A 124,175-nucleotide genomic window follows, 5' to 3' on the forward strand; every position below is an offset into this window, starting at 1 on the left:
AGTTTCATAGAATTTCTCGTGTTTATGAATTTCCCTATTTGAGGTATAGTAGTTTGCAAAAAATCTGAGTAAGTTCTTTAAGTGATGGTTCGAAGGAAAAAACTGGTCTTTTTGCTATATTTATTTTCTGGTAAACGATTTCGATGCGAATAGCGAATACGAATAACAAACAACAGAACACTCCCACACTTATATACACATAGTACTGCATAATTTAAACAGTTCATTACCCTCACGCTAAAATTAAGTTCCTTTGGAGCATTCTCCCCTTCCTTGACTTACAAAAGTCAAAGACACGCAATATATACATATATAATAAATACAAGAAGCGTTTTCGAAATCTCTAACGTTCGCACTCGAGCGGACAAATCTTTGTTATTGGTCTTGTGAATACTGTCTCCCCAATTCGCACTTTCACGACGCGTATGTGTCCATCTTCTCCTGGATGAACGCTAACAATTCTTCCCAACGGCCAATGTCCTCTAGGTGAGTCAGGGGAAATCACTAAACTACATCACCCTTTTTGACATCCTTTTGTAGCTGTTGCCACTTTTTCCGTCGATTTAAAGTCGGCAGCCATTCTCTAAGCCATCTGTGCCAGAAATGGCGTACTAACTCCTGTACTCGTCTCCATCTTTTTCTTGGATTGAAATCAGTCTCGTCCACGCTTTCTGGGGCAAATTTTCCTCCGACTTGACCAACTAAGAAATGATTTGGTGTTAATGGAATGTTATCTTTGAGGCTCGCTGATTGATAGGTAAGGGGACGCGAATTAATGAGTGCCTCAGCACCCGTAAAGGCTGACAATAGTTCCTCGTCCGAAATGTCTGCTGATCCAAATATGGCATAAATCGCTTTCTTTGCGGACTTAACCATTGTTTCAAACACTCCTCCAAAGTGCGGTGCGTGTGGCGGATTGAAAAGCCATTTCAACCCTTTATTTGACGTCGATGCTATAATTCTGTTCTTGTCTAGTCGTTTAACCAGCTGACGTAATTCCTTTTCGGCCCCAACGAAATTAGTTCCGTTGTCCGAAATCATCTCCTCGGGTAAGCCTCGCCGATTTACGATCCGATAAAATGCGTTAAGAAATGAATCTGTATCCATAGAAAAGGCCATTTCGAGATGGACTGCTCTGCAGGATAAGCAGGTAAATAGACAAAGGTATCGTTTTTGTCGACGTTTTCCTCTTCCTTGTACGGTGTAAAATGGACCAGCATAATCGACACCCGTGTAACAAAATGCCTTCATTGAGGTTTTTAATCGAATGTTTGGAAGTGGTGCCATTATTTGAGTCGCTGCCTTTGCGTTTCTTCGTGTACATTCTGAACACTCTTTTTCCCAATCCCGGACTTCTTCACGCCCTGACACAATCCAGAATCGTGAAGAGATATCAGCAAGGGTTTGGTTAATACCACCAATATGACGGCCTTGCTCATGGTAATACTTTACCAATAATTTGATAACCCAGTGCTTCCTCGGTAGAATGATTGGGAACCGGACGTCGAAAGGTAGAAATTCAGCATACTGTAGTCGTCCGTTCGATCTAATCAGGCCATTTTCGTGTAGACAGGGACACAGACCAAGTAGTTTGCTATTTTTCGGCAGTTCCTTTTCACATTGAAGTGCTTGCAGTTCTAATGGAAAGGATTCTCTTTGAGACTCTGCTATAATTGCGTTCTCTACATCTCTGATTTCATCAGAAGTCAACTCTCCGTGAATGCGACCATCAACAGTTCTACAGTTGGTTATAAACCGATTAACCCACCCTCGGACTCGAACCAGTCTTTGCCAGGAAGAAAACAAAGTTGGTTGTAAGCGCCAAGATTGAACAGGATTTGCATTTACAGCAGTCATTGTTCTTTCTGTTATTTCTTCGTCTTCAAGCAGATCTGCCGGATTTTCTTCGGATGGTATGTAACGCCATTGAATCGGGTTAGTTAACGTTTGAATCTCTCCCACACGATTCGACACCGCAGAAATTGGTGTTTAAGACGTTTCAACCCGAAAATCTAATCGCTGGTTCACAATTGTGCATTTCTGTATCGCCCTATCAAAGAGAAACCTTTTGAATATCTTAAAAAAGTTCAATTTTTCTTCTGAATACGCATTCTGCAATCTTTTGACAGCTCATCATACACATCTGACCGCTGTGAAATGGCCATTTTGAGGCTTAAAGTATACACAAGGTTATTAATTCAGACGATTCGTTTTTACCGTGAGCAAGCTTCAAATCTTTTGTGCAAGACATATTTTCTTGAATATTTATAAATCTTTTTCCTCACCAAGTTTGAAGTCTAAGTATCGAGAATTGCGGCTAAGCCTATACCAATTTCCGCGGTGTCACACGATTCGCGACAAATACTTGATACTTTCGACTTGCATTGCGTATCCACCAAAGAACATTCATACTGTCTGACCAGTAGGTGATTTGATCAGGCTTCACTGTAAGAGTGTTGGTGATGGACGTCGTTAGTCTTGTTCCCAATACAGCGGCCATTAACTCCAGACGAGGGATGCTCATTGCTTTGAGTGGTGCAACTTTTGTTTTCGCAGCTATCAGACGACATGATTGCTTGCCACTAACGTAAATGGCTTTAGCGTACACCACGGCACCATACGCTTCTTGGGACGCATCAACAAATGTGTGCAAGGTGATCGAGAGGACCTTTTCGTCCTTTCCTAGCCGTATGCATCGTGGTACTTTGATGTCATCCAACTTGTTCAACTGGTTTAGCCAAGTATCTGCTTTTGTAAGTATGTCGCTGTCCACGATCTCATCATCCCACCCGAGTCCTCGCGTCCAAATCTCTTGAAGAATGATCTTAGCCTGAATAAGTAACGGTGCAAGAAACCCCATGGGGTCAAAAAGCGAAGCCATTTTCTTTAAAAAATTCCGTTTTGTGGGTGGAATGTCATTCTTAATCGTCTGTCCGTTAAAGGTGAACGAATCTTCATCAGCAAGCCATTTCATGCAACCCAAGAGTTTTTACACTTGGCAAGTCGCTTGATTTCTCTAAGAGTACGTTCGACGCTCGTTTCTCTTCTGGAATGTGCTCTAACACTGCTATGGAATTTGACAGCCATTCGTGTGGATACATGTTAGCTTCTTCGTAAAGCTCACTTAACTGATGATATAGTTCGACGCCAAGAGCATCTGTCGGTACGGAATCCATACCAATTTGGTTCGAAGGAAAAAACTAGCCTTTCTGCTATATTTACTTTCTGGTAAACGATTTCGATGCGAATAGCGAATACGAATAACAAACAACAGAACACTCCCACACTTATATACACATAGTACTGCATAATTTAAACAGTTCATTACCCTCACGCTAAAATTAAGTTCCTTTGGAGCACCCGCCGCAAACAAGAGCTATCAGCTGTGCTAACGATTTCGCGAGGCAGTTAGCTCAGCCCGAAAAACATCAGCTAACAGCCGCAGGAGTTCCTTAGCCTGGGATTAACCATTTTGAACTTAAATCCTCCTTCTCAACCGCCTTTCTCTGTAGTCCACATAATAGTCTCACTACACCACGTACCCCTGCACTTTCAATAATATAAAAAACTAAGCTAATATATTATTTCTCTCTTGCGTTAAAGTGGTCTTAAGTCATAAATACTTAATTGAATAGTTAAAGCGTATAGTTGTTGGTAAAATACATATGATAAAAATAGTTTAGTTTCTCAAAAGCGAAGGCGAAGCCGAAAGTTATTTTGATTAGGTTGAAAAGGACAAAAAACCTTTTTTTTCGTGAGGGATTAGGCTGATTGTTATTGCGAGTGCTGCCTATGACGTTTTTCAAAATTAGGCTCGCAGGTATATTTCATTACTTCATGACAACCAAGAACAAGTTCCGTGCATTATTTTTCATTCATCAATATGGACACAAGCAAATGATTTCTTATGTGTTTAGGCTGTCAAATCTTGCGCAATAGCTACGTGTGCGTTTTCGAACAGCACTGGCTGATAGCAATCAGGCAAGCTCTTAAGCCCGCCAAACACGAGAGCTATCAACTGAGCTAAATAAATACCTCGCGAGTCTGTTAGCTCAGCAAGTTTCTCTCGTGTGCTGGGTTTTAAATCCCTTTTAGTTTAATTAGACTGAGTAAAACGTCGTTCTGAATGGATAATCTGTACTTCTACGCATTAGCTTTTTGGCAATTATGATGGTAATAATTATCATAATAAATCTTATAAAACATTAATGAACTCAAGCAAGTAACGTTTTTGACAACACGTACGTTGACAGGAAGGAAAGTTGTTGTTTTTCACCAATCAAAATTCTTAACCCAGTCTTTTGACATTGCTCATGCCGTTCGTGTTGTCTAAAACTTCACGTAGGCTTGAGAAACGTTTATGTATGAGGCAAACGTTTCACACTAGTCGTAACCGTCAGGACCAGTGTCTTAAAATGCCCAGCGATGTCACAAAAACGACCTACATTCATGGAGTATACCGCTTTTCAAATTCCTATGTCGAATCGCAGGCTTGTATCAAAATGGCTGCCATTTTGAAAGCGGGCTAAATGTCAAATCACCCAGTTGAGGATAGTATCTAATGCGTCAATACGATAATATTGCATACTGAAAACATTGAATGGTTGAAGTTCAATTGTTGATAAGAGCAAGTATACTGTATTTTCTTTTTTTCTAAGAAGCACGAATGAGGCTTACGTCGAGAACGTTGAATATAAAGATCGTATGATTTATGAATGACTTCTTGTTAACCGAGCGCGAGGTCTTTAAAGAAATTATCGATTCGAGGTCTTTTTGAACAGACCAAGCTCTCGAAGAGCGAGGTTAGTACAAAAAGTTTGAGGTGAGACTATTCCCTCGCCTGGTATACAAATCAATCAATCAAAACGTAAGTTTACAAAAAATGAAAATTAAATATATTTATTGAGGGCTCAGACATTAAAAATCTCTACCGTCACAACTACAAAATTTCACCTTTTTCGATAGTAACCCGGTACCACAGTATGATTTTTTACTCGGCTTAACCCACCTGGTAAATGATGAGATGACTATATAGGCTATTATTCTAAATGCGATAGAATCTTCCAAATTCTTCCCTTTGAATATCGGATAATCGAGTTGATGTAAAAAGGTCTGAATTTTTGCATCCTTACTCCTTAGTAACTATTACTGACTTAGGTTTGTTATTATACCGTTATTATATCAATAGAGTATTTTTTGCGACTAGAATGATAGTAAACAATCACAAATTGATTCGCATGAATTATCCTGTTACAATTAAAAAATCAACACACTCGATGTTCTTGGCAGATATTTATATCCCTGCTAAAGCTCGTCCTTTTCTTAGAACTGGTTTGGACGAATTTTTATGTCTGTCTTTTTCAAAGGATAATGGTGCCAGCCGCTCCATAATATTTCACTGCCACGATTCTGACCTGCAATCTGGTACAGGCCATTGAGGTAGCAACTATGACATGCATGGTACCACCAACCACCGCGGTAGTGTATAGCACAATTACTACTAGGGGCTTTATCATTGTCACTATCTTTGGTAGTGAACTGTAGTTGATTGTGCCAACGCAGAGAATCACCTGCGTTACCTTTTAAGAAATACAATAAAACTCCTCAATGGAAAAAAGTTTAAACCAAAAGGTAACATTATTTTTTTAAATCTTGCATGATGAAATGCAAAGTAGGGTAGTAGCGGTGAAGACATTGCCGTTAAATCGCATCGACGTAGGTTCAATTCGACGAAGTAAACCAAAATTGCCTGCCTTTCCTGCAATTTTACCAGTTTGGTTTACTCGATCTCTAAACGGCTAATCTGCAAGGTATCGATTGGATTGAGTTCATTCACGCGTATGAAAACCTGCTGCATTTGTCAATCGGGGAGCTCTAAATCATCTTGAAGGTCTGTAATTTTATCAACCGCTCGGTCAATTTTCTGGCCATGCTGTTTTTAGTGGTCATGCAAAGCGTTTTGTCAAATTGCTAGACATTCATATGAAATAGGGAATTTTTTAAGCCATTCTTAGTTATCCTTCGTTTCATTAACAAATATAAAATGTTCAACTTTAACAAATCGTAATGACAAAATGTGTAATAATCTTGCATTGTGCCCCAAAAGTACCACAAAGAGAGAATGCAAGATAATTAATTTTTTATCAATCGCTTGATTACCTGCTCGTTTTTTTGGTGACGAAAATAATTAAAGGAATTAATAAAAATAATCAAAATGCATAAAAATTAATATGGTCAATGCAAAACTAGTGGTCGCGGTTTAGCTGTGAAAATCAACGTACAACCATGAAATACATGATGTTTAGAATCTTCCTATGCGTTATATAAACTCCGTGATTTATGGTTCTTAAATGACTTGATATAAACAAATATTTTTGTTGAAATTAGCGTGATTCGTGTAATCGCTGCATACCTGCTATTATGTACGATTAAATAAAAATGTCAAAATCTATCCCAGGGTTTGATTTACCTGAATAACTGCCAATATTCAATCTGTATTTGTCTGATTCATCAGCCGAACTAAACGTTCCATATTTAGCGTAACGTTCAGCGCCTATGAAATCCATCAAATCAACTCTTAGAACATTTTGGGCAGATTTGGACAAACGATGTATTTTATCAAGGCCCAACCAGAACTCGCCGTTAAGATCACCAAAGCCTGCTTTATAGTCTGACCATCCAAGGTCGAAATCTTGACTTCCATCTTGTCTTCTTTGGAACACGGTCCAGCCACCCCCGTCTGTGCTCATATCACAACTGACCTGAAACGGTCCCTGGCCATCAGGATCTATTGTGTAAACACCGTCTTTTCTTGCTCCGGTTTGATAGAAATTGGCGCAACTCGCTGTCAAAATAGTAGAAAAAGCTCTGCATGCTAAATTTTAGTTGAAAAATTTACTATTGCACCGTATCATATCTATTTAAGGTCTTGTTATAACATTCAGTCGTTAGAACCTTTTATTCCCACTGTCCGATTCAACTTATCCAAACGTGATGTAAGTTTAGTGACGGTAACATTGACTTCAATTAAAATCTAGAAACAAGAGAAAGTCTGAAATAAGGTATTTAAAGATTTAGACAATGCAGTATAAAAGAATATGTACATACTTTTAAAAAAAGTTATTGTAACTACCTACCTTTTCTTCTGCTATCATATTCCAGCTATTATCTGACCTTACATAAAGTTTTTGATTATCTTCTTGAAATTTTAATATTCCTCTGACCTCGGGAACATTTCTGTCATCCGGAATAACTATAATCTAAAAAATAAGAACATAAAAAACGAAATGCCAGAAAAAATATAATATTTTTCCTAACCAAGGATAAGAACAAAAGTGATCTTGTCCAAACAAATAAATATTTTCCTGAGAAAAAAGGGATGTAAACGTAGCTAATTAGAAATTTTCTTTGTGTTAATATTCCAGCCTGTTTTCAATAAGTTTACCAGTTTTCTTTGAGAAAGCGACTACCACTATTTAATAACACGACTGGCAATATGGCGGTTTACCATGATATCGTATTTCGATACTCGCTTATTAAAATTGAGGTTCTTTTCAACCCAGGTGTAAATAACATTTGATTTAAAAAAACGGAAGCATTAGACATAGCTAAAAGCAATTTAACAGCAAAACTGTGTACTGAATGCCAATGTTGAATCGTTCAAACGTAAGGTATAGGTAAATGACCGCCAACTAAAAGTCAAATTTGTGACAACGGCAACGTGAAACCGGTGACGTGAAACCGCGGTTTGCGGTTTTCCGTAAACGTCAAACTAAAACTCTCTATTATCTAATCCTCGAATAACCCTTGTTCGGTCTCCCACGTCCAAAATGACTTTCGGTCGCAAATTGTTGTTAGAAGGTAAATTTTGTCATTTTACCATAAAAATCGTTAGAAAAATCGAGGGCAAGACCAATTTAAATTGGTGGAAATTGTAGCTTATCTCCGCCAGCGAGGGTACTAATTCCGCTCGGAGATTAGCAATTACACCCAGGTATTGTGATAGTACATAGCGGACATGAGATTGCAACGATTATACAATAAATATTACTTACTCCATCATTTAAACGCGCCTCGTTTGTTGAACAACGACCCTAGAGAGAAAGGTAATCCATAGGTGTAATAAATTTCATTATAATAAGTATATACAATCAATAGCATCTCGATTACCTTTACCACGGACTGCATGCATGTCTCAAGACTGGGGGTATGGCTTTTATAGATTTAAACGAGAACTTCGCTGCATACAGGTCCGCGTTTAAAAAAGAAACGGACTTACTCTCTTGGGGACAACGTTTTGACTAACCAACTTGTACCAGACCTCGTCTCCGTCATCTTCAGAAACTTGATAATCCATGCATTTGTTCCAAACTTTCTTTGGAGAAGATGTCCTCACCCAGAACCATGAATAAACATTCTTGACCACATTAGCACCGAGTCTTGCCTTACAGTCGGTGCCACAGAGATCTTCTGTGTTATCTGGTGGACTAAAACAACTGCAACACTAAAAAGGTATATCGAAACTATTCTTATTCCATTTATAATGAGATCGCTCGTCGTATAAAATCAACCTATGCCAGTGGGATCAAAAGAATTTTTGGGACTATACTTGAAATCAGATAGCTCCGTAGTAATTAAGGGTGCAAAAGCATTTCTGCGGGGGAGTGAACGTTTTCTAGGGACCGACTTCTTCAAGGATATTGGGCGAGGTTTTATAAATTAGTTTGATAACGCTGAGGCAACCATGCAGAATGTCGTTTAGAGAGAATATTCAGTTTTGAAAATTGGGAGGCTTCGAACGTTGGAAATAGCCGTTTTGTAGCTTTCAATGACTTTTAACGAGTTTAGAGCGTGGACAAATATGTATTTGCGTTCGACAAAGGAGAATTAATCCTCCTAATCGTGACGTCACGGCTGGAAGCTATGTCGTCTTGAGAATTTTGTGTGGCATTTGCCTCGCTTTGGTGTTTTTGCGTTTGCTTCGCTTGCCGGATTTCGCGTCGCGTCCTAATTTTACGTGCTTTCCGTATTTTGTTGCTGTTTTATAAGTTGTTAGGACCGGGCAATTAGGCTTTCGTATTCGCCTGTTTGATTAAGACGTTGTAGGAATTGTATATATTATCTTGATTTTGAAGTGTTTGAAATATCAGTGAGGATTCTTATCAAAGCATCAGGAATCTATTTTGCAGTGTTTTAACGATTAGAAATCCTATCAACGAACGCACTTGCTAATCTATGATTACTTCTAGTATTTTTATTATTTGTAGTTACATCGAATACTTCAAAAGCACTGTAAATTTATTTTATCTAACATCGTCCCTACTCCGAAAACTGAAGTAGACTAAGTGTCCCTTCCATCTTCGGTCTTAATTCCCGGCCCTTGGATTGTTGTTGCCCAGTTAATTTCAGCTGTTTTTTAGGTCTAAGGGTCTTGAATGACAAGAGCTTAATTGACCTACCACCCCTTTGTCACAGCCAATAAATGCTGTTGAATTGTGACGGATCCCAGACGTATCACCAACCACACTGTAGCTAGTAAAACAAAAAAACAAAATACAGCGACTAACTACAGCAACCATGCAAAACTTATAAATAGATATCACAATGAAAATTAAAGCAGACCGGCTGGTTGCACGTTTGGTAGTCATAACATATCGTTAATACGCTTTGGTGATAGCGTTTAGTAGAGTAATTTTACCTGAACGACCCGGACGAGTCTGTTTGAATTAGAAATTTTTGGTGAAAGGCAAAACCTTGAGGACATTGTTTCTCGAAGCACTCGTTCATCATCGCCTTGAATTAAAAATACGAAAAACGTAATCAATTTTGAATTAAGCTAGACTCTAATATAGCACTATGTATATTTGATAATATCTTGCTTGTTTCTATTTCTCACGGAAACATTAAAGCATTAAAACGAACGATGCATTAAAATGTCTATAGCATGGAGTTAAGAAACTTTGACTCAACAACCAACCCATCCGATTTTCAGAAAAGAATGTTGATGTGTTCCAAACTGTGAGCAACGGAATTTTGTTGTAACAATTTTCTCAGTCCGGAGATCTTTGACATAAGCGATGTCACCAATGCCTGGTGATGACGCATCACACCCTCCCTGATTAACAACCATGATATTTTTAAGAGGACGTATATTTCGCAGTCTGTAGGACCTACAAATCCAAAAGAAGGATGATTTAAAGGGGAAAAGGAAAGAAAATGCACTGCACGCATTTAAGGCGGTGTTACACTATGCAACAACTCCTGAGGCAACTAAAGTTGTTTCGAACACTTTTTACAAATTAACATTCCTCGAAATTATAATTGCATTGCAAGTTGCAAAGAAGTTGCATATATGGCCGAAAGATCCAGCTTTCGGCTTCAAACTTTTTATAAGGGTTGATCGAGAGACGAACAAAATTATTCATAAATAGATTTTCTGTTGTAGAGTTAAAAGTTGTTGTTGAAGTCGATGAAGAAGAATATAAAGATGGTGAAACAATTGGAACTAGAATGAAGTGATATATTTTTGACCCTTTTTTCTTGCTAGAATAGTGACCAAAAACAATATGGAAACTGATTTTAGATTTTCAACAGACAATAAATTATTGTTCTTGTACCAGTGAGCATTTTTCTTAGATAAGTTGTCCGTTGTCGATATTTGTATTCTGAAATCAAGAACTGGAGCGTCACCGAGCTCACTGGACCACTGAGATTCACCAAATGGATCAACTGTTTTGTTTTTGGATGGAACTTTCCATGTTTCAGAACTGTCGAGTTTACCAATGAGCGCAAATCCCCCTCCATCTGTTGTCATATCACAATAGACCTGCGGTAAAAACACACAAATGACACAATGAAGATGAGACTGAAGAGGCTTGAAAATAATTGATTATAACATTCCAGGAGTTTAAAAGATGACTAATTTACCAACCCTTTTTGGAGCGCCTTGATTCAAATTTATCCAATAAAAACCATCACGAGACTCGAAATTCTTGTTCAGAATGTCCGTGCAGTCGTAGCCGGGATTGAAATATTCCCCACATGGACTGGAACCTGGAATGAAAATAAATGTTCTCTGTAGCTGATCAAAAAAGACACGGCACAAAAAAGAGAACATTTAAGAGAATATTCCAGAACTTTTATGATACATTACACCGGAAACATTACCGTCCGTTGTCTTCCAGGCATAAATTCCATTTTGTTCGACGCAAATTAGTAGTTTATCATTGTTTGAACGATCCTTTATCAATTTTAACAAACCCCGTTCCTTCGTGCTACACGAGCCAGGATCATAACCTGTTTGAATGTCCACAATCTGTCAAGATACTTAAAAAAATTGATTTTGATTTCGCTTGGAAGATACTGGAGATAATCGGCAATGAGGGGATAATAATAAATTATTGGACGAGGTCGAGCAAAATATCGTGATTTCTCGGCGGCGAGCAGATCCAATTATTCTGCGAGCCACAGAAGACAAATCACGATATTTTGCGTGAACCGAGTTAAATAATTCTTTTATCATTCACTTATCTTATTATTTTTTTGGTATTTTCCGCCTTTTTTTCTTCGAGCAAGCAATACAACTCATTTCCCGAAAGTTCAGCTAAACAAGTCGCTATTACTGTTTACAAAATTGGAGCCAATGCGCATGTTCAGAGTATTATTTGCAACTGACCAACGGTTTTAACGAATGCGCATGCTCAGAGTATTATTTGCACGGTTAACTGCAGGTAAATTAACCAATCAAAATTGAGAATACGATAAAGTGAATCATAACAAGAATTAACATTGAAATCATCTGACCTTAATTTCAGGAGAGACAAATGCGTTCCACGTGATCAGGACATTGATTACCAGCAGTTTGAAGCGAAACATGTTCAGCGCGCTAAAACAGAGAGTTGTTTGCCCATGTGAAATACATGACTTGAAAGAAATATGATGATCGGGGCTTACTAACTTATTGAAATCGGTCCACTTATTAGCCTTGTTCTCATATTTATGAAATGATTGAAATGTCTGAGTTCTGAATGTTCGCTGGTATTTCTGCTTTACCTCTGTATAGGATTTCGCAATGAATTGTCGCTTGTTCATATTGTAGTACATATCATGTATTATATTTTTCGAAACTCCACGATTGCACAAGTATAATGACATTTCTAAAATAACCCCTATCTAAAGGCTATCTTATATTTTTTGCTGAAATTATGGTTATATGTAACTTCAAACTAATGATACGGTATCAAATTGGCGGGAAGTCGGGAACGGGAAATTGGAATGAAAAATGCATGTCGAATACGGATTCCGGGACCGAGTTGGGACTTAAAGTCAACTAATTGGGGCTGTTGGAGAATGCATACTTATCGTTCCTATAAGTCTAGTAGTTGCAGGTTGATTGAAGTGCGAAAAGTAAATACATACTTAATGAAATTTGGAAAAGCTGCATGTGTAAGCACGAACAGCATTTTTATAGATTAATTTTTGACGATTTATGACCAGACGTCACCGTATACCTGAGTGAAACAAGAACGCTCTAGAGCAATTCTTTTGTGTTATATACATACACAGATGTTCTTTGTTGTACAGAAAACTCTAACACTGCAGCGCTGTATAGCAGTTTTTAATTTCCATGCCATGTTAATAGCAGTAATATATAATCTTACCTGATATCAAACTAAACAATGAAAATTAAGTTTCCAGATAAAAATGAACGCGATCAGCCAAGCGACTCGTATACGACTAAACAAACGTTTCAAGCCGATTAAATTCACTCTTGATGTTTACGAATCGATATCTGCATGACTTCCGATATAAAGTTTCGTGAAATTGCATTTCTGTTGATGATTTGGAGTGATGACAAACAGTAGACTGGTCAACAATTTAATTAGGATGTTTCTAAAAACCGTTCTCTAAAGCAATACACGGTGCAGATATCTACATGCATCCATATAATTATTTGGCTATGCAGTATAAAAACGATAAACAAGTGTGAACGGAAGTAAAATACGAGATCGATTGCTGCTGTAGCTAGCGAGTTTGCTTTACTCAAATTGAAAATGTCAATGAAGGACACTTCTGGTAAGTGATACAGTCTAGCGGTAGTTGTATATTGTCTTATTTATATTTCAAGATGTTGAAAGCGCAAAAACAGCTCAACTGGATTATTATAATGAGGTAGGGTAAGAAGAAAGCAAAATTGTATTTGATAATCTGCTGTTGAGAGAAATATCGCAGTATAAAGCCTGGTTCTGATATGTCACCAACTGTCCACGATGACCATTGTCGGTGATCACTGGAGAATAAAGTGCCTTGCTATTTTGTATAAATTTTCGTCGTCACCGACCACAAACAATTCATCGCCGACTGTCTGCGACATACGAGCACCAGGCCTAAGTACGTGTAAGATGCATTTTTAGAAATGTTGCTTTTTTATACACACCTTATCGCAGCTTGCCTTCAACTTTGTCTTCGTTTCTGCTGAGAGTACTTGCTGTTTTGAACTGCGTTAGTAAGAAAGTGAGATTTTATATCGTACATTCAGTGGGAGAATATAATACGCATTTCTCTGATTTTCTACATTTGTTGAGTTAATTTATTCACGAGAAGGTATATCAAAACAGCGATTTTCGGAGGAGTTTCGTTCATGAATTAGACCGTTGCATTACATGCCACAAATGGGGCTATAGTGCAAACTATGTATGGATTGAAACTTTTAAACTGACCTTGTTTGTCAGATTTGTAAAGAAAGTAAGATAAACAAAGAGTTGTTTGCTTATGTGAAATACAAGACTAGAAAGAAATATGAATATCGGGGCTTACTAACTTATTGAAATCGGTCCACTTATTAGCCTTGGATCTCATTTTTATGGAATGATTAAAATGTTTGACTTCTGAGTATTCGCTGGTATTTTTGCTTTAAATAGCTGGGATTAGACGCAATACTACCATAAGCTTTAGAAAATATATTTTTTCTTGTGCCCGACTCAATATTAGAAGAGGGGCAAGAGCCTTCGATCGCTTTTTCAATTCGATCTTTAGGAGAGGCACAGACACATAACTCTGTATAGGATTTCGCAATGCACTTGGAATTGTCGCTAGTTTATATAGTAGGGCAGATCATATATTATATTTTTCGGCATTTCTGAAATAAACCCTATTTAAAGGCTATCTTATATATTTTTGCTGAAATTAGGGCTATATGTGACTCCAAACTAATATACGGCATCAAATTCGCGGGAACGGGAAATTGGAATAAAAAATGCATGTCGAATACGGATTCAGAGACCGAGTTGGGACTTAAAGTGGACTAATTGAGGCTGTTGGAGAATGCATACTTATCGTTCTTATAAGTCTAGCAGTTGCAGGTTGATTTAAGTGCAAAAGGTAGGTACATATTTAATGAAAGTTGGAAACGTTTCAACCTGCTTTTTTATGCTGTGTGAGCGCGAATAGCATTTTTATAGATTAATTTTTGACGATTTATGACCAGACGGTCATCGCCGTCATATCACCGTATATCTGATTAAAGCAAGAACGCTCTAGAACAAATCTTTTGCGTTATATAAATACACAGATGTTCTTTGTTGTACAGAAAACCCTAAAACTGCAGCAACGCTGTATAGGAGTTTTTAATTTCCATGCCATGTTAATAGTAGTAATATATAATCTTACCTGATACCAAACTAAACAATGACAATTAAGTTTCCAGATAAAAATGAACGCGATGAGCCAAGCAACTCGTATGCGACTAAACGAATGTTTGAAGCCGATTAAATTGACTCTTGATGTTTACGAATCGATCTTTGCAAGACTCGCGATATAAAGTTTCGTGAAATTGCATTTCTGTTGATGATTTGGAGTGATGACATGCAGTACACTGATGAACAATTGGAATGTTTCTAAAAACCGTTCTCTAAAGCAGTTCCCGGTGCAAGTATCTATATCCATACATTTGGCTATGCAGTAGAAGCGATAAACAAGTATAAACACAAGTAAAATAAATACGGGATCGATTGCTGCTGTAGCTACCGAGTTTGCTTTATTCAAATTTTAACTGTCAATTAAGGAGACTTATCGTAAGTGAACAGTCTGGCGATAGTTATATATTGTATTATTTATATCACAAGATGTTGAAAGCGCAAAAACAGCTCAACTGGATTATTATAATGAGGCAGGGTAAGAAGAAAGCATAATTGTATTTGATAATCTGCTGTTGAGAGAAATATCGCAGTATAAAGCCTGGTTCTGATATGTCACCAACTGTCGACGATGACCATTGTCGGTGTTCACTGAAGAATAAAGTGCCTTGCTATTTTATATAAATTTTCTTCGTCACCGACCGCAAACAATTCATCGCCGACTGTCTGCCACATATACAAGAAGTCGAAAACCAGGCCTAAGTACGTGTAAGATGCATATTTTTTAGAAATCTTGCTTCTTTATACACACCTTATCGCAGCTTGCCTTCAACTTTATCTCCGTTTCTTCTGAGAGTACTTGCTGTTTTGAACTGCGTTAGTAAGAAAGTAAGATTTTAGATCGTACTATCATGCAGTGGGAAAATATAATACGTTTTCTCTGATTTTCTACATTTGTTGAGCTAATTTATTCTCGACAAGGTATATCCACACAGCTGTTCTCGATTCGGAGGAGCTTCGTTCATGAATTATATATTGTATAGGATGCCACAAACAGGGTTATAGTGCTATTCGAAAAATATCTATGGATTGAAACTTTTAAACTAACCTTGTTTGTCACATTTGTGACCGGGAAGTAAGACAAACTATTTCAACGTGCTTAATTGCAAACTGGCGTTTTCTAAAGATATTTATAAGAAGTTTGCGTTATGACGTACTGTTCGGCCAATTAATGGAACATCAGAAACATGCTTTAATTTTTGTTGCAAACTTCGTCACATCCCAGGCTTCTTATATATTTTATATAGGTCTTATGTATTTCTATTATATTTTATATATATATTATTTATGTCTGTATCTATTGTATTATTGAATCAGTCGCTACTTTTGCGGCAGTGTCCCACAGTGTATCTCGCAAAATGCCACCTCTTATGATGGCTGAAATGCGACTAAAATATCGCAGGATAAAGCCTGGTTCTGCATGATATGTCACCAACTGTCCACGATGACCATTGTCGGTGATCACTGGAGAATAAAGTGCCTTGCTAGTTTGTATAAATTTTCGTCGTCACCGACCACAAACATTTCATCGCCGACTGTCTGCGACATACGAGCACCAGGCCTAAATACGTGTAAGATGCATTTTTAGAAATGTTGCTTTTTTATACACACCTTATCGCAGCTTGCCTTCAACTTTGTCTTCGTTTCTGCTGAGAGTACTTGCTGTTTTGAACTGCGTTAGTAAGAAAGTGAGATTTTATATCGTACATTCAGTGGGAGAATATAATACGTATTTCTCTGATTTTCTACATTTGTTGAGTTAATTTATTCACGAGAAGGTATATCAAAACAGCGATTTTCGGAGGAGTTTCGTTCATGAATTAGACCGTTGCATTACATGCCACAAATGGGGCTATAGTGCAAACTATGTATGGATTGAAACTTTTAAACTGACCTTGTTTGTCAGATTTGTAAAGAAAGTAAGATAAACAAAGAGTTGTTTGCTTATGTGAAATACAAGACTAGAAAGAAATATGAATATCGGGGCTTACTAACTTATTGAAATCGGTCCACTTATTAGCCTGGATCTCATTTTTATGGAATGATTAAAATGTTTGACTTCTGAGTGTTCGCTGGTATTTTTGCTTTAAATAGCTGGGATTAGACGCAATACTACCATAAGCTCTAGAATATATATTTTTTGTGCCCGACTCAATATTAGAAGAGGGGCAAGAGCCTTGGATCGTTTTTTCAATTCGATCTTTAGGAGAGGCACAGACACATAACTCTGTATAGGATTTCGCAATGCACTTGGAATTGTCGCTAGTTTATATATAGGGCAGATCATATACTATATTTTTCGGCATTTCTGAAATAAACCCTATTTAAAGGTTATCTTATATTTTTTGCTGAAATTAGGGCTATATGTGACTCCAAACTAATTTACGGCATCAAATTCGCGGGAACGGGAATTTGGAATAAAAAATGAATGTCGAATACGGATTCAGGGACCGAGTTGGGACTTAAAGTGGACTATAATTGAGGCTGTTGGAGAATGCATACTTATCGTTCTTATAAGTCTAGCAGTTGCTGGTTGATTTAAGTGCGAAAGGTAAATACATATCTAATGAAAGTTGGAAACGTTTCAACCTGCTTTTTTATGCTGTGTGAGCGCGAATAGCATTTTTATAGATTAATTTTTGACGATTTATGACCAGACAGTCATCGCCGTCATATCACCATATATCTGATTAAAGCAAGAACGCTCTAGAACAAATCTTTTGCGTTATATAAATACACAGATGTTCTTTGTTGTACAGAAAACCCTAAAACTGCAGCAACGCTGTATAGGAGTTTTTAATTTCCATGCCATGTTAATAGTAGTAATATATAATCTTACCTGATACCAAACTAAACAATGACAATTAAGTTTCCAGATAAAAATGAACGCGATGAGCCAAGCAACTCGTATGCGACTAAACGAATGTTTGAAGCCGATTAAATTGACTCTTGATGTTTACGAATCGATCTTTGCAAGACTCGCGATATAAAGTTTCGTGAAATTGCATTTCTGTTGATGATTTGGAGTGATGACATGCAGTACACTGATGAACAATTGGAATGTTTCTAAAAACCGTTCTCTAAAGCAGTTCCCGGTGCAAGTATCTATATCCATACATTTGGCTATGCAGTAGAAGCGATAAACAAGTATAAAAACAAGTAAAATAAATACGGGATCGATTGCCGGTGTAGCTACCGAGTTTGCTTTATTCAAATTTAAACTGTCAATGAAGGAGACTTATCGTAAGAAGAACAGTCTGGCGATAGTTGTATATTGTATTATTTATATTACAAGATGTTGAAAGCGCAAAAACAGCTCAACTGGATTATTATAATGAGGTAGAGTAAGAAGAAAGCATAATTGTATTTGATAATCTACTGTTGAGAGAAATATCGCAGTATAAAGCCTGGTTCTGATATGTCACCAACTGTAGACGATGACCATTGTCGGTGATCACTGGACAATAAAGTACCTTTTGTATAAATTTTCGTCGTCACCGACCACAAAACAATTCATCGCCGACTGTCTGCGACTTACGAGAAGCAGGCCTAAGTACGTGGAAGATGAATTTTTAGAAATGTTGCTTTTTCATACACACCTTATCGCAGCTTGCCTTCAACTTCGTCTCCGTTTCTGCTAAGAGTACTTGCTGTTTTGAACTTCGTTAGTAGAAAAGTGAAACTTTGGATCGTACATTCATGCAGTGGGAGGTTATAATATACGTTTTCTCTGATTTTCCACATTTGTTGAGCTAATTTATTCTCGAGAAGGTATATCCACACAGCGATTTTTGGAGAGGCTTCGTTCGTGAATTATATCAGTAAAGCATGCCACAAACGGTGTTATAGTGCTATTCGAAAAATATGTATGGATTGAAACTTTTAAACTAACCTTGTTTGTCAGATTTTTTACCGGGAAGTAAGACAAACTATTTCAACGTGCTTAATTGCAAACTGGCGTTTTCTAAAGATATTTATAAGAAGTTTGCGTTATGACGTAATGTCCAGCCAGTTGGAACATCAGAAAATGCTTTAATTTTTGTTGCAAACTTCGTCACATCGCAGGCCTCTTATATATTTTATATAGGTCTTATGTGTTTCTATTATATCTTATATATATTTTATTTAGGTCTGGATCTATTGTTTAATTGAATCAGTCGCTACTTTTGCGGCAGTGTCCCACAGTGTATCTCGCAGAATGCCACCTCTTATGATGGCTGAAATGCGACTTTAACCAACATGCAATTTCAAACGTATAACATATATCATATGCAATATTTATTAATTAATATAAATAAACTTATATTACCTAATTAATTAATTAATTAAATAAGAAGTGCACCATTAATTCATTCCGGTATTGGAGCATATTTTACACAAATCACAGAATAACCAATCAGGGATAAAATTACCTTACTATAATTTGGATTCAAAAACAAAAGGTTCAACTGTTTCGTGCAAACGTCCGATACGTCTTCAACATTAATTAGTGTTTTATATCCTACTTGACATTAATTATTTTATCAAAGTAGTGTGACAATATTAATTGTTTCGGACATTAGAGCATATTTTTGACGGACTAAAATCGCATGATAACCAATCGAAAATAAATTTATATTTATGTTTAAGATGCAGAAAAAATCCCCAAACTTATATTCTTGCCAGTAACTTCAATTATGTCCCTGCCTTAACCTCAAAACTGGCTTGGACGAATTTTCATCTCCGTTTTTTTCATTGAAAAATAGTGCCAACCAGACCAGTTTATTCCGGTGCCGTCAGTCTGACCTGCACCCAGGTACACGCCAATGAGGTTGGAAGAATAACAGGTCTTGTACCACCAAGCTCTTTTGTACTTAGTAGCACAATTATCACTATCAACATCATTGTCACTATCCTTGGTAGTGAACTGCATCTGGTTCTGATAAGCGAGGGAGTCGCCTGCGTCACCTATTAGGAATATAATTAAACTGACTTATCTGCGAGTAAACTCAGTAAAGTCTCTTAACCTTGGTTTAATTAACAAAGGAAGTTCAACATCGTTAATGACAAAAGGTGGAATAACTTTGAGGTGTAATAAACTTGTTAAATTTGAAAAATTCAATCATGTATTTTTTGTGCCCTGAAAATACCACAGAAGCGCTCAGTTGTTTTTGCGTACATGGTTCTTGCAACCTGACAGTTTTATCAAAACAATAATTAAAACGAAAACCAGGCATATAAATATGGTAAAATCAAAACTGGGCCGGTTGTATCAAACTCTTTAAATGCATTTTGCATAGTTAAATCCTAGTGAACCCAGAAATACACGACTCTGATTCGCCAATTCTTTTTTTAACTACATGCAGTTAAAAGTTAACTAGTCTGTTATACAACTGGCCCCTGGTGGTGGTGTTTTAGGAATAAAAAACGTATATCGATGAAATATGGTATAATAATTTTGAACTTTCATAATTATGTGTATGGTAAATAACACACCAAGCAGGGTGTGTTTTACCTGAATAACTGCCAACATTCAATCTGTATTTGTCTGATTCATCAGCCACACTAAATGTTCCATATTTAGCGTAACCTTCCGCGCCATTGAAATCCATCAAATCAATTCTTAGAACATTTTGGCCAGATTTGTGCAAACGATGTATTTTATCAAGGCCCAACCAGAACTCGCCGTTAAGATCACCAAAGCCCGCTTTATAGTCTGACCATCCAAGGTAGAAATTTTGACTTCCATCTTGTCTTCTTTGAAACACGGTCCAGCCACTCCTGTCTCTGTTCATATCACAATAGACTCGGAAGGATCCTAAACCATCAGGATTTATGGTATAAACACCATCATGTCTCATTCCGCACTTATAATAATTGGCGCAACTGGCTGCATGAGTTTGAATACAAGCTTCTAGAAAATTAGAGGAAAGCACTCCATCAACCCCGTGTAATGATATAACATACGCATATTAATGATATAACATACACATTCATAATTTGTATTATCTGTACCGAACCTTTTGTTTCAAAATTCCGAGTCAAGTTGTCCAAACGAGCCGTAAGTTTCTCAAGTGCAGAATTGAGCTATAAACAACAAAAAGCTTAAATCTTATTATATAGTAAAATTGAAACGGTGATTTTATTTCTTTTTGAATAATACTAAAACCTGGGTAAGTTATTAAGTAAATAATAATAATGCGTTGTATGAATGTGCAGTATTGTTACTATGGAATATAAGAAAAAATATTTATAAGGTCTTGCTTGTATAAGAATATTAAAACATAGAGATGGCTCCTAAATATTATAACATACCTTTTCCTCTTCTGCAATCGCATTCCATTTTTCATTTGAATGTAGATAAAGTTTTTGAGTGTCTTTTCGAAATTTTAATACTCCTGGGACTGCTGGAGTTTTACTAACAGTCCCATTATCAGGAACAACTATAATCTGAAATAGAAATGGGAAATTATAAAAAATCTTTCATGAAAGGAAGCTGAGATCGAAAAGGGTAGATAACCGATAGCAGTGACTTGAAATGAAATAGGAATATTTCCGTATGATGTTATTACTTACTCCATCATTCAAAAGCGGCTCGACCCTAAGCTTAAAGGAAGTAATTAGTAATACATTTACGAGAAAAGACCACTTAAGTGACATGCAATGTTCGAATACACACTCTAATTGCAAGAATCGATCATCTTTACTACGGGAAGGGAAGCAAAGTTCTCGGGGTCAGCGTTGTGACCAACCAACTTGTACCAGACCTTGTCTCCGTTCGCTTCAGAAACTTTATAATCCATGCATTTGTTCCAAACTTTCTTTGAAGAAGATGATCTCACCCAGAACCATGAATAAACATTCTTCATCAAAGTTGCGCCAGATTTTGCCTTAAAATCGGTGCCACAGAGATCTTCTGTGCTTTCTGCTGGAGTTAAACAACTGCAGAACTAAAAGATTACGCATATATGTACTCAACATGTTATTCATATTTAGAGGTCTGGGTTTGACGCCATACAGTGGGATCCTAGGCGAAATTCATAGCCGGGCTGATTCAAAGATGCAAACTTATCCTAGATATATGCATGATTTAGAAAACTTAAAAGCTACAAAGTCTGGAATAACAATAGCGATATTGACCTACCACACCTTTATCACAGCCGATAAATGCAGTTGAATTACGACTGATTCCAGATGTTTCCCTGACGACACTGTAGCTGTAATAGGGAAAATGGGAAAATCACTATAAATATTCTGAAACATTATCCGTCTCCGTTTTGTTGGTTATTTCTTCATGCGATTTCGACTTAAGTTAACATTACTACTGCACAATATACTCCATTCTATAAAGACACTTCAAACCGTTATAGACTACAGCAGCTATTTCGAGTTTTTTAAATAATGTTATGATAAAACAAACGTCTTGATAGCACGTTTTTTAAAAAGCAATATATACGGAATAAACCATGCCGTTTAATTCAACAACGTTTTAGGACCGTAGAATAAGGGGGTGCAATATTCCTTTTGATAGGGTATTGCACCGCAGACCCGGATGTAAATAAGATACGACTGATACATAAAAGTGTCGGTCCTTACTGAGTTATTATACCTGAAAGATCCTGACGAGTCAGTTTGAATAGGAAATTGTGAGTGAAAAGCAAAACCTTGGGGACATTCTTTTTCGAAGCATTCGTTCATCATTGTCTTAAAAAATTGGAAATGAAATTCATTTGTTTTTCTTAGGAACTATGCATTGTAAAGAAAGTATTGCTCGTTTCGTTTAACTTTGAAGCAATGCAGTATGCCAATACAGTCAACAAAAGGTTCGTCGAACAAGCATAAAACTCTAAACAGGACAATGAACAACAACTTAAAATACCAACCCATCCAATTTTTAGAAAAGAATGTTGATGTGTTCCAAACTGTGAGCAGCGAAATTTTGTCGCGACAATTTTCTCAGTCCGGAGATCTTTGACATAAGCGATGTCACCAATGCCTGGTGATGTTGCTCCACAACCCCCCTGATTAACAATCATGATATTTTTAAGAGGCCGAGTATTTCGCAGTCTGTAGGACCTGCAAAGATAAGGAATCATTTTAGGGAAGAATATATTTAACACCATATTTCGATTTAGGAAGATGTTTGGAGTGCATAGATGTTGAGTTACAGGAATATTAAGTCAAGCGATGGGACAAGCTAGTCTCTTAGATTGCCAGATTCCTTATGAGGGTGGTATGTGAGTCAAGCATTTTGAGATTTGGTTTTAGATTTTCAACAGACAATAAAATTAATTTTAATTCTTTTTACCAGTGAGCATTTGCGTCAGGTGTTTAGTGATTTTTTTATGTAACCGGTGTGGCATGTGAACCGAAGAGTTTCCTTTATTCTTAGATCTTAGATTTTCCAAACAAAAAATTATTTGTCTTTTTACCAGTGAGCATTTGTCTTAGCCAAGTTTTCCGTGGTTGATATTTGTATTCTGAAATCAAGAACTGGAGCGTCACCGAGATCACTGGACCACTGAGATTCACCAAATGGATCAACTGTTGTGTTTTTGGATGGAACTTTCCATGTTACAGAACTGTTGAGTTTACCAATCAGCGCAAATCCTCCTCCATCTGTTATCATGTCACAATAGACCTGCGGTAAAGAAAGCAATTAGGAGTGGGACTAGAAAAGCAATTAGGATCGAATTATAAATAAGACTAATGATAAATTCGATCACCAACCCTCTTGGGAACACCCCGATTGAAATTTATGTAATAAAATCCGTCTCGATGTTCCCAATTCTTATTCAAAATATCCGTGCAGTCGTAGCCGGGGTTAAAATATTCGCGAGACGGACTGGAACCTACAATGGAAACGTATGTTCATATTAGTGGTCTGAACAACTACACAAAACAAAAAAGTGTCGAGAATTAAATTCTGGGACTTTTAGAACACATTTCACATAGAACTTTACCGTCCGTTGTCATCCAAGCATAAACTCCATTTTCTTCCTTGCAAATTAACAGTTTATCACTGTTTGAACGATCTTTGATCAATTTTAACAAACCACGTTCCTTCTTGCTACACGAGCCAGGATCATAACCTGTTTGAATGTCCACACTCTGGTAAAATACATCAAGAATTAAAATTGGTTTAACGCGGAGGAGAGTATCGGTAAATACTTTGAAGTTCTCTTGTTTAGTTAATGTCATAGTTAAGCAAAGTATAATGTTAACATTGAAATCATCTGACCTTAATTTCAGGTGAAACAAAAGAGATCCGTGAGATCAGGATAGTGATTGTCAGCAGTTTAAAGCAAACTGACATGTTCAGCGCGCTAGAACAGAAAGTTGTTTGCGTAGTGAAAAACGATAAGAAGAAGATATTATTAAATGATAATCCGGATTTACAAAAATCGTATATATACTTATTAATCTGGGTCCCGAGAGCTATTTATGAAATGATGGATACGAGTGACCTCTGATGTCAGGCTTATATCTTATATGCGTCCTATCCAATATGATTACATGAAAGCCGTATATTTTCCACTGCGTGGAATATGCAATTTCCTTCTTTTTTTTAAATCCTGTCCGGGTCAAAAACTATTTAAAGTAAAGAGTAGAATTTTTTCACCACGTATAGATCTGCAACATCGATCGCTGGATGATTGGACGCGCTTACCCGCGTATTATAAATTGTCATAATCATTTGATGACAATGTGTCGTTTTCACAGACTTGGTGGCCGGAAAAAACTCTTTCAGCGGAAAGAGCAGCTTTCGTCTAGATTTTAGCAGATACAGGCACGCTCGCTTAGCCTCATCTTTCAACTAACGTAATAAATAACATCCGGTGAATTAAACTAGCAACCTGCGCTGAATTGCAATACGATTTGTTATAACAATAGTTGAACCCTTCAGAAGGTCAGAACATGTTAGAACATGAAAAAAATGCTGAAAAATACACTTCATTATTAGCCCAATAAATTATGTTATCAATACCTGTCGACATACCCACGATTTCTGAAATAAACTCTTAATTCTTATGACTGAAGATATTATAGAAATAGAATTTTATATTATTTTGTTGCTTAAACGAATGTCGTCGGAATTTTTATGATTGAATAAGAAAATCACGACATTGGTAAATGTATTATATGGTGTAGTTTCATACGCAATTACGGATAAATATTTATATGACAGCGACATTCAACTTACCAGATATAAAGCTTCTGAAATAACGCGGTTAGCGTCCAAACTGTGTTTTGTGCCCTGACTTGTGAAAGATCTTAATTCAGATTAACCTTGCATGACGCTTCGAAAACGTACACTCCCGATCTCTTACGTTGACTGATCACATTATACGGGAAGTGGTCAAATTATATGAGATGTTTCTGAAGCCTTTGTTAGTGGCAGTGCACGCGGTGCCGGACTGCTGCTGTCCAAACGGCCAAACGTATTATTGCACGCTATAATTTATTCATTTATTATAATTACCATCACTAAAGGCGTCCGCACGTCCGGCCGTAGTGTTAACAAACGCTCCGCATATATTTCCTAAAATATCAAGAACTTTCAGAATATTTGACACGCTTTTAGTTCGCTATACTTTTACCTGAATATGAGAGAGAGTTTATTACAAAACATCAGAAATTTGATCAATTTTGAAACAAGTAGATTGTACACTACTCATTGTCATGAGCAGAACCAAGGTGCAGAAGCCACTGTAAAGCCTGTTTTCCACTTCAACCGTATCGTAGCGTAACGTAGCATAACGTAATGACTTAAACAATGAGATACGCTACGTTTCGCTACGATACGGTTGAGGTGGAAACCAGGCCTAACCTGCCTTTAAAATTATTTAAATAATGATTTAAAATACAGCGTTCTTGGTGATAAAGGTGTTTTATCTTAAAACTGGCTTGGACGAATTTTCATCTCCGCCTTTTTAAATGACTGCCATGACCTTTTCCAATGGAACCAGCTTATTCCTTTGGAATTACTCTGACCTTCACCCAGGTACAGGCCATTGAGGTTTGAAAAGTGACAGGCTTTGTACCACCAAGCTCCTTTCCTGAGCGTAGCGCAATTAACACCATTCGAAGCATCATTGTCACTATCTTTGGTAGTGAACTTCATTCGATTGTGATAAGCAAGAGAATCACCTGCGGTACCTTTCAAGAATATAATAAAAAATTCTCAATGAATAGCATTTAAAAATAGAAAGTAAACTTTTGAAATTTTCTATAACCCTATTTAAATTCAAATGGGCCCTTCTGGAAAGTAATTCGTCTTTGCTACTAGACCTCGTTCCAAAATCTTAATAGGGAATCTGCATCTTAGGCAAATAAGACTAAGATGGAAGGTTCAAGTGGGTAAAAATATCTTTACTGAGCATCTGATCAAAACCTCGCAGGCAAAACCTTGGAGGTTTTTCAGTCACGGATCATTCATAATGATTCTGCTTTTAGTGGCCTGATCATTTTGTTGCATGCCCGACATGTAATATGAAATGCAAAACATTTAAAACCATTCTTATTTATGATTTTTTCGTTTACTAATCAAATGAACCCGCGAAAATCATCTGCTCAGCTCAGGTATGCTATTAACACATGTTCAATTGCTGCTGAACCTATAGCTGCCTTTTCTGCAACCGCCCAATTTCCAGTTTGAATAAGAGTGCATTTGCATGCCTCCGTTTCTCCTATCGTTATTGACGAAAGGTGTTAAAACCTTGCACACGATCGTATGAAATAGAATCCAATAAATGAAATTTATTTTATGAATCGCTCGGTTATTTATGCCAGCATGCATACTTACAACCTGCTCGTATTTTGGTCATGAAAATGATTGAAACAAAAGCCGTGGAAAAATATGCTCAATGCAAAACTTTGGTGTTATTACGGCTCCTATATACTTAGTCTTTAGTTGATTATAAACAAGTACTTGATATTTTTGTTGGCTGTATTATTTTTACAAAGAGTGTGATTTACCTGAAAAACTGCCAATATTCAATCTGTATTTGTCTGATTCATCAGCCACACTAAACGTTCCATATTTAGCGTAAATTTCCGCGCCATCGAAATCCATCAAATCTACTCTTAGAACATTTTGACCAGATTTGGACAAACGATGTATCTTATCAAGGCCCAACCAGAACTCGCCGTTAAAATCGCCAAAGCCTGCTTTATAGTCTGACCATCCAAGGTAGAAATTTTGACTTCCATCTTGTCTTCTTTGAAACACGGTCCAGCCATCCCCGTCTGTGCTCATATCACATCTGACTTGAAACGATCCCAGGCCATCGGGATCTATTGTGTAGACTCCGTCGATTCTTGCTCCGGCTCGATACAAACTAGCGCAACTCGCTGTCAAAATTAGAAAAATATCTGCAATTAGGATGCACCATAGCATCGTAATTGCATTTGTATTTAAGGTCACGTTATACATTTAGTCATTAGAACCTCTTCTTATTTCCACTGTATGATTCAACTTATCCAAACGTGATGTAAGTTTAGCGACGGTAGCATTGACTTGTTGAGTAAGTTTGCCAATGGCGGAGTTAAGCTATAAACGACAAAAGTGAATTTGGTTCATATCAATTAAGGTGATTTTTTGAGTGCAGGTTATTCGAATAATAAAGTTCCATGAGTGTTCAACCTTGAAAACATCAAAACTGTGCAAAATGTTCAAGGACTAAATGTCAGATGTTATTTATCAGACTAACTTGAATTGAGGGGGATTCGGCGAAATATTTCCCGAAATGATGATATTTCCCGAGGACTTCGAGGGAAAATATCATTATTTTCAGTGGGTGCGTGTAGTCCTCGCGAGACGTCGCTTGAGATAAATTATAATCTAATATCACAGTGTGATAAATTTAATGTCCAGTGGCGTAGCCAGCCTGACGATTTTGTCCCGCTATGTAAATTTCGAGTTATTATAATAATTCATGTCTTTAGAAATCTATTGTTTTCACAGTCAGTGAACACAAAAATATTAGCATAGCGGGACAAATCGACAGGCTGCATGGCTACGCTACTGTTAATGTCACAAGCCTGGCTCGGAAATAGGAGGCTGGGATGCAATACCACGAAAAATCTCTTGGTCACATGGTAGAAATAATGTTTTTTGATTGGCCAATTTGAATTTGAAGTATAATATTAGTACTTATTCTTCGAATATTTATGCAGCGAATATATTGGCGTTTTGCAGCCGACTTTCCAAGTTGATCGGTTATGTCTTTGCAAAACGACATACCAAGCTCATATACTATAACTGTAAACTATATATATTTTAATGACAGCAAATACGGAATAAACAAAGACACTTAATTGTTAATACACTTGGAGGATTATCGATTATATATCGTTCTTTCTTTTTGATCGCTTTATTTTGTAAAGTGTTTTCCCATTCAAATTTCGCGCATCGCATAACTGACAATACCATCCAACGGCCACAACACCCGGGCGGAATTAGTACCCTCGCGTGGCGCTTCGCACGTGCTTGAGGTTATAAATTATAAATATTACGACTACCTTTTTCTCTTCTGCAATCGCATTCCATCTTTCATTTGATCTTACATAAAGTTTTTGATTGTCCTTTTGAAATTTTAATATTCCTGAGACGGCTGGAATTTTACTAACACTTCCATTATCAGGAACAACTATAATCTAAGACAAAAATGGTATATTCAAAAATTCTTTTATAAGAGGAAAGTAAGGTACAATAGAAAGCACAACTATATTTGATTATTTAAAATTAGATCGGAATGGACCAGAGCATGGAATTGTTACTATTATATCATGTTATTACTTACTCCATCATTTAACAGCGGCTCGTTTGTGGAACAACGACCCTAAAAGGAAGTATTACATAATCACTTGCAACGCCCACATTTAAATGCCTCCAAAAAATACACATTCTAATTACAATGAATATAATTATAAGTCAGTTATCTCTGCCACGGACAAGGAAGCAATGTTCGTGCTGACTTACTCTCTTAGGGACAACGTTTTGACCAACCAACTTGTACCAGACCTCGTCTCCGTTAGTTTCAGAAACTTTATAATCCATGCATTTGTTCCAAACTTTCTTTGGAGAAGATGTCCTCACCCAGAACCATGAATAAACATTCTTTATCAAAGTTGCTCCAGGTTTCGCCTTACAATCTGTGCCACAGAGATCTTCTGTGCTGTCTGGTGGACTAAAACAACTGCAGCACTAAAATTCAGATTTATTCCTTAAAATCAGTGAAATACAGGCACATACGGTTTCAAAATTTATGCATAATTAGAAGTCTGAGATTATACGCCTATACGAAGTTCGAATGCTTGTTTAAAGATGCAAACTTATTCTAGATATATGGATGATCCCGGGAATTTAAAGCCTAGGTACAAAGTCTGGAGTGACAATAGCTCTATTGACCTACCATTCCTTTATCACAACCGATAAATGCAGATGAATTGTGACTGATTCCAGATGTTTCGCTCACCACACTGTAGCTGTAATATATATGTAGAAATTTTCTTTCTACATATTCCGGCATGCGATTTCAACTCTAGTTAACTTCTCCCCCTGCACATTCTATTGTATTCTATGGAGGCACTTATTGACCGTCATTGACTACACCAGCAATTTTAAAATTTTAAATGATGCTGCGATGTCAGTAAAACAAACCTCTTGATATTACGTTTCTCAAAAAGACAATATAAACTGAATACATCATCGCTTACAAAAATGTGTAAGGACAGTTGAGCAAAGGGGGGGGGGGGTACAATTTTCCTTTTGAATGGATAAATTTTAGAAAATTAAAGTTTCATAAGAGCACGGTACCCCTCATTCCCCTCCCTACATCTCGTTCCCAAATTGAAATAAGATACGCCAAGTACATCCTAGTGTTAGTGCTTAGTTTATACCTGAAAGATCCTGACGAGTCAGTTTGAATAGGATATACAGGGTGGAAAGCAAAACCTTGTGGACATTGTTTTTCGAAGCATTCATTAATCATTGCCTTAAATTGAATGGAAAATGTATTTATTTAGCGTCTTTCAGGGATTAAGCAAGCAAAATATGCTTTGTTCGTTTCGTTTAACATTAGAAATCAAGGCATGCCAACAAATGTCCAACACTCTTAAAACTATAAAAAGGAAAATGAACAACAACTTAACAAACTAACCCATCCAGATTTTAGAAAAAAATGTCGAAATGTTCCAAATTGTGAGCAGCGAAATTTTGTTGCAACAATTTTCTCAGTCCGGAGATCTTTGACATAAGCGATGTCACCAATGCCTGGTGATGTTGGTCCACAACCCCCCTGATTAACAATCATGATATTTTTGAGAGGACGAATATTTCGCAGTCTGTAGGACCTGCAAAGATGTGAAGTGTAAATATATTTTACAATTGACACAAGAACAATAGAAAAAACTGATCTTAGACTACCATAAATAGTTTTAAATACGCAAATGTTGAGTTACTGAATTATTGACTCAAGATTAAGTCATGAGGATGATTTTTTGATCCCCTGAGTGCAGGTGTTCCTTAGTCAATAACTCAAATACTTGGGAATTTGTTCTCAAATTTTCAACAGACAATGACTTATTCCTATTCTTATTACCAGTGAGCATTTGTCTTAGCCAAGTTTTCCGTTGTTGATATTTGTATTCTGAAATCAAGAACTGGAGCGTCACCGAGATCACTGGACCACTGAGATTCACCAAATGGATCAACTGTTGTGTTTTTGGATGGAACTTTCCATGTCACGGAACTGTTGAGTTTACCAATCAGCGCAAATCCCCCTCCATCTGTTGTCATGTCACAATAGACCTGCGATAAAAGGTAGTTAGGAATGGGCAGGCGCTAGCACTGCTTCATGATAAAAAGTCCAATGATAAATTCACCAACCCTCTTGGGAGCAGCTCGATTCAAATTTATCCAATAAAAACCATCTCGAGACTCAAAATTCTTATTCAAAATATCCGTACAGTCGTATCCAGGATTGAAATATTCGCCAGAGGGACTGGAACCTAGAAACGAAGTGGATATTCAGTTTGGCGGTTCGAAAAACTAAACATAGTTTCTGCGATTGGCAGACAATTCCGCGCCTTTTAGAACACATTACACATGGAGCAAGTACCGTCCGTTGTTTTCCAAGCATAAATTCCATTTTGTTCCTTGCAAATTAACAGTTTATCATTGTTTGAACGATCTTTGATTAGTTTTAACAAACCACGTTCCTTCTTGCTACACGAGCCAGGATCATAACCTGTTTGAATGTCCACAATCTGTCAAGATACATCAACAAATTCATTTTGATTTCGCTTGGACGATTCGAGAGAAACAACTTTGTTTAGTGAATTAAATTGAAAGAAAATATGATGAAAAAATAACAAATAATTAAATAAATAACCTCGAGATTATCTGACCTTTTTTTCAGGAGAAACAAATGAGATCCATGAGATCAGGACATTAATTACCAGCAGTTTAAAACGAAGCATGTTTATTGCGCTATAAGAGAAAGTTGTTTTCGTACGATAAAAAACAAGAAAAAATACTCTTATAGGTTTACAAGTTTTGATATGAAAATCAGTAGAAATATTACTCCAGTTCCAAGTAATGTTATGTCTTATCTTTACCATACACTAAATGGCAAAACACTGCCGGTTTACTATATAGATAGTTAAACCATAGAACCGAGGTCACTCAGGTCAGGACATGCTAGAGCATGCATACAAGACTTAAAAATACTGTGTTCCCTATAACATTAGGTTTTCACAATGAAATGAATGAATTTATAGTTATAATGGCGGTTGCATGGTTTTAAATATTTTGATGCACAACACAACACAATATGCGTTATGATTTCTCATCAAATACACTCAAATACCAAATATTTATCTTATCAATATGTGTTGAATTAATTCGGAAGCAAGTTCTGTGTTATATTTACGGCTGAAACGGATGTCGTTAAATAAGCAAAACTATATACTATATACAACGCACAATTTATTTTTCTGAAACGTTTTGTTAGTAATGGGATTGCAACGGAGATTTTCGACGATGAACAACAAAAACGCTCTAAAACAATGATTACAAGTCTATTTCGACTGCGTCATATAAATATCACAAACATTCGCTACACAATACACATGCATTAATTTGCCGTCTTAGCCGTCGTAGTCTTTTCCGTGAAAATCAAAGTAGAATGTAAACTTACCTCATATCACATTCAATGACTTTAATTCCCACAAAACGCTTCTGAAACAGACGCGGCTAACTAAACTGTTTCCGACCTTACAAGTGAGTGATAAAAGATCTGAAAAATAATTCAAAAATCTATGACATTCTGAAAAAATTACATTCCGATCTGTCATCTCGATGATTATAATGTTTCATTTAATTAATGGCACCATTACCAGAAGCTTCGATCATTATTATTCATGCCATTAGATAGATACAGATAGTTTAATATTTCGTAAACCTGCAATTACAAGGACTAAAATTACGTGGCGAGAATAATCTAAAAAGTAGCTAAACATTCCCTACGCTCAACATTCTCATACTTAAGGCGTCTTTAGGGGTCGAGAGTGGGAAATATCTCTTATAGACCACTTTTCAACCAATATTAAGGACCTTCAGATACACAAAATCTACGACATGAAATCAGCCTTTAGTGTTAGGAACCCAGTTTGAATTAGTTTTACATACCTTCTAAATTTTGCTGACCTTCTAATCTTTACCAAAAGGAGTCGATAATTTTTATTCCTGTTGTGCAACTGTGGAAATGAAGACGGTATTACTTTACGTCGGTGTTGTAGATTTGGCGTATCTTCTTATTAATTAATCAGAATTTGAGTTAATACGCCGTGTCCTTTTTATTTTTCACTATACAGATCGTCATTTTAATGATTTTGATGTGATAATTTTTTGGAATGAAAATCAAATTAAACACGAATGCGCAATATTCCAAATCTTTTAAATTTTTAATCAAATATCTTTGAGTAAAGCTGAAGTATGAGGTTGAATCAATTAAGATTTGTAGCACTTCACTCGACTTTTACAGGGTGAGTTTCTACAGGGTGTCCTAAAAAAAAGTCCCCTCTATTGAAATCAAGCCTTTGTTATAATCTGCATGATTGCGTTATTGATATTATACAGGGTGAGTAAAAAAAAACTGACACCTTTGAAATTCAAATTAGCTGCGAACTAATGGCTGGAATTTGACAATTCCCATGTACAATCAGCAAAAACGATTTGATAATACTGTTCTTTTGTATTTACAGAGCTTAGAATGCATTTTAACTCCCAATATGAACAAACTTTATGTCTTAGGTTAATTAATATGATATGCTTCGTATACCTATGAAATATTTTAAGCAACTTCTGTCACATTACAGCCGCTATGCGACTAATTTGAATTTCAAAGTGTCCGTTTTTTTTACTCATCCTGTATATGATAACCCCAATTGAAAGCAAGACGCTTTATTTGAATGCCTCGAGATCGACCTAATAACTATGCTATTTACAAACTACTGCGTTGTTCATGCATTAAAATTCCAACAAAAGCTTCATTTCAATAGGGGGGACTTTTTTGGGGGAAACCCATTGTATTTCAAATTTACGCCCCCAAATTAAATCATTTCTAAATCCAAGTGCCATTAACAATGAATAAGCGCAGTCAACCATTGCTCGTGCCACTTTGGAATTTCGAAGCCGAGTCTAAGGCCCAGATTATACAGGGTGTATAAAAAAAAGGAGACTTTTAGAAATCAAGCTATTGTTAAAATTTGAATGCTTTTTCAATTGCATTTGCACATATGCTAAACCGTAGTGCGGTAAATATTGATGGCATGCATGCATACATTAGAAAAAGGAGACCTTGAGAAAATGAATTGACGTTTGTACACAAGATTGTCTGCTCCTGGGAATTTGAAAATAACTTTAATAGCATAAGGAAAAATAACGACCCAAAAATATTCAAATGACTAAGCACAAACGACTAAGCACAAAAGCGATAACAGTATGCGTGGTAAATTGCTTTAGCTGTTCCTTCAAAACATGAACAAATCATTTGTTCATTAATTTTCAACACTGCGTGCGAGCATTAGGGCTGTTCACATGCGTTAGAATTGACCTTCAATCCGGAATGGCTCAGCATCCCATTTTACAAACTCTGCCTATTAAAATGTTTACATGAATCAGGAATGAATTACAACTTGATCCGAAGCAGATTCACTTGACATTTCGATCCGGATTGAAAATTACTGATAAATTGAACATCAAAAGAACTGAATGTCATGGACCATGACCTCAAACGTGGCCTCCATTTCTCTCAACACAAACTACCGTATGCTTGTGCATATCGCGAACTGCTTTTCTGATGACGGCAGGCTGGGTATAAGTTAAGACTACAAAAACTCTTTGCTCCGAAGTCAGTTGAACCATTTTTGTTCTGGTAGTGTGCTTCGTCATTTGAATATTTTTGGGTCCCTATTTTTCCTTATGCTATTAAAGTTATTTTCAAATTCCCAGGAGCAGACAATCTTGTGTACAAACGTCAATTCATTTTCTAATGTATGCATGCATGCCATCAATATTTAACGCACTACGGTTCAGCATATGTGCAAATGCAATTGAAAAAGCATTCAAATTTTAACAATAGCTTGATTTCTAAAAGTCTCCTGTTTTTTGATACACCCTGTATGTCGCATTTTCGTCGCGTCGAATGCAATTCAAACAATAGATAATGAGATGGTTCACCTGATTGATTAAGCTTCATTGCCATCTCATTATCTATTGTTTGAATTGCATTCGACGCGACCAAAAAGCGACGTATAACCTAGGCCTAAAACACTAACGAGGATTTGAAATAGCTTATCACACACACATTAGAAGATATTCATATTATTGAAGCTGTGAGTAGGGATTTAGGGTTTTCAATCAAGCGAATTCGCGTGAATGACAAAGGAAGGAAATAGAGCCGTTGTTGTTCGGACTAGATTTAGTATTCGTTCGCCATCGTGTGAGTTAAGGGTGGCTTTTAGCAGCAGAAGAGGAGATTTCGAGATCTTCAAAGCGTGCCATCAAAGCAGTCGTGTGTGCGAACAATCCTTTGGCGTTAAATTTGGAGAATTTGTAAATTTGGACACAGACTTGTGTTCAATGACGGTAGGAACATAAGTTTAAAGTGAGTCACTTATACTGTGATCATATTTTGTTGCTTGAAATCATCGAAGTGTGATTGAATGTTTTTGTAGCTTGAAGTTATTTTTAAACTACAGCTTACTGCATGCGTTTAGAAATAATTCTAAACAAAGCAATTAACTATATTTGTATAATCATTTATTTAACCCACTATTTTTCGGTTGTTTGCTTGAAATTCTTGAAGTAATTGACTGCTGACCTGGACAAAATTAAGTTAGACCAGGAGACATCCTCGTCCCAAGCAGTGTGACCATATATGAATATTTTATTAGCAAACTGACTGCTCATATCATGTTAGGTTGCCCCCTCCTGGAATAAATTTTGTAATTATTAAAATCAAGTGGGTCTGATTTATATACATCCGACCGAATCACGAATCTAGCATAAAACTGCCAAAATCTGGCCACCCTGGACTCCCGTTACTCTCCGCACACGGAGCCCGGCCCTGGGAACGAGAATGACCGGGTGATTGGCCGAAATGCTACGAATAATAATCTCAATATTTGGGCCCAAATATTTAACACAACATGTGTACACATACTCTTTATAATAACAGCAGTGAATATTCTTGTAATTTGGTATGGTGACATCCTCGTGAAATTCTTGACAATTATGAGTCTCTTTCATTGAATTCATTCAAACAATTAAGTCAAAGACACGAAAATAAAAACTCCGAACAACCGTGCTAAATTTATTTGTAGCGGAGACATATTGTAGCATTTTGGCAATCGTCACTTTGTATATAATGCATGAATATATATATTAAGCTTAGGATTTGCATGATTTTGAAATATTTTTAGATTTTTATTGCATGCGTGTGGAGCACGGCCCTTTGAAAAACAGGTCACTGAAAGGCTACCGTGCATAAATATGTTTAAAAAATAAAATAATAATAATAATAAAAAACATTGAACTATACTCTAAATTAGCTTGTAGGTACACCACGTAAATGTTTAATGCTGCAAAGCTTTCGGTCCATTAACCCGGGCCTTCATCAGGGCAATTATAGATTTCAATAAATTCTCCCATTTTAAGAGAGACGGTATACTTATCACTCGCTAATCATACTCACTTCGCGCATGAGCATATATCTATCTTTTGTCTTCTTAGATGGTTAAAACGCGATAAATTATTAAAATTGACTGTTGAAAATTCATAGATGATGATAACCGTTAGTAGAATATATGATCTTAGTCAGGAATAGGTTTTCAAAAAAGTTCCAAAACTGGTTTTTCACGATCACGCACGATATTTTTCTCGCGAGATGATATTTTTTATCTTGAAAGCGTCTTTCAGGTGAGGGAAAGTAGTCTTAGCTGAAGTCTATATATCGTAAGGTTTAATCGTGGTCTGGTTTTAGAGTTATATTAGGTATAAACATGCACATGTTTCACACGCATGTTTTTCCCACTAAGGAATATATTGATGTATTTAGAGTATAATGTATATTATGCTAATAAAATGCTAATAATATGTCCTAATAATGCCCTGTCCTAATTATATAATGCTGATTATAATGTCCTTATAATGTCCTAATAATATCCTATTAGGAGGACCATTAATTGCGTAATGGACGTAATTGCGTGCAAAAGAAGTGTAGAATGTATGCGCAGAAGAAGATTGATACTTTCTATGGCGCACACTATCGGTTATTGAAAATAATGTATTTCGTTCTCGCAATGCAAGATTCCGGCGAACTTATCAAACGTGACTTAAATAGAAGACTTAAAGCTAAAAATTTAGCAGGATAGTGTTCCTTATATCAAAAATAAAAAGACGAAAGCGTTTTATTTGTCACTTCACCCACGACGCCCCTTCTCAACCAAGAAACACGACCATTAGTCAAACTAAGCACATTTTATATTACGCAGCGCCTTTGGCTACGTCTGCACGATCCAGTAGAATTTAAAAACGCAAAAATATTTCTTCGTTAAAATAGGTTATTTGATCTCGGAAGACACCTTCATGTTTTCCACCTGCGTGTCACATCTGGGATATTAAATTAAAAACAAACATCTACCAAAACCGAAGAAAAAAACAAGAATGAGAACTTTGTTTCGACACACAACAAGCTTGAACTCCTAAATATTCCATCGTAATTATTGCGACCCTGGTTTTTTTAAATGATAGTGATCACCACACAAAGATTAACTTTCACGACCCAACGTTTCGACACTCCGGTCTAGTGTCTTCATCAGGGGTGATCTGATTAATTACTTTCATTTAATAAAACCAGAGTCGCAATAACCGATTATATACCTGGTTGCCGTGAATTCATTAACTTCAATTCGCTCCTAAATATTATTGTTGTCGAGTATCTATTAATTAAATTCATGTCGTGTATAAAAAATGTGTGTAACCATACTCCGACAATTTGGGCATAATTCTCCGCTAATTCTAAAAGGATTGCCGAAGATTTCACTCACGATGAAAATAACTGAGCTAAAGAAGTTAGACTCATTTGACACTAATGTGAGCAATGTAAACTTGAGCAAAAGCCACTAAGACTTGAAACAAGCCTGGTTAATATGGAAGCTTTTTGATACGTGAAGTCATCGTTTTCAAATTTGGGAGTTTACGATCTACGACGCGGTTAGCTCGACGACGCTTGTCAATTATTTTGCTAGAAATTAGCTACGAGAAATTATTATGCTGCCAGGACTTTTAAATATTCATACAAACGTCTCAATTGTGCTAAGAACCTCCGATGTCTAGCTGTTATCGCAGCTTCCTACAAGCTATGAAACCGTTGCTTTCATGTCCTGGAGAGGCTGTGAAAATGCCTGATTTTAAGGCGCGTCGTGAGAATGACAACACTGTCGTGGGACCACAATTTATGCATACCTATGGTCTCGCGTGTGATGTGTCTTTTCCAAGCACGTCGTCAAGCTGCATGGCCGCGTCGTGAATCGTAAAGTCCCTATTTATCCGGCAAAGCCGTCCACACGTATCCACTCAGCCGTCGCTTTTAACTTCCTTTACTCTTGAGAGCGTTTTTAGATTCTTCCCTTTTCAGTGGTCGATAACGCCGGATACGTGTTGACGGTACGGGTGATCGAAAAAATATTCTTGCGTTTTCAAATTCTTCTGGCATCGTATGGACGCGGGACTTTGTTTATACAGGCCTACTGCCCTAGTATAATTTAAATGGATACAAACACAATGTATGGGACACATGTTATTGCAATAATTTAAAAGCACTGTTGAATTTTTATGGCATTTCCGAAACAAACTGTCACGAGACTTCACTGAAGCGATTGTCGTCAAATTTTTAGGCCTGAAATTTTAAGCCGGTCCACGATTACAACCTGATATGACTTACACATTACATGTCGATCGTGAATCTTAAACCGGGCAAGGTTATATAAATAAACAACTGTTCAAAGATCTTAATTCCTTTTCAGACATATCATTTTACGTCTCACACATTCCATTAGAATGTGCCAAAAATATGCAATTTTCTTAGTTTTAATCGTTTTCACACATTACATGCAGTAAATATTTATTAATGGTTTGAACTAATAGCTTGGTACAATTTCATCCGACGTTTACTAATTGCATGCTATCGTATGTTTTATGAGTAGCCTGCAGTGCTGAAATTTTAAAAGCTGCTGTTCGTATCGATGATCATCCTTCTATATTCTTAAGTGACATGCATATCTCTCGCTATTCTTTGATTATATGTCCAATATTTATTTTAATGAGATTAGGTCATCAGGAATACAGCCATAGTTTTCATAACATAATTTATGGTCGTGACATGACCGTCTTTTGTTTCCACTAAATTTTATAACACATCTACATGCATGATAGATTTTAGCCTTTTGAGATATACGAGAGCAGCAATTTAAAGACCCTTAAAGAAGATGTTGCAGCATGAGGTAATCCATGTTGCATGGTCGGGATTGTGGGATTTCAGAACCTAATATAGTTACGTTCCAACCCGAAATATCATTATACATGAGTAGGCGCGAACGACATCTATAGTAATGACGTGTTTCGACTCCTCATGATGATACAGTTGAGATTTTCTATGAATCCCTGGTATCTGAATGAAGCAGGGACGGTCTAAAGCAAATCTACTGCGTTATTGAAGTACAAATGCTGTTGTTCTTTGTTGTCTAACTCCCAGCATGTAGTGCAGCACTAGCAGTTTTCTACTCTTTTCCATGTTATATTTTACTAACATCAAAGCAATGAAATAATTTTACCTGATCGCTGATATCAAATGGAACAATGAGAACGTCCAAGATAAGCCTCTTGAATGAAAGCGGTGTTAAAACTGTGTGTTATAACTATGACTTGTGCCACTGAGTAATCAGAAATCTTCTAAAGAGTCAAATTGATCCTTGATGTAATTGTTTTGGAAACGTACATCTCCGATCGCTGACTCTCGATATAAAGTTTCACGTAATTTCATTTTAGACAATAGGATGGCTGTTAGACGTCGTGTGGTGAAATTGAGTGATGAATATAAATAAATTTAATTGATATGAGGTGTTTCAGTGCTGATAACATCATTAATCTTTTGTAAATCCATTTTGAAATAAGCGAAATGCCGAAATGGAAGGCTCTAGTTACTTGCTAAACATGCGCAGCAGGCGATGCGCAGTAAGAATTGCTCACGTTTTTTAGTCAAAAGAGAGACATCTGGTTGTTAATCTGTGGCTAGGCCTCTTTCGTTTTTTACCTCGTATTTTTCTTTCTAGGTTCAATGAATAACATTATTCTCGCGTTTATTAGATATTCTCAGAGAAAAAATATCCAGAATCGATTAGGAAGACTAAGTCTTGTTTCCCTTCAATTTTTCATTAATTGTAATTTTGTGGCACTGGATCACCTTGCGATGACCTTTATAATTATGCTGAAATAATGATTCGCCTCAGTCTCAGTGAATATGCACTGAGTAAAAATTGTGTAAAATGTGATTTTCTGATGTAGATTTGTTAATTATTAGTAGAGGAACAAATCTCCACAAAGTGATTTTCAGGCGAGCTTCGTTCGTTCGTGAATTATACGTTGTAAGATGCCAAAAACGGGGTCGTACTATTTGCAAAATACTTATGGATTGAAACTGTTAGACTGATCATGACCTCCAACTATTTCGTTAGATTTATATTGGAAAGGAAGACAAACCATAGGCATTTTTTTCGCAACTGGCTGTAAAATCAATTGAAGAGTGGAGGTAAAAATTAAACTTTACTTTCTTGGAAAGAAAGCAACCGCATAGTAATCACCAGATGTCAATTGCGGCCGGGGCCACGTAAAAATAAGGAAGTCGCAGTCATGCTTGCCATTCTGACCTCGTCTGATGGTTCAGAAACCATTCCAATCAGCAGTTTCTAACGTGTAATATACCTTTTAGTTTGGGGCTTTTTACATGATCCCGTTTAGCCGAGATTTAACGAAGCGTGAAATGATTTTGAAGTGTTGAAAGGGGGGGGGTACAAAATGATCCTGGCAGTCGTGTTGTCACCCGAACAATCGCATAACATGTGCTTTTTAGGTTTCATAAAGACTTAAAAATTCAAAAATTGTCCCTTGAATCTTGGATAACCGGACTCAGATGAAAACAGCCCTTAATTATTACGACCGACTAGAATGATAGTTGTAAACAATCACAAATTGATTTGCACGCATTATTCTGTTAACAATTAAAGCAATCAACAAATTTGATGTTTTTGCCAGTGAATATGCGTATGTCCCTGCTAAAGCTAGTCCTTTTCTTTAAACTGGTTAGGACGAATTTTCATCTCTGTCCTTTTCATTGAATAAAGGATGCTAGGGTGCCACCTGTGCCATTTCAGGTACAGGTCTGAGGTTGGAATGATGACAGTTGTTGTACCACCAAGCTCCTTTACAATATGTTGCACAATTGGCTCCATAAACATCATTGTCCTACCCTTGGCAGCGAACTCCGTTTGATTGAGGAAAGTAAGAGAATCAGCTGCGTCACCTTATAAGAAATACAATGAACTCCTCATTGGAGAAATTTAAAGCAAAAAGTAATATATTTTTGCACGGGGAGATGTAAGTTAACTATTTAATTGTTCAAATGTAAAAAACTCGACATGCAGCTGGCATGGCGAAATTGGCGAAATTGCAGGCAAGCTAGTTCTGCGCTCCTTCGTTACCCTGGAAACACACACAAACTTTTTAGTACCAGTACAATCAGTTATCAGTTAGGATTTCAGTTTAAATTGTCTATTTTTTCTCAATCTCAAAATAGCGTTAATACTTATAAGTAAAGCTGTTGTACTGCGAGTGCATTACCACACAGTTGTCCACCATCACTAGCTCTTGTAGTGCTGAACACTTCTTATGATTGTTCAAACTATGGTTTTAATCAACAGTTTTAAAGAATTGATATATATCTATAATATAATTATGGTGTTCTCGTTAACTATCACTAAATAAGTTATTATACCGGGTTTTCATGCATTATTCTGTTTACGATTCAAAAACCCTACAAACGTAACGTTCTTGGAAGCCAATATGTTTATCTCTCCTAAAGCTGGCTTTAATCTTAAAACTGGTTCGGACGAATTTTCATCTCCGTCTTTTTCAGTGAATAATCGTGCCAATAACTCCATACTATCCCAGTGTCATGCATCAGACCCGCATCTAGGTACAGGCCATTGAGGTTGTGCATTAGTCGTTAAGTGCATTAGTCGATAAGTGCATTATTCAACAAGAGTATGACATCGCAATAAAAATGATAAAATGTTCAACGTCTAGTCATTGATATATTAAAGTAACAGAATGAAATTTTCCGCACGTCATGTGTACTGCAGTAATGCAGAGCGAACGCTCCATTGTTCAGAAGACAAAAATGTTGCGGCCTTCTCCTGCTACTCGTGCGTGATTTTGTCTTTTTTTTCTTTTCCGCGCAAGACATCAAACAAGAAATTATTACTGCACATATGCGCTAGCTCATTGCAATGAATAGAGTATAAATATATTCATAACTAACATAATTACGCCCAGATCTGCTGACTTATAACCTGCTTTGTTGATTGCATGTAAGCGTCATTTCAGCGACTGCTTGTCAAAGTAAGCACAGTTGACGACCTTGTTGCATTTCCAAAGGTCTCTTCACACAAATCGAATTTTGTTGGATCATATTCCCTTCTGATGGATGTTGGAAGGAAGGACAATTGAAGTAAACTTCCTCCCCTTAGCCTCTTACACACGCATTATCATACGTTATTATTTATTTAAAACTAATTCACAGCCTTTTAATCCCTAACAGCCCATGCATGTGTGGAACCGTCATGTCTAACGAACGACGTGATAGCGTCAAATAAGCGCTGCTTTCCGCTGCCGCGTTCTTTCTACATTCGTACACGCACGTTAAATGAAATCAACGATTGAAGCTATAAATGCATTGGGTTGGATAGTGTTGAAAATTTGGTGATTTTTTCAGCAATAAAAACAGTTATATAGTAACTTAGAAGTTCTTTCTATTCCCACTATCTTACGATTTTCTACTGGTTCCTTCGTTATGTTTATAGAATATGCTGAAGTACACTGCTGCTCAGTGTGCCTAAGAATTTTCTATTCATATACATGCAAATTTAACTCTCTCTAAAGACTGGAACAGTCAAATAGTTTCAATTGCCAACGTCAGTTTTCATCGTTCCAAGTCAGATGAAAAATGAGCATCGACGGTGGAAGCGGGACCGTGTTTCAAAGACGAGAAGAGGGAAGTCAAGATTTCTACCTTGGATGGTCAGACTATAAAGCAGGCTTTGGTGATCTTAACGGCGAGTTCCGGCTGGGTCTTGATAAAATACATCGTTTGTGGAAATCTGGCCAAAATTTTTTAACAGTTGATTTGATGGATTTCAAGGGCGCTAAACGTTACGCTAAATATGGAACATTTAGTGTGGCTGATGAATGAGACAAATACAGATTGAATATTGGCAGTTATTCAAGTAAAGTAAGATCTATAGATTCTCAGTGTAAATTATGTGGGTAATGAATGTTTTAAAAACTAAAAATTTACACTATTTATAAGCATACATAATCATCGTCATATATCAGAATTAAATGGCGAACTGAAAAAAACTTAGCCATTTTTTACTGTTTTTCATTGAGGTGTTTTATTATATATTCTTAAAAGGTGACGCAGGTGACACTCTTACTATCCATAATCAAATGCAGTTCTCAACCAAGGAAAGTGACAATGACGTTTGGAGTGGTGATTGTGTTGAGACATGGAGGGGAGCTTGGTGGTACAAGCCCGCCGCACATGAGAGCTATCAACTGAGCTAAATAAATACCTCGCGAGTCTGTTAGCTCAGCAAGTTTCTCTCGTGTGCTGGGTTTTAAATCCCTTTTAGTTTAATTAGACGTTGAGTAAAACGTCGTTCTGAATGGATAATCTGTACTTCTACGCATTAGCTTTTTGGTAATTATGATGTTAATAATTATCATAATAAATATAATAAAACATTAATGAACTCAAGCAAGTAAAGTTTTTGAAAACACGTACGTTGACCGGAAGTAAAGTTTTTGTTTTTCACCAATCACAATCCTTGACCCAGTCTTTTGACATTGCTCATGCCGTTCGTGTTGTCCAAAACTTCATGTAAGCTCGACAAACGTTTATTTATTAGCAAACGTTTTACACTAGTCGTAATCCGTGAGGACCAGTGTCTTAAAATGCCCAGCGATGTCACAAAAACGGGCTACATTCATGGAGTATACCGCTTTCCTAATTCCTATGTGGAATCGCAGGCTTATTTTAAAATGGCTGCCATTTAAGGAGCGGGCTAAATATCAAATCACTCAGTGCATGATAATATCAAATGCGTCAATACGAGAATATTGCATAATTAAAACATTGAATTTTAAATTTGAAGACTATTCATTTGGTTCAGCTTATGTCTTCGATAAAAACTACTTTTAATACATCAAATTTATTTTACAATTCTTTGAATATCGGATAACCGAGTAATAATGGAAACAATTCTCAATTTTTTCATCCTAATAATTATTACTGACTTAGGTCTGTTATTATACGGTTATTATATCAATAGAGTATTTTTTGCAACTAGAGTCACAAATTGATTTGCATGCATTATTCTGTTTACAATTAAAAAAATCAACCCACTGTATATTCTTGGCAGTAAATATGTTTATGTCCCTTCTTAGAACAGGTTTGGACGAATTTTCATCTCTGTCTTTTTCATAGAATGATAGTGCCACCTGATCCATTTTATTCCGCTGAAATCATTCTGACCTGCACCCAGGTACAGGCCATTGAGGTTAGAAATATAACAGCTGTTGTACCACCAAGCACCTTTGTATCTCCTAGCACAATTCTCATAACTTCGAGCATCATTGTCGCTATCCTTGGTAGTGAACTGCATTTGATTGTGATCATAAAAGGAATCACCTGCGGTTCCTTTTATGAAATACAATAAAACTCTTCAATGGAAAAAAAGTTTAAACCAAAAGGTAATATCTTTTTTTTTAAATCTTGCATGATGAAATGCAAAGTAGGGTAGTAGCGGTGAAGACATTGCCGTTAAAACTCTTAAAACATTTTGGCCAGATTTCCACAAACGATGTATTTTATCAAGGCCCAACCAGAACTCTGCGTTAAGATCACCAAAGCCTGCTTTATAGTCTGACCATCCAAGGTAGAATTTTTGATTTCCATCTTGTCTTCTTTGAAATACGGTCCAGCCACCCCCGTCTGTGTTCATATCACATCTGACTTGGAACGATCCCTGGTTGTCAGGATTGATGGTATAAACACCATCTTTCCTCTCTCCTAATCCGTACAGATGGGCGCAGCTTCTGGCTAAATAATGGTAAAATATCAAAGAATAAGATCGATGTAAGATATCCCCTTGAAAACTGACGTTGTTGGGAATTGAGAGTATTATTTTTGACTGTTCCAGCGCTTATTTGACGCTATGACGTCGTTCGTTAGACATGACTGTTCCACACATTGGCTGTTAGGGATTAAAAAGCTGTGAATAACTATTTAAATAAATAATAACGTATGATAATGCGTGCGTAAGAGACTAAGGGGAGGAAGTGAGAGAAAGTTTTACTGCAATTGTCCTTCCTTGAGAATACCTGAAGTGTCATTTTTGCTCTTTTCGTCCTCGTTTCTTTCCTGAAAGAGAATTATTTTAGCGTCTCTTCACACGATCCAATTTTGTTTTATCCAATTAACCTCTGACGTATGCAATATAGTGGGTAACTGATAAAGCAGAACTGCGTTAGCTTCAGTGCATTTCCTGCTCACATACAAGAAAATTAACCGGCTATAAAAACATCCATCAGAAAGGGAATTGGATCCAACAAAATAGGATTTGTGCGAACAGCCTTTGGAAATGCACATAAACTCTTTATAAACAAATAGTAATTTTGCAAATCTAAAATATATTTTACATACCGTTTTATTATCGTGCATTAGTATCCATTCCCCTTCTTCCGTTGTTTCAACGTGATTTCCCTTTCCAGTGATGTTAGTCAGTTGACAGTTCACAACATTGATCTTGTCTCTGTAGTTGAATCCAACACATTTCCATTCCTTTTGGCAGAGCTCGTAACATTCTTTCGGTAGAGTTCTTAAGTTGACGGTATGATTTGATATGATTTCTTCTTGAGGTAAAGAGGGACCTCCTAAAAGTAGCGAAAATTGTTAGAGAAAGAAATTTTCAAAGGAAAAAGTTCTCGACCACTACGAACCCGATTTTTTTTAACTAAGAAAAAGCAACCGAGGTAGTACCTTTTCTAATAGTAATGAAAATCGCCGAAGAACATTTCTGTGAAGAGATACGTGCAATTTTGATTATCAGTAAGATCAAGGTCATTTTTTTAAACATGATTTCACGAGGTCGTCAGCTAATAGCTCTCGTGTGCGGCGCGTTTAAACCGTATACCTGTTGTAACGTACATAAAAATATCTAAAGCAAAAATATGGGACAAACCATTTTGATCTTAAACCCTCCTTCTCACACACCTTTCTCTGTAGTCCACATAATAGTCCCACTACACCACGTACCCCTACACTTTCAATAATATAAAAAACGAAGCTAATATATTATTTTTCTCTTGCGTTAAAGTGGTCGTAACTCATAAATATTTATTTGAGTAATTAAAGCGTATAGTTGTTTGTAAAATATATATAATAAAAATAGTTTAGTTTCTCAAAAGCGAAGCCAAAAGTTATTTTGACTAGGTTGAAAAGGACAAAAAAACCTTTTTTCCGTGAGGGATTTGACTGATTGTTATTGGGAGTGCTGCCTATGACGTTTCTCAAAAAATTTCTCAAAATGATTTCTTACGTGTTTAAGCGCTGTCAAATCTTGCGCAATACGTGTGCGTTAATTTTCGAACAGCGCTGGCTGATAGCAATCAGGCAAGCTCTTAAGCCCGCCGAACACGAGAGCTATCAACTGAGCTAAATAAATACCTCACGAGTCTGTTAGCTCAGCAAGTTTCTCTCGTGTGCGGATAGTTTTCTTGAGGAATTCGTCTCGAGAGGCAAGGTTCTCTCGTGTGCGGACAAGCTGAGCTAACTGCCTCGCGAGGTCGTTAGCTCAGCTGATAGCTCTCGTATGCGATGGGCTTTACTAGCATTTTAGACGCATATAAGCACAATCCACTGGCGAACCCTGTTATACATGACATGTCGACCATTGGAAAAACACAATTATCGTGCTTGTTTATGAACTATGCACATCATCAAATAACTTTCCAAGTTAGAAAGCGCCGTTTTAAACCCCTCTCAGTTTAATATATTAGGCAGATTTAGCATGAGGACGCGAACGTAAAAGAGGACGTGAAAATGGCGAATAAATGGTGTGGCATGTCCATATATAGACGCATCACGCCATTTATTCGCCATTTTCACGTCCTCTTTGACGTTCACGTCCTCATGCTAAATTCCCCCATTGACTGAGTAAAACGTCGTCTTGAATGGATAATCGGTACTTCTATGCATTAGCTTTTGGTAATTATGATGTTAATAAATAGAGAGGTTAAGATACCCCGGTTCCGGTGTACGGGTACGGATAGCCTGATTTTGTTCAATGAATTTCCATCAGTGTTTCTCTCTTTTACGGATATCTTAACCTCTCTATTATCATAATAAATCTGATAAAGCATTAATGAACTCAAGTAAGTAACGTTTTTGACAGCACGTACGTTGACCGGAAGTAAAGTTTTTGTTTTTCACCGATCACAATCCTTGACCCAGTCTTTTGACATTGCTCATGCCGTTCGTGTTGTCTAAAACTTCACGTAAGCTCGACAAACGTTTATTTATTGGGCAAACGTTTTACACTAGTCGTAGTCCGTCAAGACCAGTGTCTTAAAATGCCCAGCGATGTCACAAAAACGGCCTACATTCATGGAGTATACCGCTTTCCTAATTCCTATGTGGAATCGCAGGCTTGTATTAAAATGGCTGTCATTTTAGGCGCGGGCTAAATATTAAATCACCCATTGCATGATATAGTATCAAATGCATCAATACGAGAATTCTGCATAGTGAAAATATTAAATTCTTGAAGTGCAGTTGTTGATAAGAGCAAGTATACTGCATTTTCTCTTTTTCTAACAAGCACTGCCAATGAGCCTGACGTCGAAAACGCTGAATAAGATCGTATGATTTATATGAATAACTTCTTATTAACCGAGCGCTAGGTCTTTACCGAGAAACATCGCTTTGAGGTTTTTTTAAACAGACCGAGCTCGAAGAGCGTAGTTTGTACACAAAGATTGACGCAATGCTATACCCTAGCGTGGTACACAAATCGATCAATCAAAACGTAAGTTTACAAAAAATGAATATTCCCCGAGCCGGTGCGGAGCACCGTGCGAGGGTACTAATTCCGCCCGGAGATTAGGAATTACACCCGGGACCCGGGAGAACATAGCGGAATCCAAAGTTGCCCAAATGTCATGGACGTTCAATGGTTATGGTACTTGTGCGCATGCGCGAAATACGAACGAGTGTAGACTGGTAATCAGCAACTTCCTGATTGGCTAAGACGAAACGTTTGTGTTTCAGTGAAAAACGTCAGCAATTTAACTGTCATTTTGCAAACTATTTTTTAAAAAATGTTTCGAAAACAAAATATGAAATGTGGAATCAAATAACAGATAAAACACTGGAAAGAGTTTAAAATATCAGAACTGGAGGAATTAGCGGTGAAATGGAACAACTCGATTATAATCCTTGAAATGGTAGGTGTGTATTTTGTTTATTTCGAGGTTTATTTCGTGTTTGCTGTACGAATACATTTTATGACCTTGGTACAGTATGTCGTTTTGCTCGGTTTTGCGAAGACAAGACCGACTATTTAAGGCTTTACATCATCGTTTTAACTTCCAAAAGAGTCCTGCATGAATTTAATAATCGACTAGAAAACAACATTCGACGTTCACTGCTTGGTTATTTATATTACTTGGGCTTTTTTGATATTTTGAAGGTTTAGCTATAATGAAGTATTAAATCTCACTTAAACTGTGAAAGTCTATAACTTAATGCAACGGAAAGCAGCAGGAAAATGGGTGATTTCACTTCACCTTTAGTCTTTACGACTGTGTTTGTTTCCGAAATATTTGAAACATCAGCTATCGGCTTTACATTTAGGACATTTCATAATATTGAAGGTTAGGACTGGCTAGCTCAGGAAATATTTTGCTTCGTTTGAAATGGCGAGGGGTTGCTGCATGCATGTATTTCTAGTAAATATATTTATTCAGGGCTCAGACATTAAAAATCTCTACCGTCACAACTACAAAATTTTACCTTTTTCGATAGTAATTTCTTTGAATCTCGGTTAACCGAGCTTATGTAAGCAGCCCCTTAGATTTCGTAGATGCCTGTTAACATTTTTGACTGGGAGAAGGAAGACCTCCGAGTTGTTTTTCAATCACATCTTTTGATTGGTCAGGTACTACAAAACTTCATTTTAGTCAAAAGTTTCAAACGTATTCATTTGGTTAGGGTTTTATGATCCCGGATACTCGAGATCAAACCATGGGCGTGAAATGACTTTGAGGCATTGAAATAAGTAAAAAATATTATCTCTGGCAGTCGTTTTAAACATCCCTAAACGTTACGATATTCTTGCAACTTGGTTTTATAAAGACTACTTGCTCAAAGTTATTTTACAATTCTTTGAATATCGGATAACCGAGTTAATGTAAACAGGTTTGAATTTTTGCATCCCTAGTAACCATCACTGACTTTGGTCTGTTATTATACCGTTATTATACCAATAGAGTATTTTTTGCGATTAGAATGATAGTAAAGAATCAAAAATTGATTTTTATCCATGATCCTGTTACAATAAAAAAAAATCAACACACTCGATGTTCTTGGCATATGTTTATGTCCTTGCTAAAGCCGGTCCTTTTCTTAGAACTGGTTTGGACGAATTTTCATCTCTGTCTTTTTCATAGAATAATAGTGCCATCTGCTCCATCTTATTCCGCTGCCACCACTCTGACCTGCACCCAGGTACTGGCCATTGAGGTTGGAATGATGACAGCTCTTGTACCACCAAGCACCTTTCCATCTCGTAGCACAATTCTCATAACCTCCAGCATCATTGTCGCTATCCTTGGTAGTGAACTGCATTTGATTGTGATAATCAAGAGAACCACCTGCGTTACCTTTTAAGAAATACAATAAAACTCCTCAATGGAAAAAAAGTTTAAACCAAAAGGTAATAATATTTTTTTAAATTTTGCATGATGAAATGCAAAGTAGGGTAGTAGCGGTGAAGACATTGCCGTTAAATCGCATCGACGTAGGTTCAATTCGACGAGGCAAACCAAAATTTGCCTGCCTTTCCTGCAATTTTACCAGTTTGGTTTACTCTATCTCTAAACGGCTAATCTGCATGGTATCGATTGGATTGCGTTCATTACCGCGTATGAAAACCTGCTTCATTTGTTAATCGGAGGAGCTCTAAAATAATCATCTTGAAGGTCTGTAATTTTATCAACCGCTCGGTCAATTTTCTGACCATCCTGTTTTTAGTGGTCAAATCGTTTTGTCAAATTGCTAGACATATTTATATGAAATTGAGAATCTTTTTAAGCCATTCTTAATTATCCTTCGTTTCATTAACAAATATAAAGTTCAACTTTAACAAATCGTAATGACAAAATGTGTAATAATCTTGCATTGTGCCCCAAAAGTTAACACAGAGAGAGAATGCAAAATAATTAATTTGTATGAATCGCTTAATTGATTACCTGCTCGTTTTTTGATCACAAAAATAATTAAACGAATTATCAAAAAAAATTAAAATGCATAAAAATTAATATGGTCAATGCAAAAACTAGTGGTGGTGTTATTAGCTGTGAAAACCAGCGTACAACCATGAAATATGATGTTTAAAACTTTCCTATGCGTTATATAAACTGCGTGATATATAGTTCTTAAATGACTTGATATAAACAAATATTTTTGTTGAAATTAGCGTGATTCGTGTAATCGCTGCATACCTGCTATTATGTACGATTAAATAAAAATGTCAAAATCTATCCCAGGGTTTGATTTACCTGAATAACTGCCAATATTCAATCTGTATTTGTCTGATTCATCAGCCACACTAAACGTTCCATATTTAGCGTAACGTTCAGCGCCATTGAAATCCATCAAATCAACTCTTAAAACATTTTGGCCAGATTTCCACAAACGATGTATTTTATCAAGGCCCAACCAGAACTCGCCGTTAAGATCACCAAAGCCTGCTTTATAGTCTGACCATCCAAGGTAGAAATCTTGACTTCCATCTTGTCTTCTTTGGAACACGGTCCAACCACCCCCATCTGTGCTCATATCACATCTGACTTTGAACGATCCCAGGCCATCAGGATTTATCTTATAAACACCATCTTTTCTTATCCCGTTGTTATACAGATAGGCACAGCCGATGGCTTTAAAAATACGGGAAGATATTAGGATAGAACTATAGAGTTACAGGATTGAGTAAGGATCGGTTAAATAATTGCTTCAACCACATGCAAAGTGTTAAATTCTATTTAATATTGGGAAAATCCTCAGCATTAAATGTTATGTTATCACTGCAAACAAAAATAGGCTGTCGCGGTATAAAAGAAAAGTAGTTTGGAAGAAAGATTTATGTTTTAAGCATACCTGAGTTTAAAATGTCATTTCTTCTCTTTTCCTAATAAGAAAATATTTTTAAAGGGTCTCAATTTCGAGTGGAATCATGCACAACTCAATTCAAGCCAGGAACTGTTGAGAAAAATTATTCAACAATCGGTCCTCCGGCAGGAATCGAACCTACGCTTATGCGATGCCGGTGCAATGCTCTTGCCACCCAGGCGATCTGAAATGGCGATAAAAGGACTAGGCTATAGTTGTCATATAAAAATCCATTTCTCGGTTGAAACAACATAATATCCCGTGATATATACTTTTTTTCGGTTTCATATTTATATCAGAGCTATAGTTCTTATAACTAAACATAATAACAAAAATTTAGCATGGTTCCATCAAGAATAACTAAAGATATAATCGCATAATGGATTTCTATTTTCACAAACTTTTTGAGCGCTAATGGATGAAATATGAGCGCGAGATCACCTGGACTGAGATACAGAGGTAGCTAACAAGAGCAAGTTTGGTTAGTGTATTTTAAGGTGGTAATGCCGAGAATAGGTGAGGCTAAATCAATTACAATTTTGTGGCACTGCGGGAGGACCAAAAAGAAGGACATAAACATACCAGTTTATCATCGAGCATTAGTGTCCATTCTCCTTCTTCCATCATTGAAGTTTGTTCTCTCTTTTCACTGATGTTGGTCAGTTGACAGTTCACAACATTGATCTTGTCTTTGTAGTTATATCCAACACATCCCGGTTCTTTCTGACAGTGCTCGTAACATTCTATCGGGACAATCCCTTGCATTATGGTATGATTGGATATGATTTCATCTGGAGATAAAGACAGACCACCTAAAAATCGATTGTAAAATACGAATATTAACGATATAAACACAACGAAAATGATTTTGTTAGAAGAAGAGGAAAACTATGACGACTCACCTGTTCTAATTGTAATATAAATCATGGGAGAACAGTTCTGTGAAATGATATATGCAATTTGAACTATCAATGAAATTAGAGTTATTATCTTAAACATGATTGCACGAGATCGCCAACTGTGCTCTCTTCGACGTGTATAGTCTCTGAAATGACGCTCAGTCGACAGAGCAGGTGATAGAAAACGTATAAGTCAAGTGGCGTCGCGTAATATAATTTATGAGCACAGCAAACTAAACTTTGGAAAATATATATTTAACCTACTACAGTCGAACATCATAGAGTATAAAATATTATATATAATAGAGGGGGTAAGGAGTGTTTTAGGACTATAAGGCTGAACCGTATAGTAAAACCTTTTTTAATTAAATATTATTTTACACAAAGTATAGGCTACGAACATATACATTGTCAAAAATTTCGAAATCATTAATAATTAACCACCATTGCGACGATTTTACTATTTTTTCAAGTAATTCAATATATTTCAGAGTTAAAGTTAAGGCGCATTATGAATGCATATTAGTACACAATCGATCACCCAGTTTTTCTTCAATTTCTGGTTCTAAATCAAATTGGAAGAGAAAATAATTATAGTGATATTGAAATATTACTGTTTACATGCCCTCTGCATGTAAATCAATTTTGTTGGCACACTGCGACACGCAGTGGTAATAATGTTGGCCAATAGCTATTTGCTACATTTACCTAGTATATAGAAAGTTACCGATGTGATCAAAAAGTGACAATATTAGCAGGAAGAAGGGGGGGGGGGGGGTTGAGGCTTCAAAAACATACCTTGTGGCTTCAAAAACTCGATCTTCTGCGACACTTGATGCACAATGTACATTTTGTGCGATGTATCGCAATAATTTTGTTAGTACACTTATGCCACAACGTTGTTTTTTCTTTAAAGATGTTATTTATTTATTTGTTTTGTTGCCTAAATTGAAACTTGCAACAACTGTATTGACTTTGAACACCTTAGAAAATCATTCATCATTAACAAGAATTGCGACTTGCATGTATAGGTTTTATTTTTCGCTCTATTTCAAAGTGAAGGTTAATGGAACACTATGTTATGAATGACGGACCTAATCGTGTAACTAATTTCTGGTTAGGAATTGGATTTTTAAACTTAAAGTAATTTGTCTAATATAACGGCTTTCTATAATGATGTAAATGAATTTTCACTCAATGTATTTCATACAGCTAATGTTACATGTATGCGAAATTGTGCATTGTGTTTGTATAAAATGCACGTTATTTATTTTGTCACTTTTTTTTGGTAATAAATTGAATCGGAAATTAAATTGTATTCATATACTGTTTGAAATTTCATTCTTTTCATGGCGGGTAAATTAATTTTAGCCGGCTCATTTTCATTAGTTGTTCAAGCACCGTCAAGTCAGTATTTGCTTTATTTACATAGTCGAACATAGAAAGTTAGGAACCTGCTCATCATGCGACAATGTTATAGCGTAGAGAGGAAATTTGATGAGCAATAATCTTTATTGTTGCTAGGAGACCCATAATTGTTTTTCTATGGCCGGTTGTTCGAATAGCGTTTAGTTGAAACGGTGGAAAAGTTTAAAAGAGAAAACAAAATTATCTCTTTATTGAACATATTTCGATGTAAATAGTTTAATTTTCAATAGGAGAACATATTTAATGTATAAGACGCAGCGACAGCGATCTCCTTGGCGACTACGAAACATCAATCCTATGATTACATAATTTGATCATGAAAACAACTATAGTGCATATTTGTTTGTTAACATGCAGCTATATGCCGGAGTGTCTTAAAACTGTAGTTGCGGCGAATTTTTATCCTTTATCATGTAATATTTCATCCCAGCTCATTATTTATTGTCCTTAATGTATTCGGCACATTGAAATACGTTTTATGAAGCACGCCTTAGAGTCAAGGGTTTCATTTGTATATATATCAGAATAAAGAAATCCGTATTCAGTTGTAGTTATGATTGAAGTTACGTATTTTTTCACCGCAATGTATAAGGTAATTATATAGTTGGAACATTGACGATAACTATAGTAATCACACAGTGTAGACTGTAGATAAACCTTGAACCTCACTTATAGAATTAATATTTACAGAAAAAACATCTGTTGAACAAAAGAACGCGAAACTGTCTGAGTGTATACGAAGCAATGTTTGAGCAAGAAACTTTACATACAATTGAGTTCATGTAAAATCAATAAAGTTTACAAACATTAGTATATTATGCACTTAATGTATGCTCCCGAGGGAAATTGTGTTTTTTTTTCACTTGTTTCCTTGGCGCGAAACATTGCATTTATGAATGCACATTAGTACACAAACGATCACCCAGTTTTTCTTCAATTTCTGGTTCTAAATCAAATTGGAAAAGAAAATATAGTGCTATTGAAATATTACTGTTTACATGCCCTCAGCATGTATATCAATTTTGTTGGCACACTGCGACGCGCAGTTGTAATAATGTTGGTCAATAGCTATTTGCTACATTTACCTAGTGTATAGAAATTTGCCACAACGTTCTTTTTTCTATAAAGATGTTATTTATTTATTTATTTATTTATTGCCTAAATTGAAACTTGCCACAACTGTATGGACTCTGAACACCTTAGAAAATCATTCATCATTAACAACAATTGCGATCTGCATGTATAGGTTTTATTTTTCGCTCTATTTCAAAGTGAAGGTTAATGGTGCATTATGTTATGAATGGCGGACCTAATAGTACAAGCAACAGCTATGCATCGTGTTACTTATTTCTGGTAAGGAATTGGATTTTTAAACTTAAAGTAATATGTCCAATATACACAACAATAGTAACTCCGAATAAAGTAAGCATTTTCATTCAACGTTTCAACTTTATTTAGTCATCATGATGATTTATTTGGAGTTATTATTGTTGTGTATTTTATGAAAATACTCAGTGGTTCCCGCAATTATGTCCAATATAACGGCTTTCTATAATGATGTAAATGAATTTTCACTCAATGTATTTCATACAGCTAATGTTACATGTATGTGAAATTGTGCATTGTGTATGAATAAAATGCACGTTATTTATTTTGTCACAAATGTTTTGCAATAAATTGAATTGGAGATTAAGATGTATTCATATATACTGTTTGAAATGTCACTCCTTGCATGGCAGGTAAATTAATTTTAACCGGCTCATTTTCATTAGTAGTTCAAGCACCGTCAGAAAGTTTTTGCTTTATTTTACAGTCTGACATAGAAAGTTAGTTAAGAACCTGCTCATCATGCACCAATGTTATAGCGTAAACAGGAAATTTGCTGGGCAATCATTTTAATTGTGGCTAGGAGGCCCATAATTGCTTTTCTAGGGCCGGTTGTTCGAAAGGCGTTTAGCTTAAACGGTGGATAAGTTGGAAAGGCACCGTGGTACGCAGTATGCTTTATTTGCATAAAAGGTGCATCACAACTAACAAGTTCTGCAAAATACTTTGTTCTCGCTCAGTAGTGCGAGATCACTTGCATAATAGAAACATGGGATATTAACTTTAAAACTCGAATTCGAAAGTTCAATTCGTTATGAACGTACGTTTTCCATCACCTGCTCCGTCGATGAAGCTATTTTCGGAAAAACGACAGCTGGCGCGTATAATCATATTATAGTTCGACTGACTTGAAGCCCCCAAATCCAAAGTTGCTTCCTTAGAAATTATTCATCCTAATAATATACACTGGCGTTCAAAAACAACTGCTCAAAACAAGTTAAAATGCTCTCAAATGAACGTAACTGTCCCTGTAACAATATATAAGCTATACGAGTATAAATATACACTAAATTACATGCTAAGGCCAGCTATATGAAATATTAATATTTTGTTGACCCTCTTTTGGCCTTGTAATTGATGACAGCCTTACACCGGCGTTGCATACTTTTTCTTAAGGTGGTAATCTTGAGCGGTCAAAAGAAACTCATCCTATATGGGCAGTCTTTACAGCAACCCATAAATCATGGACACTTTATGAATTAATTCCTTTCTTTATACTTAATTACACATTTTCGCTACATCTTGACAACCGATGTATTTTATCAATGCTCAACCAGAACTCCCCGTAAAGATTACCAAAGCCTGCTTTATAGTCTGACCATCCAAGGTAGAAATCTTGACTTCCATCTTGTCTTCTGTGGAACACAGTCTAGCCTTCCCTTTTACTGTTCATATCACAATAGACTCGGAACGATCCCAGGCCATCAGGATTGATCGTATAAACATCGTCTTGTCTTATTCCGCATTTATAATAATGGCGCAACAGGCTGCATGAGTTTGAATACAAGCTTCTAGAGAAGCATAAATTAGCACTGTATGAACCCGATGTAATGATTTACGACGCAATTATTCTATTTAATTATAATTTTACGGAACCTTTGTCTTCGAAACTTTCGGTACGTTAACCCGGGCCTTCATTGATATTGCATTGATGAAGGCCCGGGTAACGGACAGAGAGCTTTGCAGTATTAAATACTTACGTAGTGTACCTACAAGCTAAATTACCTTTTTTGATGGCACCATGCAAACGTACAAGATAACATGAATATGCCTTACCGGCGTTTAAACCGATGCAATTATTTTATTATTTTTATTAATTTTGTAATTTGCAAGATATTCAGGTCTTACCAAACGTTGTAGTATATTTTAGTAAAAAACTTTGCCAACCTTGACATAATAATAGACCGTGTAGACTTGCGTACACGCGCGAGCGCCACGAGAACGAAAAATTTCTGGGATACCTATTTTCGTATACTACAGTTTTAATCCGGAATTGTACTCGCCATCACATGATAAATTACCCAAACAAATTTCAACTGCTATGACGATGAGGTTGCTAATTGAAGATTGGTTAGCAAGCTATAATGATAGAATCCTAAAGAAAATAAAGGACCTAAAAGGGAGAGTAAAAGCACAAAAGAAGCGGAAACTTTTGGCTTAAAAATATTACTCGATTTGAGATAAAACGATGAATGATTAGGAAAAGCTTGTATAGGAACGGTGAAAAATGATAGACTTATAGAGAGGGCTCCCAAATATAATAACTACCTTTCTCTCTTCTGCAATCACATTCCATCTTTCATTTGATCTTACATAAAGTTTTTGATTGTCCTTTTGAAATTTTAATATTCCTGGGACTGCTGGAATTTTATTAATAGTCTTATTATCAGGAACAACTATAATCTTGGATAAAAATGGAAATTCAAAAATTCATTCATCAAAGCTAGAAAAATAGCGGAGCAAATTGATACTGACTTACTCTCTTGGGGATAACGTTTTGACCAACCAACTTGCACCAGACCTCGTCTTCGTTAGTTTCAGAAACTTTATAATCCATGCATTTGTTCCAAACTTTCTTTGGAGAAGATGTCCTCACCCAGAACCATGAATAAACATTCTTTACCACATTTGCGCCAGGTTTTGCTTTACAATCGGTGCCACAGAGATCGTCTGTGCTATCTGGTGGACTAAAACAACTGCAGCACTAAAATTGAGATTGACACCTTGGATTGAATTATTTGTGCATACATGGACTAAACACTTTATCATGACTAAAAGTTTCGCTTTTTACGCCTATAAGCCATCAAAGCCAGTTCGAAGCCTTGTTTAAAAAGTATCCAACGTATCCAAAATATATGGATAGTTCAGAAAATTTAAAGTCTACAAAGTCTGGAATGAGAACAGTTCTGTTGACCTACCACTCCTTTATCACAGCCGATGAATGCAGTTGAATTGCGACTGATTCCAGATGTTTCGCTAACCACACTCTAGCTGTAATATGCAGAAATTGTGGAAAAATATTTGTTGGTTATTTCGTGCATCAAGTGATTTCAACTTTAGTAAACATCTCCGCCGCACAATCTATTCTACTCTATGAAGACACTGAAAACCGTTATTGACTACAGTTGCTATTTCGAATTTGTAAATAATGTTACGATAAAACAAAGCTTTCATAGCAAGTTTTTTTAAAAGCAATATATCCGGAATACATCATTCCGTTTTATTTAACAAAAATGTTTTAGAACCGTTAAGTTGTAAGGTGCACTTTACCTTTTGACAGGGTATAGTTTTTACAATTGATTTCAAATCAGCATCCCTTTTGCCCCCTTGATCAAAAACGGGGACCCGTATAAAAATAAGATACGGTAAGTGCATCCAAATGTCGTTGCTAAGTTATACCTGAAAGATTCTGACGAGTCAGTTTGAATGGGATACTTCGGGTGAAAAGCAAAACCTTGAGGACATTGTTTTTCGAAGCATTCGTTCATCATTGCCTGAAAGTAAAATAAATTGAAAATCTATTTGATTCGTGTATTTCAGGAACTAAGCAAATGAAAAATCCTCGTTTCTTTTAATATATAAGCAATAAAATATACCAACAAACGGATCCTTGAACTATCAATAAAATTCTAAACAGGACAATCAACAACAACTTTAAATACCAACCCATCCAATTTTAAGAAAAAAGTGTTGATGTAGTCCAAACTGTGAGCAGCGAAATTTTGTCGCGACGATTTTCTCAGTCCGGAGATCTTTGACATAAGCGATGTCACCAATGCCTGGTGATGTCGCTCCACAACCCCTCTGATTAACAATCATGATATTTTCAAGAGGCCGGGTGTTTCTCAGTTTGTAGGACCTGCAAAGATAAGGAATGATTTTTAGGAAGATGTTTTGGTTTAGAAAGATGGTTTGAGTGCATAAATATTCAGTTACTGGAATATTGAAAACTCAAGCGATTGAATAATTTGATCTTTGATTGACAGATTTCTTATGAAGGTGATTTCTTGATATACTGTGGTTGTATGTGACTCAAAGCAGCTTGGAGATTTGATATTAGATTTTCAACAGGCAATAAATTTAATTTATTATTACCAGTGAGCATTTGCTTTAGCTTTAAGTTTTCCGTGGTTGATATTTGTATTCTGAAATCAAGAACTTGAGCGTCACCGAGATCACTGGACAACTGAGATTCACCAAATGGATCAACTGTTGTGTTTTTGGATGGAACTTTCCATGTTACAGAGCTGTTGAGTTTACCAATCAACGCAAATCCCCCTCCATCTGTTGTCATGTCACAATAGATCTGCGGTAAAAATGAGCAATTAAGAATGGGCAGAAAATAGCACTGCTTAATCTAGGGCGTAACTAGAACAATAATTGAGTGGCTAAGGAATATTGATACATTCAATTCTGCCCGTCCGATTTCTATTGTGCACTATTCCACGTGCATCGGCTAGAACCATGTAGCTGAATATATAAAGGACCAATAATCAATTTACCAACCCTCTTTGGAGCACCTCGATTCAAATTTATCCAATAAAATCCATCCCGAGACTCAAAATTCTTATTCAGAATATCCGTGCAGTCGTAGCCGGGGTTGAAATATTCGCCAAAGGGACTGGCATCTAGAAATAAAATCATTGTTCATTTCGGGATTTCGAAAAACTAAACAAAAGTGTTGGGAATTGACAGAATGTTCTGGAACTTTTGCACGTTACGCAAAGAACTTTACCGTCCGTTGTTTTCCAGGCATAAACTCCATTTTGTTCAGCGCAAATTAACAGTTTATCATTGCTTGAAAGATCTTTGATCAATTTTAACAAACCACGTTCCTTCTTGCTACACGAGCCAGGATCATAACCTGTTTGAATGTCCACAATCTGTCAAAATACATCGACAAGTTCATTTTGATTTAACTTTAACGATACTAGAGATAATCGATAATGAGGCGATAATAATTAATTATTGGACGAGGTCGAGCAAAATATCGTGTTTTCTCGGCGGCGAGCAGATCCAATTATTCTGCAAGCCACCGACAAATCACGATATTTTGCGAGAACCGAGTTCAATAATTCTTTTATCATTCATTTATTTTATTATTTTTGGGTATTTTCCGCGTATTTTCTACGAGTAAGCAATACAACTCATTTTCCTAAAGTACAGCAAAGCGAGTCGCTATTACTGTTTACAAAATTGAAGCCAACGCGCATGCTCGGAGTATTATTTGCAGGTGAGCAACGTTTTTAACAAATGCGCATGCTCAGAGTACTATTTGCAGGGTTAACTGCAGGTGGATTAACAAATCAAGAATTGACATTGAAATCATCTGACCTTAATTTCAGGAGAGACAAATGAGTTCCACGTGATCAGGACATTGATTACCAGCAGTTTGAAGCGAAACATGTTCAGCGCGCTAAAACAGAGAGTTGTTTGCCCATAATGTGAAATACATGACTAGAAAGAAATATGATGATCGGGGCTTACTAACTTATTGAAATCGGTTCACTTAAAATTAGCCTGGATCTCATATTTATGGAATGATTGAAATGGCTGACTTCTGAATGTTCGCTGGTATTTCTGCTTTAAAAAGTTGGGATTAGACGCAATACTACCATAAGCTCTGGAATATATATTTTTTGCGCCCAACTCAATATTAAAAGAGAGCCAAGAGCCTTCGTTTTTTCAATTCGATCTGTAGGAGAGCCACAGACACATAACTCTGTATAGGAACTCTGTATCAAATTCGCGGGAAAAGGAAATTGGAATGAAAAATGCATGTCGAATACGGATTCAGGGGCCGAGTTGGGACTTAGAGTCAACTAAGTGGGGCTGTTGGAGAATGCATACTTATCGTTCTTATAAGTCTAGCAGTTGCAAGTTGATTTAAGCGCGAAAAGTAAATACATACTTAATGAAAGTTGGAAACGTTTCAACCTGCTTTTTTATGCTGTGTAAGCATAAACAGCATTTTTATAGATTAATTTTTGACGATTTATGACCAGACGTCACCCGTATATCTGAATAAAGCAAGCTCTAGAACAAATCTTTTGTGTTATATAAATACACAGATGTTCTTTGTTGTACAGAAAACCCTAACACTGCAACGCTGTATAGCAATTTTTAATTTTCATGCCATGTTAATAGCAGTAATATATGATCTTACCTGATACCAAACTAAAAAATGACAATTAAGTTTCCAGATTAAAATGAACGCGATCAGCCAAGCGACTCATATGCGACTAAACGAATGTTTGAAGCCGATTAAATTAATTGACTCTGGATGTTTTGAATCGATCTTTGTATGCCTCGCGATATAAAGTTTCGATTCATGATTTGGAGTGATGACATGCAGTAGACTGATGAACAGTTTAATTGGGATGTTTCTAAAACTGTTCTGTAAAGCAGTCTCATATTTAAATCCATACATTTTGCTATGCAGTAAAAACGATAAACAAGTATAAACACAAGTAAAATACGAGATCGATTGCTGCTGTAGCTAGCGAGTTTGCTTTATTCAAATTTAACTGAACTGTCTTAAAAATGTTGCTTCTTTATACACACCTTATCGCAGCTTGCCTTCAACTTTGTTTCCGTTTCTGCAAAGAGTACTTGCTGTTTTGAACTGCGTTATAGTAAGAAAGTGAGATTTTGGATCGTACATTCATGCAGTGGGAGAATATAATACGTTTTCTCTGATTTTCTACATTTGTTGAGCTAATTTATTCTCGAGATTCTCGAGAAGGTATATCCACACAGCCATTTTCGGGTTTCGTTCGTGAATTAGACGTTGCATAGCATGCCACAAACGGGGTTATAGTGCTACTCGCAAAATATGTATGGATTGAAACTTTTAAATTGACCTTGTTTGTCAGATTTGTCAGGGAAAAATGAGACTAACTATTTCAACGTGCTTAATTGCAATAGGCTGAAAATTTTTGCGATTTCAATATTAAATATTAATTAATAAATGTAAAAAAAAAAATAAAAAAAGACGTTCAACTGTTTCGTGCAAACGTTCGATATAGGCTTAACATTAATTATTTAATTAAAATAATATTTTTGACGGACTAAAATCACATAATAACCAATCGAAAATAAGTTTATCTTGTTATGTTTAGGATTCAGAAAAAGTCTCAAACTTATATTCTTGCCAGTAAGTATAATTGTGTCCCTGGCTTAACCTTAAAACTGGCTTGGACGAATTTTCATCTCCGTTTTTTAATTGAAAAATAGTGCCAACCAGACCAGTTTATCCCAGCGCCGTCGGTCTGGCCTGTACCTGGGTGCAGGAATAACAGGTGGAAGAATAACAGCTCTTATACGACCAAGCTCCTTTGTACTTCGTAGCACAATTATCACTATCAACATCATTGTCACTATCCTTGGTAGTGAACTGCATCTGGTTCTGATAAGCGAAGGAGTCGCCTGCGTCACCTATTACGAATATATAATTAAACTGACTTATCTGTGAATAACATTTTAAAACAGAAAGTGATATATAGTAATTTTCCCATGAAGTTTTTTGTCTTTGCTATTTGAATCGTTCGATTAGTGATTTTTTATCCGAAATTTATTCTTTGTCCGGCGATCTATGGTGGAAATTTGCAATGAATCCGGATGGAAAACAATCTTTAATGAGTTTTTGAATGCGGGCGAGGCTTAAATAAGTGAAAATTCTTGAAAAAGGTATCTAATGAGTTCAACTTTTTCTTAATTAAGATTTGTCGAAAAATTCAATACGAATCATTCATAACGACCTTTTTGCACCGTGACATCAAAATAATTTAAAGTAAAATAGTAGGAACACCACGTAAGTATTAAATACTTCACAAATAATAAAACTTATTAAATAACTCAATAAAGCTTAATAAAACTTGATAACGATAACTAAGATAGTAAAGCTTGAACACAATAACTTAATAAAGCTAACATGATAACTTGAACATAATAACTCAATAAAGTATGTATACCACGTAAGTATTAAATACTTAACAGTGTTAAAACTAATGTGGTGTACCTACTAGCACTTTACTTATATATAATGATCTGTTTTTAGTTGTCAGATCGTCAAAATTAAGGCCCGACATTCTTGTATATATGTCTTTTGTATACATATCTTTAGTTACGAGTTTCCTTCGTTTAATTAACAAAATGTAAATGAAGTTCAACATTGCTAATGACGAAAGGTATAATCTTGAGGTGTATTAACCTTGTTAAACTTGGAAGTTTCAATCATGTATTTTTTTGCCCTAAAAATACCAGGAAGCGCAATCGTACGGAATAGAATGCAGAAGAATATTATGCCAGCATGGTTTCATGCAACCTGAAAACCAGGCATAAATAATTATGGTAAAATCAAAACTGGGTCCGCTTGTGTAAAACTCTTTAAATACATTTTGCATAGTTAAATCCTAGTTAACCCAGAAATATACGACTTTGATTGGCCAATTCTGTCTTTGTCCCTGGTGGTAGTGTTATTAGCTATAAAAAAGCGTATATCGATTAAATATATGGTATAATTTAAAACTTTCATAATTATGTGTATGGTATAAATAACCCACCAAGCAGGATGTGTTTTACCTGAATAACTGCCAATTTTCAATCTGTATTTGTCTGATTTATCAGCAACACTAAACGTTCCGTATTTAGCGAAAGCCTCAGCGCCATTGGAATCCATCAAATCAATTCTTAGAACATTTTGGCCAGATTTGAATAAACGATGTATTTTATCAAGGCCCAACTAGAACTCGCCTGAATATCGAAAGCACATGTAATACTAATATTTTGCAATATATGGATAAATTGCATTCCTCCTCAATGTTCATAAAATTGGCATCACTTCAATATTGATTATTTTAATGAAACTTAAAGTCAGCCACTTAGCTTTTTTATGGAGTCTCTTAATTATATTCAAATTGTAACGAAACCTAGCTACATTTATCTCACTGGTAGTTAGATCATGTTGTTGGAAATATTGTGTGTATATGTTAGTAAATCAGTAAAATGTGCGTGGTTGTCAGTGTGTTTATGTGAACGATAAATGTATTTACTATATAATGAATGGAACGAACAGGATGAATGTGAAATAACGAAAAATAACAGGAAACGATTCTAAATGTATTAGCCTTGACTGTTTTTGCCAAAATGTATCGAAACGGGCACGATGTCCAAGGTAAACGAAGTACGTCCGATCGAACGGTTTCCGAACCGGGACTATAAGTAAATGTGTAGAGCTGTATTATAGGGAGATTGTTTTAGAGCGTTTTGAGATTGTTTAGATTGTTGTACGAGAGTTGTTATGTGAAATTGTTGTAAATTAAAGATAAAAGTAAAACCAGCGTGTGCAGGTCAATTTACTGAACGAAGCCAGTGAATTCTGCGACACATGTATATAGCTATAAGGCGAACTTCGTTAACGCTGTTGTCACCTCGATTTTATTTAGCAGAAACTATGCACTACAGTACTGTAAACTTTTCATGAAAATTATTCATTTCTCATCAAGAATCGCACCGATCCATGCATGAATTTAACAGAACATCGATGTCACAAGAAATGTCTACTAAATACCGTACACCAACTGTAAATCACCATATAATATCCTCCCACGCCCAGGGTAACCACAAAGGATTATTTTACGCTATAGGTTTCCCACAACACGACATGATTGTGTCCAACAAGTAATGCCGGCGTTTTGTTTATTCATTAATTAATTACCATCACTTAAAGGTAGGGCGCAGTCCGGCCGTAATGTTAACAAACGCTTTGCTTACATTTCCAATCCGTATATATTTCCTAAAATATCAATAACTTTCAGAATATTTGACACGCTTTTAGTTCGCTGAACTTTTAAATGAATATGAGAGAGAGTTTTTTACAAAACATAAGAAATTTGAGCAATTTTGAAACAAGTAGACTACTCATTGTCTTGAGCAGAACCCAGACGCGGGTTCGTAACGTAGCGTAACGTAGCGTCATGGTATTTCTATGTTTATGGAGTATTCAACCAGAACTAATGACTTAAACAATGAGATACGCTACGTTTCGCTACGATACGGTTGAGGGGGAAAATAGGCCTAACTCACCTTTAATATTATTTAAATAATCATTTAAAATACTGCATGCGACATTAATTAATTCAGATTTAAATCACCTAATAATCAATTTGAAACTTGGGATTCAAAAAACATCCTCAAACTCACGTTTTCAGCAATTAAAGTGCTTTATCCTAAAACTGGCTTGGACGAATTTTCATCTCTGTCTTTTTAAATGAATACCATGAACGTTTCCAATAGTACCAGCTTATTCCCGTGTCACTAGTCTGACCTGCACCCAGATACAAGCCATTGAGGTTTGAAAAATAACAGTTGTTGTACCACCAAGCTCCTTTGCATCTCGTAGCACAATTATCACTTCTTGCATCATTGTCACTATCCTTGGTAGTGAACTGCATTTGATTGTGATAATAAAGAGAATCACCTGCGTCACCTTTTAGGAATATAATGAATAATTCTCAATGAATAACATTTAAAACAGAAAGTGATCTTTTAAAATTTTCTACAACACTATTTAAATTCTAATGGGGCGCTTCTGGAAAGTAATCCGTCTGTGCTATTAGACCTCGTTCTAAAATCGTAATGCCAAATCTACATCTTAGACAAATATAACTAAGATGGAAGGTTGAAATGGGTGAAAAGACTTTAGTCATGAAAATGATTGAAACAAAAGCCAACCACTCCCGTCTGTGTTCATATCACATCTGACTTGAAACTGTCCCTGGCCATCAGGATCTATTGTGTAAACACCATCTTTTCTTTCTCCGGTTTTATAGAAATTGGCGCAACTCGCTGTCAAAATATTAGCAAAAGCTCTCCTAAGTTTTAGTTCAAGACTGAATGCACTACGGCACCGTATTATATCTATTTAAAGTCACGTTATAACATTTAGTCGTTAGAACCTTTTATTCCCACTGTCCGATTCAACTTATCCAAACGTGATGTAAGTTTAGCGACGGCAGCACTGACTTGTTGAGTAATCTGATGTTGAAACTCGGTTCCTTATATACTCTCAAAATGACGTCATCTATTAATCAGATGTAAATACTCTTTTGGCAAATAGCTTCCGTCATCCCTATTAAGGGCACAAAGACTCGCATTAATATGCCAGGCTTCCAAACAACGCCTTTGTCCATAACGATCATTAGTGGTAATGACTTTTGAATCGTTCCACCCAATGTTATGGTTAGTTTGACACACGTGTTCCGCCAAGGCTGATTTTGAACTGTTTAAGTTCGATACGGCCTTTTGATGTTCTTTTAAACGTGTGCCGAACTGGCGTTTTGTTTGACCACAGTTAGTGGCCCTAGATATTCTTTCTCGCAATCACCACATGGTATAGAGTATACAGCATGAGTTTTCTGTTTAGTCGCTACGCGATCCTTGGGTTTCGCGAAAATATGTCCCAATGTCTGAAAGGGTTTTAAGGCAACTTTTATACCACAATTATTCAGGATCCTCCTGATTTGTTCTGCAATTCCCTGAATGTATGGAACTATAGCAAAACCTGTTTTTGAGGAATCACCCTCTGAGGGATTGCATCTAGTCGAGACAGGGGATTTTAGACAATCATTTAAAAAGTTTCGAGGATAGTTGTTCTCTTTTCGCGAAACCCAAGGATCGCGTAGCGACTAAACAAAAAACTCATGCTGTATACTCTATACCATGTGGTGATTGCGAGAAAGAATATCTAGGTCAAACAAAACGCCAGTTCGGCACACGTTTAAAAGAACATCAAAAGGCCGTATCGAACTTAGGCCCCGTTTACACTATACCGGATTGCTTCCGGAGTGGGTCACATTTTGTAGTTATTAAAAGAAAGAGAAAAATTTTACTGTAAGAGATAGAAATAAATATACCAAATCTACCACACTAATAAGCATTTGCTTCTAACCATTGCTCTTTAAAGGCAAACGAAGATATCGTGACAAGCGAATCCGGTATAGTGTAAACGGGGCCTTAAACAGTTCAAAATCAGCCTTGGCGGAACACGTGTGTCGAACTAACCATAACATTTGGTGGAACGATTCAAAAGTCATTACCACTAATGATCGTTATGGACAAAGGCGTTGTTTGGAAGCCTGGCATATTAATGCGAGTCTTTGTGCCCTTAATAGGGATGACGGAAGCTATTTGCCAAAAGAGTATTTACATCTGATTAATAGATGACGTCATTTTGAGAGTACATAAGGAACCGAGTTTCAACATCAGATCACCCCTGATGAAGACACTAGACCGGAGTGTCGAAACGTTGGGTCGTGAAAGTTAATCTTTGTGTGGTGATTACTTTCATTTACTAAAACCAGAGTAGCGATAATTACGATGGATTATATACCTGGTTGCCGTGAACTCATAAGCTTCAATTCGTTGTTGAGTAAGTTTAGCAATGGCGAAGTTAAGCTATAAATGACAAAAGTGAATTTGGTTCATATCAATAAAGGTGATATTTGAGTGCAGGTTATTCGAATAATAAAGTTGCATAAGTGTTCAACCTTGAAAACATCAAAACAGTGCAAAATCTTCGAGGACTAAATGTCAGATGTTATTCATAATTATTTTATAGACCTGAAGTGAGGGGGATTTGGCGAAATATTTCCCGAAATGATGATATTTCCTGAGAGCATCGAGGGAAAATATCATTATTTTGAGTGGGTGCGTGCAGTCCTCGCGAGACGTCGCGTGAGGTAAATCTAATATAAGAGTGTGACAAATTTAATGCCACACGCCTAGCATGAAAAATCTCCTCGTCACTTGGTAGAAATATTTTTTTTATTGGCCAGTTTAAATTTGAGGTATAATATTAGTACTTATTCTTCGAATATTTATTCGGCGAATATATTGGCGTTTTGCAGCCGACATTTCAAGTTCATCGGTTATGTCTTTGCAAAACGACATACCAAGCTCATATACTATAACTGTGAACTGTATATTTTAATGACAGCAAATACGGAATAAACAGAGACACTTAATTGTTTAAAACACTAGGAGGCTTATCGATTATATATCTTTCTCTCTTTCATCGCTCATAGGTATTGCTCAAAAATAAATAATTTTGATTATTTTATTTTGTAAAGTGTTTTTCGAATCAAATTTCGCGCACGCGCGTAATTAACAATGCCATCCAACGGCCATGACATAGAATTTGGACAACTTTGCAGACCGCTATGTGCCGTCACAATTCCCGAGTGTAATTCCTAATCTCCGAGCGGAATAAATACCCTCGCGCGGTGCTTTGCTAGTGCATGAGGTTACAAATTATAAATATTACGACTACTTTTTTCTCTTCTGCAATCGCATTCCATCTTTCATTTGATCTTACATAAAGTTTTTGATTGTCCTTTCGAAATTTTAATATTCCTGAGGCTGTTGGAATTTTACTATCACTTCCATTATCAGGAACAACTATAATCTGAGACAAAAATGAAAAATTCAGAAATTTTTTTATAAGAAGAAAGTAAGGTACAATAGAAAGCACAAAAATATTTCATGATTCAAAATTAGATTGGAATGGACCAGAGGATAGAATTATTACTATTATGTCATGCTATTACTTACTCCGTCATATAAAAGCGGCTCGTTTGTGAAACAACGACCCTAAAAGGAAGTAATACATAATCATTTGCAACGCTCACATTTTAGTGCCTTCCAAAACATACACATTCTATGGATATATTTATAAGTCAGTTATCTCTGCCACGGACAAGGAAGCAATATTGGTGCTGACTTACTCTCTTGGGGACAACGTTTTGACCAACCAACTTGTACCAGACCTCGTCTCCGTTAGTTTCAGAAACTTTATAATCCATGCATTTGTTCCAAACTTTCTTTGGAGAAGATGATCTCACCCAGAACCATGAATGAACATTCTTTACCACATTTGCGCCAGGTTTTGCCTTACAATCGGTGCCACAGAAATCGTCTGTGCTATCTGGTGGACTAAAACAACTGCAGCACTAAAATTGAGATTGACACCTTGGAATAAATATTTGTGCATACATGGACTAAACGCTTAATCATAACTAGAAGTCTCGGTTTTTCCGCCTATAAGCCATCAAAGCCAGTTCGAAGTCTTGTTTAAAAATGCTAACGTATCCAAAATATATGCACGGTTCAGAGAATTTAAAGTCTACAAAGTCTGGAATGACAACAGTTCTGTTGATGTACCACTCCTTTATCACAGCCGATAAATGCGGTTGAATTGCGACTGATTCCAGATGCTTTGCTCACCACACTGTAGCTGTAATATACAGAAATCGTCAATTGTTAAAATAATACGAAATAAATTATTTGTTAGTTTTTTCGTGCATCATGTGATTTCAACTTTAGTAAACATCTCCGCTGCACAATCTATTCTATTCAATGAAGACACTGAAAACCGTTATTGACTACAGTTCTATTTCAAATTTGTAAATAATGTTACGATAAAACAAAGCCTTCATAGCAAGTTTTTTTAAAAGCAATAATTATATCCGGAATACATCATTCCGTTTAATTTAACAAAAATATTGTAGCACCGTTGATTACGGGGGGGGGGGGTTAAATGCAATTTCCCTTTTGACAGGGTATAGTTCCCAAAATTAATTCCAAATCCGCATCCTCGTTTGCCCTATTGATTAAAAACCGGGACCCGTATAGAAATAAGATACGGTAAGTACATCCCAATGTCGTTGCTACGTTATACCTGAAAGATCCTGACGAGTCAGTTTGAATGGGAAACTTTGGATGAAAAGCAAAACCTTGAGGACATTGTTTTTCGAAGCATTCGTTCATCATTGCCTGAAAATAAATGGAAAATGTATTTGATTTGTGTATTTTAGGAACGAAGCAAATGAAAAATGCTCGTTTCTTTTAATATAAAAGCAATGAAGTATACCAAAAAATTAAAGGTTCGTTGAACTGTGAATAAAATTCTAAACAGGACAATGAATAACAACGCTAAATACCAACCCATCCAATTTTTAGAAAAAAGTGTTGATGTAGTCCAAACTGTGAGCAGCGAAATTTTGTCGCAACAATTTCTCACTCCGGAGATCTTTGACATAAGCGATGTCACCAATTCCTGGTGATGTTGCTCCACAACCCCCCTGATTAACAATCATGATATTTTTAAGAGGACGGGTATTTCGCAGCCTGTAGGACCTGCCAAGATAAGGAATCATTTTTAGGAAGATATTTTGGTTTAGAAAGATGGTTCGACTACATAAATATTCAGTTACTGGAATATTGAAGACTCAAGCGATGGAATAATTGGGATTGATAGATTTCTTATGAGGGTGTTTTCTTTATGTGCTGTGGTGGTATGTGACTTAAAGCAGTTTGGAGAGTTGATATTAGATTTTCAACAGACAATAAATTTAATCTATTATTACCAGTGAGCATTTGCTTTGGCTAGGTTTTCCGTTGTTGATATTTGTATTCTGAAATCAAGAACTGGGGCGTCACCGAGATCACTGGACCACTGAGATTCACCAAATGGATCAACTGTTGTGTTTTTAGACGAAACTTTCCATGTTACAGAACTGTTGAGTTTACCAATCAGCGCAAATCCTCCTCCATCTGTTGTCATGTCACAATAGACCTGCGGTAAAAATGAGCAATTAAGAATGGGCAGGAAATAGAACTGCTTGATCTACGACGATGATTGAGGGGAGGGATTTATATATCCATTTCTGCCCGTCGGATTTCTATTGTAAACTACTCCACTTACAAAAGAAATGCATCGGCTAGAACCAGCTGAATATATCAAAACTCCGGAATCAAATTCTAAAAAGGACCAATAATAAATTCACCAACCCTCTTTGGAGCACCTCGATTCAAATTTATCCAATAAAATCCATCTCGAGACTCAAAATTCTTATTCAGAATATCCGTGCAGTCGTAGCCGGGGTTGAAATATTCGCCAGAGGGACTGGAACCTGGTATGGAAACGATTTGTTCATTTGCGTGTTTTAGAAAAACTACCAAAATGGTCGGGAATTCACAGAGAATTCTGGAACTTTCAAAACACGTTACACTCGGGACATTACCGTCCGCTGTTTTCCAGGCATAAACTCCATTTCGTTCAGTGCAAATTAACAGTTTATCATTGTTTGAACGATCTTTTATCAATCTTAACAAACCACGTTCCTTCTTGCTACACGAGCTAGGATCATAACCTGTTTGAATGTCCACAATCTGGTAAGATACATCAACAAATTCATTTTGATTTCGCTTGGACGATTCGAGTGAAACAACTTTGTTTAGTGAATTAAATAGAAAGGAAGAATGATGAGATAACAAATAACAAATAATAAAATAATTAAAATCGAGATTATCTGACCTTTTTTTCAGGAGAAACAAATGAGATCCATGAGATCAGGACATTAATTACCAGCAGTTTAAAACGAAGCATGTTCAACGGGCTATAAGACAAAGTTGTTTTCGTACGATAAAAAACAAGAAAAAAACACTGAAAAAAATACTGAATACTTAGCTATATTGGTTTACCAGTTTTGATATGAAAATCAGTACAAACATTACTCCAGTTCCAAGTAGTATTATGTCTTATCTTTTCCATACACTAAAAGGGGTTCCACTGTTTACTATATAGGTAGTCAAACCTTAGAGCCGAGGTCACTCGGGTCAGGACATGCTAGAGCGTGCATACAAGACTTAAAAATACTTATAACATTAAGTTTTCACAATGGAATGAAAGAATTTATAGTTATAATGGCGGCTGCATGGTTTTAAATCTTTTAATGCACAACACAACACAATATGCGTTATGATTTTTCATCTGGGCACATATTGATATAGACGATTGTGATAAACACACTCAAATACCAAATATTTATTTTATTAATATGTATTGAATTAATTCCGAAGCAAGTTCTGTGTTGTATTTATGGCTGAAATAGTTGTCGTTAAATAAACAAAACTATGCTATACAACGCACAATTTATTTTTCTGAAACGTTTTGTTAGTAATGGGATTGCAACGGAGATTTTCGACGATGAACACGCTCTAAAACAATTACAAGTCCATTTCGACTGCGTCATATGAATATACAAACATTCGTTGCTCATGCATTAATTTGCCGTCTTAGCTGTCGTAGTCTTTTCCGTGAAAATCAAAGTAGAATGTAAACTTACCTCATATCACATTCAACGACGTTAATTCCCACAAAACGCTTCGGAAATAGACGCGGCTAACTAAACGGTTTCCAACCTTACTAGTGAGTGATAAAAGATCTGAAAAATAATTCAAAAATCTATGACATTCCGAAAAAATTACATTCCGATCTGTCATCTCGATATAATGTTTCATTTAATTAATTGCACTATTGCCAAAAACTTCGATCATTATTATTCATGCCATTAGATAAATACAGATGGTTTAATATTTCGTAAACCTCCAGTTAGAATGACTAAATTACGTGTCGAGAAAAAGCTAAAAAGTAGCTAAGCATTCCCCACGCTAAACATTATCATACTTCTTTCTGACCAATGTTAAGGACCTTAAGATACGCAAAATCTACGAAGCGGACATGGCATGAAATCAGCCTTTAGTGTTAGAAACCCAGTTTGAATTAGTTTTACATACCTTTTAAATTTTGCTGACCTTCTTTACCAAAAGGAATCCATAATTTTTATTCCTGTTGTGCAACTGTGGAAATGAAGACGGTATTACTTCACGTCGGTGTGTAGATTTGGTGTATCTTCTTATTAATTAGTCAGAATTTAAGTTAATACACCGTGTCCTTTTTATTTTCCACTATACAGATCGTCATTTTAATGATTTTGATTCCAATAGGGGGGACTTTGATATTGATTTCAATAGGGGGGACTTTTTTGGGGGAAACAGGGTGAGTCAAAAAAAACTGACACCTTTGAAATTCAAATTAGCTGTGAACTTATGGCTAGAATATGACAATTCCCATGTACAATCAACAAAAACGATTTGATAAAACTGTTCTTTTGTATGTACAGAGCTTAGAATGCATTTTAACTCCCAATGGGAACAAACTTTATGTTTTAGGTTAATTAATATGATATGCTTTGTACCTATGAAATATTTTAAGCAACTTCTGTCACATTACAGCCGCTATCCGGCTAATTTGAATTTTAAAGGTGTCCGGTTTTTTTGACTCACCCTGTATTTCAAATTTACGCCCCCAAATTAAATCATTTCTAAATCCAAGTGCCATTAACAATGAATAGGCGCAGTCAACCATTGCTCGTGGCACTTTGGGATTTCGAAGCCGAGTCTAAAACACTAACGAGGATTTGAAATAGCTTATCACCCCATCATTAGAAGATATTCATATTATTGAGGCAATGCGTAGGGATTTAGGGTTTTCAATCAAGCGAATGCGTGCATGACAAAGAAAGGAAATAGAGCCATTGTTGTTCGGACTTGATTTAGTATTCGTTCGCCTCCGTGTAAGCGAAGGGTGGCTTTTAGCAGCAAGAACAGGAGATTTCGAGATCTTTAAAGCGTGCTGGAAAACAACGATATAGAACGTGATAAATCCTATTCCACAAACGACACGCTTTAAAATCGCTGGGGAGTTCGCATATTTGAAGACTGGTAAAGTGGGCTAGAAAATAAAGCAGTCATGTGTGAGAACAATCCTCTGGCGTTAGATCTGGAGAATTTGTAAATTTGGACACAAACTTGTGTTCAATGACGGTAGGAACATAAATTTAAAGTGATTCTCTTAAGGCCGGGAGACACGTGCGATTTTTCTCTTGCGCGAGCAATGCAACGGGTCAAATTTCATTGCGTTGCAAGCGCGAGTGATAAAATTGCACGTGTCGCATATCTTGCGCGGCAACGCAATTGTAACGTGATACGTTCTGCATTTGTTGCAGGAAAGTTGAAATGCTTGAACTTTTCGCAACAGTTGCGAAAGATATCAAATGACACACACATTGTTTATGCAAGAAACGCAGCGGGTTTTTTTAACCAGCCAATAAAATTGCTCTATTTATGGCCAGTTTACTGTAGCGCAGGCTCATTTCTTTCTCGTTTGAATTTTGATCTTCACAAGAAACAAGCATGGACGATTACTTCGAAGCGTCTCAAGATCTGGTCGATATTGTCCAAGAGAAAATATCAGCAGATGATGTTAAAATACTTTTAGAGTTTTATCGTGAGCACCCTATTCTTTGGAAGGCCTCGCACCCTCAATATCGAAACTATATTGTTGAAACAAAACACCGACAGGCGACAACACTGATTAGTCCCCAGTTTTTTTGTTAATGATTGCGACGCGACTGCATATTCGTTGCACGTGTCGCCACTTCGCTTGCGCTGGCAACGCAATGAAATTTGAGTCGTTGTCTCACTTGTTGCATTGCTCGCGCAAGAGAAAAATCGCACGTGTCTCCCGGCCTTTATACTGTGATCATATTTTGTTGCTTGAAGTCATCGAAGTGTGATTGAATGTTTTTGTAGCTTGAAGTTATTTTTAAACTACAGCTTACTGCATGCGTTTCGAATTCTAAACAAAGCAATTAACTATATTTGTATAATCATTTATTTAACCCACTATTTTTCGGTTGTTTACTTGGAAGTCTTGAAGTAATTGACAGCTGACCTTGACGAAATTTTAAGTTAGACCGAGTGACATCCTCGTCCTAAGCTATATAAAGTTTCGTGAAATTGCATTTCTGTTGATGATTTGGAGTAATGACATACAGTAGACTGATGATCAGTTTAACCGGGATGTTTCTAAAAATCGTTCTCTAAAGCAGTACACGGTGCAGATATATACATCCATACATTTGGCTATGCAGTAAAAACAGTAAACAAGTATAAAATCAAATAAAAAACGAGATGGATTGCTGCTGTATTTAGCCAGTTTGCTTTATACAAATATAAACAGTCAATGAAGGGCACTTCTCGTAAGTGGTACAGTCTGGCGATAGTTATATATTGTATTATTTATATTACAAGATGTTGAAAGCGAAAATGCGGCTTAATTGGATTATCATATAGGATAGGGTAAGAAGAAAGCCTAATTGTATTTGATAATCTGCTGTTGAGAGAATTATCGCAGTATAAAGTCTGGTTCTGATACTGACTCGTCCCCAGTCGCTTTGGTGTTACGCAAACAAATAATTATAATTATAATTATATAATGTAGAGACTTTTTCTAGTCACTGATCTATAAATATCACTACTGATCAAAAATGTCCAACCACTGATCTATAAATGTCCAATTAAGGGACTGCGGAGGAGTCAGGTTCTGATATATGTCACCAACTGTCAACGATGACCATTGTCGGTGATTACTGGAGAATAAAGTGCCTTGCTATTTTGTATAAATTTTCTTCGTCACTGATCTCAAACAACTCATCGCCGACTGGCGGCGACATACGAGAACCAGGCCTAAGTACGTGGAAGATGCAATTTTAGAAATGTTGCTTCTTTATACACACCTTATCGCAGCTTGCCTTCAACTTTATCTCCGTTTCTGCTGAGAGTACTTGCTGTTTTGAACTGCGTTAGTAAGAAAGTGAGATTTTAGATCGTATATTCATGCAGTGGGAGAATATAATACGTTTTCTCTGATTTTCTACATTTGTTGAGCTATTTTTGTTTGTTAAGCTACATTTGTTGAGTTTCGTTCGTGAATTATATGTTGTATAGCATGCCACAAACAGAGTTATAGTGCTATTCCCAAAATATGTATGGATCGAAACTTTTAAACTAACCTTGTTTGTGAGATATATGACGGGAAAGTAAGACAAACTATTTCAACGTGCTTAATTGCAAACTGGCGTTTTCTAAAGACATTTATAAAAAGTTGGCGTTATGACGTTGAGTGCGGCCAGTTGGAACATCAGAAACATGCTTTAATTTTTGTTGCAAACTTCGTCAGATCGCAGGCTTCTTATATATTTTATATAGGTCTGGATCTATTGTATTATTGATTATTGGATCAGTCACTACTTTTGCGGCAGTGTCCCACAGTGCGTCCTACAGTGACTCTCGCAGAGTGCCACCTTTTATGATGGCTAAATGCGACTTTAACCAACCAAAATGTAATTTCAAACGTGTAACATACATTATATGCAATATTTATTAATTAATATAAATAAACTTATATTAATTAATTATTTAATTAATTATTTATATTAAAAGCGTACCATTAATGAATTCGTTCCGGCATATTAGACCATATTTTACACAAATTACAGAATAATAAATTGGGGATAAATTTAACTTACTATAATATGGATTCAAAAACAAGATTATCACAGTGTTTTATATTCTACTTAACATTAATGATTTTATTAAAATAGTGCAACAATATTAATTGTTTCGAGCATTGGAGCATATTTTTGACGGACTAAAATCACATAATAACCAATCGAAAATATGTTTATCTTGTTATGTTTAAGATGCAGAAAAAATCCCCAAACTTATGTTTGTGCAAGTAAGTATAATTATGTCCCTGCCTTAACCTCAAAACTGGCTTGGACGAATTTTCATCTCCGTTTTTTTCATAGAAAAATAGTGCCAAGCAGACCAGTTTATTCCGGTGCCGTCAGTCTGACCTGCACCCAGGTACATGCCATTGAGGTTGGAAGAATAACAGGTCTTGTACCACCAAGCTCCTTTGTAGTTCGTAGCACAATTATCACTGTCAACATCATTGTCACTATCCTTGGTAGTGAACTGCATTTGATTGTGATAAGCGAGGGAGTCGCCTGCGTCACCTATTAGGAATATAATTAAACTGACTTATCTGCGAGTAACGTCGCTTAACCTTCGTTTAATTAACAAATGAAGTTCAACATCGTTAATGAGAAAAGGTGGGGTAACTTTGAGGTGTAATAAACTTGTTAAATTTGAAAAATTCAATCATGTATTTTTTGTGCCCTGAAAATACCACAGAAGCACTCAGTTGTTTTTGCCTGCATGGATTCCTGCAACCTGACAGTTTTATCAAAATAATAATTAAAACGAAAACCAGGCGTAAATATGGTAAAATCAAAACTGGGCCGGTTGTATGAAACTCTTTAAATACATTTTGCATAGTTAAATCCTAGTTAACCAGAAATACACGACTCTGATTGGTCAATTCTCTCTTTAGCTACAGTTAAAAGCTAACTATAGTCTTTTATACAACTGACCCCTGGTGGTAGTGTTATTAGGAATAAAAAAGCGCATGTTGATGAAATATGGTATAATTTTGAACTTTCATAATCATGTGTATGGTAAATAAAACACCAAGCAGGGTGTGTTTTACCTGAATAACTGCCGATATTCAATCTGTATTGGTCTGATTCATCAGCCACACTAAACGTTCCATATATAGCGTAACGTTCAGCGCCATTGAAATCCATCAAATCAATTCTTAGAACATTTTGGCCAGATTTGTGCAAACGATGTATTTTATCAAGGCCCAACCAGAACTTGCCGTTAAGATCACAAAGCCTGCTTTATAGTCTGACCATCCAAGGTAGACATTTTGATTTCCATCTTGTCTTCTTTGAAACACTGTCCAGCCACCCCTATCTCTGTTCATATCACAATAGACTCGGAAAGATCCTAAACCATCAGGATTTATGGTATAAACACCATCATGTCTCATTCCGCACTTATAATAATTGGCGCAACTGGCTGCATGAGTTTGAATACAAGCTTCTAGAGAATTAGAGGAAAGCACTCCATCAACCCCGTGTAATGATATAACATACGCATATTAATGATATAACATACGCATTCATTTTTATTATCTGTACCGAACCTTTAACTTCGAAATTCCGAGTCAAGTTGTCCAAACGAGCCGTAAGTTTCGCAATTGCAGAGTTGAGCTATAAACAACAAAAGCTTAAATCTTATCCTAGTAAAATTGCAAAGGTGATTTTATTTCTTTTTGAATAATACTAAAACCTGTGTAAGTTATTAAGTAAAAAATAATAATGCGTTGTATGAATGTGCAGTATTGTTACGATGGAATATAAGAAAAAATATCTATAAAGTTTTGCTTGTATAAGAATATTAAAACATAGAGATGGCTCCTAAATATTATAAAATACCTTTTCCTCTTCTGCAATTGCATTCCATCTTTCATTTGAACGTAGATAAAGTTTTTGATTGTCTTTTCGAAATTTTAATACTCCTGGGACTGCTGGAATTTTACTAACAGTCCCATTATCAGGAACAACTATAATCTGAAATAGAAATGGGAAATTATAAAAAATCTTTCATGAAAGGAAGCTGAGATTGAAAAGGGTAGATAACCGATAGCAATGACTTAAAATGAAATAGGAATATTTCAGTATGATGTTGTTACTTACTCCATCATTCAAAAGCGGCTCGACCCTTAGCTTAAAGGAAGTAATTGGTAATACATTTACGAGAAAAGCCCACTTAAGTAACATGCAATGTACGAATACACACTCTAATTGCAAGAATCGATCATCTTTACTACGGGAAGGGAAGCAAAGTTCTCGGGGTCAGCGTTGTGACCAACCAACGTGTACCAGACCTTGTCTCCGTTCGCTTCAGAAACTTTATAATCCACGCATTTGTTCCAAACTTTCTTTGGAGAAGACGTCCTCACCCAGAACCATGAATAAACATTCTTCATCAAAGTTGCGCCAGATTTTGCCTTACAATCGGTGCCACAGAGATCTTCTGTGCTTTCTGGTGAACTAAAACAACTGCAGCACTAAAAGATTACGCATATATGTACTCAACGCTTTATTTATATTTAGAAGTCTGGGTTTGACGCCATACAGTGGGATCCTAGGCGAAATTCAAAGATGCAAACTTATCCTAGATATATGCATGATTTACAAAATTTAAAAGCTACAAAGTCTGGAATAACAATGGCGATATTGACCTACCACTCCTTTATCACAACCGATAAATGCAGTTGAATTACGACTGATTCCAGATGTTTCGCTGACGACACTGTAGCTGTAATAGAGAAAATGGGAAAATCACTAAATATTCTGAAACATTATCCGCCTCTGTTTTGTTGGTTATTTCTTCATGCGATTTCAATTTAAGTTAACATTACTACTGCACAATATACTCCTTTATATAAAGACACTTTAAACCGCTATTGGCTACAGCAGCTATTTCGAGTTTTTTAAATAATGTTTTGGTAAAACAAGCGTCTTGATAGCACGTTTTTTAAAAAGCAATATATACGGAATACACCATGCCGTTTCATTCAACAACGTTTTAAAACCGTAGAATAATGGGGTGCAATATTCCTTTTGATAGGGTATTGCACCGCAGACCGGGATGTAAATAAGATACGACTAATACATAAAAGTGTCGGTCCTTACTGAGTTATTATACCTGAAAGATCCTGACGAGTCAGTTTGAATAGGAAATTGTGAGTGAAAAGCGAAACCTTGGGGACATTCTTTTTCAAAGCATTCGTTTATCATTGCCTTAGAAAATTGGAAATGAAATTCATTTGTGTTTCTTACGAACTATGCATTGTGAAGAAAGTATTGCTCGTTTCGTTTAACATTGAAGCAATGCAGCATGCCAATACAGTGAACAAAAGGTTCGTCAAACAAGCATGAAACTTTAAACAGGACAATGAACAACAACGAAAAATACCAACCCATCCAATTTTTAAAAAAGAATGTTGATGTGTTCCAAACTGTGAGCAGCGAAATTTTGTCGCGACAATTTTCTCAGTCCGGAGATCTTTGACATAAGCGATGTCACCAATGCCTGGTGATGTCGCTCCACAACCCCCCTGATTAACAACCATGGTATTTTTAAGAGGCCGCCGGGGTTTTTTTCAGTCTGTAGGACCTGCAAAGATAAGGAATCATTTTAGGGAAAGATATATTTAACACCATATTTCGGTTTAGGAAGATGTTTGGAGTGCATAGATGTTGAGTTACAGGCAGGGCCGTAGCTAGACCGCTTAATTGGGGGGGTGTATATTCATATATTCATGTGTATATACCGTAGGAACAATAGCATACAAAAGAAATCATTCGGGCATAAGACGAATATATGAATATACACCCCCCCAATTAAGCTTCTAGCTACGGCCCTGGTTACAGAAATATTAAGTCAAGCGATGAGACAAGTTAGTCTCTTAGATTGCCAGATTCCTTATGAGGCTGGTATGTGAGTCAAAGATTTTAAGATTTGGTTTTAGATTTTCAACAGACAATAAAATTAATTTTAATTCTTTTTACCAGTGAGCATTTGCGTCAGGTGTTTAGTGATTTTTTTATGTAACCGGTGTGGCATGTGAACCGAAGAGTTTCCTTTATTTTTAGATCTTAGATTTTCCAAACAAAAAATTATTGGTCTTATTACCAGTGAGCATTTGTCTTAGCCCAGTTTTCCGTGGTTGATATTTGTATTCTGAAATCAAGAACTGGAGCGTCACCGAGATCACTGGACCACTGAGATCAGTCACCAAATGGATCAACTGTTGTGTTTTTGGACGGGACTTTCCATGTTACAGAACTGTTGAGTTTACCAATCAGCGCAAATCCCCCTCCATCTGTTGTCATGTCACAATAGACCTGTGGTAAAGAAAGCAATTAGGAATGGGACTAGAAAAGCAATTAGGATCGAATTATAAATAAGACTAATGATAAATTCACCAACCCTCTTGGGAGCACCCCGATTGAAATTTATCCAGTAAAATCCGTCTCGAGGTTCCCAATTCTTATTCAAAATATCCGTGCAGTCGTAGCCGGGGTTAAAATATTCGCCAGACGGACTGGAACCTACAGTGAAAACGCATGTTTATATTGGTGGTTTGAACAACTACATGCACAAAACAAAAAAGTGTCGAGAATTGACAGAAAATTCTGGGACTTTTAGAACACATTTCACATAGAATTTTAAGAACGCGGAGGAGAGTGTTGGTATATACTTTCAAGTTCTTTTGTTCAGTTTATGTCATAGTTAAGCGAAGTATAATGTTAACATTGAAATCATCTGACCTTAATTTCAGGTGAAACAAATGAGATCCGTGAGATCAGGATAAGGGTTATCAGCAGTTTAAAACAAACTGACATGCTCAGCGCGCTAAAACAGAACTTTAGTTGTTTGCGTAGTGAAAAACGTAAATAAGAAAATTTTATTAAATGATAATCCAGACTTACAAAAATCGTATACAGTAGTCCCCCGCTAACTCGAACTCGCTTAACTCGAACTCCTAGCTAACTCGAACTAAATCCAATTCCCCTTGAATTTGACAGTGTTTTTTATAGTAATTTACTCCGCTTAACTCGAACTCGCTTAACTCGAACTCCTCGCTGATTCGAACAAATTTTGTTTTCCCTTGGTCAAATATATCCGGTTAACTCGAACTTTGGTTTCAAATCATAGATCAGCAAACTTTAAAATGTGAGAAAGATAGCATTTTGACAACTGGAAACTATCGAGATAACAACAAGTTAATGAAAACTCGAATGAAAGTGTAATTGATTTTAAATTTCAAAAGATTTTCTGTAGTGCATGCATGCTGCTATTGATGTAGCTTTTTTAGTTCCTTTTGTATTCTTTCGATCTTTTCAATTTTAAAACGTCGTCCACTCTCGGTGACCATTCATATTGGTAGGCATGATATCTCTTAAAGAATGATTCGATTGGATTTTATACCTATTGTATTTCTAATAATAAACGTAACTCCGGTTAACTCGAACCCCCGGTAACTCAAACAATTTTTCTTTCCCCTTGGGAGTTCGAGTTAGCGAGGGACTACTGTATATACGTATTAATCTGAGTCCTGAGAGCTATTTATGAAATGATGGATACGAGTGGCCTCTGATGTCAGGCTTGTGTCTTATATGCGTCCTACCCAATACGATTACATGAAAGCCGTATATTTGCCCCTGCGTGTAATATGCAATCTCCCTTCTTTTTTTTAAATCCTTTCCGGGTCAAAAACTGTTTAAAGTAAAGAGTAGAAATTTTTCACTTCGTATAGATCTGCAACATCCATCGCTGCTGGATGATTGGACGCGTTTACTCGTATTATAGCTAAATTGTGATAATTATTTGATGACAATGTGTCGTTTTCACAGACTTGGTGGCCGGAAAAAAACTCTTTTAGCGGAAAGAGCAGATTTCGTCTAGATTTTAGCAGATACAGGCCCCCTCACTTTGCCTCATCTTTCAGCTAACGTAATAAATAACATCCGTTGAATTAAACTAACAACCCGCGCTGAATTGCAATACGATTTGTTATAACAATAGTTGAACCCTTCAGAAGGTCAGAACATGTTAGAACATGAAAAACAAACTGCAAAATACACTTCATTATTAGCCCAATATGTTATCAATACCTGTCGAGATGCCCATTTCTGAAATAAACCCTTAATTCTCATAACTAAAGATATTATAGAAATAAAATTTTATATTATTTTGTTGCTTAAACGAATATCGTCGGAATTTTTATGATTGAATAAGAAAATCACGATATTGGTATGTGTAATATATGGTGTAGTTTTAGACGCAATTTAATACGGATAAATAAACATATGACAACGGCATTCAACTTACCAGATATAAGCTTCTGAAATAGCAGGGTTAGCGGCCAAACTGTGTTTTGTGCCCTGACTTGTAAGAGATCTTAATTCAGATTAACCTTGCATGACGTTTCGAAAACGTACACTCTCGATCTCTTACGTTGATTGATCACATTATACGGGAAGTGGTGAAATATATGAGATGTATCTGAAGCCTTTGTTAATGGCAGTGCACGCGGTGCTGGACTGCTGCTGTCCAAATGGCCAAACGTATTATTTCGCGCTATAATTTATTCATTCGTTATAATCACCATCACTTAAAGGTAGGCCGCACGTCCGGCCGTAGAGTTAACAAACGCTCCGCATATATTTCCTAAAATATCAAGAACTTTCAGAATATTTGACACGCTTTTACTTCGCTATACTTTTAACTGAATATGAGAGAGAGTTTATTACAAAACATGAGAAATTTGATCAATTTTGAAACAAGTAGATTGTCGACTACTCATTGTCATGAGCAGAACCGAGGTGCAGAAGCGACTGTAAAGCCTGTTTTCCACTTCAACCGTATCGTAGCGTAACATAGCATAACGTAATGACTTAAACAATGAGATACGCTACGTTTCGCTACGATACGGTTGAGGTGGAAACCAGGCCTGACCCGCCTTTAATATTAATTAAATAATGATTTGAAATACTGCATTCTTGGTGATAAAGGTGTTTTATCTTAAAACTGGCTGGGACGAATTTTCATCTCCGCCTTTTTAAATGACTGCCATGATCTTTTCCAATGAAACCAGCTTATTCCTTTGGAATTACTCTGACCTTCACCCAGGTACAGGCCATTGAGGTTTGAAAAGTGACAGGCTTTGTACCACCAAGCTCCTCTCCTGAGCGTAGCGCAATTAACACCATTTGAAGCATCATTGTCACTATCTTTGGTAGTGAACTTCATTCGATTGTGATAAGCAAGAGAATCACCTGCGGTACCTTTTAATAAGAATATAATAAAAAATTCTCAATGAATAGCTTTTAAAAATCGAAAGTAATCTTTTGAAATTTTCTATAACCCTATTTAAATTCTAATGGGGCCTTCTGGAAAGTAATCCGTCTTTGCTATTAAACCTCGTTCTAAAATCGTAATAGCGAATCTGCATCTTAGGCAAATAAGACTAAGATGGAAGGTTCAAATGGGAAAAAATATCTTTACGGGCATCTGATCAAAACTTCGAAGGCAAAACCTTGTAGGTTATTCAGTCACGGATCATTCAAAATGATTCTGTTTTTAGTGGCCTGAGCATTTTGTTGCATGCCCGACGTGTAATATGAAATGCAAAACATTTAAAACCATTCTTATTTATGATTTTTTTTGTTTACTCATCAAATGAACCCGCGAACATCATCTGCTCAGGTATGCTATTAACACATGTCCAATTGCTGCTGAACCTAGAGCTGCCTTTTCTGCAACCGCCCAATTTCCAGTTTGAATAAGAGTGCATTTGCATGCTTCCGTTTCTCCTATCGTTAATGACGAAAGGTGTTAAAACCTTGCACACGATCTTATGAAATAGCATCCAATAAGTGAAATTTATTTTATGGATCGCTCGGTAATTTATGCCATTATGCATACCTACGACCTGCTCGTATTTTGGTCATGAAAATGATTGAAACAAAAGCCGTGGAAAAATATGCTCAATGCAAAAATTTGGTGTTATTACGGCTCCTATATTTAGTCTTTAGTTGATTATAAACAAGTACTTGATATTTTTGTTCCCTGTATTATTTTTACGAAGAGTGTGATTTACCTGAATAACTGTCAATATTCAATCTGTATTTGTCTGATTCATCAGCCACACTAAACATTCCATATTTAGCGTAAATTTCCGCGCCATCGAAATCCATCAAATCTACTCTTAGAACATTTTGACCAGATTTGGACAAACGATGTATTTTATCAAGGCCCAACCAGAACTCGCCGTTAAAATCACCAAAGCCTGCTTTATAGTCTGACCATCCAAGGTAGAAATTTTGACTTCCATCTTGTCTTCTTTGAAACACGGTCCAGCCACCCCCGTTTGTGCTCATATCACATCTGACTTGAAACGAACCTTGACCATCAGGATCTATTGTGTAGACTCCGTTGATTCTTGCTCCGGTTCGATACAAACTAGCGCAACTCGACCTCGCTGTCAAAATTAGAAAAAGATCTGCTGAGTTTTAGTTGGAGGATGCATCATAGCATTGTTGCATTTGTGTTTAAGGTCATTTATAACATTTAGTCGTTAGAACCTTTTATTTCCACTGTCTGATTCAACTTATCCAAACGTGATGTAAGTTTAGCGACGGCAGCATTGACTTGAGTAACTTTCGCTATGGCGGAGTTAAACTGTAAAGGCAATATAGTGAATTTGTTCATATCAAACAAGGTGCTTTTTTGAGTGCAGGTTATTTGAATAATAAAGTTGCATGAGTGTTCAACCTTGAAACATCAAAACAGTGCAAAATCTTCAAGGACTAAATGTCAGATGTTATTTATCATTATTCTATAGACCTGAGGTGAGGGGGATTCGGCGAAATATTTCCCGAAGTGATGATATTTCCCTTCCCAAGGGCTTCGCCCGAGGAAAATATCATTATTTTTAGTGGGTGCGTGTAGTCCTCGCGTGATGTCGCGTGAGATAAATCTAATAACACAGTGCGATAAATTTAATGTCACAAGCCTAGCTCGAAAATAGGGGACTGGGATGCTATACCACGAAAAATCATCGATACCACGAATAATGTTTTTTGATTGGCCAATCTGAATTTGAGGTATAATATTAAGAACTTACTGACTGAGAATGAGGTCTGTACGGTAAAATATCAAACCGAGGTCGTGCGGTATTGACCGAGCGATAGCGAGGTCAATACGCCAAGACCGAGGTTTGATATTTTACCGTACAGACCGAACAGTCGAAGTTAGTAAGTTTTTTATTATATGGCATATTTCATGCAGACATTGTAATGATTAGTTAGTTTTTGCCGTGAGTTTTGCCTTGTTTTCACAGGGCAATAAGAATTGCGTATTGCCCGTGGGCAATACGGGGAAATCCGGACCTGTCAGCAGCCAATCAAATTGCAGAATTAACCAAAACAAGCGCTTGCCATATAATAATAGTACTTATTATATGGCAAGCGCTTGTTTTGGTTAATTCTGCAATTTGATTGGCTGCTGACAGGTCCGGATTTCCCCGTATTGCCCACGGGCAATACGCAATTCTTATTGCCCTGTGAAAACAAGGCAAAACTCACGGCAAAAACTAACTAATCATTACAATGTCTGCATGAAATATGCCATATAATAAAAAACTTACTAACTTCGACTGTTCGGTCTGTACGGTAAAATATCAAACCTCGGTCTTGGCGTATTGACCTCGCTATCGCTCGGTCAATACCGCACGACCTCGGTTTGATATTTTACCGTACAGACCTCATTCTCAGTCAGTAAGTTCTTATTATTCTTCGAATATTTATGCAGCGAATATATTGCCGTTTGCAGCCGACATTTTAAGTTGATCGGTTATGTCTTTGCAAAATGACATACCAAGCTCATATACTATAACTGTAAACTGTGTCTTTTAATGACAGCAAATATGGAATAAACAAAGACACTTAATTGTTTAAAACACTTGAAGGCTTATCGTTTATATATCTTTCTCTCTTTCATCACTCATAGGTATTGCTCAAAAACAAATAATTTTGATTATTTAATTTTGTAAAGTGTTTTTCCCATTCAAATTTCGCACATGCGCATAACTAACAATACCATTCAACGGCCACGACATAGAATACCCGGGTGTAATTCCTAATCTCCGGGCGGAATTAGTACCCTAGGGCGGCGGTTCGCACGTGCTCGAGGTTATAAATTATAAATATTACAACTACCTTTTTTGCAATCGCTTTCAATCTTTCATTCAACCATTTATAAACTTTTTGACTTTCCTTTCGAAATTTTGATATTCCTGAGACTGCTGGACTTTTACTAACACTTCCATTATCAGGAGCAACTATAATCTGAGACAAAAATGAAATATTCAAAAATTATTTTATAAGAGGAAAGTAAGGTACAATAGAAAGCACAACAATATTTGATGATTTCAAATTAGATAGGAGTGGACCAGAGCATGGAATTATTACAATTATATCATGTTATTACTTACTCCATCATTTAAAAGCGGCTCTTTTGTGGAAAAACGACCCTAAAAGGAAGTAATACATAATCACTTGCAACGAGATGTATCCAGTTTATAATTGTCTTTTTAAGAAACGTGATATCAAGAGGTTTGTTTTACTGACATCAACAAATTCATTTTGATTTCGCTTGGACGATTCGAGAGAAACAACTTTGTTTAGTGCGTGAAGCAACTTAAAACGAACAATGACGAGATGGAAATTGACAAATAATACAAAAATGAACTTCGAGACTTATCTGACCTTTTTTTCAGCAGAAACAAATGAGATCCATGAAATCAGGATAATGATTACGAGCAGTTTAATATGAAGCATGTTCAATGCGCTATAAGATAAAGTTGTTGTTGCAGTAAAAGAAAAATATTAAATACCTAGCCAGACTTACTTGCAGGCTTTTGTATAGTATATCAGTATGAGATGTTAGAAATGGCTGACTTCAAATCTTTGTAGTTAGTGCAAGAATAATGACGCCGCTTTTGTAAGTTTTTTATATCATTTTTCACGTACATAAAAATTCTATGACAATTCACACAAATCTCACATTTTTCACATGAAAATTCTCAATTTGGCTAATGACTCGCATTATAACGCGCCTATTAACCAAAGATCAATTGATCAATAGCCTTGTTCGGAAATTGAAAAATTCTGGGTAAAAATTAAAGTTATAGAATCTTGTTTATAGAATCTGGATTTAAGTTATAAAACCTCTTCGGCGTACCATCAAAGCTCATTTTACTTTACTTTTATTCTTAAAATACAGTGGGTTAAGTCTTGAACGGTATTTGATAAAAATCACCAACAGCGAGAAGAGTTTTTTTCCGTTTTGTAAATGAGCTGATAGTCAACAAGGCTGTCTGTTTTCACCACTCACCCTATAGCTATATTTGCTGACATACATGCAGCGGGAAGCTACCTAATCAGATTGCGCAATGGCTCATATGAGTAGCTATATTATATATTATTATCAGTATAATTTTCGAGGTGACTATTGCTTTTCCTGATGATGCTTGGCATGTAAAATTATGATAAGGTTTCTAAAGAACGAGGTAAACCAACATGGACGTATGTAATACAATTCGTTTTCTTAGCTTGATTGCCATGTGTTATAATTTATAATAATCCAGTTTCATGTTATAATTCATGTACTAAGATTGTTTGGCATGTAAAATTATAATGAGGTTTCTAAAGAACGAGGGAACATGGTTGTATGTAATACAATTCGTGCAGTATGAGCTTGATTGCCTTTACAATTGGCATGTATTATAATTTATGATAATCCAGTTTCATGTTATAATTAATTGTTTGGCATATGAAATTATGATAAGGTTTTTAAAGAACGAGGCAACATGGTTGATATGTAACACAATTCGTGTTCTAAGCTTCATTTTACTCATAATTCATGTACTAAGCTTGTTTAGGATGTAAAATTATAATGAGGTTTCTAAAGAACGAGGCAACATGGTTGTATTTATACATAAAGGTTACAGTGCACCGCACGAATTGGCGCCCGCGATAATATGTCAGCAGTGAATGAAGGAAGGTGACACTTCATGTCGTTTTGCATAGAATGTATTTAACATTTAACTAAAAGCAAATCCAATAGCGGGCTACTTGTGATCGGACCATTCGACATTCACACGCCGCACATTGAACGTGCACTACCACGCGAAACACGCGCGCAGTAACCCTCGCAGTAACCCTCGCTTTATTTGTTTTCGGGCAACCGGCAAAATATTGTCCGACGGTAAGCAAGATTGTCCGGTCGATCCATCCGTACCATCTGTAAGACTGCTTTGTCAATCGGATACCGATCGTCAGTATTGGACATTCAGGGCCTTTTTTAAGAAATTTCGAGTGGGTGGGCCATTGGCAAAAAAGGGCTTCCCCACTAGCGGAAAGAAGTAGGAATGTCGATCATGGCCGAAAGCTAGGGGGCACCCGGGAGATTTTTGAAATCAGTATAGTCAAGGAACGCCATTTCCTATATTCTGAGCCTTCAAATTTATTCTGAAAACTGTATTTGTATCTGAGATAAAAATATGGAAAACGCACAAAAAATACAAAGTTAACTTACGTCTTACCAAAAGTAATATCAACGGTACAACATGTGTGTCAATATCTTGATTCAATGTCAATTGATTCTTGACATTCGACAAACGTGGCCGGTAAAGTTTAGGAAATTTATCAAGGCGATGAATCTATTTGTCTATTTAAGCCGTTTTCGTGCTTGACTGTCTCGACAAATAACATTTGTCGAATTACATTCAACAAAGGCTGGGTTACAGAATACAAGAGTGCTAATACACTGTCGCAGAGCTAAATTATTCAATATTCTTTATTTTTTGTTAATATCTTTTAAAAAGGGGATTTTCGCTGGGGGGCCAAAATAGTGAACTGGGGGGGCCAACATGGAGGGTGGGGGGGCCTTGGCCCCCCCAGTATATATGTTAAAAAAGGCCCTGTGCACATTTATAACAGCAGTGCCATTAGGATCAGGCATGCCAATAGAATTTCGGGCATGTGAGTCAAAGAGAAAGAAATCATTCATTTGCTTTACTATATGGTTATCATATAGCCCTCTAATATCAAAATAGCATGTCTATCACTCAAGAAAATATTCAAAAGTGCTGTATGAATGTCATAGAAAGGAAACTAAATTTCCCGATCACTTATTACAAGGCCCTGAAGCTCCTTCCCATAAGTTACAAACCAAATTAGTTTTTCATTTTGGTCTGCCATTTGCTCTTCCAACACAATGGGTAGACCTATGTTATTCCGTGCCAGAGTGGGATCCACAACAATGGGTCTATAACTATATATGTTTTGAGCTACCTTCCCGGGTAGATTTGTATTTTCAACTACCTCACTACCTCCACGGGTAGATTTATGTTTTGAGCTACCTCCACGGGTAGATTTGTATTTTCAACTACCTCCACGGGTAGATTTATGTTTTGAACTACCTCCACGGGTAGATTTGTATTTTCAACTACCTCCACGGGTAGATTTATGTTTTGAACTACCTCCAAGGGTAGATTTGTATTTTCAACTACCTCCACGGGTAGACTTATGTTTTGAACTACCTCCAAGGGTAGATTTATGTTTTGAGCTACCTCCAAGGGTAGATTTGTATTTTTAACTACCTCCACGGGAGATTTATGTTTTGAACTACCTCCACGGGTAGATTTATGTTTTGAACTACCTCCACGGGTAGATTTATGTTTTGAACTACCTCCAAGGGTAGATTTGTATTTTCAACTACCTCCACGGGTAGATTTATGTTTTGAGCTACCTCCCCGGGTAGATTTCAGAGTTGGTAGATATGCAAATATTTGAGGCCAAATTGTCATCAGTGCTATCAAGAAAACAAAGAAAACAAAAGGCCAAGACAAAGAATACAAAGAACTAGTGTGATGTTGTTTGGCCTCAAATATGCAGCTATCTACCAACCCTGGTAGATTTATATTTTTAGCTACCTCCACGGGTAGGTTTTAACTGATATTAGAGTAATATAATACCGTATAAATTTTAATGCTTGAACGGCTGAGGGTATATGCAGTCGTTCAAGCATTAAATTTTATACGGCGAACGTGAAACATATACGGCAAAGCTGAATTTGCTGCTTTTATAAATACATCAGAAATGGTCTTTTGCTTTCTTACATTACTGTTGAACATCACAGGTTTTACGTAAAACGTTTGTAATTTAGCGATATTGCTGCACACTTAGAGTTAGTGGAGTTAACACACAAATTGCTTTGTTAGCGGTTTGGCGTGTGCCGTAAACGTCAAGCTAAAGGCCTTTATTATTTGTGATCGTGCTGCATGCATTTTTACATGAATTTTCTATTAACACTAACAATTGTTGGTAAGTTATCTATAGACAAATATTCAACACAAGGGTTTAGGACTAATAGACCACTATTCAGAGCTCTTAAGTACATCTTGTTTCCCTGTATCAAGGCATCATTAAACGTTGTAAACGACCATGCGGACAATGAAATGTTTCGGGCTGTAAAAAGCGCCGATGAACTCATAAAAGCACATTGTTTCCTCTAGAATGAACGCTAAACAGTTCATCCCCTTGATGGATAGTGGCAGAAAGATGGAAAGTAATAATTATTTACTTACCCTTTTCTAAGTTTTCTTCTGGAAGCGTTAAAAGCTAGCAAATTTTCAGAATAAAAAGCTTGCAATTGGCAATAGTGGCATTAATTCAAATTTTAATATTCAAATTTTAATACTCAAATTTTAATATCAATTATCATATTTGTGTTCACTCCTCCCGGGGCCCCCTGGAATTACGACATTCATTAGCCGAATTACGACATTCATTAGCCGAATTCATATTAGAGACGGGAAACTTGTCTTAGACGGGAAACTCGTCTAATGTGAATCCGGTCACAGACGTTTCTCGTCCGAATTTACCCGTCTAACTTTTCCGTCGAAACAGACTGGCCGAGAAACTCCAGTCTTGGTATTTAGAGGGATAAATGAGACGAGTTTCTGAAATATCAACACGGTCAAGGATGAAACAAGGCTAAGAGAAAACAAACAATTTTTATCGTAATGATTACGATAAACTTTTTAGCATCACCTATCACACGCATAAATTTATCCATTCCTGTATTCATCAATCAGACGATTCTGATAACAATGTTCTAAGGATTTAATATAAATCAACGATATAATAAGTATATAAAGACTGACAAACACGAACTCGTCTTTGGGATAACACAGTCGAACTAGAAACGATTGTCCGTAGATAATACGACTGAAAACGGACTGTAGATCGATTGAGAATCGACTAGAAATCGATTAAGAATCAAATGGATATCGGTTCGAACTAGAATATAACAATTAAAAAAACTAACTATAAACGAGTAACTATATTAAACAGAAAGATAATTAGGATACATATGTGATATGACAATTAACGCTCGAGTACTTATACTATTGCCGATATATACATTGCGATTTTTTATTATAATTATTATTTAATTAAAAATCTTTGAAAACGGTAGTCGTTCAGGGCACGTAGGCTCCTGCTTTCAAGGAGCCGTTTGTGAACTACTTCTTACAATTATAATACAAATATTAAATTAATTAACAACTATATCACACAACTATTTTACTACAATTAGCCTACATACTATTTACAAATTCTAATTACTTAGACGGACATCAGCTGCGGTCAAGAATGGATTTGAATTTTTTAAGGCTCTTTTGTTCCTTAGTTTCATTCGGTAGCTGTTCCATAAGGATGCTGCCGAGTAACTAATATTCTTTTTCATAAAATTTGTTATTGGTTTTCCCAGAGAAAAGTTCACATTATTACTGCGTAACTGATAGCTACACTTGGTTCTCCTTGATTTGAAACATTTCTGTAACTGAATTTGGCATGGTATTATTTTGATTTTGTGCATAAAAATATATTTGTTTCTCTTTGAGACGAGTTTTCCCTTCAGAAGGTCTGAACATGTTAGAACATGAAAAACAAACTGAAAAATACACGTCATTATTAGCCCAATATGATATCAATACCTGTCGACATACCCACGATTCCTAAAATTTACTCTTAATTCTTATAACTAAAGATATTATAGAAATAAAGTTTTATATTATTTTGTTGCTGAAACAAAATGTCGTCGGAATTTTTATGATTGAATAAGAAAATCACGACATTGGTATTATGTAATATATGGTGTAGTTTCAAACGCAATTACGAATAAATACATATGACAACGACATTCAACTTACCAGATATAAAGCTTCTGAAATAACGCAGTTAGCGTCCAAACTGTGTTTTGTGCCCTGCATGACTTGTAAGAGATCTTAATTCAGATTAACCTTGCATGACGTTTCGAAAACGTACACTCCCGATCTCTTACGTTGACTGATCACATTATGCGGGAAGTGGTCAAATTATATGAGATGTTTCTGAAGCCTTTGTGAATGGCAGTTCACGGTGATGGACTGCTGCTGTTCAAATGGCCAAACGTATTATTGCACGCAATAATTTATTTACTAATTACCATCACTTAAAGGTAGGGCGCAGTCTGGCCGTAATGTTAACAAACGCTTTGTTTACATTTCCAATCCGTATATATTTCCTAAAATATCAAGAACTTTCAGAATATTTGTCACACTTTTAGTTCGCTATACTTTTAAATGAATATGAGAGAGAGTTTATTACAAAACATAAGAAATTTGAGCAATTTTGAAACAAGTAGACTACTCATTGTCATGAGCAGAACCGAGGCGCAGAAGCGACTTTAATTACTTCAACCGTAGCGTAACGTAGCGTCATGGTATTTCTATGTTTATGGAGTATTCAATCAGAAAAAAATGATTTTGAAACAGTGAGATACGCTACGTTTCGCTACGATACGGTTGAAGTGGAAAACAGGCCTAACTCATCTTTAATATTATTTAAATAATCATTTAAAATACTGCGACATTAATTAATTCGGACTTAAATCACATAATAATCAATTTGAAACTTGGGATTCAATAAAAACATCGTCAAACCCACGTTCTCAGCAATTAAAGTGCTTTATCTTAAAACTGGCTTGGACGAATTTTTATCTCTGTCTTTTTATATGAATACCATGAACTTTTCCAATAGTACCAGGTTATTCCGATGTCATTGGTCTGACCTGCACCCAGGTACGGGCCATTGAGGTTTGAAAACTGACAGGCTTTGTACCACCAACCTCCTTTGCATCTCTTAGCACAATTAACACTCGTTGCATCGTTGTCACTATCCTTGGTAGAGAACTGCATTTGATTGTGCCCAGCAAGAGAATCACCTGCGTCACCTTTTAAGAATATAATAAATAATTCTCAATGAATAACATTTAAAAATGATGGGCCCATCTAATGAGGCCCATTTCTGTAAAGTAATCCGTCTTTGTTGTTAGACCTCGTTCTAAAATCGTAATAGCGAATCTGCATCTTAGGCAAATAAGACTAAGATGGAAGGTCGAAATGGGTGAAAAATATCTTTACTGAGGATCTGATCAAAATATCGCAGACGAAACCTTGTAGGTTTTTCAGTCACGGATCATTCATAATGATTCTTTTTTTAGTAGCCTGAGCATTTTGTTGCATGCCCGACGTGTAATATAAAATGCAGATAATATCAAAAACATTCTTATTTATGAATTTTCGTCGTTTACTCATCAAATGAAGTTCATAACCTAAGGATACTTCAATAAAAATTCCAAAATCTGCAATACCCGCGAATATCATCTGCTCAGGTATGCTATTAACACATGTTCAATCGCTGCTGAACCTATAGCTGCCTTTTCTGCAACCGCCAAATTTCCTGTTTCAATAGGAGTGCATTTGCATGCCACCGTTTCTCCTCATCGTTAATGACGAAAGGTGTTAAACCTTGCACACGATCTTATGAAATAGAATGCAATAAGTGAAATTTATTTCATGAATCGCTCGGTTATTTATGCCAGCATGCATACCTACAACCTGCTCGTATTTTGGTCATGAAAATGATTGAAACAAAAGCCATGGAAAAATATGCTCAATGCAAAAATTTGGTGTTATTACAGCTCCTATGCTTAGTCTTTACTTGGTTATAAACAAGTACTTGATATTTTTGTTCCCTGTATTATTTTTACGAAGAGTGTGATTTACCTGAATAACTGTCAATATTCAATCTGTATTTGTCTGATTCATCAGCCACACTAAACATTCCATATTTAGCGTAAATTTCCGCGCCATCGAAATCCATCAAATCTACTCTTAGAACATTTTGACCAGATTTGGACAAACGATGTATTTTATCAAGGCCCAACCAGAACTCGCCGTTAAAATCACCAAAGCCTGCTTTATAGTCTGACCATCCAAGGTAGAAATTTTGACTTCCATCTTGTCTTCTTTGAAACACGGTCCAGCCACCCCCGTTTGTGCTCATATCACATCTGACTTGAAACGAACCTTGACCATCAGGATCTATTGTGTAGACTCCGTTGATTCTTGCTCCGGTTCGATACAAACTAGCGCAACTCGACCTCGCTGTCAAAATTAGAAAAAGATCTGCTGAGTTTTAGTTGGAGGATGCATCATAGCATTGTTGCATTTGTGTTTAAGGTCATTTATAACATTTAGTCGTTAGAACCTTTTATTTCCACTGTCTGATTCAACTTATCCAAACGTGATGTAAGTTTAGCGACGGCAGCATTGACTTGAGTAAGTTTGGCAATGGCGGAGTTAAGCTATAAACGAGAAAAGTGAATTTGGTTCATATCAATCAAGGTGATTTTTGAGTTCAGGTTATTCGAATAATAAAATTGCATAAGTGTTCAACCTTGAAAACATCAAAACAGTGCAAAATCTTCAAGGACTGAATGTCAGATGTTATTTATCAGACTAAGTGTCCGATGTTATTTATAATTATTTTATAGACCTGAAGTGAGGGGGATTCGGCGAAATATTTCCCGAAATTATGATATTTTCCGAGGGCTTCTTCCGAGGAAAATATCATTATTTTCAGTGAGTGCGTGTAGTCCTCGCGAGACGTCGTGTGTGATAAATTTAACGTCACACGTCTAGCTCGGAAATAGGGGGGACTGGGATGCAATACCATGAAAAATCATTGATACCACGAAATATGTTTTTTGATTGGCCAATTTGAATTTGAAGTATAATATTAGTACTTATTCTTCGAATATTTTGCAGCGAATATATTGGCGTTTTGCAGCCGACTTTTCAAGTTGATCGGTTATGTCTTTGCAAAACGACATACCAAGCTCAATTATACTATAACTGTAAACTGAACCTTTTAATGACAGTAAATACGGAATAAACAAAGACATTTAATTGTTTATAACACTTGGAGGCTTATCGATTATATATCTTTCTCTCTTTCATCGCTCATAGGTATTGTTAAAAAATAAATAATTTTGCTTATTATATTAAGGATTTTTCCCCATGCAAATTTCGCACATGCGCATAACTAATAATACCATTCAACGGTCAAGACATAGAATACCCGGGTGTAATTCCTAATCTCCGGGCGGAATTAGTATCCTCGCGCGGCGGCTCGCACGTGCTCGAGGTATTAAATCATAAATATTACAACTACCTTTTTTGCAATGGCATTCCATTTTTTATTCAACCGTATATAAAGTTTTTGACTGTCCTGTTGAAATTTTAATTTTCCTGAGACTGCTGGAACATTTCCATTATCAGGAACTACTATATTCTGAGACAAAAATGGAATATTTAATCACAACAATATTTGATGATTTCAAATTAGATCGGAATGGACCAGAGCATGGAATTATTACAATTATATCATGTTTTTACTTACTTCATCATTTAAAAGCGGCTCTTTTGTTGGACAACGACCCTAAAAGGAAGTAATGCATAACCACTTGCAACGAGATGTATCCAGTTTATAATTGTCTTTTTAAGAAACGTGATATCAAGAGGTTTGTTTTACTGACATCAACAAATTCATTTTGATTTCACTTGCACGATTCGAGAGAAATAACTTTGTTTAGTGCGTGAAGCAACTTAAAACGAACAATGACGAGATGACAATTGTCTGAATTGACAAATAATACAAAAATGAACTTCGAGACTTATCTGACCTTTTTTTCGGGAGAAACAAATGAGATCCATGAAATCAGGACGTAGATTACGAGTAGTTTAAAACGAAGCATGTTCGATGCGCTATAATTCCTATAAGACAAAGTTGTTTTCGTATAGTAAAAAGGAAAAATATTAAATACCTAGCCAGACTTAGCTACTTGCAGGCTTTTGTATGGTATATCAGAATGAGATGTTAGAAATGGCTGACTTCAAATCTTTGTAGTTAGTGTATCGATAATGAAGTCGCTATTGTATCATTTTTCACATATTATGATCATGAAACTTCTCAATTTGGCTAATTACTCACATTATAACGCTAACCAAAGATCAATTGATCAATAGCCTTGCCGGAAATTGAAAGACTACCGGGTAAAAATTGAAGTTATAGAATCTTGTTTATAGAATCTGGATTTATAATACCTTGATTTATAAAACCTCTTCGGCGTGCCATCAAAGCTCATTTTATTTTACTTTTATTCCCAAAAAATATAGTGGGTTAAGTCTTTAACGGTATTTGATAAAAATCACCGACACCGACAAGAGTTTTTTTCCGTTTTGTAAATGAGCTGGTAGTCAACAAGGCTGTCTGTTTTCACCCCTCACGCCTTTTAAATTCTTCATTTATGAAGGGGAGCTTTAAGTAAATATGCTTTGTTTCATCATCTCTAGTAGTTTTGATATTCGTGGTATTTCGAATCGTAGCTTTGACAAATTTCCTTGGATACCCATTATCGACAAACACATCTGTCAGCTGGCGTAATGATTCTTTACGTGAAGTGGAATCAGTTGAACAGAGTATATATATATATATATATATATATATATATATATATATATATATATATATATATATATATATATATATATATATATATATATATATATATATATATATATATATATATATATATATATATATATATATATATATATACACCTATTTGGCCGCATATATTGGCCGCAGATAGATAGATAGATAGATAGATAGATACTCGAAGTCTAATTAGAATTGCATATGAATACATTTGCTTGGGATTTCAATCATATTACACAACATATGCAGTTCTAATTAGATTTCGGGTATCTATCTATATATCTATGTTGCCCGCATATATATATATATATGTAAGGTGTATTTGTTCTTCTGCACAAGTATAACCAACCGGGCAAGCAGAAAATTCTACTTGACCGCGGTGGGAATCGAACCCGCGACCTTCGCATTTCTAGAACGATGCTCTACCGTCTGAGCTACAAGGCCAAGTTGGGAACGACTGTGATTTTACTTAAGTTGTTATTGACAATGCGGAGTTTCGTCCTTTTACATGTCGTTATGCAGTTACTTCTGCAAATGTTGATATTTTTGTACTTTTGCTCTCAATTGAGCCATGTGTTCACTTGTGGATATATATGTAAGGTGTATTTGTTTGGATATATATGTAAGGTGTAATTTTCTGCTTGCCCGGTTGGTTATACTTGTGCAGAAGAACAAATACACCTTACATATATATCCACAAGTGAACACATGGCTCAATTGAGAGCAAAAGTACAAAAATATCAACATTTGCAGAAGTAACTGCATAACGACATGTAAAAGGACGAAACTCCGCATTGTCAATAACAACTTAAGTAAAATCACAGTCGTTCCCAACTTGGCCTTGTAGCTCAGACGGTAGAGCATCGTTCTAGAAATGCGAAGGTCGCGGGTTCGATTCCCACCGCGGTCAAGTAGAATTTTCTGCTTGCCCGGTTGGTTATACTTGTGCAGAAGAACAAATACACCTTACATATATATCCACAAGTGAACACATGGCTCAATTGAGAGCAAAAGTACAAAAATATCAACATTTGCAGAAGTAACTGCATAACGACATGTAAAAGGACGAAACTCCGCATTGTCAATAACAACTTAAGTAAAATCACAGTCGTTCCCAACTTGGCCTTGTAGCTCAGACGGTAGAGCATCGTTCTAGAAATGCAAAGGTCGCGGGTTCGATTCCCACCGCGGTCAAGTAGAATTTTCTGCTTGCCCGGTTGGTTATACTTGTGCAGAAGAACAAATACACCTTACATATATATCCACAAGTGAACACATGGCTCAATTGAGAGCAAAAGTACAAATATATCAACATTTGCAGAAGTAACTGCATAACGACATGTAAAAGGACGAAACTCCGCATTGTCAATAAAAACTTAAGTAAAATCACAGTCGTTCCCAACTTGGCCTTGTAGCTCAGACGGTAGAGCATCGTTCTAGAAATGCGAAGGTCGCGAGTTCGATTCCCACCGCGGTCAAGTAGAATTTTCTGCTTGCCCGGTTGGTTATACTTGTGCAGAAGAACAAATACACCTTACATATATATCCACAAGTGAACACATGGCTCAATTGAGAGCAAAAGTACAAAAATATCAACATTTGCAGAAGTAACTGCATAACGACATGTAAAAGGACGAAACTCCGCATTGTCAATAACAACTTAAGTAAAATCACAGTCGTTCCCAACTTGGCCTTGTAGCTCAGACGGTAGAGCATCGTTCTAGAAATGCGAAGGTCGCGGGTTCGATTCCCACCGCGGTCAAGTAGAATTTTCTGCTTGCTCGGTTGGTTATACTTGTGCAGAAGAACAAATACACCTTACATATATATCCACAAGTGAACACATGGCTCAATTGAGAGCAAAAGTACAAAAATATCAACATTTGCAGAAGTAACTGCATAACGACATGTAAAAGGACGAAACTCCGCATTGTCAATAACAACTTAAGTAAAATCACTTATTTTTGTTTCAGTCTCGGTTTTATACAAATGTTTTCTTTATATAGACTCCATTACATTTTGAAGTCTGATACCAATCGATCCGATGGACAAACTTGCTTACCGTTGGAAAAAAGTTTGTCCGATGGACATATACACGTAAACAACTACAGCATGGCGTCATTTATGACTTCCAGACTATTACAACAGTCCAGCATGAAATGCTGGACCATTATAATTTAAAGCAATTTTTTTCAAAGTGTCCATTTTTAAAAGACAAACAGGTATACAAGGCAATGTCAGACGGTCCGATCGATCAATTGGATCCACCGGACAAATGTGCTTACGCGCTCAGACAAAAATTTTACCGATGGCAAAATGACGTCATTTGAAAAGGAAACGTTTGAAAAATAAAGAGTCTTGGTAGAGAGGCTATGCCTCAGTGGAAGCTGAGCTACTGAAACCAGTGGAAATGTCAGACAGTCCGCTCGATCGATCAGATCCATCGAACGAATGTGCTTACGGTCGGACAAAAATTTTGCCGATGGCAAAATGACGTCATTTGAAAACTACACGGTTGGAAAATAAACAGCCTGGGAAGGAGGCTATGCCTCATTGAAAGTGGAAATGTTAGACGGTCCGATCGATCGATTGGATCCATTAGACAAATGTGCTTACGGTCGGACAAAAATTCTACCGATTGGGAGGACAGTTAGAGAACCTCCCCGGGCAGATTTCTATTTTCAACTACCTCACTACCTCCACGGGTAGATTTATGTTTTGAACTACCCCACGGGTAGATTTGTATTTTCAACTACCTCCACGGGTAGTTTATGTTTTGAGCTACCTCCACAGGTAGATTTGTACTTTGAACTACCTCCACGGGTAGATTTATATATTTAGCTAGCTCCACGGGTAGGTTTTTACTGATATTAGAGTGATATGATACCGTATAAATTTTAATGCTTGAACGGCTGATGGTGTATACGTATGCAGTCGTTCAAGCATTAAATTTTATACGGCGAACGTGAAACACATACGGCAAAGTTGAATTTGCTGCTTTTATAAATACATCAGAAATAGTCTTTTGCTTTCTTACATTACTGCTGAACATCACAAGTTTTATGTAGAACGTTTGTAATTTAGCGAAACTTAGAGATGGTGGAGTTAAAACACAAACTGCTTTGTTAGCGGTTTGGCGTTTGCCGTAAGCGTCAAGCTAAAGGTCTTTATTACTTGTGATCGTACTGCATGCATTTTTACATTAATTTATATTAACACTAACAATTGTTGGTAAGTTATCTATAGACAAATATTCAACACCAGGGTTTAGGACTAATAGACCACTATTCAGAGCTCTTAAATACATCTGGTCTCCCTGTATCAAGGCATCATTAAACGTTGTAAACGACCATGCGGAGAATGAAATGTTTCGGGCTGTAAGAAGCTCTGATTAACTCATAAAAGCACATTGTTTGCCTCTAGAATGAACGCTAAACAGTTCATCCCATTGATGGATAGTGGGAGAAAGATATTTACTTACTCTTTTCTTCTGGAAGTGTACAAAAGCTTGCAAATTTTCAGAATAAAAAGCTTGCAATCGGCAATTGTCGCATCAATTCAAATTTTAATATTTAAATTTGTGTTCACTCCCACGGTGCCCCCGAAATTAATGGGGTTATGCAATAACCAAGGTTAACAAGGAGGAAAACCGGTTCAGTGACATCAGGCAAACCACGTGACCGAATGGGAGGGGCGAGTGGAGGCAAATTGTGGAGGCAAGGTGTGGAGCAGAGCCTACAGAGGGCATTAAAACCCGTCGGCGAACGGCGGAGCAATAACGTCGACAACAGCAGCTTGTGGTAAAGTGCTATTAGTAAATTTCACTAATAAACAGGCGCTTTAATAGAAAAATATATAACGTTGCATCCAGGTATTGTATAGAGTTCAGCTGAAAAAAAGGGAAGCGTGCAAAGGTGCTTGGATCTCCCCAAGCACCCCCACACGCTCGAATTTTTTAGCTGACCTCTATAAAATAACTGAATGCAACATTATTTTTTACTATAAAAGCACCTGGGTACGAGGCTGGTCTTAGACGGAAAACTCGTCTAATGTGAATCCGGTCACAGACGCGTTTCTCGTCCGAATTTACCCGTCTCACTTTTCCGTCTAAACAGACTGGACGAGAAACTCCAGTCTTACCTCATATCACATTCAACCACGATAAATCCCCTCAAAGAGCTTCTGAAACTGACGCGGTTATCTAAACTGTGTCCGACCTTACCACTTGGTGATAAAACATCTGAAATAGAATTCAACAAATCTGTATGACATTCTGAAAAATTTCACCTCCGATCCATGACCTCAATATAATGTTTCATTAAATTAATGGCTATCTTTAAAACCCGAGAATCAAGGAACATGGGGAACCAGGAACAGGGAATGAGAATCTCCGGAACCTTAAAACCTGGAATGAGAATATCCGGAATCTTTAAAACCCGGAATATAAATCTCCGGAATGAGAATCTATAGTTTTGTATCATACCATTATGGAAGCACATTCCTATTTCCATATTTGGTAAAATGCTTTCCCTAACATTTTGATGACCATCGATGAAACAAATGTCGTCGGGGTTAGCTGGAAAACACAGACACTGACACGCTGACATGGAAAACGCTGACATGGAAAACGCTGACATGGAAAACGCTGACATGGAAAACGCTGACATGGAAAACGCTGACATGAAAAACGCTGACATTGGAAAACGCTGACATGGAAAACACTGACATGGAAAACACTGACATGGAAAACACTGACATGGAATGGTTACTCACTATTATACAATTATGCAAATGTATGGTTATTGCAATTGATCAAGTGAGATAATATTGAAAGGAAATTAATCAGTATATACTATACGTGTCATACTGTCGTGACGTAGGAAGCCTAACTGTTGGGCTACCAATGGTTCAACAGTTAAAACTAAGGTACTGTAGTACTCAAGCAAGTGAAGTACTGTCTCTGTATAGAAGGTGGTGTGTGATGACCCCCCTCTCGGATTTGAACTCCCTTCACATATTAGCTAACCTATCGTCGGAATTTTTATGATTGATAAAGAAAATCACGACATTGGTAAATGTAATGTATGGTGTAGTTTCAAACGCAGTTACGCCGGGGTATTTATATGACAATTACATTCCACTTACCAGATATAAAGCTTCTGAAATAACGGTGTTTTGTGCCCTGACTTGTAAGAGATCTTAATTTAGATTAACCTTGCATGACGTTTCGAAAACGTACACTCCCGATCTCTTACGTTGACTGATGACACTATGTGGGAAGTGGAGTGATGAAAATAGATCAAATAATATGAGATGTTTTTCAAGCCTTTGTGAATTGCAGTGCACGGTGCTGGACTGCTGATGTCCAAATGGCCAAAACTATTATTGCACGCAATTATTATTGCATCGCGAACGCAGTCTAGAATTACTGTACATGTCGGTTTTGTTTTTGTTTTTTTCGTGTTTTTTACATTTTCGACCTGGTGAACTAAGATACTCGTATTTTGAACTCTCCTGATTTCGTATCGAATTATTTTCGTGCTAAACACACATCAAATAGTACCTAAGCCTAGTAACCCTAAATTTTTTTTTACTGAAACAAAAAATTGAAAAAATTTGTTGTCGCCAGGATTCGAACTCGGGTCGTGCGAACCAAAAGCAGGAAACTGCATGTACGATACACGCCCATATAAAAGAACACGAACACGAGTCCACTGTGCATGGAATAAATATTGAGGAAAAACAGGAAATGGAGCACCATTGCATGCAACGATTGACGCGACCCGTACGCAGTTACCGCCAGAATATGCGTCTTGTTTATTCATTAATTACCACCACTTAAAGGTAGGGCGAAGTCCGGCCGTAATGTTAACAAACGCTTTGCTTACATTTCCAATCCGTATATATTTCCTAAAATATCAAGAACGTTCAGAATATTTGACACGCTTTTAGTTCGCTATACTTTTAAATGAATACGACAGAGATCGAGTTATGACAGTTGAGCAATTTTGAAACAAGTAGACTACTCATTGTCATGAGCCGAACCCAGATGCGGGAAGCGACTGTAAAGCCTGTTTTCCACTTCAACCGTATCGTAGAATAACGTAATGACTTAAACAGGGCGCTTATATATAAGCGCCATGGACTTAAACAATGAGATACGCTACGTTTCGCTACAATACGGTTGAAGTGAAAACCAGGCCTAACCCGCCTTTAACATTAATTAAATAATCGTTAACTGGCTTGGACGAATTTTCATCTCCACCTTTTTTAATGAATGTGAACTTTTCCAATGGATCCAGTTTATTCCAGTGCGACTAGACCGACCTGCACCCAGGTACTGGCCATTGAGGTTTGACTGGCGACAGGCTTTGTACCACCAAGCTCCTTTGTGGCTCGTAGCACAATTAACGCCAGTCCAAAAATCATTGTCACTATCCTTGGTAGTGAACTGCATTTGATTGTGATAAGCAAGAGAATCACCTGCATCACCTTTTAAGAATATAATAAATAATTCTCAATGAATAACATTTAGAAACAGAAAGTGATCTTTTTAAATTTTCAATAACACTATTGATATTCTAATGGGGCCCTTCTGGAAAGTAATCCGTCTTTGCTATTAGACCTCGTTCTAAAATCGTAATAGCGAATCTGCATGTTAGGCAAATAAGACTAAGATGGAAGGTTCAAATGTTCAAATTCATAATAATTCTGTTTTTAGTGGCCTGAGCATTTTGTTGCATGCCCGACGTGTAATATGAAATGCAGAATATTTCAAACCATTCCTTTTTACGAGTTTTCTTCGTTAATTCATCAAATAAATTTCATAACCTAAGAATACTTGAATAAAAGTTCCAAAATCCTGCAATACCCGCGAACATCGTATTACTAGTATGCTAAGCTGCCTTTTTTGCAACCGCCTAATTTCCAGTTTGAATAGGAGTACGTTTGCCACCGTTTCTCCTCATCGTTAATGACATAAGGTGTTAAAACCTTGCACACGATCTTGTGAAAAAGAATGCCATAAGTGAAATTTATTTTATGAATCGCTCGGTTATTTATTCCAGCATGCATACCTACAACTTGCTCGTATTTTGATCATGAAAATGACTGAAACAAAAACCGTGGAAAAATATGCTCAATGCAAAAATTTGGTGTTATTACGGCTCCTATATTTAGTCTTTAGTTGATTATAAACAAGTACTTGATATTTTTGTTCCCTGTATTATTTTTACCAAGAGTGTGATTTACCTGAAAAATTGCCAATATTCAATCTGTATTTGTCTGACTCATCAGCCACACTAAACGTTCCATATTTAGCGTAACCTTCCGCGCCATTGAAATCCATCAAATCTACTCTTAGAACATTTTCACCAGATTTGGACAAACGATGTATTTTATCAAGGCCCAACCAGAACTCGCCGTTAAGATCACCAAAGCCTGCCTTATAGTCTGACCATCCAAGGTAGAAATTTTGACTCCCATCTTGTCTTCTTTGAAACACGGTCCAGCCACCCCCGTCTGTGCGCATATCACATCTGACTTGAAACGAACCTTGACCATCGGGATCTATTGTGTAGACTCCGTCAATTCTTGCTCCGGTTCGATACAAACTAGCGCAACTCGACCTCGCTGTCAAAATTAGAAAAAAGATCTGCTGAGTTTTAGTTGGAGGATGCATCATAGCATCGTTGCATTTGTTTTAAAGGTCACGTTATAAAATTTAGTCGTTAGAACCTCTTATTTCCATTGTCTGATTCAACTTATCCAAACGTGATGTAAGTTTAGCGACGGCAGCATTGACTCGTCGAGTAAGTTTGGCAATGGCGGAGTTAAGCTATAAACGACAAACGTGAATTTGGTTCATATCAATTAAGGTGATTTTTTGAATGCAGGTTATTCGAATAATAAAGTTGCATGAGTGTTCAACCTTGAAAACATCAAAACAGTGCAAAATCTTCAAGGACTGAATGTCAGATTTTATTTATCAGACTAAATGTCAGATGTTATTTATCGTTATTTTATTGACCTGAATTCGGGATTCGGCGAAATATTTCCCGAAATGAGGATATTTTTCCGAGGGCTTCTCCCGAGGAAAATATCATTATTCTCAGTGGGTACGTGTAGTCAAGTTTTTGACTTTCCTCGCGAGACGTCGTGTATGTGTGATAAATTCAATGTCACACGCCTTGCTCGGAAATAAGGGACTGAGATGCAATACCACGAAAAATCATCGATACCACGAATAATGTTTTTTGATTGGCCAATTTGAATTTGAGGTACAATATTAGTACTTATTCTTCGAATATTTATGAAGCGAATATATTGGCGTTTTGCAGCCGACTTTTCAAGTTGATCGGTTATGTCTTTGCAAAACGACATACCAAGCTCAATTATACTATAACTGTAAACTGTGTCTTTTAATGACAGCAAATACGGAATAAACAAAGACACTTAATTGTTTAAAACACTTGGAGGCTTATCGATTATATATCTTTCTCTCTTTCATCGCTCATAAGTATTAGTATTGCTCAAAAATAAATAATCTTGATTAATTTATATTGTAAAGTGTTTTCTCCATTCAAATTTGCACATGCGCATAATTAACAATGCCATTCAACGGCCACGACATAGAATACCCGGATGTAATTCCTAATCTCCGGGCGGAATTAGTACCCTCGCGCGGCGGTTCGCAGGTGCTCGAGGTTATAAATCATAAATATTACATTTATACCTTTTTTGAAATCGCTTTCCATCTTTCATTCAACCGTATATAAAGTTTTTGACTTTCTTTTCGCAATTTTAATATTTCTGAGACTGCTGGAATTTTACTAACACTTCCATTATTAGGAACCACTATAATCTGAGACAAAAATGGAACATTCAAAAATCTTTTATAAGAGGAAAGTAAGGTACAATAGAAAGCAAAACTATATTATTTTGATGATTTCAAATTAGATCGGAGTGGACCAGATCATGGAATTATTACAATTATATTCTCTTATTACTTACTCCATCATTTAAAAGCGGTTCTTTTGTGGAAAAACGACCCTAAAAGGAAGTAATACATAATCACTTGCAACGTTGATGTATATTGAGTTTATATTGTCTTTTTAAGAAACGTGACATCAAGTCAAGAGGTTTGTTTTACTGACATCAACAAATTCTATTTGGTTTCGCTTGGACGATTCGAGAGAAATAACTTTGTTTAGTGCGTGAAGCAACTTAAAACGAACAATGACAAGATGACAATTGTCTGAATTGACAAATAATACAAAAATGAACTTCGAGACTTATCTGACCTTTTTTTCGGGAGAAACAAATGAGATCCATGAAATCAGGACGTAGATTACGAGTAGTTTAAAACGAAGCATGTTCGATGCGCTATAATTCCTATAAGACAAAGTTGTTTTCGTATAGTAAAAAGGAAAAATATTAAATACCTAGCCAGACTTAGCTACTTGCAGGCTTTTGTATGGTATATCAGAATGAGATGTTAGAAATGGCTGACTTCAAATCTTTGTAGTTAGTGTATGGATAATGACGTCCCTTTGTAAGTTCTTTTACATCATTTTTCACGTACATAAAAATTCTATGACAATTCACACAAATTTCACATTTTTCACATGAAAATTCTGAATTTGGCTAATGACTCGCGCATTATAACGCGCCTATTAACCAAAGATCAATTGATCAATAGCCTTGTCCGGAAATTGAAAGACACAAAAGTAAAAATTAAAGTTATATATAGAATCTTGTTTATAGAATCTGGATTTAGTTATAAAACCTCTTTGGCGTACCATCAAAGCTCATTTTATTTAACTTTTATTCTTAAAATATAGTGGGTTAAGTCTTGAACGGTATTTGATAAAAATCACCGACACCGACAAGAGTTTTTTTTCCGTTTTCAGTGTAAATGAGTTGGTAGTCAACAAGGCTGTCTGTTTTCACCATGCAGTCACCCTAGCTAAATTTGCTGACATACAGCGGGAAGCTACCGAATCAGATTGCGTAATGGCTTATATGAGTGGCTATATTTTTTACTGTTGGCATGTATATAATTTATGATAATCCAGTTTGATCGATGTTACAATTCATTGTTTGGCATGTAATACAATTCGTGCTCTAAGCTTCATTTTACTTATAATTCTGTTAATTCATGTACTAGGCTTGTTTGGCATATAAAATTATGATAAGGTTTCTGAAGAAAGAGGCAACATGCATGGTTGTCAACAAATCGTATATACATATAGGTTTTTACTGATATTAGAGTAATATAATACCGTATAAATTTTAATGCTTGAACGGCTGAGGGTGTATGCAGTCGTTCAAGCATTAAATTTTATACGGCGAACGTGAAACACATACGGCAAAGCTGAATTTGCTGCTTTTATAAATACATCAGAAATAGTCTTTTGCTTTCTTACATTACTGCGGAACATCACAGGTTCCATGTAGAACGTTTGTAATCTAGCGAAATTGCTGCACACTTAGAGATAGTGGAGTTAATTAACACACAAACCGCTTTGTTAGCGGTTTGGCGTTTGCCGTAAGCGTCAAGCTAAAGGTCTTTATTATTTGTGATGGTACTGCATGCATTTTTACATGAATTTATATTAACACTAACAATTGTTGGTAAATTATCTATAGACAAATATTCAACACAAGGGTTTAGGACTAATAGACCACTATTCAGAGCTCTTAAGTACATCTTGTCTCCCTGTATCAAGGCATCATTAAACGTTGTAAACGACCATGCGGACAATGAAATGTTTCAGGCTGTAAGAAGCGCTGATAAACTCATATAAGCACATTGTTTTCCTCTAGAATGAACGCTAAACAGTTCATCCGCTTGATGGATAGGGGCAGAAGGATATAAAGTGATATTTACTTACCCTTTTCTAAGTTTTCTTCTGGAAGTGTTAAAAGCTAGCAAATTTTCAGAATAAAAAGCTTGCAATTGGCAATTGTGGCATTAATTCATTACTCAAATTTTAATGTTAATTATCATATTTGTGTTCACTCCTCCCGGTGCCCCCTGGAATTACGACGTCTTAATGGGGTTATGTAATAAGCAAGGTTAACAACGAGGAAAACCGGTTCAGTGACGTCAGGCAAACCACGTGACCGAATGGGAGGGGCGAGTGGTAGCAAGGTGCAGAGCAGAGCCTGCAGAGGGCATTAACAACCCGTCGGCGAAAGAGCGATAACGTCGACAACAGCAGCTTATGGCAAAGTGCTATTAGTAAATTTCTATCTTTTTTCCTTCCTTAGAGCTCTCGGCGGGGGGAGGGTATGTGTGCTCAGCTAGATACCGTAGGGATCTCAACCCGGCTCCAAGTAACAGCACTCGTTCATGGCCACCCCTTCGGCGAGCGACGAGCTAACACCTAACCATCCAATCGGGTAAGTAAGGTGGACGAAGGTGTTAAAATATGGACAAACACAAGATCGAAATGTTGACCGTAAGTAGGTAGCCCCCCCCATCCAGCGAGGAAAACACGCAACGCGTGGACCCCACGCGGGATGTCGGAAACTGTCGGATTTTCCCGAAGAGGTGCGTGGTCTCCACGCGCGAGTAGAATAGTGCGCGAGGGGCGGGGTAAACAATAAAGCGTAAATACGCATAATAGCGTAAATACGCATATTAGCGTAAATACACAGGATACGTTTGTTTGACAGCAGTTTGCTCAAATTACACAAATGCCGGGTTATTTATCACACAGTAAGAATTTGCGAAGAGTATATTTTATTTTACTACTGAGAATTACACATTTGTATGTTCATTTTAAGAATTCATTTCTTAAATATTCATTGTATGTTTTGTGATGATTGTTCTCATCATTTAGTCACCTAGTACATGAATGTCTACTTTATCGACATAATGCTTAAAAATCCAATATTTGAGTTCAACGTATCCGTGATCTACGCATGCACACCATAACTTTCGAACAAACTCTTTATTTGTAAATGTTTGTCTTTCATCAAAAACAATCTTCCATTCGTTTTCGTCTTCAACCAGCGTGGATAAGATTTTGTTTTCAAAGCTGGATAAGAGCATGTAGATAATTGGGTGCACAGCATCTTCTCCACAATAAAAGATTAAGTCAGCTACTTTCATTTTTACAGCAAATAAGACACTCTTCGCTTCAATTCTTGTCTATGATCGGTACGGAGCGTGGTTCTTTCAATCGATGCGTGTGTACTTGTGCATTTCATTCGCACTAACACGGGGTTTAATATCACTGAGACGCACGCCAAATCATTCGAATAAACCGCTTGACTTTCATCTAAGATAGGTATCCATATGGTAAAACAAACGATACACTAGAAATACGTATGAGGAAGAGTAACGATTTAGTTCAGTGATGAAGAAAATATTGTTTTTATGATTAAAATAAGGTTCTCAATAGAATCGAAATTTCGTTTACAAACCGTTTTTCTTATTTTCTTGCGTTACGTCTTCTCCAACCACATCGCGAAGGCCTCAACCTCAACTTTTGCGCAGTGCTGATACGCCCAGGCATCCAAATGGTTCCCGCAGGTCTCCAACCAACCAAGCTGATCGAATAATTTATCTGCCTTGGGACAACCAAGGCATTCCAAATTAATTGAAGGGATTCTTAGTTTTGTTAAGAGATCCCTTTCAATTATCCCGCCTTTGTAGGCAATCGCGGAGTTTGGATTTTTTCTTATTCTTCTGTAGAAGTTCTCCACGATTGCTTCTAATTGCGAGATATCGAATGTCTTGACACCCCGCGGTACCCCAAACGGCAGTTTATGAATTTTCTTTTGCACGAACTTGCACGCCTTCTGGTCTTTTTCGGTTAAGTCCGACCAACGAAGCCCAATATCGAAGAAAAAGGATTGCCCGTAGGTATCTCCCACTTTGATCATACCAAGCTCCTTGCAGCGGAATTCACTTCCAACTCGAAAGCCGTCCATGTCCATGACAGCGACGATATCATTTTGGCGAGCCATAGCGAACGATTTAGCACAGTTTTAACCCGACTTTTATAGAACATAACTAGGGGTACGCGTGAATGCAATACAGGAAGTTCACGAGGGGTAATAGTGCGTAAATACGCAGAGTGGGACTATGTAGAGTCGGACTTTACCCAGAAGATAGCGTAAGTACGTAGGGTTGGACTTTACCGAGAGAGTGGCGTAAACACGTAGGGTTGGACTTAAAAGATATAAATATTCTTCAACGGTATAAATAAAGGATATGGTTTTTCGTGCAATTTCATTTCGAGAAGCGTTTCTTATCATGAATTCTTCCCAAGGAAAAGAGCAGATATTCAGCGCGGGCAGTTTAACTATGGGTGAATTTGAACCGTCGGAAGTTAGGAACTTATGTCATTTGATGGACGCGATATTTGCAGAGGCTGTTTCCAGCGAGGTTGGAAAAATTTGCAAAGAGAGGTGTAGAGGTTGCGAGTTCGATAGTCCTAGTCAGAGGAGACACGAATGTATAATGTTGTCGGAAGAAGAAAGATGGGAGATGCATGGTTTGGAGGCCGTTGATCAGGTGTTTCGGCAAGGAATACTTTGGAGAGAATTTATTGAGGCTATCCGTGTGATGAAATTGGATTATAACGAGTACGCAGCAAAACATTTTGAAAACCTCAAGAGAGACCATGAGGCAACTCTTAACTTTCTGATGGGTTTGAGGCGAAGTTCAGGCTATTCTGAATACCAGCCCATTTTAAATTATCTCTCTTACTGGATTAATGATCATTAAGTGAGGACAATGTAACTGAATTGACATTTTTCATTTAATTTTACTACGCTAAATGTTATGAACCGTCTATATTATTATACTTGTATTACTACACTATTATACGTTATGATCCGTCTATTTCATTTTTTATGATATATCGAAGTTCTCGATGGCGTCCCAAAACCTCTGTTCAGGAGTACCAACTTTGATTCCCTCAAATTTAAGTACGAGATCGATGTTCTCCCTCATCATGTATGAATAGAAGTCTATATATTTTTGTAGTTGTTCTTTCTTTTTGTAATAATTTTTTCTTGATCTTTCGGCCTCTTTTTGTTTGCGGTTCATTTTGCTTTGACTTGGTTGATTTTACCAACTATTTTTATACGCGTGGGGATTATGCAACCATTGTTAACAAATGCTCATTAATTTGATAAGAATGGTATGATTTTATGCTAATCGGTACCACGCTTGTTAACGGCGCCTCAGATGTCGTATATATGCCGAATCTAAATATGCCCAAACTAATATTAATGAGCTATAAAGTCTTTCTTTAACTTCCTATGCATTCAATCGGTATATAAAATAGGGGGTTTATGTGACCATACATCCCGTACGACACGATTTAATCGTGTAGAATCAAAAACATTTGCATCACGAAATAGTTATTATATTTTAAGCGTATTTACGCACGGCAATGATGATTTACATGAACAGATATTCTGCACGAGTGACAGCGTATTTACGCATTAAATTAAAGATGCATGGCTGTTGGTCATTATATGAAGCACGATCAAGTTCGTTTTGTGTTGCAATCGCCCCAGCTCAAGACACCTATTTCTCTTCCATTCATGCCACGTTCTATTAAATTGAACAAAATTGGTCTAAGCCCTTATGACGACAAACGCTATAATTTTAAAGGATGGAGTGAACACTCTTGCTTATGGGCATTACCAAATCATAAGCACAGACGAGTGAAATATCAAGTTTTATTGTTGTTGAACAATACATAAGTTATACGTTTTAAAGTTATAAATCATTGCAATTGCATGAAATACAAAGTTATGTTACAATGTTACGTGTTTATAAAGTTGAAGTTACATGTTTATTTATATTAAGAGGAGGTGTTTTTTTTTTCATGTTTGGAAAATGCTCAAACCTTATAAAATCTTAATATTGTACGCTTGCGTGAATGCATTAAGGTGTTTTTTGAAAGTTTGGTGTTGAATGTGGGGTTTGCATAGAAACAAACTCTCCTCTTAAGTTACGTGCTAAAGTTATAAATTGTTCTGAAAGTTAATAAATTGTTCTCAAAGTTAATAAATATTTGAAAGGAATCCTTTGATCATTCTCAGTCTTCAGTTTGTGGTATAATGATCCAGATTCTACCCCGTCTGTTTAGTCTAAAAATGCAACCATTTCGCTGGGATATTGTTTGGATTGTCTTTTGTATGTTCAACACTGACGTTTTTCCTATTTAGAACTCTGGGCTTGCTGTTTTCCTTGCTTATCTCTTTGGTGCTTAATAATTCATACACCACGTCTTGCTGTCGTTTGTTCTCATGTCTGTTCTCATCATCAAGAGTGTTCTCATTTGCTCTGTTGTACACAACACATTTCCCTTTCGGCTGTAGTTTGGCTTCTTGTAGGTACTTCTTTCTTTGGTCAATATCGAGCAGATGCACATCCGCAAGATGATTTGCCAATCTTACAAGGTATTTTGCACCACAATTGGGAACGGTACAATCACGACAAACGCGCTTCGCCATGTCTACGGTTTGAAGAACAGGGTGCAAATGAGCTGTTTCCTCTGATTACTGACTTTTATTAGGGCCAATCGGGCCATAGTACAGGCCAATCGGGCCAAAGTCAGGCCAATCGGGCCAAAGTCAGGCCAAAAAGGCCAAAAAGGCCAAAATAGGAGATACAGCTTCTCCCAATCCTAGTATGAACAGTTCTTTCTCGATTCTTTTACATATCTTTCCCACTGTCTTCATCACAGCTTTGGATCGTTTGATTGTCATAGAAGGCTTCGCTGTTTGCTTGATTCCCAATATCTTGTTCAGTAAGTTGGTTTTATTTCGGCGTTTAAATTAATGCTGAGGCATAAAGGCTTTTCTGGCTGATTTACTGTATTATCATGAGAGTATCTTTTTCTCGATTATTTTACACTTAAACGTGTCCCCTGCTTTTCGGATAACCACCATTTTAATTCGTTTGTGTATCGTTGTATGGTTAGTCCTTCGCTTGAGCTTGAGTTTCCTGATCTTGTGCAGTTTGGCTTTTCTCTCGTCTTTAACATTTTTCTTCTTCTTAATAGCCCTTTTACGTAGATCATTTACCTCTGTTGATTTCGAGCGTAAAACCCCTTTCTTTGAAGACACTTTAGGAGACATTGTTTTGTGTGCACACTTGGTTGGCATATTGCAAACTGAGGATTCGGTTTAAAATCATGTCATTTTATGATCTTCGCGATCACAGCGCTTATTACAAAAACCTAAAAGTCTCTTCTTTTAGCATCCGTCTTCGATCTGCACAAAAATTACTTCTCCAATTACCACGCGTATATTTGAGCAGTTCCGAACTGTCTACACAGGGTTTAATGTCCGTTAGGGTTTCGATAAAAGCCTCCGTGACCTTGGTCTCTGAGATTTTTGACAACGCCTCGTCAAAATACATGCATAACTGTTCGTCTTTTTCCATAGTGATACATTGATGATTTGTCTGAGATAAATTTTCCATAACACATCCATCACAATTTGCAACCACTAGTTGAGATATCATCATTGATATCTCTTTTGCGTAACACTTTAGCAGTTTGTTTTCGATACGTCTCAGACGATGACGTAACATAAACGTTTTGTTGTCAATGTCCAGAGGTTTGTATGGAGACATCTTTCTTTCACGGCTCTCCAGACAGGTTTGACGGTTTTTTAATGTTGCAAATGTTTTATACAACAAGTACAACGTCGACATATTCAGTGCCTCAGCAAGAGCCGTAGTGTGAACATGGGTAATTCCTTTAGAAAAAGTCCTAAGATCAACAAAGATCACAACAGACAAAAGATGTTTAGATTGGGCATAAGTTTCGGTCGCAACGATCTTAATCTTGAAGGGCATTTGCAAATGGGTTATAACAGTAAAACCATTAAAAACTACAAGCCGGTTGACAACGCGGAACAAGACATTGTTCAATTGCACAGTGAGACGCATGAAAGTATTGAAAACGCCGAAGAGTAAAAGTCAAACCCTCATTTCACGCCTGAACATGAACGAATACTTATCTAGCGTTTATTATGATCCTAAACGATCTGGAGGGTTTGGTGGGGTGGATCGTTTATATAAAGACGTTAAAAACGAAGGAAAATTTAGAATAAGCCGTAAGAAAATCAAGCAATGGTTAATGGAACAGGACACATACACTTTGCATAAGCCTCTTCGTCGTAATTTTAAACGAAATCGCGTGATCACGGGTAATATTGATCAGAGTTGGCAGATGGATTTGGCAGATTTACAATCCCTGCAGAAATTTAATGATGGATATCGATATCTTCTCGTATGTATTGATGTCCTCTCCAAATACGCCTGGGTGATTCCGTTGAAAAATAAAACAGGACCTTCCCTGGTCGAAGCTTTCAAAACTATTCTCTCTCTGGACGTAAACCTGAAAAAATTATGACTGACCAAGGAACGGAGTTTTTAAACAGACATTTTCGAGGCTTGATGAAAGAAGAAGATATCCAGTTGTACAATACGTATAACGAGACCAAAGCATCAATCGTAGAACGCTTGATCGTACTTTGAAAACAAAAATGTGGCGGTATTTACAGCAAAGAAAACCATGAGATACATTGACATGTTGCCAGATTTAGTTTATTCTTACAATCATAGTGTTCATCGTAGCATTAAGATGAAGCCTGCGGATGTTAGCATTGAAAACGAAAAGAAAGTATGGCATACTTTGTATGACGATCATAATGTTGGAAAAAATGTAAAGTACAAATTTAACATTGGTGATCAAGTTAGAATTAGCAAATTAAAACGAAAGTTTGAGAAAGGTTACTTACCAAATTTTTCCAAAGAAATATTTACTATAAGTAAGCAAATTCCTCGCGATCCTCCGGTATATAAGCTAAAAGATTATGACGATGAGGAACTCGATGGAACGTTCTATGATAAGGAATTGCAAAAGGTCGTCAAACGTGACGACGTGTACGAAGTCGAAAAGATTCTTAAGAAACGTGGGAGGGGTGATAATATACAATACTTTGTAAAATGGTTAGGGTACCCGAACAAGTTTAATTCATGGGTACCCGCTTCAGAAATAAATAAAAACCTTTAAACGTGTACTTTCGTTGTTATATTCATCTGTATTTCACGATGAGCAGAGCACATTTTTATCTTACGCTTCCCAGCAATGCATCCTTAAATATCTTTCCCGATAACAAAACTACCAGTTACCGTGTTAAATTACCACAACCTGTTGATTTGAATGGTGATTGGGAAGTTGGTTTGTACTCCGTTTCTTATCCAAACACATGGTATACTCTAGAGAAACATGATAATAATATATATTGGGATGACGGCAAAGGATTTTATTTGGCGGCATCTGTAGAATATGGTTACTACAAAACAATGCAAGACCTTCTCAAAGCCACCAACAAGATTCTGAAAAAAGAGACCCGTAACGATAACATCAATTTAACGTTCAATGCCGTAACCGGAAAAGTGACAGTTCACCTAAAAAGTGGCTATCGGTTGGTTTTGGCAGGAAGAATGTCTATTATCTTAGGATTTGGGGGAAAGGAAGTAAAATTAACAAAAACGACCACTAGTCCTTATGTTGCAGACTTGTTTGATATGTCAACAATATACATTTATTGTGACGTTGTTCAACCTCAGATTGTCGGTGATACAAACGCAAAGTTACTCCGAAGCATTCCAGTCGAGGGAAAGTCTGGGGACATCATTACCAAGACGTTCACAAACATACAATATGTTCCAGTTCAAACTAAATCATTTGAGGACGTGGAGATTCTTTTAAGGAACGACACAGGCGATCCCGTGCCATTTGAACGCGGGAAGGTGGTGATAACACTACATCTCAGACAGCACAGTTATTTCTAAAAATGAGTAACCCGTACATTCGTTACTATCTTGATCAGCAACAAGGGCGTGGTATGTCTGTTTTCAGAGGCAGACCATGGCAAATGGGTCATGGACAAATGGGTTTTGGACTGGGTGGTCTGTTTAAAAGTGTTGCCAGGGCAGTCATGCCAATTGTAAAAAGTGGAGCAAAAGCTCTTGGTAACATTGCCCTGAATACTGGAGCTAATCTATTAGGAGATGTTGCCTCGGGAAAAAATCTGAAGACAGCGATAAAAAGTCGAGGGCGTGAAGCCGTAAACATCGCAAAGGGAAAAGCCGTTAATCGAATAAAGACGTACGCTCAAACAGGAAGTGGAAAACGGAAAACAAAGAGAAACGCATCAATTAACAGGAAAAGTCGTCCCAAGAGACGCAAAACGACTAAAAAGAGAAAAGCATCAACATCCACAGCCAGAAGCAGACAGACCAAGAAGCGGAGAACAACTCGTGCAGAAGATATATTTGGTTAAACATGAATTTTGTGCATTCAAAATCTCCGGAAGGAATGAAAAGTGAACTTGATTTATTTGGAATACCATCAACACAAGTTGGATTGGAAAAAGGACATTGGATCGATCATCAACCGGTATCCAGTGTAGAAGACGGTGGTCCAATCACATTTCTGTGTCCAGGAACTGATGATTACGTTGACTTGTCGAAAACGATTCTTGTAGTGAGAGCAAAAGTGACAAAGGCTAATGGGCAAGATCTTGACGCAGACGAAAGAGTCGGAGTTGTAAACAATTTTCTGCACAGCCTTTTCAAACAAGTTGACGTCTTTTTGAAAGAAAAGCAAGTGACACAAGCTACTGGAACGTATGCATACCGTGCGTATTTGGAGACGCTGCTTAATTTCGGGATTGGTGCTAAGCAATCCCAACTCACCGCGGCTTTGTTTTATAAAGATACAGCAGGAAAATTTGATGTGTCCAATCCTGCAATAGCGGTTGCTGCTAACACCAACTATGGTCTTAAAAAGAGATATGAATTCAGCAGCCAGAGTAAAACGATTGAAATGGCTGGACCTATATTTAGTGATGTGTTCTTTTCAGAACGTCTCCTGTTAAGCTTTGTAGACCTAAAAGTTATTCTGAATCGCAATATTAACGAGTTTTGTTTGATGGCTTCTGAAGATGATGCGGATTACAGAGTAAAATTGGTGGATGTTTATCTCAAAATACGTAAGGTGAAAATTAGCCCAACCGTTTCCATGGCCCATGAGATTGCATTGAAAAAAGGTCCTGCTATCTATCCTATCCGTCGTGTTGAATGTAAAAGTTTCATTATTCCAGCTGGAAATCCCTCCCTAAGAAAAGATAACATTTTCAACGGACTTGTCCCGAAATCATTTGTTTGTGGCTTGGTCGAAAGTGCAGCATTCAATGGCGCGTACAAACAAAACCCATTCAACTTTCAACATTTCAACATGTCGTTTATTGGAGCGTCTGTGAATGGCGAAGAAGTACCCTTGAAAGGTATGCAACTTTCCTTTGCCGGTGCAAATCCTAGATATATTGAAGCATTTTACACAATGTTCTCTGGTACGGGAAAGATGAACTACAACACTGGAAATGATATCTCACGCGATGAATACATAGGAGGAAACGTGCTTTTTGCATTGGATCTGACGCCAGACATGTGTGGTAGTTCAACGCACTTTAATGCTGTTCAGAAAGGAAATTTCGCAGTTGACGTCAAGTTCTCTCGTGCGCCGGCAGCAGCTGTGAGTCTTGTCTGTTATGCAGAATTCGAAAACCTGATACAGATTGATGGTGAGAGAAACGTCATATATGACTATACCGGCTAGATGAATACCGGACAGATAGCCCGCGCATTGGAACAAGACTCTTTGACAAGTAAAAATTTTGCGGTGTGTTTCCAAGTGACAAATTACCTGAAAAAATTGAAAATTATCCTTGCGGTTTTGTTGCAAACACAGATCCAAGCACTGAACCTGGAACGCATTGGGTGGCCTTTTACTTTCCATCAGAACATAACGGAGAATTTTTTGACAGTTATGGGCAGCCGCCGGAATTCTACTCATTTGGGAACATTTTCAAGGGATATTCTTATGAATTTAACAATCGCAAACTGCAAAGCAATTGGTCGGATGTTTGTGGCCAATATTGCAATATTTATCTAGTCATAGGGCACGTGGACATAGCATGAATAAGATTGTTCAGTTATTTAGTAAAAATACATTGTTAAATGATGAAAAAGTATCTCATTTTGTTAAAAATAATTTTAAAGTAATGTTGAAAGAATCAAATGCTGTAGAACAACAAAGTAAAAAGCTGTTTAAATAAATGTTGTCAAAAAGAAATCAACGTGTGTGTGTGTGTGGAGAAAAAAAGCAACTAAAACGGGTTGGAAAATAACCATTTATTTATTCATTAGAACATGCAGTTACAAAATTCAATATTTAATCCATTGTTTTGGAGTTTTCTCCTGTGTATCATGTCTCTTCAACAGTCTTTCAAAATAAGCTGATGATGGGCTTGATCGTTTGGGTGTACTGACAACGGATTCTCCTCCTGCAGACAGAGTATCCATTTGTTTTAACCTTTCCTCATTTCTCACAATGTCTGTAGGTATGTTCATCTTGGACAAAACAGTAAAAAATTCTTTCGATCCTTTAGGATTAAAATTCTTTCTTCTTCTCATAGCGTCGCTGATCAAATCAGAAATGTTTGAACGTGGAACCTTTTTACCGTCCAAGGTAACTTCTCCAGTCTTATCCCAAGAAATAACGTCAGGTCTCGTTTTCAAACGGTTCAACAATGCTGTCGCTCTTAAACGCATTGTTTTGGGTATATTATCCACAATCACGGAATCGGGCAGGGGGTTAATTTCGTTTGCCCCGTCGTCTTTTTCTGTATTTTTCTCCGTTGCCAGCCTAACAGTTGGGATCTCCTCATCCTTTTGTTGCCTGAGATTCATAAAACGTTCCAGATTGGCATGGTACAGTTTCTGTTTTTGCGCATCATCAATATCAGTACGTTGAAGAATATCAGACATTTCTCCATCTGTCTTAATCATGTTTCTTACAATTGGCGACGTTTCAATTTTTTGCTTTTGTTCGTATCTAGCAAACACGTCCTCGGGGACCAGTATCATTCGTTTTGCATGCTTCATTTTGCTAACAAACTTCCGAGGACACTTAGGACAGGTGGCAAAAGAGCTGTAAGTAAATTCCCACCTTTTTGATTAATATATTGCTTCTTTCGTTTTCTTGACACTTTCTTATTTGCCAACGCACGGAGATGTGTCCTGTAGCGCACTAAACGTCGCTTTTGAATTGGTGTTAGTGGAATAATACCTTTAAGTAGATTCAAAGCGCATTCGCAAATAGCTGTGATGACATCTGCAGGACAATGTTCGATAAGCAGTTTACGCAACTTAGGTTTAGACTTTACCATAACTTGAAGATACGGAAGACTTTCTTTCATGCGCTTCGACATGTTTATACTGATAGCCGTTGGTCAACGCGCGTAACTTAAGTACGTTTCACGTAGACGACTTGTCTTTCTCCAGGAAGAATAGATGTTCTGAGACGCATATTCTCCGGCGTCAACTGATGACAATCAACCATTAGATAACCATAAGGCTTATTTGTAGCATCATGGAAGCCTCCAAAAGATAATTCATGTTATTAGGAAACATCTGTTTTGCTAGTGTTGCAATACCGAGCGAGTCACGTGGATTTCGGAATATTAGCATGTAGTGGGAATTCAAACTTATCGTCCGTGATAACTTTCCTGGTGGGAACAAGTTCTGCGTAAGATAGAGAACGGATATACCCCGATGATGAGAGCCACGCGTAAATAAATCTGCTACCCGTTGATCGTTGGAACATTGAGACATCAAATCATCTAGTACGACAAGAGAGTTATCGTGTCCTTTTACCAAATCGTATAAATCGTCCGGAAACCCCTCTACTAGTATAAGATTAGGAAACTTTTGCAACAGCTGTTCAAATTCTTGCTGATATATACCGTAGCAGTATATTATATTGGTTGGAACTGGATTGAAAAGTTCTTCTAAGTTATGCAACATGTTTCGAACCAAATAAGATTTCCCACTTTGGCTTTGTCCACAAACATAAAAGTTTGCAGGCGTTTTAAATCGCACATCCATCGCGGATACACACACAATGAATTTCATGATACATATCCATGTGTTTTATAGAGAGAAAATGTGTTTGATAAAAGAAATCATTCGGTCGAAAAGGCTCTGTTTGACCTTAAACTCCTCAAAATCGAGGCTCTGAAGTCGTGTAGCAACGAGTCTTACGGCTCCACGCGTGACCTCCTCGGAGTTTTTCATCAAGGAAACCAATGCTAAGTAGGCCATTGCGCGACCAAAGTTGCTCACATTGATTTCATAAAAAATAACTACCAAATCAGAAGAATTTAAAACCGCCGATTGGTATGTAGACTTGTGTTGCACAAGTAAATAATTGATATGATGAGTTAACGTTTTCATATTAATATCGACGTTATTCTTTTGGAGCTCGTCTAAGATGACCTCCATTATTAGCAGCGCGAAATCACAAATGATACAGTAGTGTGTAAAACATTTTATTTATGTCAACAAAAATAAAGTCTCTATAAAGTTCTTACATAAACGTTTCAGTTCTACTGAGAATAAAGATCTCGGTAATATGATGGTATGAACGGTTCTTCAACACTAATTTGTTCTTCGGGTACCCATTCAAAAAATCGACACGAGTCCTTCTTCCCATTGGGGCAACAAAAGAACATACGATCTTTATTGATGCCTTCTTTCTTCACCTTTTGTAATGTACACGATAGCCCATGATGACAGGACGGTTTCGTTGTTGGCTTCACATCACCCCACGTCCAAAAGGAACATGGATCCTTCTTGTCAGAGCATACAAAAAACGGTCTTCCAAAACTTCCTTTCATTAAATCTTTAACCACACGCATTTTTGTGGGTTTTTTATGTGTGTCACATTGCGGCTGTGATTGATTCGTAACTCTCCAAGCAGCAATGGCTTTCTCAAATAGATATCCATCGTCTTCCGTGCAAAAGAAATTACAACTAGGACTTTGACCACAGAACCAAAACGAACCGTTCTTCGTTGTCGCAGTAGAAGCAGGCTCCCCGTGTAAGCACCTCATCGCTTAATCTTGACTTAAAATATATCACACAAGCTCTTCCAAGTGAAACTCGTAAACATGCAATGATGATATCCAGCGTTTATGCCCCAAATTTATACTCTAAGACAAAACTGAAAACCAATAAGATCATCGGATGACAATCTTAGATGTCTCCTCAGACGTCTGACCTTGCATATCTTAGTCAGATTGTGTTGTGAGAAAACTTTGAATTCAGTTGAACACAAACTTTGACGATGGAAAGTTCGAACAAGGTATTCCATTTGCTAGAAGTAATGTATGCCAATGCTGTAGAACGCGAGGTTCAAAGAATGCGCAGTAAACTTTGCTGTGGTTGTAAAGTAAGAGATCAAGACTGTTTAATGTTAGATGAGTACGAGACATGGCAGTTGTATGGTTTCGAAGCCATAGAGCAAGTTAACAATACATGCATGATATGGAGTGAGTTTGTTGAAGTAACAAGAGTCTTAGACCTTAAGTGGTATGATGATGTATCTCAGCACTGGAAACAACTTACGAAAGATCCAGATTTTATACTGATCGAGTCCTTAATGAACGTAAAAGATCCTAAAGTTCAAAGTGCATTGAACCAGCTGTCTTATTGGAAAGGAGATTCATACCAAACTGATCCACTAGAGTCAGGTGTCGTTGCCTTTTTTTGTAACCCGCCTATCTTTAAGTACACGGTTAAAACAACAGGAGAACAGTTCACAAGTGATGAGAACAATCATCACAAAGCATACAAAGAGTATTTAAGAAATGAACTCTTAAAATGAACATACAAATGTGTAATTCTCAGCAGTAAAATAAAATATACTCTTCGCAAATTCTTACTGCGTGATAAGTAAACCGGCATTTGTGTAATTTGAGCAAACTGCTGTCAAACATATCCTGCGTATTTACGCTAATATGCGTATTTACGCTATTATGCGTATTTACGCTTTATTGTTTACCCCGCCCCTCGCGCACTATTCTACTCGCGCGTGGAGACCACGCACCTCTTCGGGAAAATCCGACAGTTTCCGACATCCCGCGTGGGGTCCACGCGTTGCGTGTTTTCCTCGCTGGATGGGGGGGGCTACCTACTACCGTACATACATCGGCGTGAAAGACTGGGTCGAGTGCACTAAAACATTGTCATGTCAAACTTAGTAGTGCTGCCTGGGGCAGCAATTAACATTTCTATCTTATAGCTCTCAAGCTCTATCTTATATTTATTGCTGAAAGTCCGGCCTGAAACGGATGCAATTGCATCAATTGCAAGCGTATAAGCGTTGCGTCATATAATATCCCTACCGGCATTTGTTGTCACAGGCATTCATTCATTAGTCGAATTCATATTAGAGACGGGAAACTTGTCTTAGACGGGAAACTCGTCTAATGTGAATCCGGTCACAGACGGGTTTCTCGTCCGAATTTACCCGTCTAACTTTTCCGTCGAAACAGACTGGACGAGAAACTCCAGTCTTGGCATTTAGAGGGATAAATGAGACCAGTTTCTGAAATATCAACACGGTCAAGGATGGAACAAGGCTAAGAGGAAACAAACAATTTTCATCGTAATAATTACGATACACTTTTTAGCATCACCCATCACACGTATAAATTAATCCATTCCTATATTCATATTTAGAATGGTTTTTACCAACAACTTTCCCCTCTAAGAGAAGTTTTCCATCTGTTATATGAATTCGGCTAATCATTATACATTAGAGGTATTTGCAGCTATTTTCGTAAGCCCATAAAAATTAAAGCATTATATCTAAACTTACCTCATATCACATTCAACCACGATAAATCCACACAAAGAGCTTCTAAAATATAGACGCAGTTATCCAAACTGTGTCCGACCTTGCCACTGGGTGACAAAACATCTGAAATAGAATTCAACATATCTATATGACATTCTGAAAAATTTCACTTCCGATCCATGACGTCAATCTAATGTTTCATTTAATTAATGGCTATCTTTAAAACCAGGGACGGGGAATCAAGGAACGGGGAACCAGAAACGGGGAACAGGAAATGAGAATATCCGGAATCTTTAAAAGCCGGAATGAGAATCTCTGGAATCTTTAAAACCCGGAATGGAATCTCCGGAATCTTTAAAACCCGCGGAATGAGAATCACCGGAATCTTTAAAACCCGGAATGAGAATCTCCGGAATCTTTAAAACCCGGAATGAGAATCACCGGTATCTTTAAAACCCGGAATGAGAATCTATAGTTTTTTGTAATACCATTATGGAAGCCAATTCCTATTTGGTAAAATGCTTTTATAACAGTTTGATGACCATCGATGAAAATTTACCTTATAAAAGTGCCACAATCATTTATAAATTTTGAATCTCATAGATATCTACACTCTTCAATAGCCATACCAAACTCATTTACTATAAAACCGGACACTTGTCAGTCAGGCCAGTTTATCGAAATAAGTAATTAGCGCTCGCCGTTTTAAGTGAAGAAAATCCATAAACCAAGTTAAAACATAAAACATCATAGCACTTACTTGTTGATTTTAAACGTGAAAACAGGTAGCGTAAAGTGTTTCGTTTGAGTGCCTTCCGTTGCCCTCCTCTTCCCATAAAGCTCCCACCCTTATGCAAAATGCAAGGCAACAAACCTGGAATTTGCATAAGCCGGCAGTGTTTAGCATCACAATGTTCGAAATTTATTGTACTGTTCAGATTTGGAGGTAAATTGCCCAGTGGCGTCGCTAGGGGGGGAACTGGGGGGGACTCATCCCCCCCACTTATTCTAAAGACCACTTTTGGGATTTTTCTAAATCTGAAGAGAAAAGGGGGGGGGGGGGGGGGTACAATGAATCTAATTTCCAACAGCAGAGTAAATAAAGAAATTTTCGAATTAACATTACTTTTGATCACGTAAAGAATAACATTAGAATAACATAGTCAGCATATAGAAAGAGACATTGCAGATAAAATTGAGTTGGATGCTCTTGTTGACACATTCAGATTAGGCTGATTAGCTAACAACAAAAAGTTCCCCTTGTAAAAACCGTTTGTTTATAACAAAAATCTCCGATCTGTGGCTTTCGGATTGTCATAAAACTTGGCTGAAAATGCGGGAAATAGCGTTTTAGAGACCCTAGAAATAAAAATTTTCTCAGGGGTGAATGCCCCCGAACCCCCCTAGAGGTCTTGCGCTTTGGTGCCTCGTCCCCCCCAGTCTGAGCAACCTGGCGACGCCACTGAAATTGCCTGTAGATATGACCAGCTTGATT

At 36.8% G+C, this 124,175-nt stretch overlaps 7 protein-coding genes and 1 pseudogene across 9 annotated transcripts; all 8 read right to left on the reverse strand.

Moving 5' to 3' along the window:
* Positions 1-504: 504 nt before the first annotated feature.
* LOC114515844 lies at positions 505-1,857 on the reverse strand. The gene has a single exon (XM_028535168.1). The coding sequence runs from the start codon at positions 1,855-1,857 to the stop codon at positions 505-507; it is 1,353 nt and encodes a 450-aa protein (XP_028390969.1).
* Positions 1,858-4,912: 3,055 nt separating this feature from the next.
* On the reverse strand, positions 4,913-14,725 carry LOC114516315. 2 transcript variants are annotated; one of them, XM_028535751.1, is made up of 15 exons: positions 14,668-14,725; positions 13,436-13,496; positions 11,803-11,884; positions 11,167-11,325; positions 10,931-11,052; positions 10,617-10,825; positions 9,977-10,169; positions 9,698-9,792; positions 9,459-9,531; positions 8,279-8,503; positions 8,055-8,093; positions 7,137-7,259; positions 6,955-7,033; positions 6,470-6,844; positions 4,913-5,579 (listed from the first exon to the last, which is right to left on the reverse strand). In XM_028535751.1, the coding sequence occupies exons 6-15, from the start codon at positions 10,811-10,813 to the stop codon at positions 5,323-5,325; spliced, it is 1,656 nt and encodes a 551-aa protein (XP_028391552.1). In that variant the 5' UTR covers positions 10,814-10,825; positions 10,931-11,052; positions 11,167-11,325; positions 11,803-11,884; positions 13,436-13,496; positions 14,668-14,725; the 3' UTR covers positions 4,913-5,322. The 2 variants fall into 2 exon arrangements, with proteins under 2 accessions (XP_028391552.1, XP_028391551.1); XM_028535750.1 differs by having other exon boundaries at positions 10,931-11,325.
* A 4,661-nt stretch (positions 14,726-19,386) lies between these two features.
* LOC114515849 lies at positions 19,387-20,284 on the reverse strand (annotated as a pseudogene).
* Positions 20,285-20,814: 530 nt separating this feature from the next.
* LOC114515850 lies at positions 20,815-60,141 on the reverse strand. Its single transcript, XM_028535172.1, has 10 exons — positions 60,073-60,141; positions 23,636-23,783; positions 23,403-23,524; positions 23,105-23,313; positions 22,556-22,748; positions 22,282-22,376; positions 21,817-21,889; positions 21,425-21,622; positions 20,988-21,122; positions 20,815-20,841 (listed from the first exon to the last, which is right to left on the reverse strand). Exons 2-10 carry the CDS (start codon positions 23,646-23,648, stop codon positions 20,815-20,817), a joined length of 1,065 nt encoding a protein of 354 aa, XP_028390973.1. The 5' UTR covers positions 23,649-23,783; positions 60,073-60,141.
* Positions 25,134-72,430, reverse strand: LOC114516308. Of its 2 annotated transcripts, XM_028535741.1 has the most exons (16): positions 39,075-39,243; positions 32,368-32,435; positions 31,877-31,975; positions 31,086-31,167; positions 30,797-30,944; positions 30,565-30,686; positions 30,278-30,486; positions 29,837-30,029; positions 29,577-29,671; positions 29,090-29,162; positions 28,657-28,881; positions 28,478-28,516; positions 28,197-28,331; positions 27,123-27,225; positions 26,652-27,026; positions 25,134-25,832 (listed from the first exon to the last, which is right to left on the reverse strand). In XM_028535741.1, exons 3-16 carry the CDS (start codon positions 31,879-31,881, stop codon positions 25,570-25,572), a joined length of 2,067 nt encoding a protein of 688 aa, XP_028391542.1. In that variant the 5' UTR covers positions 31,882-31,975; positions 32,368-32,435; positions 39,075-39,243; the 3' UTR covers positions 25,134-25,569. The 2 variants fall into 2 exon arrangements, with proteins under 2 accessions (XP_028391542.1, XP_028391541.1); XM_028535740.1 differs by lacking the exons at positions 32,368-32,435; positions 39,075-39,243 and adding an exon at positions 72,376-72,430.
* On the reverse strand, positions 48,741-51,967 carry LOC114516321 (ryncolin-1-like). Its single transcript, XM_028535761.1, has 5 exons — positions 51,928-51,967; positions 51,608-51,837; positions 51,014-51,044; positions 50,416-50,793; positions 48,741-49,518 (listed from the first exon to the last, which is right to left on the reverse strand). The coding sequence occupies exons 1-5, from the start codon at positions 51,950-51,952 to the stop codon at positions 49,262-49,264; spliced, it is 921 nt and encodes a 306-aa protein (XP_028391562.1). The 5' UTR covers positions 51,953-51,967; the 3' UTR covers positions 48,741-49,261.
* A 19,499-nt stretch (positions 72,431-91,929) lies between the features above and the next one.
* Positions 91,930-100,502, reverse strand: LOC114516320 (ryncolin-1-like). The gene is made up of 7 exons (XM_028535759.1): positions 100,402-100,502; positions 96,106-96,196; positions 95,823-95,861; positions 95,595-95,714; positions 94,629-94,725; positions 94,145-94,525; positions 91,930-93,309 (listed from the first exon to the last, which is right to left on the reverse strand). The coding sequence occupies exons 2-7, from the start codon at positions 96,175-96,177 to the stop codon at positions 93,050-93,052; spliced, it is 969 nt and encodes a 322-aa protein (XP_028391560.1). The 5' UTR covers positions 96,178-96,196; positions 100,402-100,502; the 3' UTR covers positions 91,930-93,049.
* A 2,460-nt stretch (positions 100,503-102,962) lies between these two features.
* LOC114516322 (fibrinogen C domain-containing protein 1-B-like) lies at positions 102,963-106,102 on the reverse strand. Its single transcript, XM_028535762.1, has 5 exons — positions 105,933-106,102; positions 105,655-105,783; positions 104,658-104,757; positions 104,172-104,552; positions 102,963-103,412 (listed from the first exon to the last, which is right to left on the reverse strand). The coding sequence occupies exons 3-5, from the start codon at positions 104,668-104,670 to the stop codon at positions 103,144-103,146; spliced, it is 663 nt and encodes a 220-aa protein (XP_028391563.1). The 5' UTR covers positions 104,671-104,757; positions 105,655-105,783; positions 105,933-106,102; the 3' UTR covers positions 102,963-103,143.
* Positions 106,103-124,175: the final 18,073 nt, after the last annotated feature.

The sequence above is a fragment of the Dendronephthya gigantea genome, unplaced genomic scaffold, assembly GCF_004324835.1.
Source record: "Dendronephthya gigantea isolate DGI-Jeju-01 unplaced genomic scaffold, DenGig_1.0 000005F, whole genome shotgun sequence".
Taxonomy (NCBI): Eukaryota; Metazoa; Cnidaria; class Anthozoa; order Malacalcyonacea; family Nephtheidae; genus Dendronephthya; species Dendronephthya gigantea.

Bases quoted from the DNA above. Each gene is read 5' to 3' on its own strand.
- LOC114515844 (XM_028535168.1), bottom strand. From the start codon at position 1,857: ATGACTGCTGTAAATGCAAATCCTGTTCAATCTTGGCGCTTACAACCA.
- LOC114516315 (XM_028535750.1), bottom strand. From the start codon at position 11,116: ATGTTCTCTTTTTTGTGCCGTGTCTTTTTTGATCAGCTACAGAGAACA. The intron at 7,260-8,054 runs GTAAGTAATATT...CTTATTTTTTAG, and splicing joins AGGCGCGTTTAAATGATGGA to ATTATAGTTATTCCGGATGA. The intron at 5,580-6,469 runs GTAAATCAAACC...ATTTCTTAAAAG, and splicing joins GAATATTGGCAGTTATTCAG to GTAACGCAGGTGATTCTCTG.
- LOC114515850 (XM_028535172.1), bottom strand. The intron at 23,314-23,402 runs GTTGGTGATCGA...TCTTTACCGCAG, and splicing joins ATCGGGGTGTTCCCAAGAGG to GTCTATTGTGACATGATAAC. The intron at 21,623-21,816 runs GTAGGTCAATAT...GTAATCTTTTAG, and splicing joins TCGGCTGTGATAAAGGTGTG to TTCTGCAGTTGTTTAACTCC.
- LOC114516308 (XM_028535740.1), bottom strand. The intron at 30,030-30,277 runs GTAATAAGAATA...ACATCTTTGCAG, and splicing joins GCTAAGACAAATGCTCACTG to GTCCTACAGACTGCGAAATA. The intron at 27,226-28,196 runs GTAGTCGTAATA...TGTCGTTTATAG, and splicing joins CGATTGCAGAAGAGAAAAAG to CTTAACTCCGCCATTGGCAA.
- LOC114516321 (XM_028535761.1), bottom strand. From the start codon at position 51,952: ATGATTTATATTACAATTAGAACAG. The intron at 51,045-51,607 runs GTATGTTTATGT...TTTTCTTATTAG, and splicing joins TAATGCTCGATGATAAACTG to GAAAAGAGAAGAAATGACAT. The intron at 49,519-50,415 runs GTAAATCAAACC...ATTTCTTAAAAG, and splicing joins GAATATTGGCAGTTATTCAG to GTAACGCAGGTGGTTCTCTT.
- LOC114516320 (XM_028535759.1), bottom strand. From the start codon at position 96,177: ATGCTTCGTTTTAAACTACTCGTAATCTACGTCCTGATTTCATGGATC. The intron at 94,526-94,628 runs GTTCTAACGACT...TAATTTTGACAG, and splicing joins TCAGACAGTGGAAATAAAAG to CGAGGTCGAGTTGCGCTAGT. The intron at 93,310-94,144 runs GTAAATCACACT...TATTCTTAAAAG, and splicing joins GAATATTGACAGTTATTCAG to GTGACGCAGGTGATTCTCTT.
- LOC114516322 (XM_028535762.1), bottom strand. The intron at 103,413-104,171 runs GTAAATCACACT...TATTCTTAAAAG, and splicing joins GAATATTGGCAATTTTTCAG to GTGATGCAGGTGATTCTCTT.